Source organism: Phocoena sinus, chromosome 8, assembly GCF_008692025.1.
Source record: "Phocoena sinus isolate mPhoSin1 chromosome 8, mPhoSin1.pri, whole genome shotgun sequence".
NCBI classification, from domain to species: Eukaryota; Metazoa; Chordata; class Mammalia; order Artiodactyla; family Phocoenidae; genus Phocoena; species Phocoena sinus.
This window is the reverse complement of record NC_045770.1, coordinates 100480779-100619338: the sequence shown is the minus strand read 5'-3', so window position 1 is coordinate 100619338 and position 138560 is coordinate 100480779. Positions and strand designations below refer to the sequence as shown.

Sequence of the window (138560 nt, the reverse complement as noted above, 5' to 3'; positions counted from 1 at the left end):
GAAAGGGAGAGGTTCTTTGCACCAGCTATGGCAGGAGAAGGCAGGAGGCTGAGATTAAGAGGGGCTGGGATGAATGAATACCTGGGTTTGACCCCGGCTCCACCAGCAGCTCTGGGATTCGCCCAGTGATTCATCCTCTCTGAGCCTCAGTTTCCTCATCTAGACTATGAGGAAATTCACAATACCTTCCTCTTTGGACCGTCATGAGGATTGAATGAGTTAACACACATGTCAAGTTTTAGGGTGGGCGCACAGAGCATAAAACGGGCTGGAAGAATATTAGCTGCTAGTTTATTATTATGAATGATTATTACTATTATATATTGCAAGAGAGAAGCGCAAACTCAATGAGACCCCTCAGTGAAGGGAACTTCTTCTCCGGTGAAGAATTTAACTCCTGAGGTGCTACCTTAGCACACACCTTGAAAGGACACCTCTCACTTTGTAAAGCTGTCTAATTACTCCATCCCAGCAGAGGAGAAGGTCTCATCCATCCAGGGAGGTGGAGGAGTGTAGTAGTTTCTAGCACAGACTCTGAGGCCAGACTGCCTGGGTCTGAACCCAAGTTCTGTCCTTCCAGAACATTCCTTAACCCCTCTGTGCCCCCGTTTCCTCACCGGTGACACAGGATAATGAATCAGTGAGACAATAAGTACCACATGAGCTGGGATAACAGCTGGCGCTGGTGGTGTGGGGAGACCAGGAGCCAGGGCAGTAGGGGGGTGGCTGCCCCAGCACCTCCCTCTGTGCCCCTGAGGAACGGTGCTCAGGAGCTCCAGCGTGGCCAAGAAGCAGTGTTTGTGTGTGCGTGTGTGTGTGCGTGTGCGTGCAGGCGCGTGTGTGTGTGGGAGAGAAAGAGCTGTACTCAGGGAAGTTGCCCAGAGGGGCCACACCTGCCTCAGGTGAAACAGGAGATTCAGGCTCCATCCAGATTTCCCACCCCGCTGGGGGGCCCAGCCATGAGGGGCACAGGGTGGGTGCCTCGTCGCCTGCCCCACTTCATCCTCTCCCCACCTCTAGGAGGCTGGCATTTACTGCCCCATTCTGCAGATGAGGAACTGAGGCCCAGAGACCCAGAAACGGGGTGTCGATCCCAGCCTTGACCGACCCTGGAGGCCGCCACCCCGACCAGGACATCCCAGCCTCCCGGCTCCGGGGTGAAGCCACTGTCACCTCCCTGGGGTACAGAGTGGGCCGGGCACACCTTCCTCGGCTGACTCTCTTCCTCCAGCTCCAACCTTCTACCCCAGCTCACTTTTATAGTCCCACCTGCTGGCTCCCCCTTTGTCTATTTCTTCCAAAGAGCAGTGACTTGTAGTTCACAGAAACTCTGTCCTGCAACCTTAAAGGCTCACAGAAGCAACAAGTAAGCCCTCCCCTTGTGGAACTTGTCTTGGAGCCTGGGAGGGGATCGTGGTCTGCAGCAGACACACTCTGCCCCTGGGGAACATGGGGGGACCTGTGCTGGAGCCAGCTAGGAAGGCTTCCTGGAGGGGGTGGGCTTTGAAACAGTCTGTTGGGCACCCACTTGGTGCTACATGCTTTATTTGCATCAACTCATTTCAATTTCACAACTACATTACTTGGGAGATCCTATGATTGTCCCCATTTCTCAGATGAGGAAACACTCCCAGAAAGGTTTGCTGACTTGCCCAATGTCACACAGTTGTCAGGTGGAGAGTAGAAGCTGAGAACCCAGGGCTGTCTGATCTCCAAACCTGTGTCCCTAACACTCCAGCCGCTGTCTCCGACCCTCCCTCCCAGGCATCCCCATCATTAAGAAGGGCAGGGGGTGGGCAAGTGGCACTCTGCTCTGTCATGACTTGGGGGCCCAGCTGGCAGCTGTGGCAGGAAGGATCCCTCTAGGAGCCCAGTGCCCCCAGCCAGCCTCTTAGCAACGTCCCTGACCCACCCCCAGGGCGGTGAGAGCAGGTGCTGGGTAAGAAACCCCGTCCTGGGGCTCATTTTCCTGCCTCTGCCGAGGGTGGGGGGCTTGGTGGGGAGGAACCGGGTCCCCAGTGCCCAGGCTCTTCTGGCTAAATTTAGGTGCTGGGATATAGAAGGAACAAGGGTGAATAGGGATGTTGTGTTGATTTCCAGCTGCCTCTCCCATCCCCTGAGCATTCACATGCCACTCGGGAGGGAGGGAGGAGGTGTGGGTGACACAGAGGGGAGGAGTGGATGGACGGTTGGGGCCAGAAGAGGTGGGGGGACCCACAGCCTTCGCTCCAGACTCGAGGGCTCAGGAAGCTGAGGCTGCTGCCCCAGGACCCTGCAGCGGGGGATCACAGGCAGGAGATTTTCAGCCAGATACCCCGAAGGCTTCCTCCAATTCGTTTCATCCATCGATGGCAAGTCCTGCCCTGAAAGTAGTGACCCTCTTGTCATTGGCAGTGCTCTGCCCAGGGGGATGTCCACCAAGTACTGATCACACACAATAAGCAGCAGGATTTCCGTGTATGTTCTCGGCAAGTCCTTCCAACAGGGCCATAAGGAAGGCATTGCAGTCTCATCTCACAGAGGAGGACACTGAGAAGTTAGCTGCCCAGGTTTGCACAGCTGAGAGTTGGGGGTCCAGGTATGAACCAGGCAGGCTGGCTCCAGAGCCTGAGCTCTTAGCCATGGGCTACAGGCGACGCTGGTCCACTACAGTGTGGTCAGTTATCACTCTGTGGAGCAGAGAAGGATTACCAAGAAGGCTTTGCTGGGCTTCCCCGGTGGCGCAGTGGCTGGGAGTCCGCCTGCTGATGCAGGGGACACGGTTCGTGCCCCGGTCCGGGAAGATCCCACATGCCGCGGAGTGGCTGGGCCCGTGAGCCATGGCCGCTGAGCCTGCGCATCCGGAGCCTGTGCTCCGCAACGGGAGAGGCCACACAGTGAGAGGCCCGCGTACCACAAAAAAAAAAAAAAAAAAGTTAAAGCTCTGTTGCTAGAACAGCTCTGTTCGAACAAGTGATAAGATAAAGACATACATAATTCATAAATTATTATAGGTTTATTCCACAAAAATGTTCATGCCTTCATTTCACCAAAAATACTAACTTGCTTTCTACTAAAAGGAGTGATCTGAAAAGACTAAAGAAATAAAATATGTTTTCACGAAAGTGATAAATTACAGTAAATGTAAAATTTTAACAATATTTTTCAAAAAAGATATTTATTGAAATCAAAAGGCAGAATACAAATTCTAATTAAGAAAACATTTAAAATCAAATCTGAATTTTTATTAATCTCTTGAAATCTTAATTAAATGTTATGAAACATTTTTGAAAAAATAATGTTCTTAGCAATTGTAGTGTTCAATGCGCATCTAGCGGGTAATGTAAAGAAATGGTATCACACTCCACGCACATTACATCTAAATTTATATGTACAGATTTAGGAGTAATAGAAATTGTTTAAACATTACAAGATAAATGTTCCTCGGCCACCACGGGCATCGTTGTAGATATTGCATTAATTCACAAGAACCGCTGGAACCAAGAGTTAGTACATGAAGAAGAACCAGAAAATGACTCTCGACCCCTAGTCTGAGGGTGGGACTGAGGGAAATTGCAGACCTTCCCTGGGTCTCCCATTCCTGCGGGTTCATTCTCAAGAATGTTTCCATGCGGCTGGTACGCATTCTGCATGGTTTTTTAAACTATGGCCTCAGAGACACAGAACCTCTAAGCCAGGAGAGACCTGAGGGATGCTTCAAATTCTAGCCCAACGCCTGTTCCTTCTGGCTTGTCCCTCACCCTTCCACACCCCACACCTCCTTGTGGCACAGTGTGGCTTTTCAAGCCCCAGGGCCGGCCCTCGCTTATCTCCCAGCCTCCTGTCTCTCCTCTGCCCCTCATGCTGCTGTTCTGAAAGCCCCTCGCTGCCCAGCCATCAGGCCTCTGCCATGCGGGTCCCACTCCCAGGAACACTCCTTCTCCTCTCTCTTCTCTGGCAGTGGCTCTCATGTTCCCCTGGCCCCGCTCCTCTTACCCAGAGGATAAGCCCTTAGAGGGCAGGAACCTGCTGCCTGGCTCAGGGTTCCCTCCCAGAACAGCGCCTTGGCCGAGTTGGCTGAGCAAGGAAGCGCAACCCTAAAGTGCTGGGAGAGGTGCAGGGCCCGGGTTCCTCCGTAGCCTTTTCCTCTGTGGTGATATCTCTGAGAGCAGGTGGTTTCCTCCCAGAGGGGTCTGGGGCCAGGTGGGCGGCACCTCGTGGTCCCCTCATGATCTGGGTCGCTGAGGCCAGAGGCCCTGGGGACAGACTCCTCATTGCCTGGTCCACCGTGAGCTCTCTGACTCCCTCCCTCCCAGGTCCCCTCTTTCAGGCTCCCCTGACTTCCAGCCCTCAGCCCTGCAAGCTCAGCACAACTGCCCATGACAGCTGAGATTCAGGGAAACTCCAGGCCACCCTGTCTAGCAAGACCACCCTCTCTCCCTGCACTGTTCTTTGGCCAAAAGACCAAATGATCAAGCTGGTTCCCTCAACCTGAAGGTGTGAGGTGAGGAGAACAGAAAGCATGCACTGGAGCTCACAGACCCAGGGCAAACTCCGGCCTCACCACCTGCCAGCTGTGTGACCCATTCTGACCTCAGTTTTCCTCATCTATAAAATGGGAACCGTTACAGTTCTACTTCATAGTGTTGCTGTAAGGATTAAATGAGATAATGCTTCATATAGAGGGTATAGCAAGTCCTCAGTATGTGGGATTGTAATGATGATGATGATATGACAATTATTATTATCATAAACTTATATAACCTTGATCCTTACTATTCACTCACTCAGTCAGTCAACAGGCATGTAATAGTGCCACCAGGCACAGGGTCCAAATATCCTACAGCGGCCTAGAGCAATGGAGACATCCACAGACAGATTTAAGTCGGCATCTGTGAGAAACACATTTGGGCACAAGTCAAAGAAAACCTGAAAACTGTGGCTTAAACTTTTCAGGGCTTCCTCTTCTCACATAACAAGGAATCTAGAGGTAAGCTGCCCAGGGCTGGCCTCGTGATGTCTTCTACCATCCTTAGATGTTGGTTTTCAAACTCGTGGTGCCACAGTGGCTGCCATGCCTCCAGGCATCATGTCTAGGTTCCTTGCAAGAAAAAGGGAGGTTGGGACTTCCCTGGTGGCACAGTAGTTAAGAAACCACCTGCCAATGCAGGCAACACGGGTTTGAGCCCTGGTCCGGGAAGATCCCACACGCTGCAGATCAAGTAAGCCTGTGTGCCACAACTACTGAGCCTGTGCTTTAGAGCCCGTGAACCACAACTACTGAAGTCCGCGTGCCTAGAGCCTGCGCTCCGCAAGAGAAGCCACCGGGATGAGAATCCTGCACACTGCGACTAAGAGTAGCCCCTGCTCGTCGCAACTAGAGGAAGCCTGCGCGCAGCAACGAAGACCCAAAGCAGCCATAAATAAATAAATAAATTTATATCAGAAAAAGAAAAAGGGAGGTTGGAATCAAAAGGAACCCTACCAGCCCAGTCTGCCCCTTATTAAAAAAAAACAAATGCTCTCCTGAAATTCCCACAATCAACTTCTGTTTATGCCTCATTGGTCAGCCATAGACTCAGGGGAAGCTGGGAAATAGGGGAACATGATTAGCTCAGATAATCCCTGATCCATCCATGAGGATAGGGGACAAGGCAACCCCGAAAAAAACTGGAGTGTGGTTAGCAAGGCGGGGGGGATGGGTATTAGGTGGGCAGTCAGCAGCGTTTGCCACAAGTCACATGATGGAGGGGGCTTGAAGCTCATCCTTCCCCATGTGTATATTAGAGCACCAGGATTTACAGGGGGAAGTGACTTGCCAAAGGTCACACAGCAAAGCAAGGGAGTACTGAAACCCAGGCCTTCAAAGCGCACAGGCAGAACTCTTTCCACTGTCCCACCGGCCAACACGATATGACTTCATTGACAAGCCCCCATTAGAGGACTCAGGAGCTGGTGACCCCAAGGCTCTGGCACCCAGAATCGTTCTGGAGGAGGAGAGACATGGACCCTAGTGGGAGGTGAAGGAGGCCTTCCCTACTGTCCCCATCCCCAAGAGGCAGGGCTGGCTGCTCGGGGTGGCTAGCCGACAGGCAGTTAATTACCCTTGTCACCCACTGTTTTCTGGGTGAGACAGCCATATAATCTGCCTGTCAGTTGGAGAGAGGGGGCCCCCCCTCCTCCACCCCCTGCTGAGGCTGACACTTGGCAGGCAGGGGGTAGCAGGGCAGCCAGTGAGGGAGGCAGTGATGGGGGGGCCAGCTGGTAGGCAGATAGACATGTGAGAGAAGACAGTGGGGCTAGGGGCAGAGCAAGGATGCCAGGCGCCACAGCACCGTCAGGATGGGTAAACTGAGGCAAGACTGAGGTTACACCCCTGCCCCAGGGATAGAGTGAGCTAATGTGCTGTATTTCTCTTGTGGCTGGGTCTCCAGGCTCCTTGGGAGACGCCCCTGGGAGGCCCTAATGGGGGCCACCCCACCCCAAATGGGGGCAGAGGGCAGGGTAGAGGATGCTTCAAGTTGGAGGAAGCAAAGGAGGGCATGAAAGGCATCCCAGGCAGAGGGGACGGCACGAACAAAGGCATGCGGGACTGCCAGCCTGTCAGGGTCCGTTGTGCTGCAACTCCCAGGGAGGGGCAGCTAGAGGCACATGGTGGGGGTGGGGACAACTTATGCAGTAGCTGCTGCGAGGGGCTGAAACCCGCCAACCACCATGGGGTCCTCTTTGCACTCCCATTTCTTAGGTGAAGGGGCTGCGGCTCAGAAGTCACACAGCTAGTCAGCGGCAGAACAGAGATTCAAGCTCAGATCTGCCTCCCTCCTGAGTCTGTGCTCTTAGCCTCCACATGGCTCGGCTGCCTGCAGTTGGAAGGGAGGATGAGGGGCCAATAGTAGAGCCTGGACTTTGAGAACGGGGAGCCATTGAAGGTCTGAGCGAGAGGAAGGTGATATGGTCCCATTTGTATTTAAGAGGATCCTTGCTTGTCTTTCTAAACGCCACCCCCAAAGTCCATATTCTTGATTTTCCTCCTGTTTCCTACACGGAGATGGAGAGCGGTGGTTAAGTGCGTGGGATCCAGAGCCAGACTGCCTGGGTTCAAATCCTCTCTCTGTAATATGCCAACCGTGTGACCTCAGGCAAGCTATCCAAACTTTCTGTCCCTCAGTTTCTTCATCCGTAAAATGGGCATCCTAAGAGTACCTACTTCATAGTTTTGGTGTGGAGATTAAAATTGTTATCTAAAAAGTCTTTTAACAATGCCAGGCAGGTAGCTAACACTCCATAAAGGTCAGCTCCTGTTAGTTAAGCGCGCTGTCTGACTCTACACCTGTTTGTTAATGAGTCCCAACTCCCCTTGCTACGCTGTAAGTTCCAGTAGCTTAGGACCCTGTCACACTTTGTATTCATTTCCCAGAGCTGCTGTAACAAAGTACCACAAACTGGGTGCCTTACAACCACAGTAATGTATTGTCTCACAGTTCTGGAGGCCGGAAGTCTGGAGCCAAGGTGTCAGCAGGGCCCTGGTGCCCTTGAAATCTGTTGGGGAGAATCCCCTCTTGCCTTTTCCTAGCTTCCAGTGTTGCCAGCAACACTGGTGTCCTTATGCATGCAGATGCATCCCTCCAATCCCTGCCTCTGTTGTCACATGTGTCTGTGTCTTCACATTGCCATCTTCCCTCTTCTTATAAAGACACCAACAGTCATATTGAATTAAGGGCCACCCTACTTCGGTGTTACCTCCTCTTAACTTGATTACATCTGCAATGACCCTATTTCCAAATAAGGTCATATTCTGAAGTCCTGGGGGTTAAGGACTTCAAAGTGTCCTCTGCAGGGACACAGTTCAACCCATAACACTCATCAAACCATCCTCAGCACCTGGTCCTAGACAGGTAAGTGGGATGGACGATAAAAATGAATAAATGGGGTCTCTTGGTTGCGAGCCCCCAGGGGTAGGACTCAGCATCCCCATCTCCACGTTCCTAGGACCCAAGGCAGAGGAACCTTCCTGGAGGGCCTTAGATGGATTTTAATTTACATGCTTCTTGGGGAATTTTCCCAGTCAGCTGGGTGACCAAGCCACCCGCGACAACAGTCCTCTGGGGCCAGGAGGGGTAGGGGTGGGCCCGGGAAGGGTTTCTGCCCCTCAGAAGGGCAGGCCTGACTCCTGAGCCCAGGAAAGCTGACAGCGTGCTCAGCACTGCCGTCACTCAGCACAGACGGGGGAATCCTCGGGGAGATGCCAGCTGGGGGCGAATGATGTCTCAGTGACGTTGCTTATCTGGGGGCTCAAGCTGCCCGTGAGTCAGGCAGTGACTGGGTTGAGTAACTGGGTAACTGATGCTGAGTCAGGGGACAGTGGGCTCCCCCTGCTTGGGTGAAGAGGCAGGGCCCACCTCTCAGGCCCCCTGCCCAGCAGCCCCTGGCCCCCTTGCCCCCTGCCCCTCCCGCTGTTCTATAAGACTCCGGCATCCAAGGGACACCAGCCAGGCTGAGCCCAGAGGCCTGGAAGGGGAAGGAGGACCGAGGCAGCGGCTGTAAAGGTCAGCCCTTGGGGCCAGGAATATCCACGATGCAAATGTGAAATTTACACTCCCGAGTGCCCGCTGGCCGGCCTGCCGGCCTGTCTGTATGCCAGCCAGCAGCCTGGGCAGCACGGGCACAGCAGATGTCCTGGGCAGTGCCCAGAACCGGGTAGCTCTGGGATTCCCCACTGCTGAGGGCACCTCCCCAAGGAGGGCCCCGGGGTATGGGGAGGGGAGGGGCCTCAGCAGGGCCCGGGCAGGGCTGCTCTGGCTGCTGGGGTGGGGTGCTTCCTGCTGGACCCTGGCTGTCTGCCTGGGATTTCCACCACCAGTTCTACTGGCTCCACAGCTGAGAGGTCCTAGGGGCCAGACAAGAGCAACTGGACCCCAACCAGCCCTCCTTTCTGCTTCTCTGGCTTCCCTCAGATTCTGTCCGGGGCCAATTCCCTTCCATGAGACTTTACTGACCTTCCCGGGCACAATCGTTGAGCCCTGCCGCGGGCCAGGGCCTTTCCTTTAGACTCGCTAATATCCTGTGATTATCATCCTGCTGTCCCAGGAGAGGAAACTGAGGTTCCGAGAAGAAAGTCGCTTGGCAAGATCACACACGCACGGAATTGTGGGGCTGGGACTCAGACCCGGGTCTCCATCATCTCCGACGTGCAGGGAGCAGGTTCCTACGCTTTGCTCGGCCCCACCAGTCCTGGCCACTTAGCCCAGAAGACCTGAAAAGATGTCCTCCTCACCCTGCACCAGGCGCCGAGTCTGTGCGTGTGTCACACTCAGCTGCGCGGTACGCAGTGCTCTGCGGTGAGCACTGGGCCAGGAGTCCTATGTTCAGGACCCGATCTGCGCCGGGCTTGCTGAGTGACTTCGAGACCTTCACCTAGCCTCTCTGAGCCTCGGACTCGGCAGTGACCCAAGGGCGACGGTCAGAGATCTTTCTAAGTCGGCCCCCGGCCCACTCCTCCGTGTGTCTGGAACCCCTCAGGGCTGAAGCGACCTTCTTCTCTCTTTGCTCTTTCAGCTCCCACCCGCCCCAGCCGCAACCAGTGCAGAGCTTGACACCCCGTGGGTGCTTGATACAGCTCATCCTTGCCTGAGTGACACACCCGTCACTCTGAGTCCCCTGGGAGGCTGTCCACAGCCTCCTCAGAAGGCTTCCAGGCAGAACACTCCTCAGGGCTCAATCTTCGTTTGCAAACTTACTCATTCTCCCTCTCTTTCTCTCTCCCTCTTTCTCTTTGTCTCTCTCTCCCCAGCCCTCACGCACATATGCACACCCTTGCCCCGGGGAGCCCTTCTCCACCGTCCATCATGTCACGTCACATCACACTCGGCCACTGGACCATCAGAGCCTCTAATCCTATTGACACTGCCCCACCATGCTGGACGGGTCGGCCCAGAGTTCAGAGCTGTCCTTGGGCCTTTGGGGCTTGAAAGGGGGGAGCAGGAGCAAAAGGCCTTAGTAGTGAAGGCCTCACAGTCTCCCCAGAGCCGCCTGGTGGGTGGTATAAGGGGAACCGCCCCTCCTGGGCAGCTGGAGTCTCCTCAGCCTTCTTGGGACTGAGGCCAGCCTGGAAGAGGGGGCAGATCAGGGAGGCACTTGACGCTTGCTTGCAGGAGGTGTGGGTGAGGTGAGGCCGGGATAGAGGGCCCGGGGCCACACAGTGAGGTGGACTCCTGATCCCTTGCTCAGTGCCTTCCGTCCCCCATCTCTGGGCCTGCTGGGGAGAATCAAGAAACATTCACCAGCTGGTTGTCGGTTGTACCAGAGAGAGCGCGTGGACTCAGGGAGCAGAGGAGCCAGGCCTGAGGGACCCAGGGCTAAATGTGCACAGGCCGCTGAGGCTGTGGGTTGCCTGGGGAGGGTAGGAGGGGAGGACTCTGGAAAGACAGAAGTTGCTGCTGCGAAACGTACCCCCGTGGGTGCCACGGGAGCTGGTACTGGCTCTGCCCTCCAGGGATGCCGACCTGCCCGGAGCTGAGGACCGGCGGAGCCCACCTCCTGCTGAGCCTCTGCCCTCAAGGGCAGCGCTGGGGCTCTGGGAGTCCTTCTCAGGGAGGCCCCACCCCAGCCAGGGCTGTGGGGAACCAGTAGGTCCATCACCTACTCCTGGGGAGGAACATCCACGGGTGGGCCCAGAGCCCAAGTGGGGCTGGGGAGGGCAAGGAGGGGGGGTGGCCCTCACCCTGGGGAATCTTTAGCAGCCCAGCACTGGATGGCAGCCAGAAATGAGGAAGGAGCATGGGCTCCAGGCAGACAATCTGAGTTCAAATCTCTCCTCTGCCTCTTCAAGGCTCTGGGATCTTCGGGAAATACCTAACCTCTCTGGGCTTCAGTTTTCTCCTGTATAAAATGGGACAACTGCTATCTGCTTCCAACGGTGCTTTGTGAGAAATGAACATAACATCACATGCAACACGTGCCTTCCTGCTCAGTAAACAGCCACCGGTATATTTGCTGTTCTATTTATTTATATAAATTTATTTATTTATTTTTGGCCGCGTTGGGTCTTTGTTGCTGCGTGCAGGCTTCCTCTAGTTGCGGAGAGCGGGGGCTGCTCTTCGTTGCAGTGCACGGGCTTCTCATCGCGGTGGCTTCTCTTGTTGTGCAGCACGGGCTCTAGGCACGCGGGCTTCAGTAGTTGTGGCACAGGGGCTCAGTAGTTGTGGCTCGTGGGCTCTAGGGCACAGGCTCAGTAGTTGTGGCACACGGGCTTAGTTGCTCCTCGGCATGTGCGATCTTCCCGGACCAGGGCTCGAACCCGTGTCCCCTGCACTGGCAGGCGGTTTCTTAACCACTGCGCCACCAGAGAAGTCCCATAATTGCTGTTTTAAAATTTCTAACCACAGTGATGTACCGTTATTCAAATATCTGATTGGCAAAGCTCACAGAGTTTGATAAAACACTGTGCTGGCAAAACTATGGGAGGACAGGCAAATGCAGACACGGCTGGCGGGAGGGTGGCCTGACGCAGCCCCGGTGAGGGCGATTTCACTCCCTCCTTTCCTTTATGGCTGCTCGTAGCCACGTCCCACTCAGCTGTTGCACTCATTGGAATTTCTCTATAGGTTCACTAGCACACATTTGAAGTGGCATACGTACAGGGTTATTTATTACAATATTTAATGTAATTACCCAACACTGGAGACAAGCTAGATGTGCATCCGTAGGAGATCAGTGAAATAATTTGTGGCCCCTCCATACAATGAGGTAATGTGCAGCCATAAAGCAAGAATGGGGAACGGTTTTCCAACTGACATACGACAGTAACCAAGAGATAGTTTTAAGGGAAGTAAGCCGGGTACAGAGCAGGATGTGTATGTATTTTAAAAGCAGAGCAAATGAGAACAGGTATGAAGGTGCTGGTTGATACATAGAATAGAATATCTCTGGAAGAACACACGGGAGCTGGCAACAGTGCTCCTTTCTGGAGAGGGGACCTGGGTGGCCGGGCCGGAGTAGAGGAATGACCTTCCGCTGTATGTCCCTTTTGAATTTTTTTTTAATCGGGGTGTAGTTGCTTTACAACGTTGTGTTAGTTTCTGCTGTACAACAAAGTAAATCAGCTACATGTCCTTTTGAATTTTGAATCATGTGAATGTGTTACCCATTCAAAATACAAAGGTAAATTATTTTTTTGTAATTTTTTTTTAGATATCCGTTTTAAAAATTAGACTCTCCTGGCTGAGACTGAGCTCTAGATGTGCTTTTGGCTCCATGTTTCCAGGGGTGGGAACCTCAGAAGCTGGGCCCAGGGGTCCGGGCAGTGAGGTGGGACCCCCAGGAGTTGGGTGGGCCAGGCCTGTGACCTCAAGTCCACCCCAAAGGCAGGAAAATGTTGGGACCAAGGAGCTACGTTGGTACCTGCTCAGCCATGGCCCCAAAGTTGGTGTAAAGTCCTAGAGGACAGGTCAGCCCTCATTACATTCTGCCCACATCTGGCTGAGGCTGGCACAGAGCGGGCGCGCTGAGGGGAGTGGGTGGATGGGGAGAGGGTCCTGGGGCTGAGGTCACCACTACTGCCCCTCAGGTGCAGAAACAATGAACATGCCACATCTTCCCAACAGCCATTATCAAATGCTCACCCCCTCCCCTGGGGATTCTGGCCCTGCTGGCACCCGAAGTGTTCAGAATCCCATCAGGGAGGGCTCCTCTCCCTCACCGAGCACCTGCCGTGTCCCTGTGCCAGGTGCTTTCGCTCGTCGTGGAACAGGCCTCGGGCAGCCAGGACCGCTGTCTCACCTGCCCACGCTCCCTGCGGGGTGTGCCATGCTGTCACCTGCCCCCTGGCAAGTGCACACCTGGGGCTGGCCCTGTCTCCAGCCCCCCTGGCCAGACCCCCGGCCCACTCCCAGGGTCTAGTCAGCCCTGATGCCCAAGCGCCTGTGGCCCCCGGGCGTGACAGCATCACAGACACCCAGGCAGGGCGAGCAGCAGAAGCTGCGCTACCAGGAGACCGTCTCCCTGGATTCTGACTCTGAGGCGGCAGCAATGTGGAGGAGGGAGGGTGCCGCCCACCCCCTCCCAGAGCGGGGGATGGTTGGTGCTGGGCTCTCAGAGAGCGGGGGTGGGGCCCTCCACCAGGACTGGTCACTGGGGGCTGCCTTGTGTACGGAGAAGCCCCTTCCCAGTCTGTTAGTGGTGGGACCAGAGCAGAGAGGGACTGAGGGTAGGTGGCTCCCTAGGGACAAGGGCCTCAGGTGATGGCTTTTCCAGCATTGCCAACACCAGAGGGTCTTCGCTGGACTCCACAAATGGAGGAGGGATTGCCGTACACTTATCTCAACAGGTGGTTATAGACCTACTGTGTCGGGACTTCCACCTACATCGTGATTAAACCTCATGAAAAGCTGGGATGAATATTCCCATTTTGCAGAAACTGAGGCTCAGAGAGATGGTGACTTACCTGCCCCTAAAGCCCCTGATCTCTTTTCTGCCTCCCCACCACTGTCTCTTCCCGCTGTGCCTCTGGAGGGGCTTGTCCGTCCTGGGTCAGCTCAGATGCACAGGCCAGGGGCGTCGGAGCCAGGTAGAACCTACAGGAGTGAGCACTCCGGGAAGAGGGCACGGCCCACTCAAAAGTATCTAGAGGTGGGACCGTTCAGAAAGTGGACGCGAAGTGTGGGGTGTGAGCTTGGTCTCGACAGTGTGGAGGATGAACATGGGGAATGGAGGGAGGCTGGGAGGCTAGTCAAGAAGGATGGAGCTCGAAAGCCAGGAGAGAAGCATTGGGGCACCATGGGAGGTTTCTGATTGGGGGACAGGCACGATGAGAAGTGTCTTTCTAGAAGATGATTCCTAGAGGAGGTGATCAGGCCACCAGTGGGGCACCAACTCAGGAAGAGAGGCCCTGGGGCAGGTGCAGTGACAAGCAGAACATGAGAGTTGAAAGAGAGGCTTCTGGAGTAGGGATCCTTGGACTGAAGCCCAGTTGTACTGCTCACCAGCTGTGTGACCTTGGGTCAGTTACTTAGCCCCTCTGGGCCTAAGTCACCTCATCTATAAAATGGAGATGGTGGTAACACACCTCTTAGGGCTGTTGTGAAGACAAAGTGAATTAAAACATGGCCAGCACTCAGAGCAGGGCCTGCTAGAGCATAGTAAGCCCTAAGTCTCAGTTGTTGTTTGTTATTACTGTCACCCTGGTACTCAGCCCTGAGCTACGTGACAGGTCGGTTCTCTCTTCTTGCTCTGGGGGGAAGCAGATGGGAAGACATGAAGCCCAGTGGGAAAGGAGGAGCTGCCCTCACTGCAGACCGCCGTGTCCCTGACCCAGATCTATGTGGCCCCCACTGTTTTCAGATGCCTGATCAAGGTGACCAGACAGGCAAGGACTGGCCCTGCCACACCCTGTCCTTGCCCCAGTTCCAAGTGGTTGGGGGGACTTTATACCAGCTTCCTGGACGGGGACCCTGTGCCCACCTACCAGGGTCCAAGGCAGGCTCCACTGTCCGCCCTGCAAGGCTAGAGAAATGGGGGGAGGGTGATGTCTGCGCAGAGGGCCGGCAGGCACGCCCAGGAGGCTCTAATGAGGCGTGTGAAGGCCACAGAGGCGGCCTCGGGGTCAGGGTTATGGGAGGGCAGGCGCGAGGTGGGCCTGGCGTGATGGCTGCGGCAGTCGCGGTCATCAGCCCTTTGCCGGCGGTTGCTGGGATGATCAAGCATGCTCCGTGTCCTCCGGCTGTAGTAACTCTAAGCCGCTCATGACCTCTCCCGGGCTGCCAAGGGTCCCTGCCTTCCTAACCCCGCTTCCACCCTTCCTCCACCCCTCACATCTGTGCAACAGCTGGGCTCCGAGACAGCCCGTCCTCCGGCACCATCTGTTCCCCTTGGGGAGTAGGCTCCGTAGAGGGTGTGCCAGGGTGCTTGTGCCCCTGGAAAGGCAGGGTGGAGTTGAGGTTCTCCTGGCCTGGTGTTGGGGCCTCTGAGCCTCACTCTGTTCCCCACAAATGGGCCAGGGGTCCAGGCTGGGGGCTCAGGAGGCTGGGGTCTGTCTCTGGCCCCTGATGGACATCCAATGACTCGTTTCCCTGACACTTGAACCTCAGGGTCTCCATCTGCACGATGGAATGGCTGTCCAGCTCCCTCCCGGCTTCTCCAGCCAACTGGACCTACTGTGTGAAGGAGTTTTCCCAACATGTTTTTCCTGGGGCTCCTGTGTGTGTTGGGGTCCAGTAGAGGACACTGAACTGCTGACTCCTTTGGGGTGTGGATGGGGTGCAGTGGAGAGGGAGGAGGGCAGAGGCACCTGTTAGCTCCGCCCAACCCCAGGCTGCTCTCCAACTTTGGGGTCCTCAGTCCCCTCAGTACCCTCCTGCCTGGATCACATGACTTGTTCTCCACAGCGGCCCCTTCCCAGAATTGGGAGGAGCCACCAGGACCCTCAGGAATAACAATAACAACTGAGGCTTGTGGAGTGCCCACCCTGCACCCTTTGAAAGCTTTACACCAGGTGGTCTCACAGGTGGGGTGCTCTCATCCACAGGTGAGGGGTCTGAGGCACAAAGGGCCCCAGAAGTTCACACAGCTAGCACGTGGCAGCTCTGGGGTGTGAACCACGACTTGTGTGACTCTGGAGCCCCCTCACCGAGCCATAGAGCCACACGTGGCCCAGTGCAGGCTCTGGGAGCAGGGGCTCCCCTTCTCAAGTGGGAACTCAGTGAGGCTGTCCATTAGACTTCACACCCGCCTGGCACTTGAGGGGACGCACAGCAACTGTTCGGAATAGGAGGGAATCCTCAGCAAACTGCTTAAGGCAGAACTGCTCTGACCGAAGCAAAGATAGGCTCCCGTCGGAAAGTGGAATATGTCCTTCTCTCCCTGCCTCTCCTTTTCAGAGAGTAAAACTGAAGTTGAGAGAAGGGAGGGACCGACCGGAGTCACCCATCATATTGGAGGCAGAGTCAATACTAGACCCAGGTGGTGGGACTTCCCCAGCGGAGCGAGAAGGAGACTCAGGGCTCTCTCGCCTCCCAGAGGGTGATGGCCTCGCTCCCCGCTCCCCGGCCCCTTTCTTGGGCTGAGCCAGAGAAGAGGGCTGGAGACCCAGCCTGTGCCCCGTTCTCCGAGCACCTCCACTAACGGGCCTAAAGGGCTCCGTGGGTGTATCAGGCTTCCCGGGCTCCCACCAGCCAACGCCCTGGGTGGTACCCTGTCCAGCGATAGCCCATGTGTGTGTGTAGTTCAGGGCCACTTCATTCCCCACTGTTGACACACCCGTCTCCCTTATTCCATCAGCAAACACTGGGCCTAGAGAGACAGTCTAATTGGCTGGCAGTGTCCTACTCCCAGCTCTCCTCCTTGTCTAAACACACAGCCCTGTTTGTCCTGTCTGCCCAGCCACCAGGACCTCACTGTCGCCCAGATCCCTGCTCTATCAGTGACTCAACCCCCTGTTGCTCCCACAGAGTCCCTGCCAGAGCAGGAGAGGCCCATGGAACACTCTTAGGACAACCCCTAAGCGCCTACCCAAGCAACACCTCCTCCACTTTGACAGATGAAACAACCCAAGAGGGAAGGGAGTGGCTCAAGGTCACAGTGCAGGAGGACAGGGCCAGCTTCTAACCACTCTCTGTCATTTGAGCTCCGTCTCTGCGTCTTTGCAAGTGCTGGTCCTTTTGCCAGGAAAGCCCTTCCTCGGTGTGGCCTCAGCCCACCAAATGAATGACAGCCTCACTGGCATCTCCACGTCACCCCCGCACGCTACCTCCGTTACAGCCAGTAATGCCTACTACCTTCTAGATCACCCTGCAAGTTCCCGAAGGCCAAGACCTGGGTGATTCATCTCCAGGCCCCCATTCCCAGCCGAGGGCGCCCAGAGTGAGGCCCTGATAAAGGACTGGCATTGGAGAATCGGCGGGCTTGAGTCAGAACAGGTTCTCAGACCTGGTCCAACCTGGCCCATCCTTGGCCTCTCTAGTCCCCGTGCCAGCTCTCCTGGCCACGGCTATTCCAGGAGTCCTTTTGCGCACTGCTCCCTGGTTCCAGGATCCCAGCGGGCTTTTCAGACCACGTCTGCCTCACTTCCCCAAGCCTGGGCCCAGCCTGGGCAGAGGCTTCTATGGGCTGTTGTGGGTGAGTCATGGGCAGACTGTAAACAACTCTACAGAGCACTGGCTGTACCACCAAGGCCCTGGCACTCATCCTAGCCTTGCCGGGGGGATCTAAAAGAAGCCATGGCTGGCACCCACGCACCCACTATGGAAAGGAGAGGGTGGAATAGAAACAGGGGAAGCTTCCAGATTTGCATATCAACCTGTGCACAGTGGTCTGCAAAGCAGCCCCACCCAGGAGGGGATTAAACAGAACCTGGGGGGTGGGAGGGGGCAGTTAATCAGGAAGGGACATACCTGCTGGGAAGTTAAATTTTTTGAGCACCTACTATGTGACAGGTATAGCTGCAGCACTGGGAATGTTGCAGTGAACGAAACAAGGCCCCATGCTTTGGGGAACAGGAAAAGCAGAGCAGGGTAAGGGAGGGTGTGGGGTGGTCGCCTTGCTCATCATTTGAAAGATATTGTAGAAAAACGAAATCTTGGGGAGCATTTTCCAGTCCCTTGACAGATGTGGAAACTGAGGCCCAGGAAGGCTAGGGATTTGCCGGATATTGCCCAGGAAGACAGGCCAGAGGCAGACCCTGAGACCCTGTGTGTGGGCTCAGAGGTGAGGTTGACCCCGATGTGGTCCATGCAGGGCCTCATCTCTATGGTCCTGGGGGGTGGGGGCTGGAAGAGCCCAGGACCCCTCTCCTCCGCCCCTTGCGGGAGGGGCCCCAGGGCACTCAGCAGCAGCAGAGGCTCCTGGGTGAAACCAGGCTCTTGAAGTCACTCCGCGGTGTGTTCCCACCAGCCTCCTCCATCTGCCCATCTGTAAACGGCAGCTCTGACTCTGTGCTCCTGAAGGGCTTCCCCAGGACAGAGAAAGATGCTTCTTCACTCCCCGGGGAGCAGCCAGCTAAGGCTGCCAGGACGGTCTGGCGTCTGAAAACTCTCCTACTTCCACTGCAGCCCGGGCCCGGAGCTCCAGGAACGCTGAGTGACTCCATTTCCCCAGCTTCAACAGTCTTGGCTGCTGTAGGGTCAGACCGCGAGCATTGACATTTCAGAGGCTCGCGCTCTGCTAAGTGAACATTAGACACAGCTTACTTAGCTGCTGAAATCTGTGGCTGCCTCCTACATGCTGTTTGATAAGCTTTTATTGTCACCTCCCTCTGGTGCTGCATCCCCGGGACCTGGGGCAGCTTGTTTGCCCAGAGCCAGGAGGTCGGGGGGCAGGGCGGTGGATGGTGCAGAGCCCTGGCTGGGAGCCACTGCCCAGCTGTGTTACCTTGAGCACGAGGCTTGCCCTTTCTGGTCTGGAAATGGCTTTCCATAATGTGACCCGGCTTCTCTGTCCAGCAGCCTTTTCACCGGTCCACTCCTGGGTGCGGTCCCAAGCTTGGGACAAAGCCACCTACTCTTGGGTCACTAAGCCACCTCCCCACTCTCAGCCATAACCCCTGACCCAAACTATTTGTCATTCCGGGACCCTTGCATCTCTTCCAGGCAGAGCCTCCTAGGATCCCTTCTCCAATGCTGCCCTTCCCTTTTCTGAGCCCCCAGCATGCCCTGTCCAGGCTCACTCTAGAGAGTGTCCTGGACCACTGTGCATGTGGGTGCTCCATGGGGCTGGGGTTGGGTCTTATCAACACCTGGACACCTTGCACAGGCCTGGGACATGGTTGATCTCTACAGATGTTCATTCAGTCATTCAGTTATTCAACAGAGAGCTCTTGGGGCAAACTGTGGATCCTGCTCCATGCTGGGTAATGGGATATGGATATTAGAGGCTAATAAGGCACAGCCTTACGCTTAGTCCGCTGAGGAGAAACACAACTACATAGCAGGTGATTAGAGCTCTAGTGGAGAAGAGCCCAGGGAGAAGCGGGAGCACATATCAGGGCTACTTGATCCTAGGAAAACCAGGGAAGGTTCCCTGGAGGAGGCAACATCTAAACTATGACTCAAAGGATCAGTAGGAGTTAGCCAGGTGGAGGGAAGGGTTCCAGGAAGAGGGAACATCCCAGACAGAGTCTGGAGTGTAAAGGAGGCATGGTTTATTCTGGAAACTCTCAGTAGTCGGGCTAGCCCCCCGATTATCTGGCTCTTTCCCACTCCTCTAATAAAGAAAGGGAGATCATTCTCTCCCATTGGATGAGTTTCCCAAACTCCTATCCCTGCCTGAACAGACGGAGGACTCCCAAGAGGCTGACCATTTGCCACATGCCCCCGATCTGCCAGTCACTTCTCCGCTCTGAGCCTCAGTTGCCGCCTCATCTGTTAAATGGCGGGGCGTGGGGGGTGTGGAGGCGGGCCCTCAGGCCCACATAGTTAATACTCTGAGAGGCCCAAAGGAGAAGAGAGCAGGCTCAGTCCTTTCCCTGCCTGGCCAGCAAGTGCAGCCTGGGTCGGGGCCTGGGTCCACAGCGGTGGGATGCTGGGAGATCGTGCCCACCAGTCTGAGGCCAGGCTGTGGACCCCTGTCTCAGGAGTCTCTCTTTCTGGGCCCTCCTCCCTCCCAGCCCCTTTGGATGGGGATAAAAAAAAAGAAACGAGGTTTCCCTGGTGGCGCAGTGGTTGAGAGTCCGCCTGCCGATGCAGGGGACACGGGTTCGTGCCCCGGTCCGGGAAGATCCCACATGCCGCGGAGCGGCTGGGCCCGTGAGCCATGGCCACTGAGCCTGCGCGTCCAGAGCCTGTGCTCCGCAACGGGAGAGGCCACGACAGTGAGAGGCCCGCTTACCGCAAAAAAAAAAAAAAAAAAAAAAAAAAAAAAAAAAAAGAAGCGAAAGAAATGGTCCTCCCACCACCTGGCAGGCATGCCCACGATGAGAAATGCCTCTCTGCTGAGCCCTCGCTACCACTCAACCCTACCTGTCCTGATCTTCTGGCTGCCTGCCCCCTGCCTGACTGCAGGAGGGGTGGAAAAGGCATCCCTCACGGTGGGCTGGGGACTCGGAGCCTAGGTGTCAGGGCAAGGAGGACAGAGGGGGGAGAGGGGAGCCCTAAGACCAGCTTGACAACGGTCATTCTTCCCTTCCTGGTTTATAGGGAGAGTGTGGGGAGGGAGTGGAGTCCACGACCAGCAGATACACTGAGCCTGGCTCAATTCCCGGAAAGCCTGGGCCCCCATGAAGGGCTTAACAAGTTTATGGAATCAGACTGGTAGAGTCAGGGGGGACATCAGAAATGGTCTCATCCAATAAATGGGAAACCTGAGGCCCAGAGAGAGGCCAGGCCTTCTCCAAGGCAACACAGCAAGTTAAAGGAGGCAGATACAGGACTAGAACTTGGGGCTTCTGAGTCCTGTCCCAGGGCTGGGACCAGCAGCGGGGAAGGAAAGCAGGGTCACCTTGAGGACTGTGACAAAGCCAGGCCAAGCTGCTGCAGGGTCAGGATCCAAGCCTGACCATGGCTTCAATGCCTCCCCTATGCTGAAAAGGTTTGTCCATAGGTGGGCTGGGTTCCTGTCCCACCAACTGGGTTGCAATAGGAGGGAGATAAGGAGTTCGTGCTTAGATCTTCCGAGAAGCCAAACTTCCAGACCTTTTGATATTCCAGAATTACAGAAATGCTGGAAGGAACCTTCTGGATCACCTATGGATGAGGGAGCTGAGGCCCAGGGAGGGGAAAACTGTCCCAAAGCCCAGACCCCAATGAGTGGCCAATGCATGTCTTCTGACTTCTAGTCCAGTCTCTCCCGGTATATCAGTGGTTAAGAGGCCAGGCTGTGGGTGGAGTGTGACAGACCTGGGCTCGAATGCCTGCTCTGCCACTCACTGGCTATGGGACCTCCCTTCACTCCCTAGTCTCTCTGAGCCTCAGTTTCTCCATCTGTAAACTGGGGATAGCAGTACTGACCACATAGGGTGCTCTAAGGATTTAATGCAATGACACGAGCCACACAAGGGTAGACCTGGCCTCATTCGCCACTGTGTTCTCAGCACCCAGAACGATACCTGACCCACAGCAGGCCCTCGGTAAAAGGGAACACTTACCATCACTGGGTGCCATGCTACTTCTGGCTGACATCTTCAACTCCCAAGTCCCCTGAAGGAAAGTGGAGGAGTCTGGCTGCTGCAGAGGGAAGCAGCCAGCATCCTAGAAAGAATGGCAGTGCATCCTTAGGCAAGTCCCATGCCTTTTCTGTTTGGTTTCTCCCCACGGTACAGGGTGGGCATTGCCAAGTGATGACTGAAGTCCTCCAGGTCCAGGAACTGTTCCTGCACCTTGTGCCATGGCCTTGCCGAAGGGCACTGACCCTCACCCTCTGGGGTACCTGGAGGGGGCGCCGAGGGGCAGGGCTGGACACGAGGGATGGGAATGAGGCAGTAGCCCGTCTGCGAGGCTCCTGGGAGCCTGGGCTCTATTAGGCTGCCTGCTTGCAGGACACATGAGTGATCAGGACAGCCAGGCATCAGCCCGGCCTGAGAGCCAAGCTGATGGTGGATGCTGGCTGGTTCATTACAGGGGTGAGGGGCAGGGCCAGGGCCTTGCTGAGCACCTCATAGGCTCCCACTCCCACGTCAGTCTTACCACCACCTGGCACTCAGCAGCTCCCTTCCCTCCAGGCATTGGGGAACGTAAGAAACATTGGGGATCTCATAACAGACTACAGAGCCCACTCTGGAGATTAGCACTCGCTCCGTGCAGGCCCCCGTGAGGGTGTCTACTTCCAGATTACAGGGGGTTGGGAGGATGAGTGAAATTCCAGGAGCAAGAGGCCCCAGCTGGGCGTGGCGGAGCAGGTCCCCATGCCAGGGCAGTGAACCCCCGCCTAGAGATGCCAGCTCCCATCCCAAGGTCTTTCCCTAGTGTGTTACCCCCATGAATCCTCCTATCCCCTCCCTCCATACACACACACACACACACACACACACACACACACACACACACACACACACACACACCACACCCTTAGCAGAACGCCCTGCATCACAGCCTCAGAGGAGGGGCTAGCCAGTGGGCTATTTTCTAGGGGTCCCAAAGGCCCACATCTGGAAGTCTGCAAGTCTAGAAAACTCTGGGCTCTGGAGAGAGAAAGCAATGTTCTGTCCTGACCCCTTGGAGGAAATGGCCTCCAGGGGCCAGGGAGGAAAAACAGGAAGGGCCAGGCTGGGCAGGAAGTCCTGGGGGTGGTGCCAGGCCAGAGGAAGAGGCACCAGGAAGTGGCCAGTGTGGCCCTGGCTGAGGGCTGAGTTAGGGACTGTCATGGGCTGTGCTGGCAGGGGGCTCCGTCCCCAGTTGGCCACCGCCCACCTGAGAGCTGCGTCAGGGCCCCCAGCTCACATGGTGGGAGCTGGCCACAGGATGGGGGGTGGAGTCCTCTGTCAGCAGGGGGACACAGACCTGACAGCTGCCCTCTTCTCCCCACTCCTTGGCAGGCAGGGGGCCAGAGCAAACTCCCCTCCCATCAGTCACGCCTTCACTCTTCATCCACTGAGCCCTCCTGTGTGCCAATCAACAACTCTTACTATTGCCCCTAATTCACAGATGAGAAAACTGAGGCATGGGGACAAGAAAACACTTGTCCAAGTTTACACAGCAAGTGAGTCATGGAAGAGAATTCAAACGCTGGCTGCCTGATTGCACAGCCCTTGCTGGAAACGGGAATGTTTAGGAAGAGACCCTCTCCTGGAGGAAACAGGGCAGTAAACTCCTAAAATTCAGTGGAGCTGGGGAGCCCTAGGAGCCGGGAGGTTGGCAGCTGACCTGGGCCTGCGGCAGGAAGGCTCTCTGCCGAAGATCCCTTCACAACTACCACCCCCTGCTCGAGGGGGACTATTTCTCACGATCTCCTCTCCTCACACCCACCCCTGCCTCCCCCACCCTCACTCTCAGCTGTGACCTTGTTTCCCACTCCCCGAAGACAATCCAGCCTCTCAGAAGTGCTTCCAGATCCACAGGGGTACGTCCGCCCCCACCAGCATCTGTACCCGCTCGCCCGGCCTCCCTCGTCCTGGGAGACACGGCTACCCACGCTCCCACCGCCGCTGCCACTCGGAGCCCAGCCTCTGCTCCGCTCAAGGACATCACTCCAGCAAGTCTCCCCAGCCTGCAAGCTCGCTGCTCTCGCTTGCTCCCGCATCATCGGTTTTGCCCTCTCCACCAGATCTTTCCGGTCGGTCGGTGAACAAACTCGCTGTTCTTCCTCCCATCTTTTTTTTTTTTTTTTGTCATTTATTTATTTTTTTAACATCTTTATTGGAGTATAATTGCTTTACAATGGTGTGTTAGTTTCTGCTTTATAACAAAGTGAATCAGCTATACATATACATATGTCCCCATATCTCCTCCCTCTTGTGTCTCCCTCCCTCCCACCCTCCCTATCCCACCCCTCTAGGTGGTCACAAAGCACCGAGCTGATCTCCCTGTGCCATGCGCTGCTTCCCACCAGCTATCTATTTTACGTTTGGTAGTATATATATGTCCACGCCACTCTCTCACTTTGTCCCAGCTTACCCCATCTTAAACAAACCTGTCTTGATACCACTTCCCCGCCGCCAGCTACCACCATTCCCCTGCTCCCCTCTGCAGGGGAACCCCTCAGAGTTGTCCTTATCCACTATCATCCATGTCTCTCTTCCTGTTTCTCTCAGAGCCACCCAATCTGGCCTTCCCGCACCCCACTGCATCGGAACCTGTCCAGATCGCCAGTGGCCAGATCCCCATGGCAAAATCCAGGGGTCAGTTCAGTGTGTCTGCACTGGCGCTCCTCGCAGCACCGGATGGTTGGGCACCACTCCCCCTGCTGTTGTGCTCCCCTGTTTTTTTCCAGCTTCTCTGGACTGTTCTTCCTTGGTCTCCTCTGCTGGTTCTTTCTCTTCTCCCAGACCTTGGTACCCAAAGCCCAGCCTCCAGTCCTGGTCTCTCTCAGTACTCACTCCCCTGGGCCATCCTACCCATCTCACTGCTTCACACCAACCACCTCTATGCCGATGACTCCCAAACCCATTCCTCCAGCCTGGACCTCAAATGCCCAACTGTCTCTTGGACAACCCCCCGCCCCCCACCGGCAGAGACAGCTTGAATGCATCAGGTGCCAATCCTATTCTCACTCATGCAACTTGCTTTAACACACACATTCTGCATGGGGGCGCCATCTCCCCTAAGAGTGCGAAAATTGCTATTGGGGGGGTGGGGGACAAAAACTCTTAGCTATTGCAATGGGGAACTATTTCTCACGATCTCCTCTCCTCACACTTAGCTATGGCAATGGTTTGTGACTCTCCAAAGGGCCAAAGTACATAAACGTATATACCCCACAGCTGTGGAATTAAAATTTCATAGGGAGGGGGTGATAGACGAAAAAAGTCTAAAAAGGCTCCTTGGGGGTGGGTGATAATTTTTAAAAAGGCTGAGAAGCAGTGTTGCTCTAACACAGATTTCTCATTCCAGTGGATGGCAAGCTTCCTTCCATCGCTCAGGCCAAAACCTTGGAAGTGATGTTGCCTGTTCCCTTTTTGTCACAACCCACATCCAATCCATCAGGAAATCCGGTTGCTTCTGCCTTCAAAATAGATCCAGAATCCAACCACTTCCCTCCCTGCTACCCCCACAGAATCTACCCTGGTCTGAGCTGCCTCATTTCTCGCCTGGATTATTTCTCGTCTCCCTGCCGCTCCTCCCTTGACACACAGCCAGAGCGATCCTTTTACAGTGTAAGTCAGCTCACGTCCCTCCTCACCTAACACTGCAGAAGCTTCCCATCTCCCAAAGTTCTCACAATGGTCCTTCCTCCCCACTCCCCGTTCCTCTCCTGAGCCCTCTGCTATTCCTCTCTCCCTCACTCACTTTGCTCCAGCCCCACAAGCCTCCTAGCAAAACCTCCAGGCACAGTCCCACCTCAGGGCCTTTGCACTAGCTGTACCCGATCCCCGGTACACTGTTACCCAGACAGCCACAACCCTCACCTCTCACCAGCCTTTGCTCTGATGCAACCTTGTCAACAAGGCCTGCCCCGACCACCCTGTCTCAATGTTGCAATCCGTCCCCGGCGTTCCAGATCACCCTTAGTTCTCCAGACCCTTCATTTTCCCACAGCACACGTCACCTTATAGCATCCCATGACATTCACTTGCTCTGCTGATTGCTGATTGCCCGTCTCCCCCTGCTAGACGCCAGCTCCCCAGGGGGCTCTCTGTTTGGTCACTGCTGTCCACTAGTATGAGATGAGGGCTGGCACACAGTAGGAGTGCCTGATACCCCCTGGACACCCACCCCAGGAGGGTTTCGGACTTTTCCCCCACCGGGCTCCATCACATCTCCCACCTTTGCACTTGTTCGCTTTCTCTGAAATGTACCCTCCCCTACACCCATACACACACACACACACACACACACACACACACACACACCGAGACACTATCCGTTACTCAGAACCCTCTCAAAGAGCACTTTATCTCTTGTTAGGTCAGGAAGGGCCCTGCCTGTCAGGCAGGGAGTGAGCTTTTCCCCAAGAGCAATGGGAATTCATGGAAGGGATTTGAGCTTCATGGTCACATATGGGCTTTGATGCCCATAGATGGTGGGTGGGAGAGGAACCAGCTGGAGGCAGAGGAGGGGACCCAGGGAGGAAGCTGGTGAGAGGCGAGAGGACCCGCTGGCAGTGGAGGAGGGACAGGGGGGAGGCCAAGGAGGACTGGAGAGGTAGCCAGGAGCAGGGAAAGACCAGGCCTTGCCACCAATTCGGGGTGATAGGAACACAGCCGAGGTGTCTGATCTACAGGGCTGGATGGGGTGACGAGCTGGCCAAGCACAGGGAATGGGCAGGGATCACACTTCACAGGGGGAAGGAGGTTCATAGAACAAGCTTCTCTCTCCCCCAGCTCCAGCCTCCATGCCGTTTCACTGGGGCATCTTGTACCCCAACACTTCTGGCCATCAAGGGGGCAGCCCATGGGGATTTGGAGAGGGATGGGGTTTCCCCAGAGGAATCCAGACCTTGGACCTGGGATGGCAGGGAGGGCCCCACAAAGGGGGCTTTTTCAGAACACAGGCCTGAAGCCTGTGCCCCTAAATTTACAGGAGAATGTCCGGCCAGAAAGTCTACACTTACCTCACTTTCTGCCTGGCCTTGTTTGAGCAGAAAGACAAATAGGACAGGCAGTGGCCTTTGTGACATCACAGGGACCCTTGAGCTCTCAGCCCAGGGTGTAGAGGATGGCAGAGGACAGAGGGCATCTCCTCGTCAGACACAGCTGTCCGACAGAGCATCTCCTTGGAGGAGCCAGATATTCAAAACCACCTCATCTCACATCCTCACGTTGCAGATGGGGAAACTGAGGCCCAGAGGGAGAAGCGAGTTGTTGTAGGGTACATCTGGTTTTCCCAGGGGGAAACTGAGGCTTCCTGGAGAGAAGGACTTACTGCTCTGATGGGGATAGACTAATAATATCGACATATATATAACTCATTTCTTCCCGAGAGTTCAGAGTGGGGCATATCTGTGATCTCATTTGTCCGCAAGACATCCCACTGGGACGGGTCGCAGGGCCACTCCGTGCAGATGTTGCGAAAATGCTCCGTCATCGCCCTCCCCTCCATAGCCTTCCTTTTCTTCTTCAGCCTCTATTATTTCCTTTCTTCTCCGATCCAATTTAATTCAGCAAAGATTTAAGAGGCCCCCCACTTGGTGCAAGGACTGGGCATTTGAGGAGCTTCTGGATTTCCCCAGGGCCAAAGTCATTGCTCTGTTTTCTGCGGTCTCAGAGCACTTTGTTCAAACCTGCATCTGTGCACATGTCATCGTCTTTCTATAGATCAACAGTCCTGGAGGGCGGGCTTGGTCTTATTCAAGCTTGCTTTCTCCCATAGTGTCTAGGCCAGGGCCTGGCATTCGGGAGCCTGGAGGCATTCTTGCCCAGGGCATGCTTGCCCGAAGCATCTCTCCATTAGTGTACTTATCCCACTGAATGCCAGTTATCCAGGGGATGAGCCCAGATAGGGGTTGTGAATATGCAGAACCTAGCATACAGTAGCATAATGTCAGCTGAACGGATCAATTAAAAAGTGAAAGAAGGAAGATGAAGATGGATAGGAATGGGCTATCCTTGCCGCATCTGTTCCATGGGTGGGGAAGGTGGGTAGACAGCAGGACTGGAGAGGTGTACAAACACTAATAAAGTAGACAATTCCAGCAGAGTAGAGATGAAGAAGTACCGTGGGCCTACAGAGGAGGAGAATCACCTGGAAGAATCAGGGATGGCTCCCTGGAGGAAGTGGAATTTGAGATGGGCCTTGAAGGGTGGAAACACAGGGCAGAAACTCAGGAACAGTTTTTAGCTGAAGGCAGGGCACTGGGCAAGACAAGGACGGCAAGGTCCTCAGACAGGGGCTACTCTGTGTCAGGCAAAGTTGCTCGTATCTGACTCCGCAGGCAGTGGGGAGCCATTGAAGTCCTCGGGGTCAGAGGTCAGCATGATCAGATGACCAGAAAATCAGTGAGGAGGACCCTGGACTGGAATGGAGGAGGCAGTCAACGAACGGGTCAGGAGCCACTGCTGAGGAGGTGGGTGAGGGGATGAGTGTCTGACTTAGGCAGGCAGCCCCCAAGTTTGCAATGAGGGTGCGAGAGTCTCCACAGAGAAAGGGTCTGAAGGATCTGGAAGCCCATTAGATGTGAGGGCAGGGCAGGTGAGGCTCTGGGGAACTGATCTGGAGTTTGGGAGAGTGATGGGGCCTTAACAGGCATGGTGTGATCCCAGGGAGGGGCTGCTTCCCGAGGAGGTAATGAGTTCACTCCACCTGTGTGGAGATCCTTCGTTAGGAAGGCAGATGCCAGCTTGGGAGGGAGGTCAGGGCCCCAGAGACAGAGCTGGGAGTCGGGCTGAAGCAAAAGCCGAGGCCCTGGGAGTGGATGAGCTCATGCAGGAGAGAGTGTGGAGGGAGAAAGAAAATGGGGCTGAGAACAGAGCCTTGGAGGACTCTCAGAGTTGTGGGAGGACAGCAGCAGGAAGAGAAGGGAGCCAGGAGGAAACGGAGCCGCCAGAGAGATGGGGGTGGTTCCCCCATCGTCTCCCTCTTTTCCAGGGCCGCCCCACCTCTGCTGCCCCCTCACCTCTCAAGAGCGGGGCCGGAGGGACCCTGGTGCCTGCCCAGCCTCCGGAAGGCTCCAAGGTGAAAGGCAGTGAAGCCAGCGATTGGAGTACTTGGGCTCTAGAACTGGTCGGAGCCAGGGAGGTGGGGGAGGGGGGAATGCCCCCTCCCTCACCCTTCCTGGCTGTGTGACCTCAGATGTGCGCCACACCCCCTCTGTTCCTCAGCCTCTTCGCCTTCCCGAGGGGATCACAATAGGACTTCTTCATGGGGCTGCCGTGACTATTAAGTGGGATAATGCATGTTATGCACTTGGCACTTGGGCCTGGCAGGCCCTCAGAGCTCAATAAATGGTGCTGCTGCTATTATGATTATTACAGGGCCGGGATTGGATTCTGGCGCTCGGTCTGGCCGGGCCAAGGAGCCCAGCAGCCCCTGGAGCCTTTAGCGAGGAAGGGAGCCTGGCAACGTTAACTCTCCCAGCTCCCGGAGCGCTGAGGCCCCTTCTGTTACCCTCCCAAGCGCAGAGCCAGGCATCGTGGAACTGGGGCAGTCACAGCTCTCTGGGCGCGGATAACCCTTTCACCTGCTGAGAAAGGGGCCCGCACGCCCACTGCAGTCTTCAACTCCAGATGGGGCGCGGGGTTGGGGGCCTCAGACCCCGGGCGGGCATATCGTGTCCCCAGCTCGGTGCACCCGTGTCTCCGGCGCCTCCTCCTTGGGGGCGGACGCCTCCTCTCCCGTACGCGGTAATCCACCAGCTCACGCGGGCTCCGCGGCGCCCCCTCCGCGCACGCGCATCCCCGCCTCGGCCCCCGCCCGGCCCGAGACTCAGCTCCGGGCGCTCCGGGTGGGTCGGTCCAAGTTGACGAGAAGGACAGCCGCGCTGGGGGCGCCCGTCGCGGGGGCTGATGGCCCCGATCCTGATGCCTCGTCCCCCGCCCCCCACGGATTCCGCAGCCGGGGCCCACCCCAAGCGCGCCTTCTGCGCAGCCCTGCAGGAACCGGAGCGCTGAGGGGCGAGTGGCGCCGGCTGTGCTGGGGGCTTGCAGAGCGGGCGAAGGTCTTGAGTCGGTGGGTGCCGGCTCTTGTCCCCTCACGCACCGAGACCTGTACCTGAGACTTTTCAAAGCCTCATTTTCCCCTTCTCAGCTTCAGGCTAAGGGATCTTTTACTGGACCCTGGAAACAGGTTAATCGATCCCTTGGGCCGCGTGCCCGTCTATGCAGCCTCAGTAGGGAGGGGAGAAGAGGCGTGTTCCGCCGGAGTCTGGGGGATACTTACTCCGACCCCAGCCTTATCTGGACCGGGTGGGGGCTCCCTGGGAGGGGCGGGGGTTGACTGAACTGGCCCCTCTACCAGCGGGGCTCGGGTCTGGGGTCCCACCACTGCAGGCAGAGCCGTCTAACGCTGGGTAGCCCCCATTAACTAGGCCACTGCTGGGGGTGGGCGGTGGCGGCTGGAGCTGACAGGCTTGGGTCTCTGGGGGAGGTGGCCCCAAGGGCCAGGGCTTTGAACAAACCACAGAAGGTTTCTGCAATATCAAAGGAGCTCTTAGTCATTAATCTATGGTGGGGAGGGGGGCCGTTGGTGCAAGAGCCTCTCCTTGGTTCCCATCAGCGGAGGATCAAAAAGCATTTGGTCAAAAAACCTTTAAATACCTTGAAAGGCAGGTGAAGCCTGTTCAGTAGGCTCCAGGAGGTACTGAAATATTAGTCTGAGCTGCCGGCAAGCTGGCTCCAGCCACGGCGAGTGCTGGGGGAGGGGGCGCTGAGGCAGGAGGGAGAAATGGTGGGGATAGACCACCAGCCCTGCCCCACCATGACCCAGGAATCACTGTGGGGAGGGTGAGTAGGGCAGAGAACTGGGCTCAGACTCTCAGAGCTGGAAGAGACCTTGTAAATCTCTGGGTCAGGGTTTTTTGTTTGTTCGTTTGGGGTTTTTTTTTTTTTTTTTGCCAAGTTGCGCTGCACGTGGGATCTTAGTTCCCAGACGTGGGACCCAATCCGTGCCCCCTGCAGTGGGAGCACAGAGTCTTAACCACTGGACTGCCAGGGAAGTTCTGGGTCTGGGATTTTTATCTGGAACCTGTAGGACTCTCTCTCACCCAATTATGGACAGAATGTTGTGTCTGTATTTGAATACGTGTTTTTCTAGGGAACAGAGGTCCCTGGGGTTCATTAGATTCCCAGAGGAGTCCAAGGCTAAACTAAGACTAAAAATCAACATCCTTGTTGCACAGACTGGTAAACTGAGGCTTGGAAGGATGGAATCACTTACCTCAGGTCGCTCAGCTTGTAATCGGCAAGCCAAGGTGATTCCACAATGCACCCTGATAAGGGCATCTCACTAGCCCCCGTATCTCTGTCTGTCTCAGGAGCCCAGAGTTGCCTGAAACTAAGGTAGGGGTGTCTCAAAACAGAGGCCTAAGGCCAAGATTCTGACTGAGGGCGGGGCTGTGACCAGCAGGGACTGGCAGGGAGAAAAGGCAATAGCTTTCATCTTTTGGGGTGATGGGGGTTTGAGCTGCTGAGCCAGGCCCTCAGGGGTGTCAGGGTGACCATGGAGAGAGAGAGAGACTCAGAGCCAGAATCTGGAAGGGGAGGAGGTTACAAGGAAAAAGGATGTGGATGGGGTTGGGAGTGGGGAAGGTGTTTCTGGCAAGAGAATGTTTCAGGCCCTACGACATGACCCGAGGATGTGGAATGGGGACCCAGGGCTATGAGAGGTCAGTTTGGAGCAGGGTCTTTGGTCCCTGGAGGCACCCCCCAGGGAACTAAGAAAAACACCTAGCCCTTGCCTTGCCATCTCCCCAGTGTATTCTCACAGACCTACATGGTGCAACTATTAGCCCTATTTTATGGATGAGAAAAGTGAGGCCCAAAGGTGTCAAGTAACTGGCCGAGGCCGAACAGCTAGGTAGTGGCAGAGGCAGGACCAGAATTTAAGTCTAGGATTCTTCCCTGGATGCTGTGGGCCAGACCCTGCCTCTTTAGTATCAGGCCTCCAAAGCAGGACCCAGCAGAAGTGTGGGCCCCGGGTAGACCTCTGAGATTCGCGGGTTACTGGGTCTCCACTGTGAGGAGGTGGGCAGAGAGAGGGCTGCAGCTGCCTTCTAGGGGTTTGCCATCGCGTCCTTTCTGGGGAGATAACGTCGGCTAATGTGCTTTTACCTTGTCCAGACTCTTGTCCTCTGTCGATGAGGAAGGGGAAGCCTGGGGCGGGGGTAGCTGCGGGGTTGGGGGCAGGGTGGCAGGACAGGTTGCTCCTGGTCTGGCCCATCCGCAGGCTCTGCTGTTGCCCTGCACGGCTGCCTACTGGCCCATCTCTGAGCCTGCCCCTCCTACATCAAGAGGATGCTGAGCCCGAGTCTCTTGCTACATGCACGGTGGCGAGGAGAGAGGTGTGTTTGTTCTGTCACGTGAGCTGCGCGATCAGCTTCCTCAGCGTTTTATTCATAATTCAGCCCATGGCCAAGGAAGCGGGGTAGGGGGGACAGGAGCTGTGGGGAGATAGCAGCACTGGAGACCGTGGCAGATGGAGGTCAGAGGGGAACCCAGGAGCCCTGCCTCCTGCCGTGACCTAGCAACAGAGCCAGGTGGCCTCAGGGGCCCTGTTTAGGAGAGTGTAGGCCTGGCATCTGCTTCTGTGGGACAGAACGTCCCTCCCTGCTTCGCAGCCCTCCCGAAGCGGACCCGGGACACCTGGACCCTGAAGACAGCACCAGATCAGAAGCGGGCCTGAGGGGTCCACAGCAAGCACTGTGACAGTCCTTGGAGAAACAGGTGCTGCCAGCACTTCCTGCCACGGCATGGAACCCAGGACACAGGGGCCAGCAGCGTCAGAGAATGAGAGTGGGATGGGAAGGGGAGAGGCCAAATCCCCAGGCCCTCATCTGGGAGGGACCGGGCAGAACAGGGGTGATTCACATGCTCTGATCTCCTTTCTCAGAGGGACCTGCTCACTCCCCCAGGCTTCATTTCCTGCTGTGCCCAGCCCTTTGTGAGTGCTCAGAAAACAGGAACTCACAGTTGGCTTGACTGTCAGTGATGCTCCAGCAGGAGAGAATAGCCTTCAAATTCAAGAGAATGGTTCAAGGTTAGACATCTAGAAGAACTTCCCTGACAGGAGAAACATGGGAATGGGGAGTGTCCCTGTTAAGGATAAAGTAATGACAGTAAATGGCATTCAAAATCGATCAAGAATAAGTTCTGTGCTCCAAGTACAGAACTTGGTGGGGGGGAGGGATGAACTAGCTGCTCTTCACTAGGGCAGGGAGAGAGGCAGGTGGGGGTGCAAGCAAGAGCAAGGCAAGCCTGGGGACCCTGGAGTCCCAGCCTGTTGGCTTGGCTTTCTGTGGTTCGCCAAAAAGGGGTGTGTGGATAGTGCCTGAATTCTCGGCTACATGTGGATGAGACTGGCTGCAGGGCGTGTGAAACATAATGGCCCTTGACCAGGGGATGAGGAGCTGAGATTTCTGGCCACTGAGGAATTATGGGCTAGAACCTACAGTTGACTTTTTTCCTTCCCTATTTAATTAGAACATTCAATCCAAGGAAATCTGTCCTCCACCGGAACAGTCTTCATGGAGGTTTGCTTGGGGGAATTTCCTTGTCTGTTTCTCAACCAGAAAAGCTGTGGGTGGAGGTGAATGTGTGTGTGTGTGTGTGTGTGTGTGTGTGTGTGTGTGTGTAAGAGGCTCCATGTGAGTTCAAGGCGATGGTTTGTGTGTGTCAGTGTGTTGAGGGAGACTTGAGATGGAGGCTTGCCCCTGTGGATGCTGTGGGAAGGTGGAGGTGTGGCTGGGTGTGAGCTGAGCAGTATAGAGTCTGCTTCTCGAGGGGACAGTAGGAATCCTTGACTCTGGAAAGCCTGGTTCACCTGTGAACTGCATTCTCAGTGGAGGGGAGGGGAGGATGCTGTGGCAGGCCCAGGGCTTTTGCCCCTCTGCTTATTCCCTTCAGTTCAGGGTAGGGGCATGCCCTGTATTGTGTGAGGCTTCAGTGTCCATATCTCGTTGTGTAGGAGGTTTATTCGTGTGTGTGTGTGTGTATGTGTGTGTGTGTGTGAGGAGGAGGTGTACCTGAAACCACCAATGGTTCAGTTCCAGGCTTTTAAAAGCCCTGGGATATGGGCCCCTTCTCCTCCCTGCCCCAGAATCAAACAGTTCCAATTCTGTAGAGAAAGGAGAATTAAGGTTCACCTGATTTGGACTGTGCTGAGCTGACAGAGGGACAGAGAGGGCCAAGTGAGCCCCAGGGTTGGAAGGGGAAGGAGGCCTTTCTTTCTTACCCCCTGAAGTTCTGAGGTCAAGGAAAAGGAGGGGGGCACTGGAGGAGTGGAGCGCGAGAAGCAGGGGCAGAGGCTGAAAGGTCTGTTTTCTTCTATTGTGCGGCTGGGTTAAGTGGGGAGGGTCACTAGGCCTAGTCCCTCATAGAGGGTGGAGCTCCTAGACTCCAGCTGTGCGCAAGCTCTGGGGATGGCCAGGGTGGTGGACCCAGGCTCAGCGCTGGCAAAATTCCACTCCTGGTTTTTACACACGCCAGCTCCCCTTCCCGGGACGCCGCGCTGTCGAGTCCGGAGCTGACGCCCTGCAGCCGCCACCGAGAGGAAAACCCGGAGTGGATCTCCACGCCTTTTGGAACGGAGTCAAAGGGCACCTCGGAGGAGGTGGCCGGCTCCGCCGCCCTGCGGGGTTCGAAGCCGCTGCCATCAGGGGCGCACCGGCGTGGTGGGTCGATCAGTGCGGCGGGACCCGCAGGCCCAAAGAGCCCAGCCGGCGGGCTCCGTGCCCTCCCTGCGGGGGCTGCGGGCGGGGCGTGGGGCGGCGGTGGTGCCCTCGGGGCGGCGGCGGGCGCGGGCTGCAGTGCGGCGCGCGGCCAGCAGCGGGCAGCAGGCGGTGGCTGAGGCGCTCGACAGCGGGCGGGCGGCGCCGGCGGTGCCCAGGGCGCGCTCACACACGAGCTCACACACACATACACACGGCCTCGTACACACTCACACACGCTCCGGCGCGCACACGCGGCGCGCAGGCCAGAGGGAGGAGGCTCGGCGCGACTCGGCGGCGGCTGCAGCGTGCTCGGCGGGCGGGCGGGAGGGCTGGCGGGCGGCCCCCGCTACCCGGCTCGGCGGCTCGGTGCAGCCCGCGCGGCCCCCGCCCTCGGACCCGCCCCCGGGGGTCGCCCGGCCCCATGCCCTGCAGCGGCGGCGGAGCAGCGCGCGGCCACGGGCGGCTCTGAAGAGCCCGGAGGGAGCCGGCGACGAGGGGACCATGTACCGGGACCCGGAGGCGGCCAGCCCAGGTAAGCGCGGCCCCGCGCGGGCTGGGGCGCCCCGAACCGGCGGGCAGGACGGCGGCAGCGCCGGGAGCCGTCTCGGAGCCCCAGCCCGGGGCTACTGTCCGCCGGAGCCGCACGGACTCCCCCCACCCAGGGTCATCCCACACCGGGGGCGCGGGCTTGAGCGGCAGCAGCTCGGACCCCGGCCCCCCGCAGTTCGGGCACTGCCAAGCTTGATGCCGGGCGCCGGCTTTGCAGTGTCCCCACAAGGACCTCCCCCGCCCCCAGCAGCCCAAGGACAACGTGTGTGGCGGAGCGAGGAGCCGCTGCCCCCGCAGTGCCCTCAGAGGCACCCCCGGGTCCCCAGCCCCAGTGCCTCCCGGGTGCCAGTGCTAGGGGACCCCAGAACAAGGATCCCGGGCAGCTTTCAGCCAAGGTTGTGGGCACCGGGAAGCAGAGTGACATCGGCGGTGCCAACTGTGAATTGAGAGGGTGCCAGGGGGCAAGTGGGAATCTGGTGCAGCAGCAAGGGAGGGGGGCTTCTAGGGGGTGGTGAGCCACAGGAGCGTTGAGGAGGGAGGTAGGGGTACCTGAAGGGAAAGAGAGCACAGATTGGTGAGAATAGGGGTACCAGGGGAATGTTCTCCTGGGCTTGGGGAGGGGGGAAGCAAAGAACCCCAAACTCACTCCAGTCCTGTCAGGGTTGGCAGGGGGAGGGGCCGTGCTCCTTTGCATTTCTCCTGAGCCCAAGCCGGGGAGTGGCCTGGGAGCCCACGTCTGCCTGGTATCCTGGAAGCCAAGCCAAGGAATCTTTCCACCTTCCTCGGGAAATTGCTCTGCCATTTCCTCCTTGGCTCCGGACGCCTCCTCACACAGCGCCCACCTGTAGGCAGGTCCTCTGCAGCTCCTGCCCAGTCTCAGGCTCAGCTCCCACCTGGGGTGCCCCACCCCTGACCCAGCACCCGCAGTCTGCCAGTACTGGCAGCAGGGTCTCCGCTTCTGGGTTTCTGTCTGATGCTGAAAGCACGACACCTCAGCCTGAGGACTTGCTCCCGGACGAAGAGCCTCTAGGCTTACTCCTGCTAACCTCTGGGGGTTGGTTGGGCGTCCTGGGGGAAGGGATAGCTCTAAGGCCCTCCACAGAAGGGGCCTAGGGCCCCAAGGCTTTTGAGGGCAGTCCAGTGGGCTCCGGCTTTGTCCACTCTTGCCCCAGCCCCACATCTGCTCTTTCCCTCTAGGGGCAGCCTCAGCCTGTCCCTGCCTCCATTCTTACCCTCATCAAGGCATGGCAGCCCAAGCCCACTGAGGAGGACCTCCTGGGTGCCAGGCATTGCACTCATTCAGCGCTTGCGTATATGGGTGAAAGAGATTCAGTCTCCCTCTCTGGAACCTCATGCCCATCTATGAATGTCCTCTAGGTAATGGCAGAAGGGACATTGCCTTTGGAGACCCCTCCCTTCATCTCTCTGGACCCAGGTCACCTACCCTGGCATCTTTCCCCAAGAGACTGCCAGCTTCCAGCACTTGGACCAAAGACAGAGGTGTTCTCTTGCTTGGATCACCCTCTCAGAATTAGTTCAGAGACCAGCTCCAGGGTATGAAGATGGAAGGGGGGATGCAGTGAGGACACTCCCCTCCCCTGCCCTGCCAGGCTGGCAGCCTCCCCTTTCCTGTTGTTAGGCCAGTGACCTGGGGCCCTGCCCTCGTCCCCTCTCCCTCCCTCTGTTTTCCTCCCACGCCTGGGCACCATGACATCGCCACTCCTCCAAGCACCTCTGCCCTCTCCATGGAGGCCAACTTGATGTGCTTGGCATCTTCTGGGCAAAGGGCCTGGAACCCAGTGCTGCCCCTGGTGTGCTGGCGGCCCCCAGACTTTTCCCTCTCCCCCTTGAATGGGCCTTGCTGTCTGGGCTGGAGACCTGTCTTGCCCGCTCTGGTTGCAGGACCCACTACTCCTGTGGCAGGGGCAATTCTGACCGGGAAACAGACCAGCCTTACGTTTACTTCTCTCTGATGTGGACAGTGGGCTGGATGGGGTCAGACATAGGCTGGAGAGGGCAGAATTTGCTTTTAATCCTAGTCCCCTGGGGATCTCAGAGGGGCCGGGGGGTTGGGGGCCTCAATCTGGCCTCTGTGCCCCCTGGCATCCCTGCCCACCTCCTATAATCCCTACAGCTCCAAGCCAGACTTCCCACCACCACCCCTCCACCCCAGCTCACCCCAGGCTCCCCAGACCCTGCTCCCCCAGGCAGGGTATGTGTCCCCCAAGGCAGGCACCAGGTGGGAGTAAGATATGCAAATTAATTCCTGTGTGATTCAGGCCCATCCATCTGGTCCCCCAAAGGCCAGTACCATTTACATCCTCATCCCCTCATCCCACTGCCTGGAACACCTGTGGCCCAATCCTTTAAACAAAATCTTAATCTCCTGTCCTCTTGCCCCAGGATGGTTCCAGAAGGTCCCTGTGTACCCCCTCCTTCAACCCATGCGCTCTGCAAGTCCCCACAGGGCTCAGTCTGCTGCTAAGACCCTTATCCTGACAGGGGACAGGAGCAGTTCCCTCCCCTTGTGGGCCCCTAGCCTCCAGGCAATTCTCTTCCTGATCTTTTGTGGCTGAAGCAAGGGACTGTGGGGAAAAGCCACAGCCCAGTGAAGAACGAAGACCAGCCCCCCCCCCTTCGCTTCTGCTCCAAACTCTGCCTCGCCTCCCCCCAGCCATGCCTGCAATCTCCCCTCTGTCCCCTCCAATAGACATGCGGCCCTCTCCCGGCCCTCAGCCTCCATCCTCTGTCCATCCCAAAGCTGGCCTGGCCAGGCCTCCCTGTGTCCCTGTCCCCCGGCAGGGCAGGACCTCGGTAGGCCCGCAGGGGTCAGTGTTGCAGTGGGCAGGCAGGACGGCAGCAGGGAGAGAGGGAGGGAGAGGTGACCTTGCGGGTGAGCAAGGCCAGAGAGGCAAAGTCTGGGCTGGTGCAGCGGCTCTGGGAGAGGGTTCAGGTCCTGAGGGCTGCCGGCCCTGCCCCCAGCCCTCTATGAACTTGTCCTTGGGGATAGCAGTGCTTGAAGTCTTCTCTGTCTGTCCCACCTGTTAGTGGGCTCTGCCCCCTACAGCAACTCTTCCAGGCAGGTCATTCCTAGGGAGTGTGGGGGACCCTCTGCATGGGCCAGGGGGCCTTAGCACATAGGGTCTTCTCTCTCAAGGCAGAAGGATCCACATGACTGTCCAGGCTAACCCTCCACCGACTGGGCACAGGTTAGGGACAGAGGGGCTGTCGCGTGGCGTGTGGCGCAGGAATCGGGGCTGAAAGGACAGATCGGCGGTGTACGCTGTGAGGGCCGTCAAGTTTAGGGACAGGGGCTGGGGTGTGGGACTGTCCAAGGAGACCTGACTGGCCATTTCACTGACAAACCCTGCCCCCACCCCCCGCTCCCCCATCTACACGGGCCCAGACCTCCCTGGCCTGCCTCCTGGGCTTGGCTCGCAGGCTGGGACTGAAGATCAAGTGACCTCCCAGCGGGCCATGGCTGTGAGGGGGACTCGGGACAGAATAGGTCCAAATGCAGGGCTGGACGTATGACTTCTGCTGGGTTTGGGTCAGGGTAGCCAGTGCCCCCAAGCTGTAGCATTTCCAGGGAGACAGGACTGCCCCCTGCCCCTCGGCCCCCGATCATGCTGTTCAGTGGCCTTGTGGGGACAGCTTGACCGATAGGCTGGGTGCTCAGGACTGGGGGATGGTGGAGAGGGAGAGAGCCTCAAAGCGCCTCCTGGTTGGAGAAGAGGGGCTAGAGCAGGCTGGACTGGGGTGGGAACCACAGGCCAGCAGGTGACAGGTGAGGGACAGCTGGAAGGCAGAGGAACAGGTGGGTGTCAGGCGAACAAAGACAGGCCCCGGACAGCTGGGCCCTGCCCCTGGCTGACCCCAAGCTCAGGCCCAAGGGGCACTGCAGGTAACATCGAGTGACAGTGGAGGACTGTCCCCTTCTTACCCCCTCCAGCCCTGCCTGAGGGACAGGCAGAGGAGGAGTGTGTGGGCCCCCCCCTTCCCACTCCTCCTTTCCCCACCCGCACTCCCCGCCCACCCACCCCCATTCTCTCAGGGGCTTTGAATCTTTATTGAATCTGATGGACCGTTCTCAATAACTGCTTCCCGCAGGGGAGTGAGGCTGGGAACAGCAGGGAGAGGAGTGGTAAGGGGGGCCTCGTGGTGGTGGGGGGGTGCTCAGGGTCGGGGGGGCATGCGGGAGGCAGAGTCCTGAGCAGAGGACTCTTGGCTGGACAGGCTCCTCGGAGGCACGGAGGCATCTCAGGTAGGCGCGGGCAGCCCTGCGTGGAGCCGGCGCCCTGTCCCCTGGGCAGTGCTGGGCAGGTGGCTCATGCCGCCAGTAAGATCAGCGCTCTCTGTTGGGGCTGTCACTGGTCTGGCCAGGTGCCAGAGCCAGCCTCTGCCAGGCCAGCCCGAGTGCCCACCTGCCTTGCCAGGGAACCCCAGCCAGTGGTGCCAGGTAGACCTTGCCGGTTCCACGGACGTGGATGTCCCTGACCTTCCGGGCAGCAGGGGCAGGCTTGCTGGGCCCTGTCCAACTTGTGTCTGGAGGGCAGGACTTCAGTCTCACCCAGCAGAATTCCCCAGGGGTTGGAATGGAGTTGGCAGGCAGCACGGGACCTGTGGAAGGGGCTGGATGGCGCCCAGAGCCTGTGCCTGGGACTCTGGGCCCAGTTGGTCGGAAAGTGGGCTGGCACGTCGGGCCTGCCCTAGGGGGCTCTGCAGCTTCTGCCTGGAGGAGCCCCTTGGAAGAGGTGTGTCGCCTGTGAGGCTGGGCTGGGAGCCGACTGCTATGGTGAGCTGGGACATCTGGGGAGCTGACATGTCCGAGGGATTGAGTGTGTGGGGCTGCAGCACCCAGGAAGCAGGGGGGCGGGGCCTGTGCACAGAAGCGCCGCGCTGCGTGTGTACCTGTGTGTGCGCGCAGGTGGCAGCTGGACGGCCGTACTCGCCGTGCTCGTCTGAGCTCCGTGCCCGCTGTAAACAGCAGCTAATGAGTGGATTTGTAGCGAGGTGCGTCGAGGTGCCCAGGGAGCTGTGACGGAAAGCGTTGGGGGAGGGCAGCTCCCCTGGCCCTGTACCCAGCCAGGCGGGGCCTGTGCCCTCCAGGGGCCCTGCCTGCCCCCTGCCACACCCTCCCACCTGCCAGCTTGGCCACCTCTGAGGGCTCCATCTGCTGGGAGCAGGGCCTCACCTGGCTGTGTGGCGTGCACGGGCATGGATGGGGGGTGGTGGTGGGGGTGGAGCTTTGGCCTGTACAGATACAGGCATGTCCACAGTAGCGTGTGGGTCTGTCCGTGTGTGTGTGTGTGTGTGTGTGTGTGTGTGTGTGTGTAACTGGGCATGCATGTGTCTGATTCAGTGTGTGTGTGTGTGTGTGTGTGTGTGTGTGTGTGTGTGTGCACCCCTTCCCAGAGCCCTAAGAGAACTGCCCACCCAACCCCAATCTTGGTAGTGGCCCTCCTTCTTCGATGCCCTTCCTGGAGTGCAGGAAGTTGGAGTTCTCCAGCTGGCTCGGGGAGAAAAGGGGTGACTTTCTGCCCATCGGAGGAGGCAGGCGGGAGAGGTCTGAGCCCCAGCTGGGAGTTGCTGGTTGCATCAGAGAAAGGGGAGAACTTTGGGCCTAGAGAACCCCAAAACCCCAGCCCTGTGGTTCTAGAGCCCTCAGGAAGCCCCCAAAATGAGAGAGGTGGGGGTGCCAAGGGGTCCGTCCTAGCAGGTCCGTCTCACAGTGCTAGCTGGCGAAGCGAGCACCTTGCTTCCAGCCAGGCGGGGTGGTGGGTGTGGGAGGCCCCGAGGGGTGGCTGCTTGAGGCCCTCCACGAGGGGAGCAGAGGACAGAGCTGTGTGGCTAATATGTCCAGTTAAATTACTTCAAACCCTGCCGTGGCAGATGCTCCCGGCGGGGCCCTGGGTACAGATTGGATCCGTCTCGTTACCACGGGGCGGTGTCAGTGGGGCCAGAGAGTGGTGTCCAGATCAACCAGTGGCACGGCAGGCCCTCTCCTGCTCTGCCCAACCTCGGCCTGCCGTGAACCCCTCGCGCACTCGCTCACTCCAGCCTCCCTCAGTTTCCTCAGGTCCACCGGGTCCAGATATCGGGGCTCCCTGTACAAATCCTTGCCATCCCAACCCCAGTCCCTGGCAGTCCAAGGGTCCCTCTGAGCCCTCACTTTCTTTCTCCAGGAAAACGGGAGTCCCCTGCTTTATAGGGGGTTCAGCCTAAGGAAGCCCCTCTTAGGTCACCCAGCACACCCTGTTCCCTCCCCTGATAATAACGATAGGACAACAATAGCAAGTCCTTATTTGTGGAGCACGCAGTATGTGCTGTGCTTTACTTCCGCGAAGCAGGGGACGGCTTGCTTAATTAAGCTAGGTCTCTGGGGTCAAAGAGCCTCTGGCAGAGACATTTGCGGCTGTGTCCCTGAAGCAAGTTACTCACCACCCTGGCCTCAGTTTCCTCCTCTGTTAAATGGGTATGATGATGGTTCTTACCTCCCATGGGATTGGAGGATGAGATAAGGCAGAAAACATCTTTAGCAGAAAGCCCTGCACATAGTAAACACTCAGTCAACGGCAGCTGTTATCAGCATCGCCCTGCACAGAGCGATTGATGTGTGGGACGAGGGTTCCGGAAGCTCCGAGGAGGATAGGCCTGCCTCAGCCCTGGTGGAGGAGGCCTGGGGAGGGCTTCACCGAGGCAGAGTCTGTCAGTTGCCATCAAAACAGCAAAGGTGTGTGGCGCGTTCCATAGGTGCCACGACGTACGTTAGCTCGTCCATCCTCAGACCACCCAGGGACGGGGGCACTTGCGGGTAGAAGTTGATTTGGAATTCCAGCCACACCACCAGACCCAGGAGCATGAGCGCTGGGTCCGGGGCTTTGGGTGTTGGAGGAAGAATAAGAGCTTGCCATGTGAGCAGGCAGGGAGGAGGCATTCTGCGTGGTGGGGACAGCACATGCAATGGCCCGGAGGTGTGACGGGTCTTGGCCAGTGGAGGCAGCAATGAGTGTCTGAGCATGGGGGGCTGGAAGGGAGTCCTTTGGGGGGCAATAGCAGGAGTTGAGGGTTGGGAAGGGTGGGCTGGGCCAGATTATGAAGGGCCTGGCATTCTGAAATAGGAAAACTGGGCTTTATTTCTTTTTTTTAATTAGGACAATGGTGGGCCGTGGATGGCTTTCAAGCATATCTCTATAAAGAACTTTAACTCGGTGGCGGTGTGGAGGGTGGGAGCCTGGAGACAGGCCCATATCTGGAGCTGGAGGCCCAGCCATTAACATATCTGTTCCCACCTCTGCCCAGACCCTCCTCAGTCCCTCACCTGCACAGGGCTGTGTCCCAAGCACCCATACCAGGTGGTCTGGGACCCTGGCCTTCAAAAGCTTGTGGTGGGTAATGGGCAGTCAAGGGGACAGCCTGGCGCAGGTGGGCACAGATTTCCCCTCCCCACCGGGGGCTTACCTAGGGGGCTGCGGTATCAGAGGAAGCCTCCCAGAGAGAAATGTAGAGCCAAGGTGGACAGGCCCAAGGCCCAGCGAACGCGGTTAAGGTTCCAGAGAATCGCTCTGCACCCGCTGCCCCCACCGTGGGCATCAGGGTCCAGCCCTGGAGGAGCCGCACAGCTCAAGTTCCAGCTGCCAGGCCTGAGCTCCAGAGCCCCGCCAGAGCCAACCTGTCTCCACAGCAACTAGGCAGGCCACCCCGCTCCCCGTGCCCACGGCCCCTGGCACAGGGGCCCATTCACAGCAGGGCCTGGGTACATCTTCCCACTTCCCTAGGGGGCCACCCCAGAGCAAACGCTCTCACACCCAGGCACTGGCAGCGTGCAAGCATGTTGGCGTTTGGGTCCGTGTGTACACGTGATGTGTATGTGTGCCCCACAGCAGGACGCGGCAGGGTGGGAATGGTCTACGTTTTCTAACCACCTTAGCTGGGGATTTATTCCCCTGCGGGAGAGGGTCCAGCAGGCGCCAAAGAGCCAGGCTGAACTATGGGCTCCTGCCTCAGGGATCACGGTAAGGAGGCAGCCCAGAGAAGAGACAGTTAGGAGGATTTGCCGGTAAGGGAAAACAGCGAAGGAGACTCTCTTAGCAGTGCCTGGTGGGTCCACAGACCGTCTTGTTCTTCACCTACATCTTCCATTTAATCTTCACAGCAGTCCCTCAGGGAGATCTCAATACCACTGTTGTACAGATAAGGAAACTGAGGCCCAGAGAGGTGGAGTGTCTACCACGTCACTCAGGAGAGCAGGGATGAGATTGCAAGTCAGCCTCACTCCCAAACCTAGGTCTTAACCACTGGGCGACACTGTCCAGTGCCTCCCTTATCCCACTAGGATCTGAGCCAGCCTGTCTCTCGGCCCATCACTCGGAAGGGAGGGCTGGGAATCAGTATTGGCCCCAGCGCCTGCTTTAGCGCTCCGTGTCCCCTAAAGCTTTGTTCTCAGGTCCCTGGAGTGGGGCGGAGCCTCCTTCCCATCCTGTCTCCTCTCCCTCTCTCCAGGCCCCATGGAAGGATCCTCTCACCAAGGGGAGGCACCCCTTACTCCCTGCTTGGCACCTGCCAGCCCTGGAGGAGCCTGATGAATCGGCTGGGTGTGTACCCCCCGCACACAGAACCCCATTCCTCCCTCTCCAGCCCCCGCCTGGTTAGGGAGGTGTGAAGGGAGCGATTTCACAGCCTGTCAGCTGAGGCCTAAAAATACCCAGAACTCTGAGATGCTTGGGCAGAGAGAGGAGAGAGCAGGGACCAGGGATGGGGTTGTAGGGGGTGCAGTGGTAACTTGGGCAGAGAAGCCCTCTCGGCACCACAGTCCTGCTCGGGAGCAATGGGCAGAGCCACTGTCCCCTGGTCCCCCGTCTGGCTCCGTATCTGGCAATGCAGAGGGGAGCTGGCATCTCTAGGGTCTTGAGAGCTCAGCTCTGGCACTCAGACCTAAGGGAGGGCTTAGTCTCAGACAGGAACTGTGAACCTCGGGCCCCCAGAGCCTCCGATCGATGCCTCTTTCTCCCTCTCCACCCCCAGGTTGGCTGGCATCTTTGGGCTGTGGGAGCCAGGCTGGGCGTGTGCCTGCTTCCTTCCTGGAGAAGGTGCCCGCTTCTGTTAGGGGAGAGGTGTGAGGAAGGCATCGTGGATGGGGGTGCCGGCAGGTGCGGGATGTGACGTGCGAGCCACCCAGGCACCGGAGGGGGGCAGAGGAGAAGGGGCGTGGCGGCCCACATCACTACCACGTGGCCATATGCTGCAGCCTGGCACACGGCTTCCACGAGTCAGCCCAGAAAAGGGGGCCGTCCGTGTGTATGCGTGCATGTGGGCCTGCTGGAGCTGGCCTGTTCTTGTGGACACGGATGGCCGTGTGTGGCTATTCCAGACAGAAACTGGGTGGAAGCACAGGAGCGGACGTGGAAGCATGAACAAACGCATGTCGTGTCATGCAGACACGTGAGAGTGTGTGTGCTTCCCATGTGGAAATATGATGGCATGTGTGCCTGTGCAGAGGGACATAGGCAGATCTCTCTGGGGCACCAAGCAGGGGCTGAGAGAGTCATTAAGGAAACAGTGCAGAGTAGCAGCCAGAGCAGGGGCTCTGTGTCAAAAGCGATGGGGTGCGAATCCCAGATCGGCCACGTATTGATTAGCTTTGTGGCCTTGGACAAGTTACTTAACCTTTCGTTGCCTCATTTCCCCGTCTGTAAAATGGAGACAATAATAGCTCCTACTTCAGAGGGCTGCTGGGAGGTTTGCTGAGTTAATGTCCATACGTTGCCTGGAACCGTGCCTGTCACAGAGTTAGCACAGCGCATACTAGCTCTTGTTATCTGGTCCTACCCTTTGATGATATAGGTGGGAGCACCAGGCCGGAGAGGGCAAATGACATGCCCAAGGTCACACAGTATGTTAGTGGCAGAGCCAGGACTAGAACCCAGACTCCAGCACCTTAAGACAGGGCTTGTTCAAGTCTGAGACCTCCTTTGGCCACAAGAAGCCTCCACAACACAGAACTGTAACCCCATTGGCATTTGGGGCCTAGATTCTGCCAGGGCTGGGCTGGGATCTTGGGAACTCTGGGATCTGAGCATCTTCAGATAGCGCTGGGGTAGAGAGGTCCTCAAAGCAGTGGCCAGCCACCTGAGTTAGAACCAGGCCACTGGTTAGTCTGCAGACTTTGCCAATTACTCAACCCTCCTGAGTCTCAGTTTCTTCCCTATAACAGAATAACAGTAATACACACTCTATAGGGTTATCGTGGGGATTAAATGAGATCTGCATGTAATGTCTTAAGTGGTGGGAACACTGTACCTAGTAAGTGCAATAATGTTAGCTGCAGTTGTAACCCTTGCAGAACCCTCCCACCCAGTGCTCTATAAATGGTGACTTCCTTTGCTTCCCTTCCAGCCCCTGGCAACCCTCACTCCCTTCTGCCTGCCACCCCACACTCCACAGAGCTTAGACTGATCAGGGGCTGACTTGCTGGCGACCAAGACCTGTGTTGTCTCCTGTTATTGGCTTTGCCTAGGAGGGAACAGGACCCACCACTGCAACTTAGCCCCTGATCCCTTTTCACCTGGCCTTACCACTCACTTGCTCTGTGACCTTGGACAAGCAGTTTTTCCTCTCTGGACCTTGATCCTGCCTCTGTAAAGTGGAGGGGCTAGACCACACAGCCCCAGAGCCCCTTGGTCATGTTGTTTTGTGACACCCAGGAGGGTCCTGGCTTAGCCTGCTGGAGGGGGTGGCAGGTTGGCAGGAAGGAAAGTCGGCTGGCTGCCTTGGGTGAGTGGAGCATCTGGGGCCTGAGCCGGCTGGTGGCCTGCCATCATGCCCGCCCACACCTGTGGCTGCGTAGGAGGGCGTGCAGGCCCAACTGGCTGGGCACTGACATTGGGGGAGGCTCAAGGACAATGATGTAGAGAGAGCCCTTCTTGGGGCCCTGGGAGCTGCCACTCCAGCTGTCCTCCCCCCCACTCCTCCCCTTCTCCCCAGGGATTTCCTTTAGCAATTCCTCCTTCCTGTCTCCCTCCCCTTTCTGGAGTCTCCCAGTATCTCCCCGCCTCTACCTCTTCCACTTCTGTAATCTTGACCATTTTCCGGGGTGCCTCCTTTCCTCCCTCTGCAGAAGGGAGATCTCTCCCTCCTCTTCTGTCTTCCTGCTTCCTGAGATGCCTCCTTTTTCCTCCCTATGACGTGTCCCCGTTTCTCTGGATCCTCCCGGCTCCCCCTGCTGCTCCGGAGCCTAGGTCTCTCTCTTACTCTGCATGGCACGTCCAGGCTCCTTCCAGCTTCTTGGGCCCCGGCTCTCTTCCACTTCAGAGTCCCTCCCCCCTCAGCATCCCCACCTCCCTTCTTCCCATTCCTTGGAGGCTCTTACTCCACCACCAGTCCCCCTGCCCTCAGAAGTTTCCTGGCCTCCTTCAAATGATGGGGCCGATCCAGGCAGTTCCTGTGGCTGCTGCTGCTACCTAGTACCTCAGGAACCCCCCACCCCTGTGAGTTGAGTAAAGGGGTCAGCCCAGGGCCCAGGGACTGTCAATCTTGCCTCCTAATTAGCAGGAAGTAATTGCCTGGGAAGAAATTTCATTTAGAATGAGACTTGGAGACTCCAAGTTAGAGCGGAGCCAACGGCTGCTCCCCTAGGGAGCGGGAGAAGGGAAACGGCTCAGGTCAGGGCCTCAGGAAGCCTGACCGGAGGCGAAAGCCCTTAAGACCCACTTCCGGCTTGCCTGCAGGACCTCAGCCTTGAGGAAGTGGCGAGAGAGAGCTCTGGGCTGGGAGTCCCACCATCTTCATCTGACCTGTGGCTCCACCGCTCATCGTGTGACTTGGGACAAAACTTATTCCTTTGAGCCTTAGTTTTTTTCTCTCCTGTAAAATCAAAGGAGGGCCTCCGTGCCATGAGGGCTGATTTGGACGGTGGCTGTGAAAGCAATTTGCAGGCTGCAAAGTGCTGTGGGAGTGTGAGGTGCTACTGTCTTCCTCCATGTGGCTCTCAGCTGAGACGTGAGGATCGTGGAGTGGTGGGGTAGCCCTGGAAATATGTAAGTGGCACTGAGGTTTCCCGAAGAACATGGAAGGATGGTGAGGTAGACCCAGCTGAGCTGCAAGATTAAGGGCAGACGGATGTGGTTTCCCATGCCAGTCTCAATACTTGCACCACCCTGAGTGGTCACCTCACCTCCCTGAGCTCCACTTTCCTGATCTGTAGGATGCGGATCCTGCTGCTTTCCTGGGAGAGGGAGGTTTGGTAAGGCTCAATGTGATAACGTTCGCAGAGCTCTTAGTGCAGTGCTTGGCCTACAGTACGTGCTCAGCATTTGATATTAGCTATGTCTACTGTAATTAAAGGATATTATCTTTCCTCCACGCCTGGATCCAGAGAAGCTGATTTGGGGTGTTGTCTTCAGGTGGTTTTGTTTTGCTGTTTGTTTTTGGAAGAGGGGAATTTCTACACCCAGTGAGGCTAACCAAGCAGATCTTCTCAAAGTGCCCCTGCCCGTGGGGTGCGAGGAGAGGAGTGGGCTCCAGCTGTGGGCTTCTCCGCCAACGCACACTTCTTCCTAGGCAAGAGCCGTGGGCAAGTTTCTTATGTGGGCGGGTGTGAGGTAGAGAGCCTCTGCCCCGGTGGAGGGGTATTACAGGGCTGTGTGTTCATTTCGTTAGGACTGGCCCAGCAGCGGGAGAAAAGGTTGTGTTTGTTTAAACAGGTCTACCCCACCCATCTTGGAGGAGGGAACAGGAAGTTCCACCTGGTAGGGTCCAGCAATGTGGGTTGAGTCTTTGCTATGAATGGGGCAGCATGGCACCCCAGGGTGGCTGGAAGACAGTCAGACAGCCTGGAGTTTTTGGGTGTTGGGCAGCACTGCAAGCTCAGAGCTCCAGATTGCCCCGGGAGGGGTGAAGGGGCGGCGAGGGCCCGGCGGTCTGCCGCTCCTTCCCCACACGCCCAGCGCCACCGCTGGGGACCTTCTGTGTTCCTGATCTGAGCGCAGTACCCGCGCCAGCCGCCAGGAGGCAGTGCGGCGGGGTCCCCTGAGGGAATGGGATGCGGCATTTACATTAGCGGGGAAATTCTTTTTGTCTGGAGTAGGGCTGCTGACTGGAGTTCTTGGTATCTACGGACCTCATCCAAGAAAGGGGGTTCTTGAGGTCGGGCTGCTCACTGCTGTGGCTTCAACTTCGGACTTATCACGGAGTGATTAGCAGAGTAAGGTAGGACCGCTACGCTGCAGTCCTGAAAAAGCTTCTGGTTTCCTGAATTCCGCTCGCCCGGGGCAATGCACGGGGTGGCCTGGAGGAGGGGGCAGTCTCGGGACTGAGTTTCTGTTTCAGGACCAAGGACAGAGGCCGTGGGACGATCGTTGTTTCAGCACCGCGGACAGAGTTCAGAGCCGCGGGCTCTGTGGATCCATCCAAATATTTGTGGTGCAAACAATACCCCCAGAATATGGAAGAATGGCACCTCCAAGAGGGAGTCTAAGACACCTTATATTCTAACGAGGAGACTTGGGGCCAGGCAGTTGACTAAGGTCACACAGCCACAGTGACAGTGGATGGCAGGACTGGGTTCAGGTCCACAGTGGTCTCTCTCCATCCACCTCTCCCACACCTGGATTCCCACTGGTTATATCCCTCCTTCCTGACCATCTCTGAGAGCAGCTTCACATTATGTTGTGTCCCTGAGACCCCTTGAGCTGGTGAAGATTAAGTGGACCCCCCCCACCACCACCACCAAAAGCTCAAGAATCTGAATCCCAGGATAGAAGATTCCTAGACCCTGTGGCTTTCATGGCTCCAAGCTTCAGATGGGAGGGCGTCAGGGCAGGACAGGTACCCTGTCCTGTAAGGAAGCCTATGACTTGGGGAGGTAGTGTTGAGTCTTCAGCATGAGGAACTCTTAAGTGCTCTGAGATCCTCAGATAAAATACAGCACACCGTTCCAACCCCAGCTTCTTTGCAGCCGTGTATTATTAATAACAGTAAGATGCTGATTTAGGCCAAGGCACAACAATGCATTATTCATAAGAGTAACTAGTGGTCAAGGCCTGCGCTTGATCATCCCATGTCCCTGATCCTGCCGCCGCTCCACAGTCCTGGTGGAGAGACCCTCCAACTGAGCTCCTCCTTCTCCTGGGGTCCTGCTGCCCTGATGGACATGATCATTTTCATGGCTGCCCAGGCAGCTCATCAACTTTGGGATCAGCGTGGGTGGCATGTTCCGGGCTAACTTCTGGCTGGACACCCTTCAGTCTGGGCTCCCTGCTCAGAGCTGGCACCTGGCCCTGTCTGTCCTGAATGGCTTTGACCCTGATGACTTCCATACTCGGCAGCTCTCTCGGGTCTACAGATGGCCTATTACCCCGCACCCCCTCTTTTGAGGCTGAAGACTGAAGCCAGATGCACCAGGCTGTCCTAAGCCAGGAATTGTGGGAGTTTTTTTGGGGGGGGTGGCTGTGGTGAGAGGAGGGGCTCACCGGGCAGAAGATACCCCCACCACCTCCATTAAATATGACGATGGATTTAAAACCCTCGGTAGACTCTGGAGTACTTTGTAAACTGTTGTGCACTGAACAAGCCTGAGCCATTATTACCAAGGCCACACTCTCTGCTGGAAGAGAGAGCAGAGGTAGAGAAGGTGTGGATGAGGCCCTCACAGCTCACCAGGCCCCGCTCCCTGATGAGAGGTCGGAGTGCTTGTGGATCCTGACATGTCCCCGTCCAATTTCTTGCTGGAACGGCTCCCGGCCCATCCGGATAATCCTTCATTCGCTGTTTACTCACTTGGCATCTCCTCTGAATTCTAAACCGTCTGCATCCAGGCGGCCTCTGCGGCCCCTGCCAGCACACTCTCCCTAGCTCACTCACACATTGTTTTTATTACAGTCAAGGTTGAGGAGGCTTGCTCTCACTAAGCCCCTATTTTCAGCTACTTGTAACTTTCCGAAACAGTTCCCCGCAGGCCTCCTCTTTTGCCAGCCTTGTTCCCGCCCCAGGTGAGGCCGACATTGCTTTCGAGGCCTGGAGCTTTGCCTAGCTGTCTGGGGTTCAGAGTTTAGCTCATCGGTTTTCTGTTGCTTTCTCCCACACTCTGCCTTTTTCTGGCTTTCTTGTGTGTGTCGGGTTGAGAAGAGGAAGGAAGGTGGGATAGGCACCAGAAATGTTCCCTTCCCGTGCCCAAATAGCCCTGGGGCTGGTAGGCTCTGCCCTTGCCCTCCCACCTTCCCCCATTTCCATCTGCTCTCTGTGCACGTGGAGGGGTGCTTCCTGTGGAAACCTGTGACTCCAGCTTTCGCTGTTTTCCACCTCGAACGTCATCCTGCAGCCACCGAAGGATGGTGGGGGGAGGCGCTGGGGCATGAGGCACTGTCGTGCAGAATCAAGTGGGAGGAGGCAGGACCAGGATGGGAATGTGATCCGCAGCATCACTGCTTTATCTCTGGAATCGTGGTTGCACCCTAGTCCGTACCAGAGACACGGCCCTGGGAGAGTCCTCAGGTACCCCACCAGCCTCTTCTTCCTGCTCCTGCCCGGCCCCAGGCACCCAACCCCCAACCCGTTCTGAGACTTTGAGAACATCTGAGCATCTGTCTGATGAGGCCGCTTTACTGAGGCCAAGGGCTGGGGCAGTGGAGGTGGGAAGGAGCCGTGGCAAAGGTGTGTGGGTAAGAGGGGTCATTGAAGAGCTTGGGGGAGTTCGTGGGGAACTGGAAGCCCTTTCCCCGGCTGCTCTTTGTTTTGTGTTCACTCCATTTCTTTCTTCCCTTCCGTCTATACTCGGAGCAACTTGTTTTAAGGCTTAGTGCCCGTGGGCCACAGAGTCGAGGTCTTCCAGACTCCAGGCTCAATCCTGGCTTTGTCTCTCTTCTGCTGTGTGGGCAAGTGCTGACCCCTTCTGAGCCTCAGTTTCCTTCTTTGTAAAATGAGGATAAGAGGATTTACCTTCAGAGGGTGCTAAGGACTGTGAACATGATTCAGTGCTGAGCATACATTAGTTACTATGGCTAAAGGCACTTGGTGAGGAAAGCAAGGGCCTGGGATCTGAGGATGACTCCAGGACGTTAGGAGGGTGTGGGGGTGATGGGACAACTTTGGACTGGCTGGATGTGGGGAGTGTGTGTGTCACCATCTGAGAGCGTCAGAGCAAGTGAATTCTGGGGAAAAGAGCCTATGTGCCCAGATCTCCAGCATGTCCAATGGCTCCTCTATGTCGTGTCCTGGACTATGGGCTGTTGGAGACACCGAGCAATGAGGAGAACCTCTTAGCCCTGCTTGGAGGACAGGCCTACTCCCAAGAAAAGGAGGCTGGACAGAAGGCAGTTCATTCAAGTTTGGAGAGTGCTGTGAACGCTTGTCATCAGGGAGGGCTTCCTGGAGGAGGAAGGCTCACGTGGACCTTGAATAATTTCATGTATTTGTTTAGCACATATTTATCCAGCCTCTCCTATGTACCAGACCTTGGGCTACAGAGATGAGTGATCTGGGGGGTCTCAGCCCTCCAAGTGTTCCCAGTGGGGGAAAGACATACAAAATGCTAATTATTAATCCACAGTGATGAATTGTCATAGTTACGGGGGCAACAGAAAGGAACGTGTGAGGGAATGAAGACCATCTTTGTCTAGGGATCTTGAGAATAGAAAGAAGAGAATAGAAGGGAGGGCATTCCAGGCAGAGGGAAGAGCTTATGTGAAGTCTCAAGTGTGAAAGAGGTTGGCCTTCTTGAAGGAAGGAGGGCAGTGGGGTGTGGCTGGATCTCGCAGTGTAGCATGTTACAGAGTGCTGTCACGTGCTTCACCTCAGAGGGGGACAGCCACAGCAGGGTCAAGGACAAGTTCAAGTTGCCTTAATTCCCCACACCTGTTTTTTTCCTCTGCGAAATGGGAATAATAATTTTAAAGGTTGCAGAGAGCACATGAGATGGTGCCTATAGACTTCCTGGCACGGTGTCTACCACAAAAGGCACGTGCTCAATGAATGTTAGCTATTATTTGATCCTGACAACACCCCAGCAGGGCAGGTCAGGGGTTCTTATCATCATTTGAAGGTAAAACACTGAGGCCCAGAATGGGACTCGCCCTGGGTCACTGGCTGGGAGCAGAGGTGGGACTTGAACCCAAGTCATTTGCAAGTCTACTGCCTGTCTCACTGCTCTGCTCCAGAGGACAGATGTGCATGGGGGGAGAATTCCGGGCCAGAGGAAGTGCATGAACATTTAGACCTCGTGGACAGCAGAGTGGTCTAGGCATCTGTTCGTGACCGTGACCATGACCGTGACCGTGGGTGTGTGTGCACGTTTGTGTGTGAGTGTGAGCATGGGTGTCCATTCAAGAGGTGAGTCAGCATGGCTTGTGTGTGTGTGTGTGCGCGCACGTGTGTTTATACGCGGGAGGCGGTCATAGGCGTCTGTGCCAAGGGTGAGTCTCCGTGGCTCGTGTATGTGAGCCATGGGTGTCCACATCTCTGGCCTGTAGGTGTGCACCTGCTCCCCCCTCCCCTCCTGTTCCTCTCTGGCAGCTCCTCAGGGCATCTCAGCAGCCAGTGGCCCTGTTTGATTCTGTTCATCTATAAATCATGGCTTGCTGAGGAGATGAGAAGGAGTTGGGAGTGGGAGCAGAGTCCTGGCAAGGGACGGGGTCATTTCTGCAGTTCACACCTGAAGCCCAGCCTGGCTTCCAACTGTTGCCCACCCTCACCCCCCAGCCCCATGCCTCAGCCCTCCCCATTCCTTGCCATAGGTGTTCACTGATGCTTGTTCTTCGTTAAGCCCTGGGCCAGGTCCTGGGGCAGGGATCAGGGGTGCACAAGATCGAATAAGACGTGACCCCTGGCTTCCGCTATCCTGTGGGGAATACTGAATGTGTATTCAGTATTTCATACAACACATTGAGGGCCAACTCCATGCCGCAGATGTCTCTAATGCAGGGTTCGACGTGGTAATGCTACGATAATAGCTAGCATTTACTGCCTACTTATTCCGTGTCAGGCACTGTGCTAAGTGCATTCTTTGTGCTAATTCCTTTAAACCTCACAGTAGTGCTACGGGGCCTGTACTATCCCTGTTTACAGATGGGGAAACCAAGGCACACAGAGATGAGGTCACACAGCTCGGAAGAATAAGAATCCGAATTGCCTGACAGTCTGGCTCCAGAGCCCTGGCTCTTAGTCACTGCACCTTAAAAGAAGGGTGCAGGCACAGTGTGATGGGAGCTCTGTGAAATTAATTCCCACTGGGGAGATTATGGAAGGCTTCCTGGAGGAGGTGCTTTTCATCTGGGTCTAGAAAAATCAGGACTTGTCAGTCAAAGATGGGCATGGGGGAAGACCAGAAGGGATCCTGGTGCGTGTGCGTGTGCGTGTGTGTGTGTGTGTGTGTGTGTTTGTGTTTAAAAGAGAGAGGCTCTCAAACTCTGTCACTGCAGCCCGTCCCATCTCTTCTATCCCGTCTTGTTTGGGTGACAAGTGAGATAACGTATGCAAGCACTGGGCATTCAAAAAATATTTACTGAGCACCTCCTGTGGGTTTGCCTGTCACAGAGGTTATCAGAATGAACAAAGCAGATACAGCCCCTACCTTCATAGTCTGGTACGCAGTAGGCACTTAATAAATGGTAGCCTCTATTACTATCATTCCTAGAGGCTTGGGATTCCTCCTCATTCATTCAACAAGCATTTATTGGGCACCTACTCTATGCCTGGCTCTGTCCTTGCTGCTGGGAAGACAGCGGTGAACACGAGATTGAGCCCCGCCCTCATGCAGTTGATGTTCTAGAAGGGAAGGCTGTGTGTGGGCATCTTGTCCACCTTCAAAAGGGGTCCACCTCCTCAAGCACACAGGTTTTATTTACCCTGAGAGCTCCCGGTGGGGTGGCATGGTCAGAACCATGGGCTATGCCGACAGCACCTGGCAAAGCCTACAGGACTCTACTGGATTGTCATTAATCCTGGGCTCTAATTGGTTGACATGGCCGCCAAAGGCCTGGGCAGAGGGTCAGGGACATGCCCGAGTTTACATCTCACGTCCTGGCACCCTTGGGACTGGACCCCAGAGGCCTAGCTCTCCTTGTTCCTGGCTCACCCAGCCTCCCAAGTCTCCCGATGTCATCTGTCTGCCCTTGTCTGTGTCTCATCCCTGGGACCCAGATGTCTCCTCTGCCCAAGGATAGGTCGTGGAACTCAGCTCTGTCAGAAGGCTGACTAGGGCTGCAATATTTTATTTCCCCAAATGTTAATATGCTGACGCTAAGGGGACTTGAAACCATGTATGTCATCGGAGGAAGGGTTAGACGGGCTGGGGCAGCTTTGCCTGGAGAAGACTGGAAGGGGACATGAGAGCTGTCAGCAAGGATTTGGAGGCCTGTCATGTGGCAGCGGGAGCTGGTTTGTTCCCGGCAGCTCCAGAGGACAAGCTTAGGACCTTGGGGGGAAGTTCCAGGGAGACAGATTGAGCTCAGCTCAAGACACAGCAGCCCTAGCTACCAACACCCATTTGTGGAGGGTCTGCATCCTGCAGAAGCAGCTTCCTGCCCCTGACAGGGCTGCCCAGGGCGTTCGTTCATTGATGAGGCCTGACTTCCAAGGTCCCTTGCAGCCCGAGACATAGTGACTCCGTGTTCTGGGAATGGTTTCACCCGGGCTGGCAGGCAAGAACAGGCTTGCCTCCCTTGATGGCAATATCGCGTGCAGGCCGAGGACATCGTGTCACTTTGGTTCACAGCATCGATGCAATTTGCACTGGCAAGGATTTGTTTTACCGTGGATTCAAGGGCTGTCCAAGGGTTGCTTGGGGTGGGGGGCAGGGAATCTTTGGGAATCTTTGGGGGAGGGGTCAGCTGCCTGGAAGATGACAGCATCCATTCATGCTGCAGGGGTTCCTAGGGTCACTGATCCAGGAGGGTTCAACTTTCCTTAGTAACACATCCCTTTCCTCAAATGGAACTTTCTGTGGAAGCCCAAGATGTGAAACAGGGAAACCATGCTGCTTTCGTTGAACAGGGCTTGAGGGCACACAGCCCCATCTACTCAGCATCCATCTCTGTGGCCCCTGAGAAATTCCTAGGAACCCTAGGTGTTCCAAAGAACACACCTGGAAAACCACTGGCCACTCGCCTCTGTAGTGGGTGTGATGTCAAGACAAAGAATGTAGACTGTGAGTCAGGCTGCCTGGGTTCGAACCCTGGCTCCACCGCCTACTAGCTGAACGACCTTGGGCAAAGTACTTGGCCCCTCCGTACCTCAGTTTCCCCATCTGTAAGATGGGGACAATCTTAATGCTCACCTCGGTTATTGTTGTGAAGACGAATTTGTTGCTGCATGTGGAACACCTAGAACCCCTGCTTCTCATCAGAATGAGGAAGGATCAGCTCTCCACACGTGAAGGCACAGATTCCAAGAGGTCGAGCGCCTTGCTCGTGGCCACACAGCTGGTTAGTGGCCAGAATAAGGCCTCAGCCTCATTCTCCTAGACTCCAAGCCCAGTGCTAATTCTCCATGCCCACAGAATACTAATTGCTTAAGATGGGCATTCCCTGGGTCTCTGGGGACCACTGGCTTTGGGGATTGACAGCCTCTGTCCTCAGGGGCTCTCCAGCCTAGAGCAGGGGTTGAAGAGCCGTTTTTGATAAGGACCTTGTTTGGCAAAGAGAGGAAGAGGCTCCAGGGAGGTAATCCCTTGGAGAATTGCCCCATGGCTAGAGATATGTGGGGGAGGGTGCATGCAGAAAGGGCACGGGGGCAGAGGAATCACCTGGACTCTGACCTCCTGCCACAGCTCCCAGCTCGTGAGCTCGCTGACTCGCCCTCTGATCCTGCCCCTCCCCTGCTCAAAAACCTTCCATGGCTCCTACGGCCTACTAACACAGGAAGCCCCTCGGCCTGGAAGACAAAGCCCCTCGCCACCGGGCCCTACTCTCATTCCCAGCCTCGTTCGCCACTTCGCTCCCCATAACCTAGTCCAGCTCCTCAAGCAACACGCCTGACCCTTCTTCCCCTCTCATGCCTTTGCTCTCGCCGTTCCCTCTGCCCAGATTGTCCTACCCTCACCTCACATCCCTCTCCCGGACCACACCAAATACCGCCTCCTCAGGAAAGCCTTCCCAGATAGCTCCCTAGTCCAGCAACCACTTCTTCGTCTGTGTTTCCAGAGCTCTCTGTACACCTGAGTGGGAACTAACCCAACAACCTTAATAATAATCCGTATCTACTGAGTACTACCACGGGGTGGGTGCCATTATTATCTTCATTTTATTTCTTTTAACGTAGGGTTTGTTTGTTTTTTATAAATTTATGTATATTTTATTTATTTATTTTTGGCTGCGTTGAGTCTCTGTTGCTGCGTGGGGGCTTCCTCTAGCTGCAGCGAGTGGGGGGTCGGGGGTGGGGGGCTACTCTTTGTTGCAGTGCGCGGGCTTCTCACTGCGGTGGCTTCTCCTGTTGCGGAGCACAGGCTCTAGGCATGCGGGCTTCAGTAGTTGTGGCTCTCGGGCTCTAGAGCGCAGGCTCAGTAGTTGTGGCGCACGGGTTTAGGTGCTCCGTGGCATGTGGGATCTTCCTGGACCAGGGATTGATAGCGCCCCGCCCCCCAGACCCTCCCCGTGGGGCAGGGGCAGCTTCCATGAAGAGAGTTAGAAAAAGCGCCGGCCCCATTCTCGGAAGGTGTGTTCGCGCACCTCTTGACCACAGGCCTGGGTCTGGGGGCCCTGGTGGTGTGCCCTGTGGTGTTATGCACCCCCCCATCCCCAGAAGCCTGGAGGTTAAAGATGGAGGCCTCCCATTTGGCCTAAGAACTGTGACAAATGTGGCCCCTTCAGCCTTGCAGAGCTGCGCTCCTCCACCCGAGGGAGGGAAAGACAGGACCAGTTCCTCGGTGTCTGTGGACTGTCCGGATCAGAGCTCCCTGGTGCTGTGGGCCCTGAGGTTGACAGTGAACTGGTGCAGTGGCTTCCTGGGGTCCGAGGCTGTGGACCTGGGATGGGAGGAAGCTTAGTTGGCCTGGTAGGTGGACAGGAGGCGCCCAGCGAGGGTGGCTTTTTCCCACATCTCGGCAGCTCCGGAGGTTGGGGAGGGAGGGGTGGGGCCCAATCAGGATTCTGGGGAGAGCGGGCAGCAGACTGGCTGCCCAGGGCACTGGAGTAGTGGTGGGAGGCGGCCCGAGGGCCCTGAGAACAGGGGATGACCGCCTGGCCCTCCTTCATGAGGCCCCGCAGCAAAGCATGAGACACCGGATGCCAGAAGCTAAAACCGAAGGAACCGGGACCAGACAGATCTTGTCAACTCTTAATTACCACCATCGCTGAAACCGAAAAGCCTAAGCAGGCTCCTCTGTAAATAAACAGCGTCCCCTTGACTTTAAGACGCGTCCCCACCGTACACATATTTACAGAGCACAAGTGATCTATGCCGGTCTCTGTCGACTCACTCCCCCACATGACGATATCTGGTCAAGGTTTGCCTTCCTTACGTTTGCTTTGGGCTCGTGTTTACAGCCACCTGTGAGGAGGGAGGGAGGAGGTTTAATCCGCATTTACAGGGGGGAGAAAACTGAGCTGTTAGGTGACTAAAGCCACACAGCTAGCAAGTGGTGGGATTTACACAGAAACCCGGGGTTTTGCTCCCAGGGCAATCTATCAAGGTTTCCACTCCGAAAGCATAGGACCCCTGAGCTGTTAGAATGGAAGCTGTGGGGCAGCCCCTGGGGAACATTTAGGACATTGCCAGCCAACAAAGGGGGGGCTGAGCCGATGGGGTGGGAGGACTGGAGGCGAGCTCAGGGGCTAGGGCATGGGAGGACAGGGTGTGCAGAGGCCAGCTGGGTAGACTTGCAGCCCAAAAAAAGCTGAGCCAAAGCGGGTGAGGACGGGTCAGAGCATTCCAGAGATTCCCTCTTTGACTATACATGTAGCTGTGGAGTCTTGGGCAACACTTAAGAGGGTCTGTCAGTGCCTGTGGGGCAGATGTCGTCAGAGGGACTACGGGAACTAACGCTTTGGGCAAATTCGGCTGGAGTTGTGGCTCCGGGTATGTAGAGGGGGCGGGCGGGGATGGAATCATGCCACACAGAAGCGGTGGCTCTTTTAGAGGCATTTGAAAGCCCGGTGGGTGAGGCCTGGCTAGGCCAAGGGCACACTTGGCCTCTCCCTTCGAGGGTGCGAAGTTTGGGGGTTGGTGCGGACCCCACGCAGGGCTCGTGCAGTGAGGGACTGGGAGAGACCTGCCCGGAGACTCCCATTTTACAGATGAGGAAAGTGAGATGCAGAGAGAGGAAGAGACTTCCCAAGGTCAGCCAGCAAGGCAGAGCTGGGAGTAGAACTTGGGGCGCAGAGCTCCCAGTGTGGCTAGGGTGGTTGTTCCAGGGGGCTCTGGGCTGAGGGAGGGTAGCTGGCCCTGGCGAGTGAGGGTCTGACCTGTGTGTGTCCTCTCCAGGGGCGCCCACCCGCGATGTCCTGCTGGTCTCTGCCATCATCACCGTCAGCCTTAGCGTCACTGTCGTCCTCTGCGGCCTCTGCCACTGGTGTCAGCGCAAACTGGTGAGGCTCCCAAGGGCCCCGGGGACGGGGCCTGGCCCTGCCCCCACCCCCACTCAATTACAGGCTCGTGAACGCTCTCAAGGGCGCGTGCAGATGACCCACTTGCCCACCCAGGCATACTTCCGTGGAAACTCACACCACACGCACGCACGCGCAGACTGAGAATCGAGGCCCCCTCCCACACAGCTCTGAGCGCCCTGTGCCCTCCGCCCACGGCCCCCAGCACAGGGCTGGGCGTGGCCGAGCTGGGCCTCCTGTCCAATGAGGAGGCTCCGCCTGACCCGGCCCCCCCCCCCCCACGGGCGCCCGCACATCCATCCTGGTTCTGGGGGTTTGTACAAGCACAAATGGCTTCTTTTCATTTTTAACGAGGGCTGGGAAATTAACGAGCAGGATTAGGCCATCAGTAAGTAACGAGACCATCAGGAGGGACATTCATCACCGGAGGGCGCCGTGAGGAGGAGGAGCCGGGCTGAGCCGCCCTCCCTGCGCCCCGGCAGCTCAGCTCCCGGAGTGGGGCTGAGCCTCGAGAACCCTACTCATCCCCCGTCCTGCTGCCCCAGCTTAGAAGTGCGATGGGGACTTTGGGGACTGCAGGGGGACCCCCGAAGGTGGGCCCAGAGGTGTCCCAGGTGTGGGGCCTTTCCGGGCTTAGGTGAAGAAGGGTCGCTGGCAGGCACCTTCCATGCCCCGGATTGAGAACGGTGGGAGTGAGGGCAGGGTGCCGCGTCTGGGAGCCCCATTCTCTCCCTGCCCGCCACAGAGGGGCGTGGGGCACGGTGGGGGGAAGGGCTGTGGCCATGGGTGCTGTGTAGGTGGGGGCTCAATGCCTTAGTCCTAAAGAAGAGAAGGGGCAGATGCTCCTGGGGAGGGCCCAAGAGGCCCATAACCCAACGTGCTTCCTTCAGGAAAGGCAAACCCGGGCAATGGGAGCGCGATTCTTCATCCCGGGATGTTCAGCTTCAGGCAGCTCCTTTCCCTGGAGAGGAGCCAGGGAGAAGGCCAGCCCTGCCCCACGTGTGAGTGTGTGCGAGTGTGTGTGTGACTCGGGCCCACTCCTTGCATGCAGGTGCCAGACTGGCTGCCCTGCATTGTTCCTGGGTTTCCTGTCTCTCTGTCTGTCTCAGAATTTCAGGGGAGGTGGAGGAGGGGCTCGGTCACGTGCTCGTGTGTGCGAATGTCCTCAGAGGCTTGGGAGTGGCTGAGCACGCACTGCAGCCCTGTGGCCTCGCTGCAGGGCCCGTTCGGCTGTCTGTCTGTCTGTATTTGAAGGCAGGGGAGGGTTGTATGAACAGGCGCTGCTGGTGACCTTGACTGGGGGTCTTTTGTGCTAAGGGTGTCGACTTTGAGGGCATTGGTACAGAGTGTGTGTGTGCGTATGTGTGTGTGTGTGTGTTTCCCTGTATTCGTTGAGAGCCCTACCCCCACTCACCTGGAGACAGGAGTTCAGAGATGACAGCTTTTGTAGCAGGTCGGGGGCCTGTCAGTGCAGTAAGTGCCTTGGGAAGCTGAGAACTGCGGAACCTTCCCTGGCCCAGCCCCTCCTCCCAGCCTCCAGCCAGAGCTTCCTCAGGGGTCTCGGGTCCGGACCGCAGTGTGTCCCTCTTGACTTGTCCCTCTGAGCTGCTGATAGAACGTTCCTTCGCCTAGGACCCCCCAATCCTGCCACCCCCTTCCAACCCCTGGTCTCAGAAGCCAGGGAGCTTTTTGTCCAGGCTGTCTCTATGCTCCATGGAAGGGGCTTTAAAATGCTCCCCCTGCACAGTTGCTGGGCTCTCCTTGCCTGCCTGTCCCCTCAGCAGCAGTGACGTGATACCTGACAGCCCAGATCCCATTTCCAAACATTAATAACTTCCTTAATCTCCAACTGGCTTTTTCCGGATCAGCCTGGCCAACCCCCTCCCTGATAAGCAGGCTTGGGGGATTGGGCTCCTTTGGAGCTGTTTTATGTCTCCTGGACCCCACCTGGGGTTCCTATCGTTGCCCCATTAACTTCCCCTGACCCCCAAGGCAAGTCCTGCCCTGGTTTCTGTCCCCCATGTGCCCCAGCTCCTCTGCAAAAGGGTCCTTGCCGCTGGAGGGGAGGGCTCTCTGAGCTGTGGAAGGAAGAGGGACAGGCAGAAGCTCCCAGAATGCCTTGGGTGAACCAGGTGCCGGGCCTTGGGGAAGGGGCAACGGACCAGCCTTCAAAGAGGGTGCTGACCAGAGCAAGTTCCCTGAAGACTAGGAAGAAAGAGGAGAAGGGGTGAGGGGTGGGACGGGGGGGCTCTCGGCAGGGTACTGCCTGCCCCACGCTGCTGCACCAGCTGGAGGACGGGGGGCGGGACTCCTGCCTGAGGGTCCTGCCCAAGAAGGGCCCTTGGCCACCAGGGAGGGGCTCCAGGCTCCTGATCTGCCCAGTTGGAACTAGGAATTGTTTGGGATTTGAACTTCTGGGTAATGATGGGAGGGACTGGAGTTGAAGTGAGAGAGGGCAGCTTTTGTGGACCCAGGGGATCCAGCAGCTCTGTTTTTTAACTCTTAAAGTTCTGGCTCAGAGGCAAAGGCCTGAGGCTTGGACCCCTGGGTGGGTGGGGCTTCCAGTTAATGGATTTGGGGAACTGCCGGGTACCAGGTTCCACACCAAGTACCAGAGCCCATACAGTCCCTGCCATTGGGGACTATGTTCCCAGGGGTGGGAGCTGAAGTAGGTAAACAGAGTAATAATAATAATTATTATTATTACTTGAAGGGTGAGGGACCCAGGGCTGATCCAGTAACATCACACCATTTCAGACAGGAGGGGAAAGGGGGGCTGGAGAGGGCACGGGACGTGAGCAGGGTGACATGGAGAATGTGGGGCACTGCTGGGACAGGACCCTGGCACCCCTGAGGCATAGGCGTACTGGAGGTGGCATGAGGGCCCTCCCCCCACCTCCACCCCCTTCCTGGGAGCTCCGCTGTTGTTCTCCCGAAGCAGGCGACTCCAGTCCCCGGAAGGGGCTGCAGCTGGCGGGAGTGTCGGGGGACGCGGCCGTGTGGCTTTTATTTTGCTTCAGGGAGGATGCAGTAATTGACTGATGTGGCTGTGGTCTTGGCTCACATGACGGGATGTTGGAGGAATGTGTGCCTGCGTGTGCGTGTGTGTGTGTCCCCGACCCCACTCGGCTGGGCAGGGGCAGGCCAGTGCCCAGTGGGAGACAGCTCCGGCCCCTGCACAGCCCCCCTCCCCCGCCCAGGCCCGTGGCCCCTGGGTGTGCGTGAGGACATTTGGTGGCAGCCAGGAATGTTAATGGTGCCGGGCTCTGTGTGAGCTAAATTTAGAAACCCAAACCAAAGAGGTGAACGGTGCTCACCTTCCTGGCAGCAGGCCCTGTCACCGCTGCAGCCCTTCCTCTAGCCAGGGGACCTGGCACGCCCACCCCGTCATCCTGCCCTGCCCCTCCCTCCACCCGTGCTGGCTGAGGAAGAGCCAGGCTGCCCCCGGCCCCAGAGTCAGTGGGCAGCCTCGCTTCCCAAGGCTGCCTTCCTGTGAAGGAGGGTGCTCAGGCCCTGCCCTGCCTCACGGGCCCGGGGCAGGAGGGACCCCCAGGGAGCCCCCAGACAGTGACGGACATGGCCCCGGCAGGACTGGGCACTGGCCCTCTCCCTGCCCCTGCCACTCACGACACTGGCCACTGCCAACCTTGCCCTGCAGGATGCCACCCCACCATCTGGGGGCAGTGACGTGGCCAGTGGGACGTGGCCAGGCGCCTGAGAGCCGTCTGTCCACGGCAGAGGGAGATATGCTTCTGGGAGCCGAGCCAGAGCCCCAGGAGACAGGCAGATGGGAGGGACCTCATCCCTAGGGGTCAGGGATGGGGTGCAGGTCAAGGGGGCGGGCCAAGTCCTAGAGCCCGATGGGGCCCAGGAGTTGCCCATCAGGGATCAGGGATTGGTAGGGCTGGCACCCCAAGGTGGTGACACCCTCACACGTTGGCCCCAGACCTTGTTGCCGAGGCGGGGCTCCAGTGTACTCCCCTCCCCCCAGGGCCCCGTTCTGGGGAGGCAGGGAGAGTCCAGCCCTGTCTCCCAGGAGTGACCCTGGTGCTGTCTCCACAGGGCAAACGCTACAAGAACTCCTTGGAGACGGTGGGCACGCCAGACTCAGGGCGTGGGCGTAGTGAGAAGAAGGCCATCAGGTAGGTGCCAGGCTTCGAGTTTGGGGTGGGGCACTCAGGCAGCCCAAGTGGGAGGACCACCCCCCCAGATCTGGCCGCACACACATTCAGTTTCCCCCTCACAACCTGGTGCCTTGCTCTCTCCTCAGCCCAGTCCCATACACCCACTCCCAGCACCTCAGGGTGGCCCGGGGCTCCGCCTTTCCTGCCTGTGCCTCCCAGACCCTCACAGTGTTCCAGGGCCCCCAGCCCCGTGTTCTGGCTGGTCTCCCTCCCAGCACTGTCCGCCTCTTCCCTCAACCCCGGGCGCTGCTTCCTCCTTCCAACCCTCACGTCACACACACGCTGTCCCCAAGCCCTGCCTAACTCCCCTGCACCTCCAAGCTCCTCCCCCAGCCCTGGGGCTGGGGAGCCCCTCTCTGGGGGTGGGTGGTGGCGGCTCAGACTCTTTCCTCAGACCCCACCAATGTTCTGAGGGTAACCTGGAAGAAGGATGGACAAAAACCCTGGGGACCCCAGCAGGACCCAGTGTTGGTCTGCTCAGGGAAAGCAGAGCGATGGGGAGAGACTCTCCCCTCCCCCGTCACGCCCGGTCCCCACTGCACATCTTGTTGCCTCTGGCTCACCCCAGTTTCCGCATTTGGCTCTGAGATCTGTCTTCAAGTCGGCAGGTCTGCCGTGCACTGCAGGCCATCTGCAGGCCCCTGCTGAGGGCCACTGGGAGATGCTGGGAGAAGGTTCTCACCTGGTCAGGGGCTCTGGGAACAGGGCAGTAGGGGTGGGGCTCTCCCTAGAGGGCTCTGTACCCTTTGGCCAATGCCTGGCCCTTTCCTCTCTGCTTCTTGGCCTAGGCCTTCACGGGGAGGCTGCGGGATGCCCCTCCATCTTAGCCTGCCAGCCAAGGGCTCCGCCTGGAAGCGGGGCCTCCCCCAGCCCTTCCTGCCCCACCCTGCCTCCTTCAACTCAAGGCCCCAGCCGCGCCTGCCCATGCCTTCCCTCCTGCCCTTCCCCTGGTCTATCTTCCTGTCTTCCTACTTCCCTCCTTCCTCTCCCCTTCTCCTGAGGGCTCCCTCCCTGCCCCTCGTCGGCCCCCCTCCTCTTTTTGCATCTCTTGCTCTGACCCTGTTTGGGGCCTTCGCAGAAGCTGTGGGTGTGTGTCTGTTGGGGGGCGGGTAAGTGAAGGGGTGGGCCAGGCGAGGCTGGGCTTCGGAGGAGGCTGCGGGGAGCCTTTGAAGCTGGGTTTGGTTGCATGCTCTCCAGTCTTCAAAGCTGAGAGCTGGCAGAGCCCAGGCCCCAGGCTTTCTGAAGAGGGGAGGGACCACATGGCGGGAGCACGGGGCCAGCCCGGCACCTGCCACCTCCAGGCCAGGCCTCTAACCGAGTTTGCAGCCACGGTCTGGGCCAGAGAGCTTGTCTCTGCCAGCTGACCATCAGCTTCCTGGGTAAGGCTGCGTGTGTACTAGATGGACCTAAAAAGGGCCCACAAGAGAAGCAGAGAGGGGGCAGTGGGGCGGGGAGCAGGCTCTGCGGGCTCTCTAAGGCAGTGAGGGCAACAGTGGGTCGTCCCCTGCCTCTCTGTGGCCCTGCAGTCCCTGCCCCCTCCTACCGGGCTGAGCTCTCAGACCCTCTGCCCCAGGGGGAGGAAGCCACCTTTCTTGTCTACATGCCCCCAGGTTCCTAGGCCTTTGCCTCTTCCCTGGGCCCAAAGCCGGTGGAGTGGCAGGAAGCAGGGTTTACCTATTGCACAATCTCCCCCTGGGCTTAGGACCTCCTCCAAAAGGATCGCGTTATCAAGGATTCTGGGAAGCTGCATTCTTTAATACTGTTTCTCAAACTGTGTTCCTCAGAGCGCTTGTGCCCCATAAAAGATTAATAGTGATCCCATGCATCAAGGGTTCCATGACCAACTAAGTTTGGGAAACACTGATATTCATTGGCACATTAAAGGCTCTGAGAAGTCCTGCAGTACAGGAATCAGTGTTTCATAAGCTTCTTTAATTAAAGATCCTCTTTTATGGTACCACAGCGTACAACCCAAGGGGCCCTGGAGCTCCTTGGAGCACAGGGTGGGAGACCAGCCTGGCAGTGATGACCCTGGGTGGATCTTTCTCTCCAGGACCTAGGGTTGGATGGCCCTCGATTTTGGAGATCTGGAGGGGGCAGGGGGAGAGAGGCCTTCCAACTGCTCCATCTCTCTCTTACACTAGGGGAGGGGGCCAAAGGATGTCTCTGGTGGGAATAGGGAATAGGCTCTTCTGTGGAGGGAGCCTCCCCAGGGAGACCCCCCCCCCCCGCCGGTCGGGTTCCATCCCAGTGGACTGTTCTTCCTCTCCCACCTCCGGCACCCGCTGCCCCTGTGAGCTGGCTCAGGGCTTTGGCCTTGGACCCCGTGCACAGAGTCTCCTGTGAGATGTTTCCAAGGTGTTCTCTGGACTGGCAGAGACTGACCACACCAGGGAGGCCCAAGGGGGCCCTGCCCACCCTCAGCCCAGGGCCACTGTCTCCTCCTGGCCTGTGGGGACAGCTCAGCTTCTCTCCCTCTTTCTCGCCTTTGTTCCCGAGTCTAAGGTTGAGAACCAAGGTTGAGGTCAAACTCTGGGGGTGGTGTGGGGGAGAAGCAGGTCCCCCAAGAACACGTTTCCTCCATCCTCAGGGGGTGTGCCTCCCGACAGTGCCCTCCCCGCAGCAGGGCTCTCACCTCGGCCTTGAGCAGTGGCGTGGCCTCAGCACACGCCAGGCCCACCCCTGACTCTCCTCCCCGAGCCCCTTCCCGTAGACACATTCCTGACGGCTCAGGCGTGGCTCCTTTCTGGAATGTTCCTTTGGCCTGGGAGTTGCCCTTCTTTCCCTGTGCTCCCAGTTCTGCTCTTCGGGGTCCCAGGAGGCTGACGAGCTGGTGAAGCCCCTGGTCCTCCTGGGGTTTCCAGGCCATGCCTTCTGCTGAGGCCTCTGTTGCCCTCCTCCAGGGGAGGTCCCTGCCTTCTCTGTGCTTCTAGCATATCTGCTTCTGCGGTAGGACATGTCACAGAACAGGAGGAGGTGGGGAGACTGGGGTACACGTTCCCTTCCAGACCCAGGAGCTCCAGTTTGGAAAAGGACAGGGGCAGGCCAGGTACGTGCCAAGGGCTGGAGGCCGAGTCTGCCCATCAGTCCCCACATAGAAGGGCAGGCTTCCTCTTCACAGGCCCAGGCCTCCACGTGAAGGGCCCCCCGTGACCTGCAGACAACCACCATGTCAGAGGCCTGGAGACGCTTCCCTTTGCTGGGGTGACCCAGCCACCACTTTTGCAATGAGCAGAGAATGCCTTCCGTTCAGCTGAGATCTGGCCGGTCTCCTGTGAAGGCTGCATCCCAGGCTTTCCCGAGGCTGGGAGAGAACAGAGGAGGCCAGGGGGACCTCAGGCCAGTGAGAGGAGGAGAGACTGGCAGGGAGCTGGGCCTGTCCCAAGAGTGGCTCCGTTAGGTAGCTGGAAGGGGGGAGAACTTCCGGTCTTCCAGAACTGGGGCCTCAACCCCGGCATGGGAGAGTGGATGGCTCAGCGGTTACAGCCAGCCTTAGGGTTCGACAGGCAGGGAGACCGAGGCCCAGCATGTGGGCAGCAGGGTTTGATCTACCTTTCAGCAATCTCCAGCCAGAAGCCAGCACCCTGTCCTCCGCCCACTCCCCACGCCATCGCCATCCCAGCCCAGGCCGTGTCCCCGGCCCCCCCTTCCCTCCCCCTCCCCTCCCCCTCCCCTTCTCTCTCACCATCTTTCTCTCTCCCACCAGCTTCCCTGGTGCGAGGCTCCAGTCTGCCCGCCTGCGGCTCGCCTCCTTGCACGCGGCTTCTCCCGCCCTGGAGCGTGTGCGGGGGTGTGTGTGCGCGTGCGCCCGTGCGTGTGCCACCCGCCTCTCTTCCCCTCACAGGAGCCGACCCGGCCCACCCCACCCCCCCCCCCCCTCTGCCCGCCGCACAGGACTTGCCGTTCTTGTTTCTTCTTGTATCTCCCTGTTTTCTCCCCTCTCTCTCTGCCCCTCCAGTGATCTAGACAGAGACTTTTGGAATAACAATGAGAGCACAATGCAGCAGAAATGGAGCTCCTACCCTCCCAAGGAGTTTATTCTAAACATTTCACCCTACGCCCCTTATGGCGACCCACGACTGTCCCTCAAGTGAGTGACTTTACCTGGTTTGATCATATGTACCGAGTATCCGAGTATCCGCGCACGCCCTCCTTCCCCCCATCCCACCCGGCCCCTCACTTCTCCTGCTCCTGCCCCCCTCCCGACCCGCGCACCCCATGGGCAGGCTGACCATGGAGACGAGCAACCCCTCCTGACCCCCCTGGCCTGCCTGCCCCTCCCCTGTCCCCTCCCCCAGGGCTAGCCCCCAGCTGGTCCCCGTGGCCCCCGGCCCCCTCTGTGCAGTCAGGATGGGGTTGCCCGTTTTTGGTCCCTCCCTCTCGGTGTGGCTCGCTTCCTCCTCCCTGCTGTGTGCCGCTGCCCTGGCTGCTCTGGCAGTGGTCGGTGGTCGGTGGTCGTGGCGGTGGTGGCGGTGATGGTGGTGGTGCTGATGAACTCTGACTAACACGGCTTTCTCTCTCTCCCTGCCTTGGGGCCTCCTGGCCTGGACAGCCCGCTCTTCCTCCGTCGTTAACCCTTCGTTGTCCTGTGGGATAGACTTGGAGGTGGCTGTCCTCCCCCCACCCCCGCCGCCCCAGCCCCAGGCGGTGGGGAGGGGCCCCCCTCCACTGTCGTGGTGCGTTGTTCTCCGACCCCAGCCCGCCCGGTCCCCTCTCTCCTCTCTGCAGGCTCCGCTGGTGACCCATCTGCAGTGCTGATGTCTCTCTCTCTCTCTCTCTCTCCTCTCTCTCTGTCGTCTCTTGTCCGTCTGTCTCTCTCCTCCTCCTCTCTCACTGTCTCTTTCTTCCTTTTATCTGTCATTGTTTTTCCCCCTCTTACCACCCCATCCCCATCCCCACGTGTGGCCTCCCCTCTGTCCCCCCACTGCCACCCCCGGTGCCCCTCTGGACCGGCTGCCTCGTGGTGCCTCCAGTGGCACCCTCCTGGCTGGCGCCAAAGTGGCCGCCGCTGCGGGGCTGGCAGTGGAGCGGGAAGGCCGGCTGGGGGAGAAGCCGGCGCCGGTGCCGCCACCCGGAGAGGACGCCTTGAGAAGCGGCGGCGCTGCCCCCAGCGAGCCGGGCAGCGGCGGCAAGGCGGGGAGAGGCCGCTGGCGGACGGTGCAGAGCCACCTGGCCGCCGGGAAGCTCAACTTGTCCAAGTGAGTGATGGCCCCACGGCCGCCAGAGCCGTGAGCTCAGGCCTGCCCCCGCCAGTGTGGACAGCAGGACCACTGGCATGCCCGCTGCTGCCCCCAGAGGTGCCGTCCTCGGCCCCTGGCTCATCCCATCCCTTCACGAGACTCCCATCATCCTTGCCATCGGGCATGACTAACTCAGCCATGCACTGTGCCTCTCAGCCTCCGGCTGCCCCATCAGTTGCCTTCTTTGCCGGTGACCAGGTCATTCCATTTTCTGCCCCCGGGGCAGCTTCATTTCAGTCCTTGGGTCATCCCATCCTCTTTGATTGGCCGCTCCATCTCAGCCTCCATGGGCATCAGGCTGCCATTGGACCATCCATCCCTGGGGAGCTGGCCCACTCTCGGCCCGTTTTCCGCCACTCATCTGCCACCGGGCTTTCCCTCTTGCAGCCAGCAGATGGCTCTAGACCCAGGGGTTAAGCCATTTCATTTTGACTATCAGGCGACTCCATTGGCTTGTCCCAGTCTTGCTTGCACTGTGACACCATCTGTCCCACAGGCCAGCCCTGAGCAGCCGGGACGTCCCCACTGGCTCATCCTCATCTCGGCCATCCCCATTGGCTGTCCCAGTCTTGGTCAGTGCGCCGTCCCACTCTCAGCTGCTGGGATTTTGTGTTCTTGGAGGTTGGGTTGTTGAGCCCTAGCTAACTTCTCTTTTCTGATGAGGGTGGTCTGGACATCAGACAGAAGAGCTGTTTCCTTTTTAATAACTGTCTGAGCTGGCCAGTCAGTCCCTCCCTGGGAGCAGCAGGCATAGGGCTGGCTCCTGTTCTCAGCAGACAGTATGTTCTCCCCTCCCACCATGGGGCAGCCTTATTCTCACCTTGGCTCTTAGAACCTTCCATTTCCCCATAGCTGAGCCATCCGGGCTCTAAATCCTTTGAACTATGACCGTTCTCACCCATTGGGATATAGGTTCCATTTTCAGCTTTTAGAACTGCCTCGTTCCCAGCTAATGGAGCAGCCTCTCACTTAGAAGGCCAACAGCCCTGACCCCTTTTCGGCGGCTGGGCTGGTTCTCTTTGGAAAGCCTGTGGTTCCCGCCATTGGGACCACCGAGGGCCACCATGCTGAGACCCCACTTGCTTGTTGGCCTGAGGGAGCACGAGCGGATTTCTCCCCGACACTGAGCCTCCGGAGAACCCCAGAGGGAAGCCCCACACCCCCTCAGAGAGCCAGGCCCAGTGCCCCACCCACGCCAGGTTGCTTTGGCCACAGACTCCAGGCTGGCTGAGGCCTCCGTGCCATCCACTGGCTCCAGGCCTGGAGGAACCGATTTTACTTTCCTGTGGCTGAGAGGCTGTAAGTTGGACTAATTTGGGATGTGACAGAAAACCAAAATGAGGTCAAACACGGAGGACGAGGCGGCTGCCTGGGTGCCGTCCACCCGCTTCCTCGGCCTGCCCCCCGGGAGCTGTGGGCCTCCCTGGCCAGCCAGGCCTGCACCTGCCTCTGGTGGTCGCCCTGATTCCAGGCCTGAGCCCGGCAAGGCTGCTGCTCCTTCCAAGACCCCAGCTAAAGCCCTGTTTTGCTTTTCTCTCTTTCTTCCTTCCTTCCTTCTTTCCTTCTTTTCTTTTCTTTCCTCCTTTTCTTTTCTTTCCTTCTTTCTTTCTTTCCTTCTTCCTTCCTTCCTTCCTTCCTTCCTTTCTTTCTTTCTTTCTTTCTTTCTTTCTTCCTTCCTTTCTTTCTTTCTTTCTTTCTTTTTCTCTTTCTTTTTCTCTTTCTCTGACTTTCTCTCCCTCTTTTGCTCTCACTCTTCTTGTCTCTTTCTCTCTCTCAGCACACAGGGGCAGCCTAACTGTTGTCCTTTTGATTCCCAGGATAGGCTCAGGGGGTGAGCCAGGCTGAGGTCTGGTTGTAGTGGTGAAAGTGGCTCCACGGGCCCTGGGGCCTCCCTCGGGCAGCTCGGGGGTACCACGGCTACCCTGTGGCTCTAGACCAGGAGGTGGCAAGCTATCTCTATAAAAGGCCTGATAGGGAAGAGGCTTTGCAAGTCACATACTCTCTTTTATGACTACTCAACCCCAGCCTTGTAGCCCCAAAGCAGCCACAGACAGAATGTAAATTAATGACAATGGCTGTATTCCAGTAAAACTTTATTTACAAAAACAAGTGGCGGGCCAGATTTGGCCCACAGGCCATAGCTTGCCAACCCCTGCCCTAGACAACTGGAATGGAAGATGGAGGGAAGGAACAGAAGAAGTGGAGGTTGGGCCCTCTGAGGCTGTGGCCCTGAATGTGCTGAAATCTCTGGCCAGGAGACAAAGCAGACAGGTTGCCTGGGGAGGCCAGGGGTCTCTGACTCCTGTCTCCACCTCCTAAGACATCTGCAGCTTCCACTGTCAAGGGAGCCTGCTTCCCTGGGCCTGACCTCATTGGTCCCCATGGCAACCGTGTGACAGAGGCAACTCAGGAATTTTTACCCCGTTTTACAGAAGAGGAAACTGAGAGGTGGACTCCCTTTTCCAAAGTCCCACAGTTAAGAAGCGGCAGAGATGGGCTTTGAACCCTGGGTCTCTCTGACCCCAGACCACCTCTGATGAGCCGTGTCCTGTCTCCTGTCTGTCCTTGCCCTGTTCCCAGCGTGTTTCAGAGATGCTGGTGGCCCATGAGGCAGGTGCCATCTTACAGGTGCACAGAGGACAGGATAATTACCCTGTTCTTTGTCAGAACTGTGGTAAAGTGGCCAGCCAAGTGGTTTCCTGCGTCCCGTCCTCTGACTGGGAGTCATTCCCAAGATCCCGGGAATTGACCCTAAGCCTCAGAAACAAGGAACCCCAGAAAGAGGGCCAAGATCTGCGCCAGACCCTGAACCCTGAGTCAGCGCCAGCCGCAGAGCAGAGGTCCGGGAGCCCGAGGACGCGCCCCAGCGTCTGCGTCTGAGGACAAAGCATGAGAATCCTTGGCTTCCGCTGACTCACCACGCATTACTAGGCCAGCTCTGCGCTGGCCTGGATTTCCTCGCGTCTCCAAACGCCAGTAGTACTTAGAACGCAGAGGCAGACTTTCCCGGGGTCCCCCAGTGAGACGACGGGAGGGGGTGGCCCAGCTCCCTCCACCCTGTCCCAGGCCAACATGACAGGCAGCCACAGGGCCCTGGGACCTGCCTTCACCACGCAGCCTCCGCAGCTCCCGCGGCCCCACCCAGACCGTCAGATGGGAGGTATCGGGCACTAGCTGAGCCAGGGCCAGGGCGGGGGGGCCTGCTGGGCGGGGCCGGCCTGGGGGCCTCAGGGTGGGCGCGGGGCTCAGCGGCCGCCTGGCTGAGGGGGTGGCAGCGACGACGGCAGTGGCGACAACTCCGATGGAGGCCCGGCGAGGGCCGGCAGAGCACGCCCCTTACTGGGGCCTCCTCATCCTGGCCCTAGGCTTCTTTCTCCTCCACTGTGATCCCTTCACCTGCTTCTCCTTTCTCTCCTCTCCTCCACCCGCCCCAAGTTTCGAGGACTCCACCCTGTCCACGACCACTACCCTTGAGTCTATCCCCAGCTCCACGGGAGAGCCGAAATGCCAGCGACCCTGCACTCTGATGCGGCAACAGAGCCTGCAACAGCCGCTGAGCCAGCACCAGCGGGGCCGGCAGGCCAGCCAGCCCACCACCAGCCAGAGCCTGGGCCAGCTGCAGGCCCACGCGGCCTCCGTGCCGGGCCCCAACTCTCGGGCCTACGGCCGGGGCCAGGCTCGGCAGGGCTCCTCGGCCGGCTCCAAGTACCGGCCGGCCGGCGGCCGCAGCCGCTCCAACCCAGGCAGCTGGGACCACGTGGTGGGGCAGATTCGAAACCGAGGCTTGGACATGAAATCCTTCCTGTAAGTCCCCCCCTTGAGTGGTCCGGCCCGCCCCCCTCCCCGACCCAGCCTCTTTCCTCCCTGTCTCCTTGGGAGTGGCTGGCCCAGAATGATCTTAGCCCTCCGTCTACGAGGCAGGGTGCCCGGCAGAGTCCGCTGCCCCCTCCCCCACCTCCTGTGGCTTGCGGCTCGTGCCTAAAGCCCCCCCCCCCCCCCCCCCGCCCCGTGGAAGGACTTGTATCTGAGGACTCCAGCCCCGCTCGGTGCCCCCAGGGCTTGGAGAAGTTCCTCCCTGAAAGTCAGTGGAGACACTAGGGGATGTTGCTGAGGTCCCCGCCTCTGTCTCTCCCCTTCCCAGCCAGTCCCAGGCTCTCCTGGCCTCCCTCCCCTCCCTGCTCTCCTGTGACCTCTCTCCTCCCCTCCCAAACCTGGCCCCCTTCACTCCAGGGGTCAGGCCTCGCCTCCTCCCCTCCAGTTCCCTTCCGCCCTGTAACCCAACTCTGCCCACCTTCTTGCTGCCACTTCCTCCCTCCCTCCCTCCCTCCCTCCCTCCCACTTCCCCTGTCCCTGCTGTGGGCCCTGTCCTCTGCCTCTCTGACCTTCTGTAGCCACCTGCCCTCCAGCTCTCTCCCTGGCTCCCGCCATGACCCATTCCCTGAGGACAAACCTCCGATGTTCCCCGGAAGCTTTAGAAAATGTTTCTGAATCAGAGCCCTCTTTCACGTGTACAGGTCAGAGAAGTAACAAGACACCATCGGTGTCTGGCCTTAGCCGTTCCCCTCTGCTGTGTGTGTCCCCCCAGCCCCCCACCGTGTGCCCCCATTGCCTCGCCCTCACTGGTAGAGCCCTGCCCAGGATGCCCACTCCCTCATGTCCCTCTGAGCATCTACCCTCACTCTCAGAGCCCAGGGCAGGCCTGGGCTTCAGTCCCTGACATCACCTCCTTCCTCTGGCCTAACGTGACCTTCCTTCCAGGCTCTGGGGATTATTCTCATCACCCAGGTCTTTCCTGGGAGCACTTTTCATGGAGCAGGAGACCAGCACACTAAGCCTGGGAGAGGAGAAAGGGAGGAGGAAGGGGAAGGCCAAGGTGAAGGCCCAGCTCATTGGCAAGATGTGGGGATTCTGAAGGCGAACAAGTCCTCAGAGCATCCTGCCTCTCTGGCTGAGATCCCAGCCCGAAAGGGCGGTCGGGAGTGCTGCCCCTGGAAGGAGCACCCCAATGGAAGACACCCCACCATGCCAGCTTCCCATGCAAGTGGCCTATGGCCCTGGCCAGGCAGGACATGCTGCCTGTGACTCTACTTGGCAAGACTGGGCAGCGCATCTGTTGGGGCTTCCCCCCACCCAAGGACCCTTGGGAATCCAGCTGGATGCCTGCATGAGACAAGATGCCCAGCAGAGCCTCCTGGCCTCCAGGAGGCGGTTTGCCCAGGGACGGATGCCGTGGCACCAGCGCGGATTAGGAGAGCGGTGGGAATTGAACAGAGCCGAGAACCAGCCAGAAGCCTGCACCCCTCCGCTCCTCCTGACTGCAGGCTGCTCTCTGCACAGCCGCCCCCCTGCCTTGCATTCTAGCAGCCGTCACATGGGGGCACGGGCTATGCCCGGGCTCTGGGAAGAGAATCAGCGGCAGGAAGCCCCCAGGGAACCCACTCTCCCCGCCTCTCTAGCCGGCGAAGATTTGATGAGCAGCGCTCAGCACCAGCACCTTGGTCTGCGCTCCTTCTGCCCACAGCAGCTTTCGTGCCCCTCACCCGCTGGCCACCCCCAGAGCTCTCCTCACCACCCCCCCCCCCCCCGCCTCTTCCACTTGTAGTCCCTCACAGCAGGGGTCGGCAAACTTTTTCTGTAAAGGACCAGATTATACACAATTTAGGCTCTGAGGGACACATGTGGTCTCGATCACATTTTTTTTTTTTAAACAATCCTTTAAAAATGTACAAACCATTCTTAGCCTGTGGGCTGTATAAAAACAGGCCACCAGCTGTAGTTGGCCGGCCCCCGACCCCTGCCTTACAGCTTCGCTGGCGTGCTTCTGATGCCCTTCTCTTGCCCCAAATGCTGGTGGCCCAGGTACAGAGTCGGGATGAGAAGGCTAACCAGGCGCCCCCGGGATCCCACCCCCCTTTGCAGGGAGAAGGCATTCCTCCTGCTTCGTGGATGTGGCTCCTCCCAACACCACTAGCTTCTCCCCCAAATCTCCACCTCTTGCCCTTCGTTCTCGGCCCCGCGCCCCGTGATGCCCGGAGAACGACAAATCAGGGACTTAGGCAGAGGAGCTGTTTTGTTTTTAAGAAGAGCACAAGGAATATCCAGAAAGTGAATTAACCAGGGGAAAACCTGCTGTTTCCGTCGGGTTTGCCTTCCCCCAGCACAACCAGCTCCCGAGGAGCCAGATGGAATTTTACCAACTCTGAAACAGTACCGGTGGGCAGGGAACAAAGAAAATGAGGGTTCGTCCTGAGGGAAGGGGGGAGTTGTTTCCCAAAAGTTAGATGCGGCTGCAAGTGTCAGCCTGGAGCAGCCGTGCCCAGGAGAAAGAGGCAAAGACGAGGCAGCATCCACCTAGCTTCGGCGCCTCCTCGGCCCCCACGGCCATCTCCCATTTTCCAAGACCCCCGGACCTCCGCCCCTCCCCTCGCTTGTCACTTCTCACTGGTAGAGTTCCCTTTTTGACAACTTCTCTGGAAAACAGCCATAGCTAGCGGTTCCTCTCTGAACCTCACCCTCTTGGATGGTGGTTGAAGTCGTAGACTTCCTAACCCAGGATCTCCCACCTTCCAGAACCTTCCATCAGGCTTACCATCTTTCCCTTGGCCCTTCCTGAGACATGCTTTCATGTCTGCCCCATCCAAGAATCCCCTCTCCCCTTGTTCAGGTGAGAGCTCAACACTGGAGGAGCTCAGCAAAGCACCCAGAAAACACCCACCAACTCAGATGGTTTTGAGAGGCAGAGGGTCACTTTTCACCCCCGGGAAGTGCAGGCAGCCCCGCAGTTGCCCAGCGGTTCTCCGACAGAGCCTCACACTAGAGACGTCTCACCTTGACCTCTGGCCGCACACTGCTGCCCACGTGGCGACTCCACGTCCACCTGGACTGAGCCTCCCTCAGAGCAGGATCCCTCCAGACTGTCCTCACCGCAGACACAGGCTACCTCGAGTCCTCCCGGGACGTCTCCAGACCTTGCCAGCTTTCTCTCTCTCCGCCTTGGCCTTTTTTTTTTTTTTGCGGTACGCGGGCCTCTCACTGCTGTGGCCTCTCCCGTTGCGGAGCACAGGCTCCGGACGCGCAGGCTCAGCGGCCACGGCTCACGGGCCCAGCCGCTCCGCGGCATGTGGGATCCTCCCGGACCGGGGCACAAACCCGCGTCCCCTGCATCGGCAGGCGGACTCTCAACCGCTGCGCCACCGGGGAAGCCCCCGCCTTTGCCTTTTGATGACTTCTGGACTGCTTCTCTAAGGAGAGGCCCCTGAACTGGCCCCAAAAGCCTCGGTGGTTACTCCCCGGATCTCCAGGAAGGGGGATGCAGGAGAAGGCCCGCGACAGCCAGCACACCATACGCCGGAAAAGACTTGCATTCTCCTCCAACGGGCCGTGTGTCCAGGGACCTGGGGGAGGGAGCTCCTGAGACCCCCTTCCTGGCATCAAGCACACCTGGCTGACCAAAGGACCCAGAGATGTCTTTATGAGGGGCTTAACTGGGTGCAGTGCCCATTGGATTTCCAAACCTCCTGAGAACCTCCCGCCTGGGAGCCCAAACCTACCCGCGCGGTCCCCAAGATGACAGCACAGCCCTCCCTCTTCTCCCAGGGGCCCAGATGGTCTGAGCGAGTAGCCCCTGGCCTTTGTTCAGCCAGAGGTGAACCAACCTTGGAAAGGGACCATGTCCCAGGGCCTGGGCCCCACTCCCCGCAGCCTTCCCCGTGTGTTTCTTGGGGACGTCCCGGTCGCGGGCCACCTCGCAGGCCTCTGCCCAGCCCCTTCCCCGTGGCTAGCTGGGTCTCAGGCCGTGGACACCTCCCCTCACCCCTGCCGCCTCCTGCTCTGCTCTACAACTGTTGACAGTGCTGAAGTTTGGTTTCTCTTCTGCAGGGCCAGTTTCTTACACTTGTTTCTTCTCTCTCTTTGTCTCTGTCTCTGTCTCTGTCTCTCTCTCCTTCCCCTTCCCGCCTCGGCCCCTGGGGCCTCCTCCTTTCACCCTGGCTGGTGGGCTGCCCACCCCTGGCAGGGAAGGCCGGATGGTGGTGCTATCCTTGGTCTTAGGGCTTTCGGAACAGGATGACTTTGCCAATATCCCTGACCTGCAAAACCCAGGAACCCAGCAGAACCAGAACGCTCAGGGGGACAAGAGGTACGAGCACAGGCGAGGGCCTGCGGCGGCGGCAGCAGAGAAGGAGGCGTGGAGAGGCCAGCAGCCTCGACCGCCGGTCGCTGGACGAGGCGGCGGCGCCTTCAGCGGACGCTGGAGCAGGACAGCCCCCTCCCCAGCCGGTGCCCTCACACAGGCCACCCTGGTGGTGTCCCTCGGGTCTGAGGCCCGTGTGGCTGTCCTGGGGCCATTCTGGATCAAGCCTGCTCCCCGGGCATGCCTGCCCTCGCCTGGAGCAAGCCAGCCTTTCTGCCCCATCTTCCCGCTTGGCTCCCCTCTGCTGCACCCTCATCTTTCATCTCTGCCCCACCCCGACCCAGAAATCCCAGTTTCTCCGGTGGTTGGTGGGCGGCGGGGATGTTAGGGAAGGGGCGCCAGCTTGTTCTCCCTCATCCCCGCCACCTCAACCTCCCTCTTGCCTGGAGGTCCCGCTGGGGTGATGGTCACACACACACACACACACACACACACACACACACACACACACACACACACCTGCAGAGATGTGATACGGCTGCTCTCGGCTGATGGAAGAGGAGCCCCTGGTGGGAAGGGTCTGGGGCCTGGGAGAGGCCTGGTGACCAGAAAGGCAGCCCCTTAGCCCGAGGTACCAGGAGGAGGAAATGGGATAGGGGGTGGGGGGTGAGAGCAGCCGGCAGGTGCTGGTCAGGCCCTCTGTCACCAGGAACCCTGCTGCAGGCCCTCAGGAGTAGCCTGTGTGGCCACAGCACAGGCTGAGCCGAGGCCTGGGCGTTCAACCATCCGTGGCCCTGGCCACCGGGAATGCAGGGAGGCATCTTCGGATGCCCCCGTTAGAAGCGCTCTCACGGAGGAGGGGACGGGGAAAGATCAGAGGTCCCAGGGTTCAGGCAGCATCACTAAGGTGGGATGATCCTGCACCTGTCTGGCCGCTTTTTCCCACCTGGCCTTGGGCTGGGCCAGCCACACACCTGTGATCGTGGGAGGAGGGCTCATCACCTTGGTCAGGTGTGCTTTTCATCAGAAAAGGCCTACAGGAGAGTGTGGCCTGGCAGCCAGGTTGCCTCCTTGTAGCTCTGCTACCAGAGCCTCGTTCTGCAACCTTGGGCAAGTCACAGCCCTTCTCTGGGCCTCTGCTTCCTCACCTGTCCAATGAAGGATTGGACAGGGTGACCCCTTCGAGCTCGGACATGCTAAGCCTCTAATGAGGGAGCAGACCCTCGGACTGGGGCACTTGTCAGAGCCTGTCAGCCAGGCGGAGACCCTGACGCTTGCTTATTAAGAGCAAGCGTCCCTTCTGTCCCGGGCTGCTGCCAGGGGCCTGTGTGTTAGGGGAGGACAGGCCGAGTTAGCTGACTTGCCTGTCCGTCTGGTGGCTTCTGGAAACCAACTCTCTTATTTTCTTTCCATCCCGAGTTCACAGTTGCTTGTCCATGGTGGACAAAGCCAGAAGTCCCCAGAGAGTGGGAGGGGAGAGTGGGACCAGCTCTTTCACTCAGTGGTACAGATGGTGTCACACCCTGAGCCCAAGTCCTGGGGTGCGGGAGGAACGGAGTCTGCCACCTCCAACCCACTGGAGCCACCGGGGTCCTGGCTTCCTGAGCTCAGGGCTCAGAGCTGGGCTGCAGGCGGGCCAGAGGGCCGTGGGGAGAGGGCCAGGGGCCATGGGCCAGAGGCTGCAGGAGCAGGGCTGCAGCCCTCTGAAAATCTGCTAAGGACCCCCTTGTCGAGAAGGGTGTGAAGCGTGAGGGAGCAGATGCAGGCTGGAAACGAGATTTCATGTCACCCATGTGTTACTGAACTGGCTCCATTTTCACCTACAGCCTATTTTTACCTCCTTGCCACTTAGGTCTCACTCCATATAACACACTCACCCCTTCTGATCATTACATCAGTCGTCCCCTGCCTCCCTGGGAAAGGTGGGTGTGGAGCTGGAGGCCCTGGGCCCACGCCCCAACCCAGCCCGACTTTCCCAGTGGACACAGGCCATTCCCACCCGGTCACGCCCACCCCATCCTGGAAGCTCATTTCTCAAGGCTCTTGGGGGGTTTCCCAGGTGATCGGCCACTGCAAGGGTGCTTCCTGCCCCGCACTCTCCCATCCCCAAGCTTGGCGTTAGCACCGCCCACAAGGCGCTTTAGGGCTCCACCCCTCTGGGTTCCTGGCTGCATGAATCTTGGAATGGTGGGCTTGGGCCAGCTGTCCCTTCCTCCTCAGCTTCTGCCTCCAGACCGAGGGTCTGCCCTTCGGCCCCAGTGCCCCCTTCTCCACCCAGCTGACCCCTTGGCCGGATGTCACCGGGGTAACGGGTGGGTGGCCCTCGGCTGTTGTTGGGGAGGACATTCTGCCCCCGAGGTCTGTTTGCAGCAGGCTCCTGGGAGGAGGAGTGGCCACTCCAGGTCCCAAGCAAGGTGGGGTGCATCTAGCAAGTCGCTGACCCCACTGCCAGGGTCCTTGGTGGCCCTGAAGCCCCGCATCCGGGATCCCCCAAGCCCCTGGGCCTCAGCGCCGGGGCCCCAAAAACTTCGGAATGCTGCTGGGCCCAGGAGGGAGGGAAGGAGGCCAAGGCCGCCCCTGGCTCCCACGCCCTGCTGTGCCCGTTCCACCTCGCCCATGCTGCCCTGCACCCATGCGCACCTCATGCTCTCAGCCACCCTCTCACCCTTGCTCCTTGGGATCCGAATGGTTTCCCCCGTGGCCCCACCCCCACCGGAGTCGGGGGCGGGGCCGGGCGGGACCTGGCCACCCCCACGCTGCCCTCACTCCGAAGCCACCATGTTTCTTCTGTCCTGGTGTGTGTCCCCCGCCTCCTCTCTGCCTCTACTCTCCTCCTTGTCCCCTCGTCCGCCCCGCAGCCTCTTCACTCGCCTCCAACTAACCTTTCTCGGCCTCTCTCTCTCTCCCTCCCTCCCCGTCTCCTTCCTCCCATCTGCTCCTCACAGGGATGTCCCTGGGCCAGTGACGGGCCCTCCGCCTCTCCCTCTGCCTCTGTGCTCCTGTCTCTCTGTCTCTTTCTGTCCTGTGACCTCCGATAGCTTCAGTGGCGCTGACCATCTCTTCCCAGGCTGCTTTGCAGCTGTGCTGACGCTGTGGTGTGGCCAAAATAACTCCGACTTTCTCATACCTTCAGCAGTCAATCCCGGCTCTCTCCTCCTCACCCACTCTATTTTTAACCTGACTTTACCTCTCCAGCTATTTCAGTCTCCTCCTCCCCGTGCCTGTCTGTGTGAACACGTGTCCGTGTGTGTATATGTGCGCGTGCTCTGCTCTGGCCGCACCTCTGGGAGGGCGCCCCGCGCCCCCCGGGTGGGGTGGGGCGTTTCCTTGTCGTCCGGGCAAGGCCAGGCCCTCACAGCAGGTGCGCCGTGCCTCTAATTCTCAGAGCGTCTGTCCCTGAAACTGCTCCCTGCTTTTTTGTTTCAGCGTTTCCCAATTCACACGCGCACCTTGGCATGCCGGGGCCTCCCTGAATGTGTGTCCTCTCAGGATCTAAGTGTGCACATCGCTGTACGTCTGTCCTCTTGCTGCTCTGGTTGACCTGCCTGGTTGCCCCTGCCATTCTCTCCGTGTTGCCCTGGGTGTCTGTCAGGCTTGTGTGCACTCGTGTGTGTGTGTGTGTGTGTGTGTGTGTGTGTGAGCGTGTGCACACCCTGCTGTTGGGTCCTGGTGTCTCTCCTCCAGGGCCTGGCATATCCTGTGCATGTCTGTCTGCCTGTCATAGTCAACCGTGTGCTGGCGGCTGGTCCATTCCGAGGGCCACGGCTTGTGTCCAGCCTGTGTGTGTCTCTGAGTCTGTGGCTCTGGTACTCTCGAAGCTGTTCTATTGTAGCCCCTCCCGAGCCCTGTGCTCCCATCACCCCGTCTTCCTCGCTGCCTGCCCCCATCTCTCCTCCTCATGGGGTGTTCCAGCCTGGTCCCTGGGCAGGCTTTTAATGCCCCCTTCCTGAACCCCAGCTAGACGGAGACTGGGCTCACCACCCAGCCTCTGGGCCAGAGAGCCCAGCTTGCCGGGGGCAGTGTGGAGCCGGGGTGCACACAAGGCCTGGAGTGGAGCTGTCAGATCCGGGGTTTTCGGTGGGACCCCGTCTTTCTCTGACCCTGGGCGAGAGCCTTATCAAATGTGTAGTCCTCAGAGTGGGAGAAGGGTCGGGTTTGGGCAAGGGGGTGTAGATTTGCCCTGTCCAATAGGTGACTATTTAAATTAGTTTAAGTCAAACAACCGTGAAAATTCAGTTCTCAGTCATACTGGCCACATTTCAAATGCTCAATAACCATGGGTGGACATAGAAAGTTCTACTGGACAGAGCTGTGTGGACAGTGGTCCTGAGCTCACCTGGTCAGTCTCGTGTCTAAAGGGCACCTGTGTTCCCGCTGAGCCTGAGCAAACAGGTGGGGCCTCCAGGAGACAGGTGCTCTGGGCGTGTTTGCCTGGGGTAATGTCGCGGAGAGAGGACACGCCGTCTCGGGAGCCTCCCCGCCGGCCTTCCAGGCTGGAGCAAGCAGGGATGGATGGAGCCTCTGGGGAGGGAGGATGCTCAGAGACCACCATGCAAGCGGGGGCTGAAGGGTAGGGGATTTTCTGGGAAACAGCAGGAGTGGGAACACTGGCCGAAAAGGCACCTGCCAGGGGAAGTCGAAGCCGGATCACGCTGGGGCAGAGGCGAGGGGGACGGCCCTGCCCCCATGGACAAAAGCGTAGTTCCTGCTGGCCCGCAGGAGGTGGCAGCTACTTGGGTCTCGGAAGGTTCTGCTGCCACCCAGACCCGTGGCGCCCAGCCCAGCCCACCTCTAGGTCCATGCTCATTCGGATTCCTCCCACCCCCAGGTTGCCTACCGGAGGGAAGGCAGTGAACACAGCCCCAGTGCCGGGCCAGACGCCCCACGATGAGTCTGACCGCCGGACCGAGCCTCACTCCTCCGTCTCAGATCTCGTCAACTCCCTCACCAGTGAGATGCTCATGGTGAGAAGGGCAGGAGGCCCGGGGCAGGGGCAGGGGCAGGTGTGGAGATTGGTGACAGCGTGGGAGTCACGCAGGGGAACCAGCATGGTCATCTGCCAAGAGAGACTAAGATTTCCCATCCTCCTCCAGTCTCTGGATTGAGCAGGGGCCCAAGAAACCTGCTGTGTGATCCTAGAAGGAAAGGCTAGTGGAGCGAGGGCTTGGAGGCGGAAGGTGTCCCCTCTCTTGGGGTGGCATCCCACTGAGTAGCGGTCTCGGGTGGAGCGGGTCTCATATCCCCTTCCCAGGGACCATCCCCAATCCCCATGGCTGGGGAGCCAGCTGAGGCCCAAAGAGAAGAGGAGAGCAGAACCCCTCTGGTCCTAGTTCCTATGAGGGAACAGCTGTGCTGGGGTTCTCCTGTCCACACCCCAGCCTCCCCGGATCCCTGCCTTATGGATCTGGAGTGTTTTCACCACGGGAGAGGTTGTGGCTTCACATGGCGCCCCCTGGTGGCAGCAGTGAGTCACAGCCATTTGCCTCATCTGTACTTTCCAAAGAGCTCCTGGAGGGACCAAGGCCCCAGGGCGATAGAGCACACTGTGATTTGGCAGCTGGAGATTTCAGGCGGGAGTCAGTCACAGGCTTGGCAGCCCAGAGTTTCCAGGAAGGCTGGGTGAGGACGTGAGGGTGGGAACCCGGTGCCTGCTAGGTTCCTACTGGGACCTGGGCCCCGCTTCCTCTTCCCCCTTCCCTCCTCCCTGTCTCCCCACTTCCTCCCAAAGAGGGAGGGAAGGGGGCTCGGTGGGCTTTCAGGCCCTTGCCAGACCTGACGTCATTCAGTTCAGAGGACCCTTGCCCACTGCTCTGACACCGCAGCCCCCAGCCTCCCCGGGGCCCCCGGAGCCCCCAGGCCCCACCCTCCCGCCATTCAGGGCTCGGCCGGCTCTAACCATCCATCCACACTCTTCTTTCCTAGCCCAGCGCCTCTCAAATTGTGATAGGCACACGAATCACTGGGGGATCTGTTAGAATGCAGATTCCCAGTCAGCAAGCCTGCTACGGGCCCCCAAATCTGCGTTTCTCTCGGATGCAGATTAGAGCATCAGATTTTCCACGTTCCAGATCTGGTCTCCCTTGGGCCTCCCCACCTCTCCCCTCTCCCTGCCCCCTGGGCCCTGAGTGCCTGGTCCTGCACCACCTCCTCTCTGTCTTCCCCCATCCATGTAGATCAGCCCAGCCATCCTCTGCTCTGGACGGGCCATCGCCACAGTCCATCCTGCCTCTCTGTGCAGCCTCTTAATTGGCTACGGCTTCCCGGTAGCCAGGATCCCAGAAGGGACGGCCCTTTCCCAGCCAGCTTGCCTACCCCTTGCTGCCCCCGGTTGGGGGCGGGGGTGGGGTGGGGTGGGGGTAGAGCCGCAGGCAGAAGGAGGAAGTGCAGGCCCCAGCGCCCTCTCACGTGCTCAGCAGATGCTCAGAGGTGGGCAGGCAGGGTCTAATTGCCTAGCCCTAGGCCAAAGCTGGGTCACTGGCATTAATAGTGATGATGAAGATGAACAGGGCAGAAGTAAACAATCGGCTGACCTCCCTGCCCCAGGCGTGGAGAAACAGGAGTCGGGCACCCGCAGCCTTACAGACAAAGGGACCAAGGGGACAGGGTCAGAGAGGGGGCTGGGCCGCATCCCCATCTGAGTTACTCCTGCCCTGCTTACTTCTGCCAGAGCTGGGGCTCAGGCAGCACCTCCTCCAGCCCTTGGTGGGGGTGGCTAGCCTGGTTGCCATGGAAACAGATCGAGGCCCCGCCCCAGCTGGTTAATTAAGGCTCAGGGCTGTGGTTTGGGAAGGCTGGGGGTGGGCACAGAGCCACTGCCCACTTCTGAGGTGAGGTCCACTGGCCCAGCTTGGGCCTCTCATCCAAGACTACCTTGTTTGGGAACCAAGATCCAAGTGACCAGCCTCAGGTGAGGCTGGGGCCACCTGGGCTCCAGTCACCAGGGTCTCCACCCCAACTTTAGAAGGAATGTGGAGGGGCAAGTGGTCGTGGCAGGGACTGCATGCCCAGGCTCTCAGTCCATGGCCAGCAGTGGCAGGCGCCAGGCCACAGAGCAGGACCACGAAAGTGATGTAAACCCCCCCTTAACCTTCCCTGGAACCCCGTAACATAGGTGTGTCTCATGGTCCCATTCTACAGATGCAAAAACTGAGGTTAAAGGGGAGTGGGGCTGGTAGGAGGAGAAGGAAGGAGCGCCAGGGGAAAACTGGATCTGGGTCAGGAAGCCAGATTCTCAGCGGGCCTGAGTGGAGCTTGCAGGGCTGCCTGGATCCCGCCAAGGGGCAGGGCTTGAGGGACCCGCTTCCACTGTGAGAAGAGCAAGGGAGGCAGCTCAGACCCCCTTCCACCTCCAGGCAGGACCAGGGGTGTGGCTAGTGGAGCCCCAGATCTGAGTGTGAGAGTGAGGGCAGCTGGAAGGGCACTCATGGTGGCTGGGCGCTGACTTGGGTTCGAACTCCGGGCTCATCTCTTAGTCACAGGCGACTTGAGGCAGTAATCTCTCTGTGCCCCCAACCAAGTTGGAGCATGGTAGTGCCTGCCTCATCAGGATGTTGTAGGGAGTAGAGGAGGGCAAAGCACACAGTACAAGGAGTAGGGTAGTTACCATCGTTAGTGTGATTTGCATACTCGTCGCCTAGGGCAGCTGAGTCCTCACTGGCTTGCAGGAGGAAGTCTCAAAATGTCTTGGGATGTGGGCCTGTTTTGGTGGAAAGAGTGAACTTTCAAGTCAGAGAGAGTCCGTACTGCTGTGCAATCTTGGACGTGTGACTTAACCTCTCTGAGCCAGTCTCCTCAGCTAGAGAGCGGTGATCACTGCCTCTCCCGGCTGTTGTCAGGATTCAGTAGGAAGAGGTGACTGGTGCACGCTATACACATTAGTTAGTATTTCAGAGCCTGGGGCCGCCTCTCCAGGATGAAGCGGGAGGGCACAGAGAAGTCTCCTGCAGGGGAAGGAGAGAAAGCAAACCAGTACCAGCAGTTTTGTCATAAATATGGTACCCTGAGTCCTACCCTGGCTCTTACCCAATCACCCCAGGAGCGTTCTTCGGTTTTTTATTGGAGTAGAGTTGATTTACAGTGTTATGTTAGTTTCAGGTGTACAGCAAAGTGAATCAGTTGTACGTATACGTCTCCACTCCCTTTTAGCTTCTTTTCCCATATAGGTCATTACAGAGTACTGAGTAGAGTTCCCTGTGCTATACGGTAGGTCCTTATTAGTTATCTATTAACCACCAGGTGGCTGGGGGATGGGCAAGATTCTAAAACCTAACCAGGTGTCCCCAGTGAGCAACCACAGCTGGAAACACTTGGCTGGGAGACCCTCCCCTCAATTCCTTCCTATTTTTTCAACATCCTCCTGGGAAGGGGACACCATGCCACCCCCCACATGTCTGTCGGTTGCTGGGTCTGCTCAAGTGGCACCCCCCCGGGGATGAGGGCTGAATGCAGGTGTAACCTCCCTTCCAGTGGTCCTCAGCCTTGGTTTGCAGTACTGTCACCTGAGGCTCCTATTACACAATTCTGCCGCCCAGGGCCACCCCAGCCCCATCAAATGAGGCTCCCCAGGGATGGGGCCTGGGAATCTGTACTTTAAGTGTCCCTACCTTACACCAACAGACGTTGCTTTTGAAAACTCGCCTCTCTCATTTTGTAAATCACATCATCCTCAGAACCCCAGGGTCACTTTCTAAAGAAATATCGTGGTAAACTCTTTTGAGATGAGAACAATCTCCCTCATCTGTTTTGTAGCCCAGGTTTTTGTGTCGGTGTATTTCGCAGGGGACCCCGCAGGGCTGTTGGAAGAGGGGAAAGATGGAGGAGGGGGCTGGGTGGGGGGCGGGTCCCAGGGTGCACCAGGGGAGGTGAAGCAGACCCGGGGCTCCGAGAGGCTGGGAAGTGGGGTGCACGCTGCTCTGGGGTTCAGGGGCTGTCCCGGCTCTGCCCCTCCCTCCCTGTGTGACCCTGGTCAGGGCACCTGCCCTCCGCCTCAGCAACCTCACCCAGATCTGAATGTGGGATGTGCCACCACCAGCCCCGCGTGGTGACCATGGGGAGGAGGCGGCTGGACTGGCCTTGGGCACAGCGAGGCCTCCCAACCCTGCTGGGCTACAGAGGGGGCTTCAGGGAAGCAGAATCCTCCCCAGCGCTGCCTGCCTCTCCCCCGCCCCCAGCTCTCCCCAGGCTCTGAGGAGGACGAGGTCCACGAGGGCTGCAGCCGAGAGAACCTGGGCCGGATCCAGTTCAGTGTCGGCTACAACTTCCAGGAGTCCACGCTCACCGTGAAGATCATGAAGGCCCAGGAGCTGCCGGCCAAGGACTTCAGCGGCACCAGCGACCCCTTCGTCAAGATCTACCTGCTGCCAGACAAGAAGCACAAGCTGGAGACCAAGGTGAAGCGGAAGAACCTGAATCCCCACTGGAACGAGACCTTCCTCTTTGAAGGTGAGGCTGCGCTGCCCCTGCCCCCAGAGTCCCCCTCTTCCCCTCCTCCACCCCCCGCCAACCCTCCCCCCTCCACGTGACCACATGCACAAACGCACAGGTACCGGCGTGCGCACACGCGCGTACCGACACACACAGGCGAGTAACTCGGCCCGGTTAACCTGCTGCGTACCGTGTCCAGCTGGGATGAGGTTACAGGGCTGAGTGGAGCCAGCATCACAGCCAGAGGCCGAGGAGGAAAGCTGGGCCACTGCCCGGACACAGGACCCATCCTCAGGCGTGCAGGAAGGAAGGAAGGCAGCCACAGGATCCAGAGGTGGGGCACCTGCAGTGACCGTAGTGTAGTGGGTAAGAGCCCAGGCTCTTACCATGGCCCAGGCTGCCTGAGTTTGAATCTCAGCTCTGCCACTTACTAGCTGTGTGACCAGAGGCAAGTTCCTGAACCTCTCTGTGCCATGGTTTCCCCATCTGTAAAATAAAGATACTAGTGAGGGTTAAACAACTCAGTGAATTGTAAAAGCACTTACAACACCCAGAAAACACTTTATACCAGTTTGTTAAACACACTCCATCGGCTCCCCTTCTCTGACCCCTCCCCCTATTCGGGACAGGCCCCTCCAGATGCACAGGAAGAAGAGCTCTGAACCATGCCCCAGGGTCCTAGAGGCAGATATCCTTCCTCTCTCCTGCAGGCCCATCTTTATCTCTTGTCTCTGAGGAGTCAAGGTAACCAGGAAACTGGGTGTGTGATCAGGGAGTGATTTCTGTCCCTGGCCCTTTGGGTGCCTGGACCCCACTTAGAGAAACCATTAACCTTTCTTGACAGCTGTGTTCAACCAGTGAGAATAAATCCCTACAACGCCAACTGCCTGGTGCCCTGGCTCTTCAGAGCCTACAGTGTGTGCCCCAGGGAATCGGGAATCTTCCCCATCTGGTGTACCAGCCACTTGATATCTCACCCCTTCAGCTGGCACAGTGACAGCCAGCTCACCCACTAAATAAATCATTGAGGGTGAGCTAGTGAGTGCTTGCTCGTTTCTTCCCTCCTCAGTTCTGCATGGGAACAGGTTTAGAGATGGCACAACCAGTGAGAGGCTTGGCTGGCTGTCTGCAGGTGTATGTAGCCAGCTGGTGGGGTGAAATTTATGGGCAGAGCCCCAATCCACTGATCCCTTCTGCAAACATTTACCCAGCATCTAGTATGGGCTGGGCACTGTCCTGGGTACTTGGGGTACGAAAAGAATGAGGCACCATTGTGACCCTCAAGGCATTCCTTGGAGGACACAGATGTGTAGATAATTAAGCCATACATTGCATGACAGATGCTGCGAGAACCCAATATAAACTCCCCTTGGTGGCGCTGAAAAACATTTCCCAGAAGAGAGGCCATTCATGATGGGTTCTGATGGATGAATAGGAGTTTGCCAGATAGGAGACTGCCTCCTCTGGTGTTGAAGAGAGCTGACTCAGGCGCAGGGACCCCTTGGAGCCTTCAACCTTTCCAGAACACTTGTCCTCATGCATTTTACCTGAATGGATGCCAAAGGTCACCTGGGGAATTCCCTGGCAGTCCAGTGGTTACGACTCCGTGCTTTTACTGCCAAGGACCCGGGTTCAATCCCTGGTCAGGGAACTAAGATCCCACAAGCCATGCAGCGTGGCAAAAAAAAAAGAGAAGAAAGTCACCTGGACAGGTCCCTGGGGTACTCCAAGGTGAGCAAGACATGGCCCATAGTCCCCCTCAATATAAGGAAGAGGCCCTGAAGGCATTCAGAGTCTGGGGGCTGAAGGAACATAGGATTTCCTCTTCCAGTGCACCTGCCCTGGTGAGAGGTAACTCTGTGCTTCTAGCGTCTTTGGCAAAAGGTGCGAGAATCCTCCAGAACCCTTCCTCTCCCTTCATCTTCTCCACCAGTTGAGCTAAGGTAGTAAGTATCCTCTCTTCTTCCTGTGCACACCCTGGTTCAGGATCACAGCACCTCGGGCCTCCAGGCTGGCCTGCACCCACTGCCCCCCCAGGCCGGCCCCTCCTCTGACTAAGCTTCCCAAGGCTGTGACTCCAGCTTCAGACCTTCCCTGGCTCTCTTGTGTCTACCATCCCATCCAAGCTCCTTCCTCTGGCTCTCCGCTCTGGCCTCATCTCCTGCTCCAGCCCAGCACACTCCATGCCCTTTCATGGGCATTTATTCATTTGTTCAATTATTGATTCACTTAACAAATATTTAATCGAGCGCCTACTGTGTGCCAGAAACAGTGTTAGATGCTGGGATCCGGTGGTTGAGGACAGAGATGCCTTCCTGGAAATGCTGGCCCAGTGGGAGAGTCAGATTCAAGGAAACATAAATCTCTAGTACAGCCTGTGATAAGTGCTGCGAAAGGAAAGTGCTAGTGTATAAAACACGGGATCTGACCCCATCTGGCACGTCAGGAAAGAAAGCTGAGACCTGATGGAAGAGGATAGGCCAGGACGGGGCATGATGGGGCTGGGGCAGGAAAAGCCAGGGTGGCTGGAGCTCGGTCATTGAGTGAAGAGCGGTCACAAGATGAGCAAGGAGAGGACAGCGGGCCAAGTTGTGGAAGGACCTGAAGCCAAGGCAAGGCGCACGGCTTTTATTCTAAGTGCACTGGGAGCCTCTGAAAGGCTTTCCGCAGGAGAGTATCATAATGTGATTTCTATTTTTAAAAGATCACTCCGGCTGCCGTGTCAAAAAGGGGCTGTAAGAGAAAGTACACAAGCGGGGAGGGCTGTTTGGAAACTCTTGCAACCATCTAGGCAAGAGGTACCGGCGGCTTGGACGGGGGGGTGGCCGTGGAGACAGGGACAGCTGCCGGTCTGCTGAGGAAGGACAGGAGGACTGTCCATCGGCAGGAGGAGGAAGGGGAAGCGCGGAGTCCTAGGACAGGCATCTACTGCTTTTTCTTTGCCTTTGCCATTTCCCTCTGCCCTGAGTCCTCCTGGGGCTTGCTTTCTGCCAGCTGTGGCCATCTCAGGCAGGGCCACTTGCCCAGACTTGTCTCAGAATGATTGGCAGTGGCAGGGCTGCCCAGAGAGCAAGGGGGCCACTGCCCAGTCGCCGAGATGGACCCGTGATGAACCAGTGAATGAATTGTCCCAGTCTGCTCCTGATTAGCTGTGGGACTTTGGGCAGGTAAGTTAAGCCATCGGAGCCTCAGTCTCCTCCTCCGTAAAATGGACAAGATACCGTCCACCTCGCAGAACTGTCAAGGGAGACAGATGAGACCACGACAGTCCTTGCTAACATTTCAGGAGGGTCTGAACGTGGGTGTTGCCGGCTACACCCAGGTGGGGTGGCAGCAGGAAGGCACAGGGCCAGCCCTCCCCTTCCTCCCGGGGCCTTCCTGCCCAGGAGCGTTGCCCTGCCCCGGCCCCGTGTGGCCACTCTGTCCTGCTCTTCCCCTGTGCTGTCTGTCTCCCAGGTTTCCCCTACGAGAAGGTGGTGCAGAGGGTCCTCTACCTCCAGGTCCTGGACTACGACCGCTTCAGCCGCAATGACCCCATCGGGGAGGTGTCCATCCCCCTCAACAAGGTGGACCTGACCCAGATGCAGACCTTCTGGAAGGATCTGAAGCCATGCAGCGATGGGAGTGTAAGGCCCCACCTGCGGGTCCTGGCTGGGAGGCTGGCAGATCCTGGCCCAGTCCTAGTCCCCTCACAAGCTCAGGGAATTGGGAAGGTTATGGGTGGGGTGGGGCAGGGCAGGTGGGCGGGCCTGACAGAGCAGTTCCCACCCACAATCTCAGGGGAGGCTGGGCTGTGATAAAGAACCTGGGGAGCAGGGCCCAGACCTGCCAGATGAGGGGAGACCAGGTGTGCATCCGTGTCAGACAGAGGGGGCGGGTAAGCACCCAGGTCCAAGTGGAGGGGTCCTGGGGCGGGGGGGGGGGCGGGCTCCCCTTGTCCCCACAGCCCTCTTGTTCTCCCTCCCAGGGGAGCTGAGAGGAGTGGCCCAGCCTCACCCCTCCACTTGTCCCTCCCAGGGGAGCCGAGGGGAGCTGCTCCTGTCTCTCTGCTACAACCCCTCTGCCAACTCCATCATCGTGAACATCATCAAAGCCCGGAACCTCAAAGCCATGGACATCGGGGGCACGTCAGGTGCTGGCGCTTCCCGCAGCAGAGGGCAGACGGGCCAGGGAGCTTCTGGCGCACGGGAGTCTCACTGCATGTGGACATCAGGGTCCTGCCTGTGGCCCTCACCCTTGTCCCCCGTGCCCCACCTCCAGTCCCAACTCCTTTACCCTAGAGCCCTGGTGCTGTCTCTGGAGCACCCTCAGGGTCAGCAGCATCTTGGATACTGTCCTTCCCAGAATCAGGAAGAAAGCGAACACGATGGTGGGGAGGCCTGGGTTCTAGTCCCAGGTCCGACACTACTTGTCCGTGACCTCGGGTGAGACCTGGCCTCTCAGTCTTCTCCTTCGTGTTCACGGAAGGGCGCTAGGTGATGGCTGAGGCCCCTTGCGGCCCCTCCATCTGCTGACCCCCCAGATCCCCGCTCCTCCTTCCTTAGGGCTTTCCTCACCCTCTGGGGAAATCACGCAGCCCCAGCTTCCCCCCGCTGCTCCTCTGACCCTTCCCCCACCTGTCCCCCAGACCCTTACGTGAAGGTGTGGCTAATGTACAAGGACAAGCGGGTGGAGAAGAAGAAGACGGTGACAATGAAGAGGAACCTGAACCCCATCTTCAACGAGTCCTTTGCCTTCGACATCCCTACGGAGAAGCTGAGGGAGACAACCATCATCATCACCGTCATGGACAAGGACAAGCTCAGCCGCAACGACGTCATTGGCAAGGTAGGGGGGCACCCAGCAAGGGTCTGTTCTCCAAAGAAGCAGCCGGGGTAGTAGATGAGCACAGGGCTGGACAGCAGGAGAGAGAGCGTCAGTCCCTTCCCCTGTCAGGGCCTCCGTTTCATCTCAGAATGAGAGGATTGGACGAGATTCTCCCTAAGTGTCCTACTGTGGGTCCACCACTTCAGGACAGACCACTGGAAGAGCAGGGAAAGAAGGAGGTGGTAGGAAAAAGTGCCCTGGATCCCCAGAAGAGGGTTTTCTGGACAGGACCCTCTGACAGGGTAAGGACATCAGAGCAATGTCACCCAGCGTCCCGTCTGTAGAGGGTGAGCTGCGTGAGGCAAGTATTGAGAGCTGTAGTCAGGCTCCGAAGACCTGGCTTTGGTTCCCACCTCATCTTGGTTCCCCAAGGTCAGTTGCCCAAGTGACCTTGGGCAAGTCACTTGCCTCTGTGAGCTCCAGCGTTCTCATTTGTAAATGGAGCTACTAGTACCAACCCTACAGCACCTCACAGGGTGGCGTAAGAATTGCCTGAGACACATGGACATTCTCCTTGTGGAAAGTGACCTCTCCTCGTCCTATTTTAACCCCAAATCCATGCCTGGCCTTGAGTTTTTGCAGGATACGATTCTGTGACATAACCGCATCCGCTTTTCTACTTTGAAATGTCTATTCCTGTGTTTGTTTATGGCTTAGTGTTGAGAGTACGCTCTTGATAGTCATACTACCTGGATCCAGGTGCCAGTTCCACCTCTTAACAGTCATAACCTTTATGAGCCTCATTTCCTCCTCTTGAAATGAGAGTAAGACGATCCTAACCTCACAGTATGCTGGGAGGATTGAATAACACAGGTGAGAGGCTTAGCACAGAACTTGGAACGTATATGTCAGCTACTATTATGATGAAAGTTGTTTTTGAAAAGTTCTTAGTAAGGGCATGTGTGTCCATTTAGGCTTGGAAGTTTGACCAGGAACAGTGCAGGAAGCCAGTGATCAGGGCAGGCGGAGGGGAGGGGTAGATGTCAGGAGCAAGTGAGGGGAGACCATGGATCACCCAGGGCACAGCCCTGTATGAGGGAAATGGGAAGGGGTGACCTGGGCGCCCACAGGGAAGGGGGCCGAGGTGGAGACACCTCTCAGACAGATAGGAATGGAGAGCCTAGCTACTGGGGGTGGAAGAGAAGCAGCTGGCCCTGCCTCCCATCCAGCAAGGCCCAGGGAGTATGACTTGCCGACCTGTGGTCACAAGTGGGACAGGTCCCCAGCACAGCGTCACCTACACCCCAGTGGGACTATGTGTTCTTAGCAGGACCTGCTGAGCCCTTCCTTGACGAGCTCAGGCCAAGTAACCGTACCTATTTCTAAGCTCTTCTGAAGCTTAGCCTTTTGGAGTTGCGTATTCTTTGGATACCACTTATAGCTCCCTTTGAAACAGTCCTACCTTCTGTTGTCTGAACCAAGGGGAAGGTGGGTTTGTTCTCACTTTGGTCTGGGTAGCTTAGAGAGCCCTATTAGCTCTTAGCTACAGTCACAAGGCTGGTGTCAGCCCGGGGATAATGCACACAGCCCTCCGAAGCTGTGAGGCCCCTAACACAGAGGCAGGTAGGCTTGGGCCGATAGTATAGAGCCCCAAAGACCTAGATTTAAATCCCTCTGCACCACTCATAAATCCTGTGATTATGGGTCAGTCTCTTAACTCTGTACCTTAGTTTCTCCATCTGTAAAATGGGGATAATAACATACCTGCCTCACAGGTAAGGATTTGATGATCTATGTATATAAAGTCCCTAGCTCAGTGTCTGGTGTGTAGTAAGTGCCCAGGAGGTGGGAGTGATTGTCAGTAAGGAGAGATAGGCCGTGCCCAACAGGTGGGGGAGGGAAGGGTGTGGGAGAGAACTGCCTCCATCCCCATCAATCCCAAACCACAGGAGAGTCTGGGAGTCCAATTCGGAAGGGCCAGGCATGCCCAGGCTCCCGAGGGCAGGCACAACAAGGAAAAGAGGGGGGCCTCTGTGGGGTAGGTTGTCACTGCAGGCAGAAGCCCCTTGGTCCCCATGATCACAGGCCATTGTGGAAATGGAGTGTCACCACCATTGACACTCCGTTTCCACAATGACGCAGGGGCGACGCCTCAGAGAGTGCCACTAATGCCGTCCTCTTCCCTTTCTCCCCAGATCTACCTGTCCTGGAAGAGTGGGCCCGGGGAGGTGAAACACTGGAAGGACATGATTGCGCGTCCCCGGCAGCCTGTGGCTCAGTGGCACCAGCTGAAGGCCTGAATGGGGCCACGGGAGGCCCAGGGGGCCAAGGGCCTGGGTCCCCATCATGCCCTCGCCACTTTATGCACAATGCCTGGCCTGGCCCCCCTGCCATGGGTGAGGGAAGGATCCTGAGGGCTGGGCCAGGGAGGGGTCCCAGGAATCCAGCCCCATTTCTCGGGAGAACCAGCCCCATTCCCCACCGGTCCAGCTCTGGTGGAGGGGCTCTGGGAGCCATTTTCCTGCTTTGCCCCTTTCCTTCCTGACTTGCCGATACTAAAGAAGTGGGGGGCGGAGCACGAGAGCCAGACGGGCAGACGAGCAGATCCCTCCAGAGGCCCGCCAGGTGGGCACGGTCCCCCGTTTTCTTTAAGGCAGTGCCTGGAGTGGAGAAAGGCCACCCCTCCCCAGGCCGCAACGTGGGCCCAGGAGAGGGGAGGTTGAGGCGTTTGGCCCCGGCCCGACCAAGAGAGGCGTGTTCCAGGGCAGTTTCAGGTGCCGGCTGGGCCCTGATTACCGAGGATAGTATACAGCCCGCTCCGGGGTCCTGGAGCTGCAGCCCTGTGTACTTGTGTTGTGTCCACCGTGTGTGTGTACGTGTGCGTGCGTGCATGTGTGCGGGTGGGGGAACTCGCTCCCTGTTTCCCTGGGGCCCGCAGTGCTGAAGACGATGCAGAGAGGGTTTCGTGAAGTGAGGTAGGGCTGGAGGCTGAGAAGTCAATGCACAGAGCTGGGGCGGGGGGGGGGGGTGGGGGGGTGGGGGGGGTGGGGGGGTGGGCGGGGAGAGGCAGGGATGGAGGAAGTTGGGGGGAAGAGGGGGCAGACAGGAGCTGGGCTGAGAGCTGGGCTGCCTCCTTCTGCCCCACCCCCGCCTCCCCAGAACTCCGCTAGCTCCTTCCCCAGCAATTTCGTCACATTAGGCACCCACTGTGTGTATCACATTCCACCAGGATTCCCCTGCTCACTTCTGTCTCAGGGGTCCCAAGCCCCCACTAGCTCTCTTCCCTAACACCTTCATCCAAAGGCACCCTCAGCCTTCCCAGATGTCGTATCCCAGCCACGCGGGCAACGTTTGCCACGCCTTCCAGCTTCCTTCCCTTTCCTCGTCTCTGTGCAGACCCCCCAGCCACGCGCCTCCACCCCTCCATCCCCTGTGCTCATAGACCTTCCCTTTCATTCCGTCGTGGTCTCTGATCTGCCAACACCTGGCCTTCTCCAGGGCTTTCCTTTCACCTTCCCCGCCGATCCTGGCCCCTCAGAGCAGCTCCTTCTGCCCCTGTCAGTTCAGGCAGAGGGAGCAGGGAACATTCCAGGATTCTGTGAGTTCTGGGGTTGCCCCCACACAAAGAAGCTGTGCTTCCTCTGCCTCAGCTCGTGCAGAGACGAGAACTGGCATCCCCTTGGAGGCAGCAGATTTCGGGATGATCCCTGCTTAAGCCCACTCAGCCCCACGCCGGTCCCGGTATTGATGCAAGACAGCCGGTGACAGCCTCAAATCTAGGGGTCCGCGAGCCTGGGCCTGACATTCCTGGCACACACCGCGAGGTGGCGCCCTGACACTACAGCCTGTGGACGAGGTCTGGGAGCACAGTTCAACCCCAGATGGGTCTGACACCCCAGGAAGGAGACTCTGGAAAGGGTCCCCCACTTAGCACGGCAAAAGCATAGGCAGTCGGGAACCATCTTCCTTAAGTAGACTTCCCTTTGAGCTGAGCGTTCTGCTCTGTGCAGTAGACGCTCACATTTTTGCCGGTATCAAAAGTTTCCTGCCTAGAATCTCACGCCCCCCGCCCCGCCCCTACTCCCTAACCCCAAGGATCTAGAGGAATATCAATCGAAGTACGTGAATCGTTTTGTAGAGTGAAGAGTGCTAACGTAAAGCAAATAGTCACCCACATTCCTTGTAAATCCCAATTTTTCCATATTGTAGCTTTGCTTAAAATGGGGGTCTGCCCCAACGGCACGGTCCTTATCGGACAGGCTGAGGAACCAGCCCCCAGCGGGGACGGGAGGGCAGCGACCCCGGAGACGGTGGAAGCGAAGAAAGGGTGGTGTTGGAAGCTTTGAGAAGCGGAGGGGATCTGCCATCCTCCATCCCTAGCTGGAATCCTGTGCCCCTCCACGCCGGAGGCCGGTGGGAGAGCGAGCCTAGTCCCAGGTCCCGGTGTCTGCTACAGAGCGCTCGCTCGGGGATTGAACCAACTTGCATTGAGTGGGCGGGGCAACTGCATCCCCGTTTTCCGAGCCCGGTCCCCGAAGCTCTTAGCCAATCACACACAGAGAGCGTCTCCAGGCCGTGCCTCTTCCAAATCTGACCCCACCCAGGCGCGTCGATGAACCGGGCCTGGGGTTCTCCAACCGCGACGGGCACCCTGAGCTCTGGGACGCGGGGGAGGGGTGGCAAGTGGTGGGCCAAGGGCAGCGTGGGCTAGCAAGGGAAGCAGCGGGTGGTATGGGGTGAGGGCGGGGGCGGTCTAAGGCTATAGAAGAACAAGGAAAGGGGGAACTTGAGGGTGGGGGGAGGGCCCTCGTGCCCTGTCACCATCCTAGGACCTTGGACAGATCACCCACACTTCCGGGGCCTCAGTTTCCCCATCTGTAAAATGATGGTAATAATGCTTCACCTACCTCATAGGGGAGGTTGTAAGGCCGCTGTCACCTGACCTGGGGGTGGAGGCAGGAGGATCTGAAGGTGCTACCCGTGAGTAAAGTATTATTACCGTAGACTGAAGGCAAGGCCCGCCTTCCCCTCCCCCCACAGAGCCTCCAGGGATAGCTGAGGCCTGCCTGGGCCCATCTATCCCTTCTCCACTGTGTCCCCGGTCCCTTCATGAGCGGTCATCTGCCATCTTTGTGGGCGCTCTAGACTTAGTCGTTATCTTATTCAGGTATCCTTTCTTGTGACCATCTCCCCACGTAACTGCTGTACAAATTCCACCTACTCCAGGGCCCCGCACCTGCCCACCGGCGCCAGACGCCAGGGAAGGGACAAGGAAAACAGCCACAAAAAAAGCCAAGGGAAGCCCCAGAGTCCCCAGCCCCTCTGGGGTCCCAGGGGTGGGGATTGGTGGTCGCTGTTTGTACTGTGTTTGAGTCCTTGAGTGCAAGCGTTTTATAAAAACAACAACAACAACCCACTATCACAAAAAAATGTACAACGAAGAGAAATGAAGGAAAACTGAAGAAAAAAAAGGAAAAAAAGAATCATACAAAATTTTTCCACCACACGCACCCTCTAAGCCAGCAAGATTTCCTCTTTGCAAAATCATATTTTTGTGGGAATGGGCCCTGCTTTTTGTGGCAAGGCCTGTTCTGATTAATAAAGGATCGTGAAAAAGTAGGGCCTTGGCTGTTTCCTCCGTGGGTCCCAGCTCTCCCTCTCCTTCCAGGGGAAGAAGCAGTAGGGTGAGGGGATGGGGAGCCTGGGGCTGCATCTCCCCTCACCTGTGACCTTTGAGATTTGGCTTCACGGGTGATGAGGCCCTTCCAGCCCATCCGCAGGTGGAGCATATGAGCCTACCAGCTACCCAGAAATCAGAGGAGCAGCCATACCCCCTGGATCAGGCCTAAAGCAAGGCTTATTGGGAGTGGAGTCTCCTCGGGGCCTGAGGGGGGGGCCCCTCTAGCTCACCCGGCCCGACATCCCCTTCCTCAGTTCCCAGGGGAACCACCCTCCAAGGCAGGTCAGACAAATCAAAGGGAGACCCTCCACCTTCCCCACCACCACCTGAACTCTGGCTGGGCCACTGTGGTTTCAGGCCAGCACGTCCTCCTCCTTCTGTTCCCTGCGAAGCTCTGGGTCTGTTGGCTGGACCTGTGGCTTCTCTCCGTCCTCTTCTGGTTTCATCCTTTAGGATTGTAAAAGTCCCTCCAACTCAAAAACACCCAAGGCCGGTCCTAATCTGAGGACCTGGGAAGCTGGGCCCCAGTGTCTTCCTTCTCCAGACACAGTGGCCCCGGGCAAGCTAGTTCCTTCCTCCTGGTGTCAGTTCACTCCGTCCACAGAAGAGCAATAATCATCCGAGCCCTTTCCCCTTCCCTCCCACACACAGCCCAGGAGAAGCCGAGGCCTGACAGCTCTCGGGGTGCTTCAGAAGGAAGGTGCTACATCTGTTGCAAGCACACAAGAAACGAGTGCCCTCTGTTGTCGTGTGTCCCCTGCCCACTCCGAGTGAAGGGGCCACGGTGCCTCCTGCACTAAGTACCCCCACCTGAAGCTGCCCGCCCTCTCCCCTTCTGCCCCATGAATTTCCGACAGCCTGGTTTAAATGTCCCGTTAAAAGGTTCTGCTCTCTGGCTCAGAGATTGGAGGGAGCCCTAGGGTCTGGGAGGTAACCTCACGAGCACTCCTTGCCAGGCTTCTGTTCAGGCTCGCTCTGGAAAATCTAGGTTTGAAAGCAGGACAGCTCGGCCTGGCAGAGGTGGTAGCCCCATGCCACGGGCTCCAGGCCTCCTCCTGGCCTTTTTAAATCTACTGCCTTCACTTCGTGGGGTCTCTCTTCATCCATGCCTGCAGAGACTCCCCATCCCTCCCTGTGCCTGGGGCCAGGGGCCTCTGGTGTTCTTTCTCCTGCAAGTCCCTCCCGGATTCTGCTGCTTTCTGGAAGGCCCTCTCAGGCCGCGTCCTGCTCTCCTCTCCCTCCCCGACAAAGACAACAAGAAGGACAACGCTTGAACGCGCCCCACATGCCCCAGCCCGCGTCTCCCCAACCATCTGTGTCCCTTGCCCTGCTCTCTGTGTCTGTGTCCTGTGTGTATGTGTGGTGTCACCTTTAGATTGTGAGCCCCCCTGGGCAGGGACCCCTGTCTGAATACATGTTCTGTGCAGCACACTCGGGTGTGCTAATAAACGTCCATCCTCAGAACGAGAGTGCCCAGGTGTCTTAAGGAAGCTCTGGGGCGATGGCTGAGCAAGCCAATGCGGTGGCATTGGGTGCGAGGGAGGGGCTTCTGGGCAGGGCCCCCAGGTCCCGAGCACCTTGTCCTCCTGCTTTCCGAAGCCCCTGAGTGTGGGTGGGAAGAGGGGGATGGCGGTAATGAGCCAGGAAAGGATCCAGTCTCTGCTGCTCCACCGGCCAGCACGTCTGGCTGTTGGGAGGCCCCGGGAGGAAGCCAGGCTACGATTCCCACGTATTCCACACCCAGACCTGACCACCAGCCATGGAGGTCCAGAGAGGATTGGGCATTGGAGGCCTAACACCCATTTATGGGCAAGTGACTTAGCTCCCCAGGCCTGTCCCCTGCCCCATCGCTGCCTCTGCTCTGGTCTCATCACAGTCCTCACAGCCTGCCTTCCTGGTCTGATCTGCCAACTCCCTTGGCCTCTGTCCTGCTCCCCCATGGCCCACCCAACCCTGACTGTCCCCCCAACAACGTGCGGAACTGTCGATGTGGCCACTGTTAACAAGTGCCCCTACAAAAGTCATCTCCCTTTCTCCCTGCTGCCCCAAGGCCAAGTGAGAACTCCCCAACAGGCAGTGCTCTCTTCATCACCAAGGAGAGCTGTGACGCCCAGCTTCCCTGGCAACAGCTCCTTTCCTATCCTAGTCTCCCCCCAGTCTCTTAGACTGAAATAGAGAGAGACCCTCAAGAGCGCTCTCGAACCAGGCATCAGCACCCACTTTAACCCAACTCTCTAACTTCCCAAGGGAAAGCGGCTCCTGATGTGAAGAGCAAGCCAGCAGCAGAGCTGGTTCCCGGGCCCGTAACACATTTCTCTCCTCCTTCCCTGCGGAGAAACTCAGCCTCAGCAGCCCTGCTTGGCTGGCGAGCGGCTGTGGCTAAGGGTGCCGTCCTTGACAATGCAAAAAGGCACAGCCCTGTGTGCCTCGGGAGGGCCCAGGGGGACTTGTCACAGGGCCTTTGCCCGGACCTAGAGTCGAGTCCTCGGGGGAGTGCGACGGGGGAAGAGGCACAGGGAAACAGACCAGAGAGAGGAAGGGAACCTGGGCTGGTAGTGATTTCAGGATAACTGTGGCTCCCCTGCACCCCCCTCCCCACCTCTAAGATTCGCATAAAGGGAAGGCGGAAAGGCACCAGTTGTGTGGAGTGCTGAGCCGCAGCACCAGCTCTAAATAAACGCAGCTTCTTGTGTGCAGGTGGAGAAACTGAGGCCTGGGGGGCGGGGAGGGCCATGACTTGCTTAAGACCTCTCGGTCAATAGTAGAACTAGGACTGAAATCCATGCTTTCTTTTTTTTTTTAAATTAATTTTTATTTATTTATTTTTGGCTGTGTTGGTTCTTCGTTTCTGCGCACAGACTTTCTCTAGTGGCGGAAAGCAAGGACTTCTCATTGCGGTGGTTTCTCTTATTGCGCAGCACGGGATCTAGGTGCGCGGGCTTCAGTAGTTGTGGCTCGCAGGCTCAGTAGTTGTGGCTCTTGTGGCGCACGGGCTTAGTTACTCCGCGGCACGTGGGATCTTCCCGGACCAGGAATCGAACCCGTGTCCCCTGCACTGGCAGGAAGATTCCTAACCACTGTGCCACAAGGGAAGTCCCGGGACTGAAATCCATGCCTTCTGATTCTAGGCCCAGGGGAATATGCCATCATAGGAATCACGGGGCAAGAGGACAGTCTGGATGGCTGACACTCCTACCCCACCTGAGTGACTGAGAACTCAAGTTCCTTCCTGCAAGTTCCAAGACCCCAGGAGGGACCACTGGCCCTGATGGAGCCTCAACAGGGGGAGCATGGGCACCTGAGGAGCCCTGGGGGTGACAAGGTCTGCAGCCAACCCCCGCACTCCTCTTCCTCCTTGAGAAGGAGGCAGCTTCCAATCTTTCCCACCCTAAGAGCACTTTCTGTCCATTGGAGGCCTTCACTCTCCCAAGCTGCCTCCTTCAGATCTATCCCCAGCCTCCTCCTAACCCCCAGGTCCAGCCCAGTGGCCAGCAGAGCTGCTGGGCTAGGCCTGACCTTTGGGCCTTGAATGACATCATCCCTGTTGCCATGGTGACGGTGGCCTGGCAGCATCTTCTCAAGGGAGATGGGCCTCTAGGCTTGAGGTTTTACAATTTTCTCTCTTTCTTTAAATATTTATACTTTCTTTTTTTTCTGAACAATGAGGGGAGAAAGTAATGACTGAGTAAAAAAAAAAAAAAAGACTAAGAGGGAGAGACAGAGAGAGGAAAATGGAGCCAGGGAGATGGAAGAAGAGAAGAATAGAGTCAGACAGGGAGGATGGGGGTCAGTGCCAGTGAAAGAACAGAGAAAGGTCAGCCAAGCTTGAGATTCAGAAACATATTAAGAGTCAGGAATTTGAGAATTAAGCTGGAGAAGACCAAGGAAGGGGGACTGGGGGTGAGGGGCGGTGGCCAGGTGGCAGAGAGTACGATACAGCCAGACGAGAGCGCAGCCAAAGCCGTTTGTGACTGAAGACAAGCTCTTGTTCCCCAGACAGGACACAACAGTTGGCCAGGGCCACTGTGACACAGAGCTGGAGCACATGGACAGAGGGCAGTGCCAGAGGGAGCCCACGGTCCCCACAGCAACGGGACCCAGTGCTCCCAGGGCTTATAAATAAACAGGCATGTGGGAAACGCACATTCTTTCTCCGAGAAATATAATTTATGTTTACAGCCAGTTTTTTTTTTTTTCTTCCTAAAGAAAACGCTACCATGGAGGGGGCCCTGCCCCCGACAGTGTCCCTGAGCGGCCCTGGCCCTGGGCCCTCCTCCCATTATTGCTTGGATGGGAAAGATCTGGCCCTGGGAATTGCAGAGCGAGGCCTCACTCCTCACCCCCGGAGGCTGTCCTGGTGACGGAGTGGAGGCACTCAGTGCTAGTCCCATGCCCCACGCCATGTCAGCCACCCCGATGGTGCCCATTTAAGGGAATGGAGAGTACAGGCAGCGGCTACACTGGAGCAGCCGCCCAGAGTAGAGAGCCTCTCTCTCCAGTGCAGGAGGCCCTAGAGGCACAGTGGCTTCTTTTCAAACTTGACAGCTGGAAGGCTCAGGCTGTGGGGAAGGGAGGGAATGTTCTCTTTCCCAGCAAGATTCCAGGCACAGGCTGGAAGAAGAGAACAGAGTGAAAGGCAAGGGCAGAGACCTTGCCTTCTGAGTCCCCCCTTCCCCCACACAGAATTTAGGGGACCTGGGGAGGGAGGTATGTACCATGATCCCCGGTGGAGGAACAAGGGCAGCTATGGTGTTAGGGCCCCAATCCCGGTTTCCCACACCTGTCTGTCCTGGGCACCAGCCCCAACTCCAAGCCCCTGCTCCTGGGCCGGGCCTTCTTCTGGGGGCAGTTCTTCCTCAAGCAGGCATGTGGTCCACACCAGAGGTAGCGGCTCCTGCGCCAGAAAGGGTGGACCTAGAAGACCCAGACTCCAGGTTGCTGGGTGCCCTGAGCCTCCAGACTCAGCCAAGGGGATGATTCCATGGTCAGTGTGACCCTGGTTCCAGGAAGAAGCTGGTGCCTTTACTACTGTGTTGTCAGTGACTCTATCAGGGACCAGACGGAGCTATAAGAACTGGACGGAACCGGGACTTCTTGGCCTGAAGACCGCCCAGAGACCAGCCAGTAGGCAGTCTTTTCACTACCCTGGAATGTCTGAAGATGACCCCCCAGGCCTGCCTGTCCCCGGCAGCTTGCCCAAAGAGACCCCTTCCCTGCCTCAAGTAGGGACCCACCGTTCCCACAAACCTTCCCAGAGGCCCTCCTCCCAGAGTGGCCGAGGCCCAAACACCTAGAGCACAGGCTCAGGTGCCCAGTCCTGGAGCTGCTTCCAGGGCGCAGAGGCTGTCCACGGGGGGCCCCAGAGCCCGGGAGCTCCCGCCCCCTATGAGCAGGTCTTCTTCCTCCTCATCCTCAAAGACCCGCGCTGGGCGCCTGGGCGGCGGCCGGGGCGTGGGTTCGTCGCGCTCGGCCATGCGCTCGACGGCGCCCTCGCCCACAAGGAAGACCGTGTCGGCGACGCGGGGGGGCCCAGTGACCGGGTTGTGGTCGTAGGAGAAGACGCGCAGGGCGCGCAGCGGGTGCAGGTCGGGGAAGCCGCCCAGGCGGTTGCGGTCTAGGTCGAGGATGTGCAGGCGGCCCATGCGCAGCAATGCGGGCGGGAACTCCTCGAAACGGTTGCCGTAGAGCCAGAGGCCGCGCAGGCCCGTCATGCGCGGCAGCTCCGCGGGCAGCGCACGCAACCGGTTGTCGCCCATCTGCAGCGACTGCAGCGCCACCAAGCGCAGCAGCGGCCGCGGGAAACGCCGCAGGAAGTTGCCCTCGATCCAGAGGCAGCGCAGGCTCTGCAGCTGCGCGAAGTCGTTGGGCAGTGCCAGCAGCCGGTTGCTGCCCAGGTAGAGGCGCGTGAGGCGCGGCAGGCGACACAGACCGTCGGGCAGGCGCTCGAGTTTGTTGAAGTCGAGAGCCAGGATGCGCAGCTCGCGCAGCTCCTCGATCTCCTCGGGCAGCTCGCGCAGCCCCGTGCCGCTCACGTACAGCTTCTGCAGGCGGCTCAGAGCGCACACGGCGCTGGGCAGCCGCCGCAGCCGCCTCCCGCTCAGCTCCAACTGCTCCTCGCCATTGCGCAGTTGCTCCTCAGCGTCCGATGGCAGCTCGTCCGGCGTGGACTCGGCTATGCCCATGGTCACGGGCCCCGGCCGGGGCCGCCGCCGCCGCCCGGCATCGCCCCGCCCTCGCGAACCCCCGGCCTCCTCGACGGGGCCAAGGCCGCGCCGGCTCCGGGGCCCCCCGCCCCGGCCTGCCCCTGCGCCGGGAGGGGGGCCGTGCCTGGCCGGGAGGAGGCGCCCTCCTGAGGCCCAGCCGCCGCGCGCCACGGGCCGCGCTCCGCCGTCCGCCCTCCGGCCTCCCCTGCTCCCTCCGCCGGAGGCCGACTGGCTCAGGTTAGCACTGACTCGCCACTGAGACCCGTTGCCCTGGCAACCCCCGACGCGCGTGCAGCTGCCAATCAGGCAGAGGGAGGGAGGGGCGGGGCCAAGGTGCCACCAGAGCGGGGTCCCGGCGCCGGGCTCGCGCCCCGCGTTCCCACCCGACCAGCCCCGGAGCCAGCGCTCGCCGAGGGAACCCAAGATCCGCTGTCCGCAAGCCTGGCACCGTGCCAGCACAGACCCGACGACAGACGCCGTCTACGCTTCCAGCCACAGCGAGCCGTTTGGTGTGCGGTTGTGTGCGTCCAGAGCTGCAAGTCCAAGAAGAAGGACCCAAGGACCGAGGAAACGCCGGCGCGCGACCCAGGACTCTGGACAAGTGGCTCTCGAGGAGGGACCGAGGGGCGCGGTCATTGCCGGCCGTTCATGTGCAGCGGCGTGCGCCCAGTCTTCCCGCTGGGGTCACTTTAAGATAGTAACTCAGACCATTGTTCCTTTCTGGGCTTTTTCAGACTGGGTCACAGCTGAGGATCTGCGGGGACCCAAGCTTGGCTCCGCCCCCCTCCCCGCCCAGTGCACCCGCAGTGCACAGCAGGTTCCTGGTTCGTGCACTCGCACCCCCCTCTCCTGCCGAGTCCCTCCAGCTATGCTCACGTTCGGTGTGTGGCTGCGGTGGACGGAGGACTGGCGCACTCGAGCGCCTTTGAGCACCACCAGTGATGACCACGCTCGTTCTGGAACTGTTCCTCTTGCGCACGCTCCCACCGACAGCTTTTTGCCCATGACTTCTCCCCTCCTGCTCCGATCCCTCCTGCCAGAGCTACCAGCAGAAACACTCCCTCTGGTTTATTGCCAGCCTGCCACGTGCCCAGCACTATGCTAGAAGCTTTACGCTGAGTCCTTGCCACAGTCTATGAGGTAGGTACCCTTGTTGCCCCAATTTTAAAGATGGAGAAACTGAGGCTCTGAGAGGTTTGATGTGAGGTGGGAGACTTGCCCAAGGTCACCCTGCTGGCTGGTGGCTGGGATATGAAACCAGGCAGTCTGACTCTCCAACTTTTGCTCCTAACCAAGTACCACTCCAATAAATGGAAACAATGACTCCACCTCTGTCCACGAATATTCTCACAGCAGAGCCTCAGTCTAACTCTTACGACAAAGGCATTATTAATCCCATAAGAAAGATGAGGAAAGTGGCCCCAGAGGGATTAGGCAGGCAACTCGCTGAAGATCACGCAGTGAGTAGCGTGTACAGCCAGGAAGTCAAGTCTGCAGGCTCCAGGCCTCCTCCATCCTGCCTTCCCACCTTGGTGGGCGTGACCATGTAATTGGCTGCAGGGACAGCCCTCTAGACAGCATCTTACCCTCTGACCCACCCCCACTCCCATCTCCACTACAATCTGGGAAGGAGGCCAGCCCAAGGGCAGGCAGCAGGGGCCAGTGCAAGGAGAGGATGAAAACTACAACCCCTGAAACGTAAGCTGCCTGGGGCCGGTAAGCGTGTCGCCTTCCCTGCTGGCACAGGGTCTGCACACAGTAGTCAGTCGTTCCATGAAAATTATCAACATTTTCAAAGCTGGAGGCAAACTGTACATAGAGTGAAATGCATCATAAGTATACAGTATAAGTATACTTATACATCATAAGTATACAGTCTGGTGAGTTTCTGTTTGTTTGTTTGTTTTTGTTTTTTCAGTCTGGTGAGCTTTGACTAATGTAAACACCCGTGTAATAGTTCCGTCACTCAGAGTTCCCTCACCCCTGCCTCTTCCAGTCAGTCCCAGAGGCAACCATAATCTTGACCTCTATCATCACGGATCAGTTTTGCCTGCTCTTGAATTTCATATAAATGGAATTATTCAGCGTGTACCTTTTTATGCTCCTGGCAGCTTTTTCTCAGATACTCGATATCTATGTGTTGCATAAATAAACGAAAGAGCAGAGCCGTAGTGGTTGTAATCAGGCAAAGGGTGTCATGGGGTGAACACAGAGACGGGTACTGCTCTGAGCCAGGACCTAGCCTTGGACCCCTGTCCTGGAACGAAGACTGATAAGGTGCAAGCTGAGGTAGAAGCCCCCCGGGGGGAGAGTAAGTGGGGCCCAGACACCAGATCTGGGATGTAGCAGAGTCCTGAGCCCCAGCCAGAGGGACTTCAAGCTCCTTCCAGACCCCACCTAAGCCCCAATCCAACTTCCTCCCTTCTACTCATTTGCGAGAACTGGGAAAAGGTGTCACCTCAGACACCAGAAAGCTGAGGAAAACCCAGCCAGGCAGCCGGGATAAGAGTGAGCACCTCCACCCCACCCTCCTGCCCACCTTCCCCCCAGCAGTTTCCCCAAGGGAACATTTGCTGTGGAGGAGGAAGCCCAGCCAGCCCCCCTCACCGCGTGTTCGGAGCTGGCGCTCCAGCACCAGGCAGCCCTCTTGGGCTCTGCCAGCACGGGCAGGAGCTGCATGAGCCCCTGCAACGCCAGCACCAGGCTTGGTGGAGCTTCCTGGGTTCAAGGGTACGGGGTACCAGCTCTCTCCTTTCTCCGAGTCTTTTTCTTGCTCTGGGTAGATGCTGTACCTTCGCCTCCCACCAGGCCCTGCTCAGTGAGTGAAGGTAAAATGTACTGCCGCTCCGGGCCCACGCAGGCTGGCGGTGGGGCAATCGTGTTGATGAATCACACTGTCACCACGGGCGCCCGGTCCTTGACAAGGCGTCACTAATGAATTAGCTTCACCCCCAGCACGGGGCCTCTCAGCCTTTCCCCACTCCCCAGGAAGGCAGGAAACTGAAACCTGGTAGCAGGGAGGGGCTCTGACAGCTCCAGGAATGGGCCCAGACCCTGGCCAGCCCCTCTGCCCACATGCACTGGAAAAAATGTCCAAAGAACAGGCCCCTCGGACCCCCAAAACGGCCTCTCCGTTCCTAATCGTGAGCTATAACTGTCCTGCCCACCTCCAAATCTGTATTTTTAAAATAAATTTTTGAAATATAGAAAACGTACAAAGCTCTCTGTGATAAACACCCCTGTGCCCAGAAGCCAGTGCTGACAATTGCTCACATTTCGTCATACTTGCTTTAAATCTATTTTCTTTTAAATAAATAAAAGGAAGAAAACAGCAAGTGTGATGTAGAAGTCTCCTTTGTCGCCCCTCCCGTGCCCCCACAAGCACCCCAGCCGCCTGACCCACTGACCCTGCCAAGGCCCCTCTTGTTCCCCACCCCCGCCCATGCCCCCCTACTGATCTTTGGAGCCACTGTGGCTGCTGAGACTTGAATAAGATCATGGAATGCTGGCCTCCTAGGTTCTTAGAAAGCAAGGATTTGCAAGTATTAGAGTCAACAAGGAAATGTGAGAGCTGGGAGGGTGCTTAGCTCCTCTGGGAGATCACAGGCTCTGTTAAATGTCTGTAAGAAGCCGGTGACCCTAATCCCAGAAAAGTGCGTGGAGGCTGGAACTCGCTCAGTGATGCGCACAATTCCCATGGTTCGTGATCTCCCGAGGGTCTAGTCCAGCTCCCTCATTTGGCCAAAAAGGAAAGGGACAATATCCTTCGTGCCATGGCCCACTCCCCTTACCTGCACCAGCCAGAACTTGAGTCCTCACCATCATTCAGGTATTCATTCAACAAACGTTAAGCCCCTACTTGTATGCCCAGGCACTGGGGATGGCTATGAATGTGAACATCATAGACAAACAACCCTGCCTTTGTGCAACTTGCATTCCTGTGAGTGGAGATAATCAAGAAAACGCATTTCGGTGTGTCAGGCAATGATCAGGTTATGGAGGAGATAAAGCGAGGAAGAGACGAGGAGGAACGAGGACCCCGTTTAAAACAGAGTGGCCAGGGAGGCCTCACCAGCAGGATGGCGTCTGAGCAAAGACGGGAAGAAGAGGGAGCAAACCAAGCAGACAGACATCTGGGGAAAATGCATTCCAGGCAGAGGGGATGGCAATACCGAGACCCCAGGGCAGGAGTGTGCCTGGGTGTTCTGGAGCCACAGAAAGCCCGGGGAGAAAGGGGAGCTTGGCAGCAGACAAGGCCAGAGAGAGAAAGGGAGGGGGCAGACCACGGAAGGCCTGTGGCCTCTGTGAAGGCTTTGGCTTTGACTTTGGGTGAGAGATCACTGGGGGACTTTGAGCAGAGGAGTGACATGATTTGATACACATTTTAACAGGATCCCTTCGGCTGCAACTGTAAGAAAGATGTGTGCGCGCGTGTGTGTGTGCGTGTGTCTGTGTGTGTCTCGGGGTTTGTGCGGCTCCCACCCCTCCCATCTTGGTTCTCTTCCAAAAGGTGATGTTTATCATTGACTGAGCACGTACTGGTTATCTAATTTACCTTTCTCCGCAGCTTTGCCAGGCAGGTACTAAATCGCCCTGCCCTACAGGTGAGGAGACAGATTCAGAGAAGTTAAGTAGCTTGATCAAGGTCACACAGCTGGTCAGGGGCAAAGGCAGGATTCCAACCCGGTCCATCTTATTGAAGAGCCAGGCCTCTTCCTACTATGTCTCCTTGCCTCTCAGCTAGGGAAAATCAGAGAAACCACCTAGGATGCCGAAATGCTCGCCCCCATCCTGCAAACAGCACAAAGATTTCCAGGACGGCCCTACTTGGAGATCTTGATCCCAGGCCCTGGGGTTCAGCGTTTGCCCAACTGGGGGTGTCCTAGAACCCACAAGGCAAGCCTAGGAACCCCAAAACAGGCTGGGGAGGGCAGAGCAAAGAGGCCCCTAGGGGCTGTGATCTGGGCTCAGGGGTTTCCTGTTAGCAAATCCCAGGCAGTCTCTGGCCCCCCGTTGGCCCAGAGCCCTTCATTAGACAGCCAAACTCACAAGGCTAACCCAGCCTCTGCACATCTGCTCCCCAGACTCCCTAGAAACTGGAGCCTAGACGTACCTTGGGGATCACTCTCCCCTGAAACCGGAGCTCTGAGACTGACCTGCTTGGTCTGTCGAAAGCTGAGAGTGTCATTTTCCATTCAGTCCCCCCCACCCCCCGCCAACCCCCTTCATCTCTTCCAAGGACACCGGAGCTGGAGCAACAAGGCCAAGGGAGTGAGGCTGACTCGATGGCCTGGGCCACGCCTCCACGCTGTGCATGGGAACCTGACCATCTTAATGGTTCTGGTAGGTTCCACGTTCCAGAATGGCTTCTGAGCGTGATGGCTCCTTCCTTCTGGAAGAGGCCATGGTGGTCACGGCTGGCAGCTGCCCATATGTTAATACCTTCCTAGATCTGTGGCCGAGTGCCAGTCCAGTCTTGCTCCAAGACTACAGACACAGGTCCCAATCATGACCACCAAGGACTTGCCTGGCCTCCTCCCCCTCCCTGTGGCAGGGGCTGCTGAGGGTCACCAGCTTCTGTCCCCCCACCACCACTTCTTCCTGAGCTCTCAGGCTGATGGGGTGGGGCCCTGGAATGAGCACTGGGCCAATGGATGTGAGCAGAAGTGACACATGCCACATCCCACACAATCCTCCACTCTCTTTTATTTTCTGCAGTGTTAAAGGTGGAAAGGAACTGGATCCCTGAGTCACCACTTGGAGATGAGCTATCTGACCCACATTAGACTGTGAAGCAAATGAGAAATACATTTTTAATATGTTTAACTGTTTAGACTTAAGGGCTGTTTGTTACAGAATTGGCCTGGTCCGACACACTTTCTCTCAGTTCCTCAAATGCACCAGCTTCTTTCTACCCCAGGACCTTTGCACATGCTCGTCCCTCTTTTTCCCATTCTTCTTGGCTCACAACCTTCCTCTCTCGGAGAATCCTTCCAGATCCCCCAGAGCACATGGGAGTCAAGCCCCTGTGTTACAGATTCTTGAATTCCCACATTTCTCCTTCAAATCACTTATTCCAATTATAATTACATAAATAATTAACCATGAATTAGTTGAAGTCTGTTTCCTCTGTACCAAGATATATTCTCCATGAGAACAAGGAAGATAAAGGGAACAGTGAACAGGCTAGAGAAGAAACATAACCTGGCCTGAAAGAGTGAGTCAATCCTAGTTTTATTTTAACTGTTACTAATCTGTAGTGTCTTGTAACTAGATCTGTATTTCACAAAGCGAACCTATCACTCTTTAACACTATGTGAACTACATCCTGCACTCCCTTGTAGCAAATCACCCCTTGTTGTATTTGCATGTCACATAGAAGGTCGCAGGCGATAACCCAGAGACAGACGGACCCAATTACCAGGCTGCCTGACGCCAGCTGTGACTGTTTTGAAATAATGCAGGAAGAAGAAGAATGCAAGACCTTCACTACTTTGATCTTTATCATACACCCCAGACTGCAAGCCCCACATATCAAATCTCTGATTCCCTGAGGAGGGGGGGCACAGTTCTTGAGGGGCTAGCCTGCTGTGTCTTCCCTTCTGCCTGGCAGAAAAATAAAGCCATCTCTCTCTTCCTCCAAAATCTCTGTTTCCGTATTTCTGTTTGGCATCGGTACACAGAGAAGCCAAGATTTCGGCAACGGTAGGGACCTTGTTCACTGACGTTCCGTGGTACTCAGCCCTGTGCTCGCTGCTTTGTACCTACTCAAGGAATATGTGTTGAATGTATGAATGGGAAGTCTCTCTCCCACAGGTTCCCTGGGGCCATCTGTCCCACTTGAGCTACTCACTCTCTCAGAACCTCAATTCTCAAATCTGGAAAAAGTCCCAAATAGTGGTGGAGTGGGGCTGGGGTTGGGGGGGGGAAGCGGGGGTGGGGGGTGCGGAGGGCGGCTAGGGTGAGGTGAGTGAGGCACTTGCCCCGGGCACAAAATTTAAGGAGGTACCAAAAAGCTCCGTAGTAATCAAGAGAAATAATAGGTGAATGCAATATAGGCAGGATTGGAGCCTGCAGCAAAAGGAAAGATCAGTAGTACGAATCCTGTCTTTATTCTAAATTTTTTTTTTTTTTTTTTTTTTTTTTTTTTTTTTTTTTTGCGGTATGCAGGCCTCTCACTGTTGTGGTCTCTCCCATTGCGGAGCACAGGCTCCGGACGCGCAGGCTCAGTGGCCATGGCTCACGGGCCCAGCCGCTCCGCGGCATGTGGGATCTTCCCGGACCGGGGCACGAACCCGCGTCCCCTGCATCGGCAGGCGGACTCTCAACCACTGCGCCACCAGGGAAGCCCTATTCTAAATTTTGATATTTTGTTCATCGTGAGTTTTTTGCATTAATTTTGATTTTTTAAATTATTGCATTCAGGACTTCCCTGGTGGTCCAGTGGTTAAGACTCCTCGTTTCCACTGCAGGGGGCACAGGTTCCATCCCTGGTCAGAGAACTAAGATCCCACAGGCTGCACAGTGCAGCCAAAACAAAAAACGTAAAAAGCAAAGCAAAACAAAAAAAGCCCACAAATGCCTGCATTGAACTACTATTGATCTACATTCCTCAGTTTGGGAGCACTTCTTTAAATTTTGTGCCCAGGGAAATGCCTCACTCACCTCATCCTAGTCCCAGCCCTGGAATGGTTTGCAATCACGCTCTCCTCGCTCTCCTCGAAGGATTATCGTGTCAGTGAGATAACACGGGAGCTGGGTATTATCATTTTGAGATATTAACTGCTGCTCCTCCAGAGGCAGTTTCCTTATATCCCTTCCCCTACATTCAGACGCTAAATTAGCTTCTTATATTCTGCTCTCCAAAGGAAACTCAGAACAGAGAGTCAATTCCTCGGCTTTGAGTTGCAAAAGAGGCTTTGAAACACAGAGCCCGTTTTAAGAGAGAAATATTTTTTGGAAGTCAAGAAACTTGGCTTTGAACTTGGAGAGCAGGGAACTGATGCTGTAAGCCCTGGAGTGGGGAAGGATGTGCCGTCACAGAAGCCAAGATTCCACCCGAAAGGAGATAAAGTTTCAACGGGCAGGTGGGAGAGAAGGGGCAGAGCTGTACTCCTAAACCTGGATGCTGGCCCTCAAAGGGGTCCCTGGCCACCTGCTCTGGGCTGAGCTTGAGGGTGCCATGAAAAGGTCCCAGGTACATTTGGGGGACACCAGGGCAGAGGGGACCTACACTTCCTTTACCAGGTATGTCCTGAGGATGCAACAGTCCTCCCACAATGCCCTGCCCCCCTCCACGGTATGGAGAAGCCTCAGTAGAAGTGGAGGAGAACTGGCCCCTCCCCAGAATCCTCTATACACCCCTGTATCATGAGGGGGAGTATCCAGAAGTTTATGCACCTCCAGTGCGGACCTGGTGTGTCTGAGAGCAAGCCGACGGACCTGGAGGAGATGTGTATGTGGTCCAGGTAAAGCAGCTGAAGGACTGATTGCGTGACCCTGGCAACCAGAGATCAGAGCGTCACAGTTGCTTCTGGGCAGGTGTGAAACCGCTAGGTGGAGTTCTGGGGGGCTCTGAGGAGCTCCGGTTCTTTACGTCTCAGTGCAGAAAGAGCTCAGCGAGAGACAAAGTGATAGCTAAGAAGTGATTTATTAGAATAGGACGCTTGTGAGGCTCACAAGTGGGCAGGCGAGACGATGCCTCGCCCCAAGGACTTAGTGGGCTACAGTTTTATAATCAAAGGAAAAGTGGCGAGGGGGAAAAGACCACCTTCTTCCTCACTCTTGAGTAGACGTCACGCTTCCATCATCAGCTCCTCTTCCATGTCAGGTGGGGGAGTTTTCTTATCCCTACATGGTCAAGCCAGGAATGTCATGGCACAATGGAAATGAGCAAAAAGGTGGTAACATATGCTAAAAATGGCATTTCAGGTTTCCTTATATATATATATATTTTTTTAAACATCTTTATTGGGGTATAATTGCTTTACAATGGTGTGTTAGTTTCTGCTTTATAACAAAGTGAATCAGCTCTTATATATATTTTTTTGTTTGTTTGTTTTTAATGCGCCCAGAGGAGCATGTCCTAGGAATCATTAACTTACTGAGCTCACTGGGCAGGAAGTGGGTCTCATGCCATAATTGGTTTAGTGTTTGGGGGAGTGTCTCATGCTTCTGTTGCACGGTTTTGTTGCTAAGCAAGCCTGCTTGGCTTTGTGGTTAAGCAAACCTGCTTTCTTGAGTGATCATTAACTTGCAGGGGTCTCCCGTACTTTCTTCTTTATTTACAATCCCCTAGTAGGATTAACTATTTAATTACCTACTTTGTCCCTTTACTCTGTCCCTATCAGGTACGGGGAGGACAGGTGTGGATGACCAAAGCCCACTGAGTTCCCACATCTCAGGGGGAGTCAACATGGATGGATGCTTCTCCCCCGGCGGCAAGCTCCATGTATACGCCCTCCTGGAGAAGGAGATGACAGGGAGGGGGCAGATCCTGACCTGATTGGACCTGAGTCCTGAATGGACAGTTCTGTCAGCTACCAATTGGCACTTGCCATCCACCTCTACAAGGATTAAACTATGAGTCACTGCAGCTGCTGACTTTCAACACCCCCTGAAAGAGTTCGGGGTGGAGATCAGGAATGAGGCACTCTGTGCTCTGGGAGAAACTGGCAGAACAGGTGTTCAGATAGTTAGATATTTTCAGGAGAAGATTTTATGAGCCCACTTCTTGCATCTCCTCGCATCTAGAAAAGCACTAAAATCCTTCATGGTGACGTCTGCTCCTCGTGACAAGCAGTAACCTTCACGAGACACTCAGCAACCTTCTGCAAAAAATATGCATGTACTCGGTGGCATGTGCTCCCCCTTCACCAAAATCACATATATACTGACTCCCCCCCCCCACCTCTTCGGAGCAGTTGCTCAGAGCTATCCGAAATGCTGCCTCTTAGGCTGTAGTCCTCATTTAGCCCCAAATAAAACTTAACTCACAACTCTCACACTGTGAATTTTTTTTCAGTCGACAGTTTAAATTCAAAGAGGACTAAGTTGAACTGGAAGCAAAGAGATGGATGCCAGTTACAGAGAGAGCAAGGTACATTTCTGAGCTCCTGAGTATATGCCTGTGAAATCCACACCTGCTGTGCACACAGCTGAACAGGTGGTGCCCTGCACGCGGGAACCAGGTCCAAGGGGCTCCGTTTGCATCAGGAACGTCATAGATTGGTATACCATTAGGGCAAGAGAGGAAGGGTCTGTTTTCCCATGTCTCACGAAAAGTCCTTAAGGGCCAGCAGCATCCCTGCCAGGTGTGTAAGGCATCTGGCTCACAGGAGGCACTCCACAAATTCTTATTTCCTTCTTCTTGATGGTAACCCACATGTGAAGGACATTTGAATTCTTTGGGCCTCCCAGCATTCTCCTAGGTTGGAGAACCCCAACTGCTTTACAAGGCAGAACCCACACGTCCTATTACAGAAGCTGAAGACTCTGGGAGTTCCCAGCTTCCTCTGCAGGTTGGAAGCAGGCGTGTGACCTGGGAGCAGAAGCGCCCACCCCAGGTTTTGAATTGGAAATGAGAGCAGAGCAGAAGGGACTGTGTAGAATCCCCTCTGAGGACAGGTGAGGACGGCGGCTGCGGGAGGACCCGCATCCATTGCCCCTGCAGCAAGATTGTCCTACCACAGGGACTCGAGGGGACCAGAGGGGCCACACTTCACTGGGCCCAGAGCCTCCCAAAGTCTTTCCTGAGCACAGCTTTTTCAGGATCTCGCCCAATCTCTCTCTTAGGATGCCTTTCTCAGATACCTTTCCGGCCTGCCTCTTTAACTGGGGACCTCTGACACACACACACGCACACACACACACGCACACACACACCCCTCTTCTTCAGCAAATGAAAATAAAGCCCCATGCTTTTCACCAGCTGCACACTTGAGACCCCCAGTGCAGTGATGTGATGGGAAAGGCCTTGTGTTCCAAACAGAGACCCAAGCGTGCTCTCACTAAGCCGTGAGCCTTTGGGAACCGGCCACATCTCTCTGGCTCAGGCTGACCTGGTTTTTACAAAGGTCCTTCCAGGGGTGAAGTTTTATGACTCAAAGAACTTTCTTGGCAAACCCTGTCTGTAGCAGCATCTTGAGAAGCAAGGAGTGTCAGGGCGCCTCGAAGACCCCAGCAGGCCCTCCTCTGATCTTGAATAGAGGCCCCAGGTGCGGATTTCCTGGGTCTGATCCCTCTTCTAAAATATTTACCATTCAGGGAACATTTCCGTGGGAATGGGTGGCCCTCCAGATGATCAGAGAGGAAATTGGGGATGGGGTTCTGACTTTCAGGCCCTCCATCTGTCTGTGGGTAACAGACCCACTGTCCTGCAGCCTCCCCAATCAGGGCCTCCCTCCACCCCTCAGGCCTCCCGTTCCCATGAACAGATGCCTTTTCCCAGCGGACCAGTTGTCAAGCCCATGAGCTGGTGGATCTTCAGGTCGCCACGTGACTCAGGCCAGATGGTGCCCGTCAGCATCAGCTGTCACAGCGCCACGACAGGCCTCAGCCTCACACACGTCCGCGTGCGTCACAAGTGGGCACCCAGCATCTGTCCCCATCCTGCCATCCCATCAGCCCTCTGGGCTCCGCACCCCACCCCAATGCCGTCAGCGCAGCACCCACCTGTGTCCCCAGACTTCCCCCAGAGGGAGGCCCTCCTGCGTTCCTGCTGAAACGACGGATGCCCACGGAATGTTCCCAGCCCCCGGCAGGCTGTGAGGGCTTAATAAAGGGTAATCACCATCACTGTGCACCTCACAGCTGCTTCTAAGATATCGGGGGGGCGGGGCAGGCAGGAAGCTTTTGGGAACAGATTCAATAGGCACCCGCTGAGAGGAGAGACTCGCCTGGTTACAGCTGAGTGGAACAGCTTCCAGGAGGGCCTGGGAGAATTGGCCTCAGAGACAGGGCCCCCGCGGGACTTCCCTGGTGGTCCAGCGGTTAGGACTCTGCGCTCCCAACGCAGGGGGCCCAGGTTCAATCCCTGGTCAGGGAACTAGATCCCACATGCCGCAACTAAAGAGGCGGCGCAGCCAAATAAATAAACATTAAAAAAAAGAGAGAGAGAGAGAGGCAGGGCCCCCTCACGGGGCCTCCAGGTTAGGCTGTAAGGCTGTACAGGTGGATCGCCCACCCAAACTCTCCCAGACAAGTGGCGGCCTGCTCCCAGAGAAGGGTCCTCAGGGGCCTGTCCAGGGCCAAGCAGGAAGGGACAAAGGCCAGACCCTGTGACAACTTCAAGTCCCCACTCCTATCTGGGACTCGGGTTTCCTCTGCTCCAGCATCACTGCAGCAGCTCTTCTAGCCCACAGGGCGGGCACGGCTCCTAGCTGTAGCTCAGACGGTCAGCTGGAGGCAGGAGGCAGCCGCAGGGTGTGGGGAGCCGGGATTTGGACCCAAGCAGTCTGACTCCGGAGCTCGGGCCTGGACAGCTACTCCCTGCAGACAGCCTGGGCCCAGGCGAGGAAAGGGGGCCAGGCTGATGCTGGTTGGGGCAAGACTGGAAGCTCAAGTCTCAGAGGCGTGAGCGGACGGGCCCCTGAAAATGAAGCCACATCTCCCGCTCTCCACCTGACAGCACAAAGGAGAGTGATATGGCAAAGGCCAGTCCCTCCCATGGGGTTTCAGTAACACAAGTGGCCACAGGGTGAGACGTGCCCACCGCTCCTGCCCTGGTGACGCACAGAGGATTGCTTGGCACTGATCCGGCCGTGGTCGTGGGACCTGCCGGGGGTCAAGGTTGGAATGCAGGGCCCTCAGACCACGGCAGGGAAGCGTGGTTGGGCTTGGTCAGAGGCTGGGCCAGAGGGGAGGGCAACAGGGCACATGCAGAGGGAGAAGGGGCGGCCTGGAGGGCAAAGCACAGGGGTCCCGAGGGCCACAGCCACGGCATCCGGGCGAGGGGTTGGGGCCACAACAGGGTCTCAGCCGCTGGGCTGCACTGATGCAGGGAGCCTGGGTGACTGACATCCTGGCACAGCGCAGGTGGCACCTAGAACCCACATCTGGTGCCCCCACTGGCAGGCAGAGATCATTCGTTCATGTGTTCGTTCATTCACTCCATTATTTAATATTTACTGAGCACCTGCAAAGGTGCCAGCACCACCCTGGGCTTTAGAAGTCCAGTGTGAACAAGACAGACACGTCTGTGCCCTTTCGGAGCCTCATAACGGAGGAGGGGGACAGAGAAGGGCCCCGTAATAAGGTCAGCGAGGCCCCTGGAACCTGCCCAACCTGCCTCCTCCACGGGGATGCCCGCCTCTCAGCCTCACTGGCTCCCACCCCCGTGGCAGAGCCTTGGGCTGGCCCCTCCACGGGGTCCTTGCCCCCAGCCTTGCCTCCTTCGGTGCCCACTTCTGGCCACTCTGCCCATTTGAGTTCCCTCACCGAGGGGTCCTGCCCTGAGTGACTCGGTGGGAACAGCAAAAGTCAGGAAGCCCGGAATGACTTGGAGTCCACTCACGCCCCCACCAGGAGACTTCCTTACTGGCTGTGTGACCTGGGGCGAGTCGCTCTACCTCTGTGTCAGCCTTCTCTCCTAGAGATGAGGAAATCTGTGTCCTGCACCAGGCAGGGGCTCTAGAACCACCTAGGTTTGACCTTGGTCCCTCCTGGACCCCCTTCCTGCCACTCCACGCCCTGGGTCACCCTGTCTTCAAACGATCCCTTGGGCTGGAGCCCAGGACCCAAACAGGGAGGCCAGGATGGTCTGCCTGGGAGAGAAGCTGCAGGGGGAGAAGGCAGGGGCTAAGGGGAGCTCAGGGGTGGGGTCCACAGCTCCAGCTCAGGAAACAACCCGAGGTGGCCCCAGGTCACCTGGCCTGGAAATTGGGTGCAGGACGATGGGGGAGGGCGGGGGAGAGATGGTGTCATCTGGCACCAGTGTCCCTGACACCATATCCCTCGTTGAGCCGGTAGAGGTAGGGTGAGCAGGAAACACGAGCTGCAGCAAGACACTGGTGGGGAAGGACATGGAAAGGTGAAACGGAGCGGGCTGCGGCGTGCTCGTGTATGCACGCTCACGTCTGTCCTGGAGGTCTCTGTACATCTGTTTTTGTGTGTCTGCATGTCTGGGTCTATGAAGTGTCTGTAGGTCTGCCTGTGTGTGTTTATGGGTCTGCATGCACAAGCACCTTGGGTGTTTATGGGAAGGTGTGTTTGTGTACGTGTCTGTTTTGTGTTTCCATATGTTTCTATGTGTGATTGTGTTAGTGAATCTACGTGTAGTTGCCTGTTGGCGTTTATGCATCTGTATGTGTTTGTGTGTGCGTGTCTTCAGAGGTCTGTGTGTGTCTTGTGTTTGAGTGTGCTTTTGTGTGTGTGTGAGCTTGTGGGCAGGAGCCGCTGGTGGACCCCCTCCCTCTCCCCCAACTTCACCATGGCCAGACCACTACTGTGGCCCAGCCCTGCTGGCAAGTCTCTGGTTTGGTCACTTACCCTTGATGTTGGGGCCATGGACCAGCGGGCTGCACCCCCAGTCTGTGGGGCTGTCGGTGGGTCCTGAGTCTGGCTGGGTTCATAGTCGAGACACTCTGTGTCCCCTCCGCCCCTCCTCCAATGCTGGGGCCAGCTGGAGCCACCCACATCCCACATGGAGCCCCAGCCAGGCCCTGGACAGCCCCCAGACCTGCTGCTCAAGACTGCTGGGTACAGCCAGGCCCCAGGGCCAGCAGAGCTGTTCCACAGACTCCCACTAAGGGGCAGGGGTAGAGGTGGAGGGTGGGGACCAGCTGCTGGACCACTGAGTCTGCCCTCCTGCATGCGGGGCTGGGCTGCAAGGTGCAGGGGACATCCCCGGCCAGGGGCGGCTGCTGCCTTTCTGTCCTGTGCGACTTCAAGCAGCTCATGCACCCTTCTCTCTGGGTCCAGGTTCTTCATTTATATAATAAGGGGCTGGTGCTAGCAGGGCCACAGCGCACAGTCGTACGGTTGTGTACTGCACAAAAGCACCTGGCAGAGGTGACGGAAGGCTCTGAGAGGCAGCCCAGATTCCGCCTTGCGGCTGAGGGCCCCTGTCTCAGGCTGCAACACCTGGAGAAAGAGAGGCTTTTCTCTTTCCGTTAAGACTTTTGCTCTTTAGGTCCTGTGCTCACATGGGGGAGTCTGCCTAGAGGTAGCCTTGTTCTAATTCTCAGAAAGGCACTGGGGCACCAGCCTTCGGGACCAGCCGCCACCCCTCCCAGTGTCGGTGTCCGGGGACTCCATCCACTGCGGACCCTCCTCCATCCATCTCTGGAGAGAGATCTCTGCGACCCTTTCTGCCCGGCTGTCCTCCCCTCTCCTTTATTTACATGTATATGAGTGTATGTATGTGTATATGTCCGTGTATGTATGTGTGTATGTATGTATATGTGTATGCGTGGGTGGGTGTGTATGTGTATATATGCATGCGTGTATATGTATGCGTGTGTGTATGTATGTGTGTGTGTATGTATGTATGCGTGTGTGGGTATATATGTATGTATGTATTTATTTAACTTCTTGGCTGTGCCACGTGGCATGTGGGATCTTAGTTCCCCAAACAGGGATCAAACCGCGCCCCCCTGAGTTGGAAGATGGGCAGTGCGGAGACCTAACCACCAGACGGCCAGGGGAATCTTCCCCCCTCTCCTTTAAACCCAGAAGGCCCCCGGCTGTCCTGCTTTGATCCCCTGCCCCGTGCTGTAGACCTACCTCCCGCCCGCCTCCGCCTCCCCCTCTCTGGCCCGCCTGTCCCTCCCTGGGACTTCCTCCCTTCCACACTTGATGGACCGCTTAGCACAGGTCCTCGGAGACCCCTACATGGGAGAGGAAACTGAGTCTCAAGAGCAAGGTGCCTTGTCCAGAGCATGACAGTGAGTCCCACCAGGCCTCCCTGACTCCAGACCTGGCCCCTCCAGCCCTGCACCCACTCCCCACCCTCACCCCTCTTTTCCCAGCCCCCTCTGACCGCGCTGACACTGCTCTGCCGCACTGCTCTTTATTTCATTAGCAAAGTAGCCGGGGAGCCCCCCGGAGGGTGTGGGAATAGGGACAGTAGCCAGCTCCTGTTCCCTGGGGTCGGCAAACCTGTGCAGACAGAGATGAGGCCTGAGGGGCTCCGGTGGTCTGTGCACTCTCCCCACCTCGAGACGCCCCTGATCTCCCACCCTCCGCTCTGGGGCTGGGGTCCCCGGGCAGGGTTGGCCTGACCCAGGGCTTAGGATGGGGGCTGGTCCACGATGGCCACCCCTGCCCCGGGAGCAGCTGTGGGTGGAGGTCCCCCGGCCCCTTACCCAGGCCTCAGGCTCAGAGGGGTACCGCGAAGCCGCTGCCGTGGCTGCCGGGAGGTGTGGCTCGGTAGAAGGGGTCAGCAGAGACCAGGGTCCTGCAGGAAGGAGGGGATGCAGGGGAGGGAGGGGTAGGGGCAGCGAGTCCAGACCTTCTCTTTCGCCCCCACCTCTGCACGGGGCCAGGGCTCAGCCGGGACGGCCAAGCCACAGAGAGTCTTTGCCGGCCAGCTCTGGGCCATTATTGGTACAAACGGGATTTCTGAGGAATTGGACTGAGCAGAAAGGAGTCAGAGAGAGGCAGAGCCACAGTCATTCCGCTTTGTCCCCACACAACCCACCCCACAGCTGGCAGGGAGCAGGTGGGAGCTGGCCAAATGCGAGGAAACACGAGCGCCCCGGGGACTGGGGCGGCGGGGGACGGGGCAGCCGTGCAGAGGGAGGGGTCGCTGGGCAGAGGAGGGCAGCAGCCCCGCTGGGCAGAAGAGGCAATGAACAAACCAGAGAGAGGAAATGGGCCTCTCAGATGGAAGACAGACGAAGGAGGGAGGAGAGGCCGGGGAAAGACCTAGATGCAGCAAAGGACAGAGCAGGAGTGGGGCGTACTACCTGCCCACATGGGGATGCAGGCACCGCAGGCTCTCCGTGGGGTTGGGGGTGGCCTGCAGGCGGGTGACCGGCTGGTTGAAGGCATAGCCTCCGGGCTTCTGGGGCTGGTAGCCACCTCGAGTCCAGCCTTCACTGTCTAGACCCTTGGGGATGTTCTCGAAGTACCTACGACACAGAAGAGTAGCTGGCGGGAAGCTGGTCTCTGTCCTCGGCAGCCTCTCTGCGCTTCTCCGGCAGGAATGTTGGCTCCAGCGGAGCACAGACTGCTGCAGGTCCTCCAACCTCCTTGCCTTTGCCCACGCTGTTCACTCTGCCAGGAACTCACTCACCTCTTACCCTGGAAGCCTGCCCTCACGCTGCCCCTGAGCTGGGCGCCCCTCCTCGGTGCCACCCCTGAGGCTGAGACAGCACTCTGGAGTGTAAAAGACTTTTAAGAGATGCCACGCCTCCCTCCCTGGCCTTGTGAATGTCTCGGGGGATGGGAGAGGATGGGGGTTGGGGACCCCGTCGCCTCCATTTCTCTCTAGGCGTTTGACGTTTTCTTCCATTTTGCCAATTTTCACTGAGCACTGGGCCGGGTTCTGAAGGTGCCAAAATGAGCAAGATGGGGGCCCAGCCCTTGAGTTTACAAAGGGGGTGCGGAGAGATACATGAGAAGATCAGTGACTACAACCCCTGGGGCTCTGGGCCCATGAGGAAGGAGGGTGTGCCTGACACCTGCTGAGCACTTAGAAACCCAGACAGGCAGGCGGGGGAAGGAGAGATGGCTGGGCCTGAGGGTCCGCGGGAGCCTGGGGAGGGGCAGGAACACAGTGTTGTCCCCCAACTCCCAGAGTGAGGCTCCGCCCCTCCCCCTTGCCCTCCACGGGAACTGGAGCATCACGGATCTGCTGTGAGGCTCAGGCAACACTTCCACCCTCTGAGCCTCAGCGTCCCCATTCAAAAGAGGGAGCCTTTCGCTCCAATCCTCCTGGGAGATGGAGGAGCTGGGGGGGAGCAGTGTGGACGCGGATGACACAGGCTGACACACAGATGACAGAGGCCAGGAGGGGAGGCTTTTGCCTGAGAATTACACCTCCATTATCCCACTCCTGTGATGCCCTCCCCACCCAGTCCTGGCCTGGGTAGCCTCCCCCATGACTCTAGGGCCACTTCCTCCTGGAAGCCTTCCCTGATGCCCAGGACACTCACTCCTTGCCCAGGGCTCACACAGCACAGAGCTTACCTTCTGAGAGTGCATGGAGCCCACCTGCCATGGACTGGTTGTGGTCTCTTAGCAGATGCCCTGTTGCTCCACATAGACCCCATTGTATTCCCTCATTCCTCCCCTGCCCACCAGTGGCCGGCACTGCATCTCTGGGAAAGCTGCCCTTGGGTTACTGGAGCAAGGAGGTACCTGGGATTTAATATCACCCCTGGGGACAGCCCTTAACCAAGGATCAATGGGTGTGGGGTATGAATACCCCAGCTCTCTCGTTCCTTGGCTGGGATGATTCTGAGTTGTGTGTTTTGCACTGTTTTCTAGCATCTCCCCATGGGATACCTGGTTTAATAATACACTGTTCTTGGCTGCCATCCCTTCCCCACCTCATTACCCCCATCCCTGACACCCTTAATAAAGGGTTCACACCCAACTCCTTGGCTTGGGGTCTGCTTCTGGGGGAACCCCCATTAATCAGGTGTTGGCCTTCTTCACTCATTACTGTGAGCTCATTACTTTTCGCAGTCTCAGTCTCCCTGTCTGTAAAATGGGTCGGCTTCACAGACCCAGATGTGGGTAGGGAAGAGGGGCTCACCCTTTGTTGTAGGTGGTCAGGTAGCGATTATCCAGGTCAGGGTCATAGGGGCTCCGGACATAGCTGGGGTTGTTAAGGCTGAACCCTGTGGGCTCCTGCACCGGAGAGATAGAGAGGGGACTTCTCAGGTCAGGAGGGGGTGGGGATTAGGGGTAGGGGCTGGGTACCCCAGGCCTTACCTTTTTCCCCACGGTCTCCCGGCCAAGCAGGGCCACATTTGTCTGTTGCATCCTCTGTGGGGGCTGGAATTGCCAGTGGTTCATGCTGCTGGGTTCTGGGCCGAAAGGGGGCACCTGAAAGGGACAGAATCACAAGAAGGGTGGCCGGGGGGCCAGGGTGAGGCAGCAGGATGGAGGGAAGGCAGGCAGAGGCCCATGCAGCCTCAACCGCCCCAGCCCCAAGATGCGTCCCCCTCCAGCCCCACTGAAGTCACGGCTTTGAACACACCCCTCACTTTCCAGCCCCTGGGCCTTTCCCCCTCCACCCAGAGGTCCTTCCCCCCTCCACCCAGGGGTCCTTCCTCTGCAACTCCAAATATCCTGATTCTTCCCATATTGCACTGCCTGGATCAAATGCCACCGGGCCCAAGAAACCTCCCTGGCTCCTCCTCTCTGAGTGTTCCCTTCTCAGAACACACAGGGGAGCCCCCCGAGGCCACTCACTCTGGGGTTCAGAATCCTCTCATTCACTCGGCTGAGGCCGGTCTCCCGCCCGGAGCCTCTGGCCAGCACCGGCAGGAACTCATCCCCCTAAGGCAGCAAAGCAGCCCCTGGCACAGCTTCCGGCACCATCCCAACTGCCCCACAGGAGGACCTCAGGCTGTGGCACAGACATTCCCCTCCAACCCTGGCTCAGCTTACATGAGGATGGGTCATGGGGAGAAAGTCTGACTTGGTGACACTCCGGCTGGGGAGGAGGACCTGGAAAGAGGCCACAGAGGAGCATTGGGCTGCCCAGCTGCTCCTTTGTCCTGAGCACAGAGAAGGGCTCAGCACAAATGGGTATAACTGGACTTACAAAGGAAAGGGGAGAGTTTGGGAAGAAGGGAGGGGAGGGCATGACGCTGAAAGGGAACCAGCAGTCCAGGGCTCTTGTCTGAACTCTCAGTGACCTTGGCTATGCTGCTTTTCCTCTTTGGACCTCAGTCTTCTCATCCAGAAAATGGGGGAGTTGGACCAAAGTAGTGGTTTTCGCCCAAGCTCTTTCATCTTGTGTTTCGGCAAAGGTTTCTGCAGCTCATATATACACATTTCTAAAGCTAGAAGCCCCCAGACTGGAGAGCTTCAATCACCTTGAAATTCTAGTGGGGCCCAGCCTGACTTACCGGGTCCCCAGGGAGGACCTGGGAGGGCGGCTGGAAGATGATGGGGCTCTTGTTGGAAGCTTCGGTTAAGCCAGTCTCCTCCTTGGCCCCAGTTGATTTCTTCTGCAAGAGATCTGCAAAAGACAGCCCCTCTGTGGTGGCCTGGGACAAGCAGGCCCCACCAATGTGACCACCAGTGGCTCGGTGTCCCAGTAGGTGTGGGGGGAGCTGGCTCCAAGGATCTGGAGGCCGGAGCAGCCAGGATCATGGGCAACGGGGGAACTCCAGAGTCCAGGGCAGAGAGCAAGAGAGGAGAGCAAAGGGAAGGGCAAACCTCAAACAGCCCTCCTAAGCAAGAGAGCCGTCCTTTGGAGATCAGCAGACCTAAAGCACAGAGGTCAGTCCAGGGAAGATGGTTTCCCCAAGCTGCCGATATGTCCTTCTGTCTTCCGCTGGTGCCTCCTTAGCCCTGTGCCAGCTCTGGGGTCCCCGGGGGTCTCTCCCAAGGGTCGGGAATAGGGAGGTGTAGTGGGAGGCCTGAGCTTAGACTCACTCCTGCCTACCTGGCTGGTTTGAAGGCTCCTTGAGATACTTGGGATTATACTCGGAAGTCATGAAGCGGGGGCCCTGGAGCACAAAGAGTGGAGCGATGGGGGACGCAAGGTAGACCAGGGCCCAAAGGCAGTGGGGGCAGTGCTGGCTGTCCGGGTCTCTGCTTTGAGTAGACCTGCACGCTCCCACACAAACCTCTCACTCATCAGGCATCACAGTGCCAGAAATTCCACCAGGAGAGCACAGTTCCTCCGTGACAATGAAAACTAAGTCATACCCCACGCTGGACTCCAGGAATGGAAAACGGGACCCAGAGCCCCTGCGACCCAGAGCAGGGGGGGCCCAAAGAGAGGAGAGAGGCGGGTGGAAGGGACTGGGTGCTCACACTGCACTGGGGCGCTGGATGGGATCGGGAGAGAAGGGGACTCAGGTATTAAATCCCAAGATACATGTAAGGAAGCCCGTGAGGACCACTTTGCTGCTGCCTTGGAAATACCAAATATCAAGTCCTTGCCTCGCCCCAGTCTCTGTGAGTGTGTGTGCCCTGAGCCCACATTGAGCTGGCTGCTTGGGTGAGTCAGCACAGAACCTGTCTCGAGGAAGCCGGAGGAGGTGGGTCCGGCCCCTCTGCCCGGCCCAAGGCCCTCATCGGGGCCACCCACTCACGTGTCGGGCATCCTCCCACTCCAGCGAGCCCTTGTTCTGCTGTCGGTGGAGCAAGGGCACTTCCTTGGGCTCCAGCCCCTTGATGGCCTGGGGCCCATAGTCCTGGGTGTCAAAATGGACCTTCCTGACCTGGGAGGACGGAGCAGCCAATTACCCTCCAGGTGAGGGGATGGCAATCACTTCTTGACTCTGATTCTGCCCTTGACCCCTACAGAGTATCTGCACAGCAGCCTGAGGGGTCCCTTTACGATGAAGCTGGGCCATATCCCTCCTCTGCTCAAAGCCCTGCAGTATTCCCATTGCACTCCGGGTAGGATCCCACGTCCTGACGGCAGCCCACAAGGACCTAAGCTCCTCACTCTGCTCCAGCCACCTACCTCCTTGCTGTCCCTCCTCCCATCAGGTGCTCCCACCTCAGGGCCTTTGCACTTGCTGTCTGCATTGCCTGGAATGCTCTTCCCTTACTTTGCTGCATCCGGAGGAATACTGACGTCCCTCAAGTTTTTTTTTGTTTTTTTTTTGTTGTTGTTGTTGGTGCGTGGGCCTCTCACTGTTGTGACCTCTCCCGTTGCGGAACACAGGCTCCGGATGCGCAGGCTCAGCGGCCACGGCTCACGGGCCCAGCCGCTCCGCGGCACGCGGGATCTTCCCGGACCGGGGCACGAACCTGTATCCCCTGCATTGGCAGGCGGACTCTCAACCACTGCCCACCAGGGAAGCCCATCCCTCAAGTTTTTGTCTAACGTCTCCATAGTAAGCTCTTTTCTGACCCTCCTGACTTGCAGGTCCAGTTCCTTCACTTCTGCTTCAGTCCTTGCCTCTTGTATTTTTTTTTCCCAGCACTTATCACCTTCAGAAATCGAAGAGGTGTTTGGAACGTATTGGTTGCCTGAATGAATGAATGGCAGCATCCATTCTGGTGGTGGTGGTGATAAGGATGATGGTCACACAATAACAGAAATGAAGATGGGGATGATAACGACAAAAGTGAAAGTGACAGCCACAGTGGGGATGGTGATGTGGGCGTGGACATGTGGATGGGATGGGGGAGATCATGGGGAAGGGGATGGGGTTGGGGTGCGGAGGGAACAGGACTGGAGGTGTGGATGGTAGAGATGATGATGGTGACAGGAATGGGGATGGATATGGAGGGGGAGGGGATGGGGGATGGGGGCGAGGTCAAAGGTGATAAAGGTGAGGGGACCCCAGCCCACACTGTGGCTCCCCCAGGCCCAGTCATCTCAGCCTTGACCAACACTTGGCAGTGCAGCCCCACCCTCTGGAGGGATCCCCACCCTGTCCACCCTCTAGCCCTTCCTCTGCCCCAGGCTAGGGTCCCCCTCCGTCCTGGTCCTGGCCCAGCACTGACCTCCCTGGTGGGGGTGGCTGCCCAGGCCTTCTCCCGAGAGGAGCCAGGGTGGGTCTGGCGCATGTTCCAGGGCAGTGGGTATTTGCCATCAGGCACCTCCAGGGGACGGGAGCTCTGACTGGTCACTGTCTGGAAATTGTTGCAGACTTGTTCCCTGAGGGTGGGGCAGGAGCAGGGAGCCATTACCACCAGGGCCACCTCCCCTTGTCCCCTGGAGGCTTCCACCTCCCTTAGACCTCCCACAGCAACCTCGGGAGTCTGCTTGCCTTTGGGGCCCATGCTGAGGACCAGGCCCTGAGTCCCCCAGGATCCCGGACCCCACGCGCGGAGTCTGGAGTTGGTCTGATGAGGTCCGATGGCCCTGAGGGCTAAGGCCTGGGAGGGCAGGGGGTGAGCAGGGGTTGGACCGACTGTACCCCACGGCCGGGTTGTCCAGGGCACCGAGATTGGGTTGGCATGAGACCACGGGCCGGTAATTTGATCTGTAGCCTGTGCCTTGGTGACTGCCCATGCGGGGCTTGAAATCCTCCCGACCTGCCAGAGGGGAAGCAGGCAGACAGGACTCAGGGTCAGCAGAGCGGCAGAGCAGTGACCAGGGCTCCCCAGGCAGGACCAGCATCCGCCCGCACCAGGGGTCTAGGAGGGCGTCCCCACTCTTGCCCCGTGCCCTGGACGTGCCTCCTGCACAAAGGTGCCCTCACCGTAGGCTGTGCAGTAGCTGGTGGCGTAGAATTCCAGGGGGTCCGTGCAGCCCCCCGAACTCCTCTTCACATAAGGGGATACAACCCCCAGGGGGAGTTTCCCCATCATGATGCTGTGCGGCAGGGCCCCCAGGGGGCCTAGGAGGGAAGAACAAGGCGCCCCAGAGGTCTGGCAGCCCGAGGGCCCCGAGCCTGCCCCAGGCCCAGGCTGCGGAGACCACAGAGGAGGTGATGGAAGCCCACACAGCGGCCCTTCCCCCAGGTCTGTGCCTTTCCACCGACACCCACACCCCAAACTGAAGAAAGGACTAGTAATCATCAACACTTGTGTACCCTGTGTCTCATCTCACCTTCCTCACACCTTATCACCAACCCCCCTCCCCCATTTTACAGCTGGGAAACTGAGGCTCCAAGTGGTGAAGGATTAGCTCATCACAGGTAGTAGAACCGGGATTCAGACCCAGGGTGTCCGACCCCTCAGCCCCTGATCTTTGCCCCCATGTGCCCTCTTCTGGGAACGGAATAGCCCGACAATCGCCCACCCTGAGAACTCTTGGCCACCCCAGCTGGGAAGCTCACTCCCAACCCCAGGCTCCTTGTCTCTCCCTAGGGTCCCTCGGCCTTGCCCACCTCCCACTAGAAGTTGGCTCAGCTCTCGTGGGGCCCAACCACCCAGCTGGCCCCACCCTTACCTGCCCTCCGCAGGGGCTCTGAGGTAGGGCTAGAGGCTGCAGGAGGCAGGCGCTCGTCCACAGAAGCCTGAGCCCTCGGGCAAGTGGCCAGGCCAGAAGAAACAGTGCGTTGCCTAGCAACAGGTGCCTAGCAACAGTGTCCCCACGCCTTGGAAGCCCTTCTGAAGCCAGGGCCCACTGAGGGGATGACCTGGCCAAGAGGGGAGGCCAGGAGCTGCCCAGGCAAGGTACTGCCTCTCTGGCTCCAGCCCCGATTGTGGTGTCCCTCACCAGAGCCGGGCAGAATTGCTGTCTGAGTGACATGAAATAAAAGATAATCCTGAACAATCACTCCAATTTATTGAGTACCCACTTCATCAGACACTTTACATCTTTTATCTCCAGTGTTCTGAATAGCTCTTCCAGGTAGCTATTATTATCCCTCTTTTCACACAGGGAAAAGGAGGGTTAGACAAGCAAAGTGACTTGGCTGGCCGGAGATCTCACAATCAGAAAATAGCAAAGTTGAGATTCAAATGTGGGTGGGTCGGATTCCACTCTTAAGCCTCTGGGTAAATTAATGTTGACTATGTTTTGCTAGAGCCAAATCTGTACCAAGCTCTTTTACACACATTACCTCGCATAATCCCCCAAACCACCCTGTGAACTGGCTACTATTATTCTAGGTCCAATAAACCACAGCAGTGAAGAGTGTGGTTCAAACCTGATCTGTCGCCCCCATTTCCTCATCTTCATCGACGGTTGTCACTGGACCTGTCTCCTAGGGCTGTTGGAAGATTTGATGAAAAAGTGGATTCAGCACCTGGCAGGTGGTTGATGCTCGGTTTTTAAAAGCTCTTCTTAGCTTTATTTTGCAATGGGAAAGGTGAGGCCCAGGCCTCACAGCTGGTGGAAGGAGTCTGGATTAAACTGGCGTGAGCCAGATCCACAGGCCATGCTCCTTCTGTGAGGGCTCATTTGCCTCACATCGGCTCTAAGGCTTGTGAATGTCTAACAGTTGGATCTCTGGGGACTGAGCGGTTGTGTGTGTGTGTGTGGGGGGGCGAGTGTCCTGATTTGCAGCATTTGTCGATTTCTATGGTGTAAACACGCCCTGCTTTCACGGCTGCTTTCTACCAACACAATGTTACTGAAAAGGGAATTGGGTAGACAAGGTCAGCAGCCCACCACGATTATAGTACTTCCACCATAGGGATTCAGTAGTTGGAAGTAACCCCAAGAGCATAAATGACAGGAAAATATGGGAATGTAATGAGGAGGTGATGACTTTGAAGTATTTATTAGTTTCTTTTTAGATATAATTTAGTAATATGTAAGTTTATATCATTGAAGTGTTAACAGCGGCTGCGTTCAACAATTAGCTGGCAGATTTCTTGGAAGTTTCACCGTCAGCTCTCAGGAGCCAGTGCGCCCCCTGCTCTTCGGGGAGAATGAGGTGTGAATGAAGGGGAGGCCGAGGGAAAGGGGGCTGCCCTCGCCCAGGAGACGCCCTTGCCACACTCACCTGGAGGTGACCGGCCTGCTCGTGAGGGAGCTTGTGTCTGCCCCTGACCCCCACAGAGAGGCCCTGGACTCAGAGGTGACCAGGACCCAGCAGAGGTGTGGCAGGCACCCACCCTCCGGAGGAACGAATCTGTTCGGGGGTCAGAAGCTGCAGGGACAGAATTGAAGAGACACAGCCCGGCCCTCCAGCCAAGAGCTCCAAGTGTAATGACGGAGGTTCCCATGAGCTCCACTCAAGACACACAAGATAGGGAAGAATGGGTGGGGCTCACCCAAGGCGGAGGGAGAGAGAGGCCCTCCTTGAAGTGTCTGCATCGCAGGGAAGGGTTACAAGCAAGGACTCAGACTCGGAAGCCAAATGGCACGGCCCTGGCTCTGACACTTAATAAGTAAAAGACTTGGTGCATGTTACATGCGCCTCGGTTTCCCCCTTCTGGAAAGTGGGGGTGATAATGGTACCTACCAGTGGGGCTGTAGCTGGCACACTGAGCTGGCACACTGAGGTGGTAAGTGCCATCTAAGAATTAGGGAAAGGTCTTGGCAAAGGATTGGGCTCAAGGGTTAACAACAGGAATTCCACATGGCCCTGCCCTCAGGGAGCCCACAGTCTACAGGGGTCTCAGTCACTGCCAATGTGATGTAGCCAGCGAGAGCTCAATTCAGGACCCTGAGAGTACTGAGATCAGAACTCGCTTCTGCCACTCCCTGGCTGTGCAACTCCCGGCTTCCGAGATTCACCTCCAACCCCTATGTTGCAGGGCTGCTGGTGGATTTGAAATACACTTTGCACCGTGTCTAGCAGGCAGTAGGCCTGCACCAGGCGAAGACGAGGGAGGGCACTCCACGTGGAAGGCCCGGTGAGAACAAAGGTGAGACTACTTGGTCCCTTGCGGCTGGAGCAATGGGTGAAGGGGAGGGGCTAGCTCAGCTGGCGGAGGCAGCTTCGAGGGAGGCTGTGGCCAGGCTTTCCTTTTCGCAGTTGATGAGGGGCAAACGGGGCTGTGAAAGGCTTGAAACTGTCCCATAACGTTGTGACGGGAGCTCTTGCGTTGCTGGGGACCCCTGGGTCGGAGCCCACGAGAGACGGGGAGGAATTCTGGGAGGCGGCGGTGATCCTCCTGGTGGCCTGTGGTTTTTTGCTGTGTGGCGACACCCAGCGGCCATCACTCAGAACTGCAGGTGATAGACTGGTGCTGCCCTCATAAAGCTGGGGGGCTCCTGGAGGGAAGCGAGGAGAAGGCGCAGCTACTAGATCGCCCGGCCACCGGCCACCAGGTTCTCCAGAACAGCCTGGGCAAGGAGTGTTCGGGAGGCCAAGGGCCCGGAGCTCACAAGAAGCAGGAGCCTAGGGGCTGCTCACCTGGTGCTGGACCCAGTGCTGACGCCATCGCTGTGTGACTTTTAGACCTCTCACCTCTGGGCCTCAGTTTCTCTAACTCCCCATTCCCCCCTCCCCCCAGCCCTTGGCACCCACAGGTGACTTTCTATCTCTATGAATTTAACTGCTCTAGGCACCTCATATAAGAGGAATCGTACAATATTTGTCCTTTTGTGTCTGATTTATTTCACTTAGCATAATGTCCTTAAGGTTCATCCATACTGTAGCAGGTGTTGGAATTTCCTTCTGTTTTAAAACTGAATAGTAGTCCCTCATATGTATATACCACACGCTGTTTATCCTCTCATCTGTAGATGGACACTTGAGTTGTGTCTATCTTTTGGTTATTGTGAGTAATGCTGCTCACATGGGTGTATAAGTATCTTGTTGGGTCCCTGCTTTCCATTTCTGAGGGGTGCACCACCAGAAGTGGAATTGCCAGAACTTACTACACTCATACTTCTGAAGTCTGTGTGCTGGAGGCTGGGGAAGGCACAAAGGGTAATGTTCCCTGGCTTCAGGTGGGCCCCGAGGCAAGGGGGTTGCTCAGGGAGGAGAATGGAATCAGGTGTTGCCCCCAGGAAAGGCCTGGTCTGAGTCCATTTAGTTGAAAGAGGAAGAGGCAGGGATGCCAATGTCTTGGGTGAGCCGAGGTCACATCTCTACTCCTTTCTGAGCCGCTTATGGAACTTGAGTTTGAGGTCTGCCTCTGGCACAAATAGTGCTGTGTGACTTTCCTTAATTAACCACACTCTCTGGTCCTGCTGCCTGTGAAAGAAGGAACTAGGCCAGAACTGGAGGTTTGGCTTGTTTGCTTTTAGTTTGAGATGTGTTGTTTATTTGGCCTCAAGGTCTTGGAACTCTTTCTTCAAACAGATATTAAAATGATGACTGGCTCTATGTCTCCCTCACCCCCCTCATCTGTGAGACAGCAGGACCCCAGCCCACCCTCTTTCCAGGTCCCTCCCCTTGTTACAGGAGAGTGTGGAGGGGAGTCTGCCTCACCCTAGCCCACACTCAGCCTCACCCTCTGGGGCCGGCTGGGCCAGCACTGGCAGTGTCTCCAGCCCAGACCCTGAGGTGTGTCTATGGAGGGCACAGAGTTTGAGGAACAGAGCTCATCGAACCCTACATTCTGCCCACAGGAACACTGTTTCTGAACCCAGATTCTTCTAAGTCCACCTGACAATCCTCATCCAGGCCAGGTGCCCCCACTCTGTGATCCAGGATGGAGCAACTTGAAACTGGAACGTGGCCTCAAGGGGGTCATGAGAGGAAGGGCTGGTTGGAGCAACGCCAAGCCCATGGGCCCCTCTTGTCCATGGCATGGGGGTAGCGGGGTGGCCTGGATTCGCACAGCCACCTCTTGGTTCAGCCCTGGGTGGTGGCGCTGCCCCGCTGAAGGGCTCAGCGGTTCTGAGGCTGAGGTGACTGGTTTGGGAGAAGTGGATCCGGAGGCTCCTGGGTCTGAACGGCGTGGTGTTAGGATAGGAGCCCTGGCTTTGGGGCCTCACCGACCTGCGTTTAGATCCTGGCTCCATCTAGGACAGTGTCCCAGGCCTCGCTTTCCTCCCTGTGACAGCAGGATGCCACCTGCTCCCTGGGCTGTTGTGAGAATGAAATGAGAACTGTAAGATAGGGGCTCAGTGTGACACCTGCACAGTGGGACTGGTGAGTGATTATTAGGGGGGTAAACGTTGGGTCCAGGGAGCAGGTCAGCAGCCGGGCCAGGATGACTTCAGTGTTCACTATCGATTTTGCCCATTTGCAGCATCTCTGCACTGTGACTCGGGCCTCTAGGACGGCTGCTGCCTTAATGAGGCAGGAGAGGTGCCCGGGACTGGGGTCCTAAAACCCTCACCTTTGAAACGTGCCCTGGAGGCTCTGCTCACTGATCTGTTGCCACCAGGAACGGAAATAGCCCGATTCTAACAGCCTAAGTCCAATCCCTCTCCGTCTCTGTCTTTCCTAAAAGGAAACGATTTCCTTGCTGGTTTGAGCGCTCTCTCCCCGCACCTCCCACCAAGCTAGCATAACTTCCTGTAGTTCATTTCCACTCCCATCTGTAGGTGTTTCCTGGAAGAACTCTTGATGGCTGTTCTGTTTCTGCCTGTTCTGTTCTTTTACTGTCTCCTCTGGGTGAACTGGTTGATCTCGCACAAGGTTTAAAAATTCATGACTCCTGGGGAAGATGGGATGAGATGGAGCAGAAAATAAGAACACAATCTCAGTTTTCCAGTGGGATAGAGATATTCTAATCAGTGAACAGCAAGAAACCGAGGACAGGGGTCAAGGGGGTGGCTTCTGGATGCACAGAGATCTGGGTTTGACTCTCCAGCCCTGTTTTTCTGGGATCTGTGCTCTGGGACTCAACTCCTCTAAGCCTGTTTCCTTAGCTATACGATGAAGTCACGGTAGAACTCACGCAGGCTGAGGTCTCCGGAAAGATAATATTTAAGTGCTTAGCACATAGCCTGGCATAGAGAAGGCACTCAATAAGTGCTTATGATTATTTTACATTTCCCAGCCTCCCTTGCAGTTAGATAAGGACCATGTGGCCAGTTCTGGCCAATGTGCTGCATGCGGAATTGAGGAATGCCGCTCTCAGTCTGAGGCAGTTATCAGTGGCCGTGAGTTTTCTACTCTCTGTGGGTGGAGACAGGAATGTCAGGATGGAAGAACCAACAGATGGAGGCAGCCTGGATCACTGAGTCACCTCCTGGAGGTCAGCTGCCCCAGAGAGCGGGCTTTCCCTCGGCAGACGGGGATGTGATAGAGAGAGAAACCTTGCAGCTTCAAGCCCCGGAGGTCTGGGATTTTGTTTGCTACTGCAGCATAAGCAAAGAACTGAAGATCTGAGGACTTTTGGGAAATAAGTTCAGATGTGATTCTGTGTATTAGTCAGGGTTCTCCAGGGCAACAGAGCCAATAGGATGTACAGGTGTTCCTAAGTGTGTATATATAGTGGAATATTATTCAGCCATAAAAAAGAAGGAAGTCCTGCCATTTGCAAGAACATGCGTGGACATGCGTGAGGGCATGATGCTAAGCAAGATAAGGCAGACGGAGAAAGGCAAATACTGTATGGTCTCACTTATATGCAATCTAAGAAAAACAAACCCAAGAATTCCCTGGCGGTCCAGTGGTTAGGACTCCAAGTTGTCACTGCCAAGGGCCCGGGTTCAATCCCTGGTCAGGGAACTAGGATCCCACATGTCACACAGCGCAGCCAAAAAAAAAAAAAAAGAAAGAAAGAAAAGAAAAGAAAAACTCATAGAAAGAGAGTGTAAATTGGTGGTTGCCAGAGGCAGGGCGTGGGGGCTGGGGGTGGGGAGGAAGTGAGTGAAGATGGTCCAAGGGCACAAACTTCCAGTTATAAGATGAGTAACAGGGCTTCCCTGGTGGCGCAGTGGTTGAGAATCCGCCTGCCAATGCAGGGGACACAGGTTCGAGCCCTGGTCTGGGAAGATCCCACATGCTGCGGAGCAACTAAGCCCGTGTGCCACAACTACCGAGCCTGCGCTCTAGAGCCCGTGAGCCACAGCTACTGAGCCCGAGTGCCACAACTACTGAAGCCCGTGTGCCTAGAGCCCGTGCTCTGCAAAAAGAGAAGCCACCGCAATGAGAAGCCTGGGCAACGCAACGAAGAGTAGCCTCTGCTTGCTGCAACTAGAGGAAGCCCACGCACATCAGCGAAGACCCAACGCAGCCAAAAAATAAATAAAATTTAAAAAATAAAAAAAATTAAAAAAAAGATGAATAGCTTCTGGGGATCTAATGTACAGCATGATGACTACAGTTAACAGTACTCTCTTGTGCACTTGAAAGTGGCTAAGAAAGTAGATCTTAAAAGTTCTTGCCATGTACACACAAAAGGTAACTGTAAGATGATGGATGTATTAATTAACCTTATCGTGGTACTCATTTTACAATATATGCATATATCAAATCATGATTTTGTACACTTTATTTTTATTTATTTTTAGAATTTATTAAAAAAATTTTTTTTCTTTTTGGCGGCGTTGGGTCTTTGTTGCTATGCACGGGCTTTCTCTGGTTGCAGCGAGTGGGGGCTACTCTTTGTTGTGGTGCGCAGGCTTCTCATTCCAGTGGGCTTTTCTTGTTGCGGAGCATGCGCTTTAGGCGCGCAAGCTTCAGTAGCTGTGGCACACGGGCTCAGTAGTTGTGGCTCGCGGGCTCTAGAGCGCAGGCTCGGTAGTTGTGGTGCATGGGCTTAGTTGCTTCGCGGCATGTGGGATCTTCCTGGGCCAGGGCTCGAACCCATGTCCCCTGTACTGGCAGGCGGATTCTTAACCACTGCGCCACCAGGGAAGCCCCGTGATGTTGTACACTTTAAACTTACACATGTTCTATGTCAATTATATCTCAGTAAGGCTAGAAAAAGAAAAACAATAAAATTAAAAAATTAAAATCTAACAAAAAAAAGCCAGCGACTATTTAAGACTTGACACTTCTATGGGCAGGAAGCGGGCTGAGAAATCTGTACAACCCTCAAAGAGGGCAGAGCCCACAACCCCTGCATCAGAGGCAATAAGGGAGGATAATGGGAAAGGAAGAGTCTCCAACGATTGTAAGCCAAGCGCCCCAGAAAGCCGGTGAAGGGAGTTCCTTGTAGGAGAGCAGCCACGGGGTCTCCCCTGCCCTGGAGGAGGGACTTGCACGGTGTCTGCCCAGCAGGCTTCCAGACCATGGCTACTGGTGCCTCCCATTCTCCCCTCACCAACGGCATCTTTACTGTGCTTATCCTGCCCCTGCTCTGTGTTTGTATACTGAGCATGTGAGGAGAGGAGATAACTTGTCTCTTAAATTCATACGTCTCAGGGGCTTCCCTGGTGGCGCAGTGGTTGAGAGTCCGCCTGCCGATGCAGGGGATGCGGGTTTGTGCCCCGGTCTGGGAAGATCCCACATGCCGCGGAGTGGCTGGGCCCGTGAGCCATGGCCACTGAGCCTGCACGTCCGGAGCCTGTGCTCCGCAACGGGGAGAGGCCACGACAGTGAGAGGCCCACGTACCGCAAAAAAAAAATAAATAAATTCATACGTCTCTGGATCAAGAGGGGCCACATCTAGACCCATAAAGAGACCTCAGGGCATCCAAGGGACCCTGGGCTGGAGGCAGGGGCTGGGTTTTTCTTCTTGGAAAGGGGGTATTCCTGTGTGTTGTGTGTAGGAAAAAGAGTGAATCAAATGCAGTATTTGGAGATCAGAAGGGCACACCGGGATAGAGACTTCTAGGGCTCAGCCAGGTCTGATTCTCTTCTCTTCCCAGATCCCTGGGAGAACGACCCTTTCCAGGCTCCTTGCAGACAGCAGGGCCACGTGACGAGCTCCGGCCCACGGGCTGTGAGAAGTGACATGTGTCGCTTCCGGATTGAGAGGATGGGAGTCCTCGCCACTCTCTCGACCTCTTCGGTGGCAGCTGTGGAGACCACACTCTGAGATGGCAGAGCCTGGATGGCTGGGTCACCACGTGAAGGAGCTGTGCTGAAGAGATGCCCAGTTCACATTGGACTTGGCACAAGTGAGGAGTAAACCTTGCTTTGTTAAGCCAGTGAGATTTGAGGGGTTTATTTCCTATCATAGTCTAGCCTAACCTGACCAGTACACCTTTCTATTAGAAAGATGCTAGAGCATGCATAGGAGGGAGAGGAAATGCCTGGAGAGTGTGGTAAGTTTAGGACATTAAGGGAACCTCATAAAATACTCAAACATTCTCCATTAACTTGCTGGGTCTCCTGAACAAGCTCCATTGGCCACACACTTGAATAGTCTGGCATCCAGTAGAGACAGCTCCACAAAGAGCCTCCACCTTCATTTATCCGATCAATTAGTCACTCGGTGAGTATTTAATGAGCACCAATGATGTGCCAGGCATTGTGCTAAAAAAGGAGATAGAATGGAGTGTAATATATGGTCCCTTCCTCCAGGGAATTTGTAGCAGGCGAGGGTTCACATAAACAATAAGAAATCTCTCCATGCCCTCCAGAGGCCGTGGAGGGTAGCAGTGTGAGCACGGGTATTGGAGGTTGACCTGGCTGGGTTCTCATCCCAGTTGATTCCATGTAATTCCATGTAACGTGCTTGCTTAGAACACTGCCTGCCTGGCGGGTGGCAAATGCTACAGACACACACACACACACACACACACACACACGCGCGCGTGTGTGCTCGCACACACACTCATGCACTTGCCCCAGGCCTGGCTGACTCCAAAGCCTGCAAACTAACCCACCCTAACGTATAATTTTTTTTCTTTTGGCCATGCCACATGGCTTGTGGGATCTTAGCTCCCCAACCAGGAACTGAACCTGGGCCACAGCAGTGAAAGCACTGAGTCCTAGCTACTGGACCGCCAGGGAATTCCCAAGCATTATAATTTTAAAACATTATTGTATTATATTATTTCAGAAAGAAGCCCAAAGGTTTTAGCATGGCATAGAAAATCTGCCATCCTCCCTTCCAAGCCTCATTTCTTTTCTTTTTTTTTTTTTTTTTTTTTGCATTACGCGGGCCTCTCACTGTTGTGGCCTCTCCCGTTGCGGAGCACAGGCTCCGGACGTGCAGGCTCAGCGGCCATGGCTCACAGGCCCAGCTGCTCCGCGGCACGTGGGATCTTCCCGGACCGGGGCACAAACCCGTGTCCCCTGCATTGGCAGGTGGACTCTCAACCACTGCACCACCAGGGAAGCCCCTGACAGTCACTTTTAAACCAGTCATATACCTTCCTATGACCCGGCGATTCTATTTCTAGATGTCCACCAAGAGAAATAAGAACATGTGTTCACAGGACTTGTTTGCAGTGTCTTCATTCATAATAGCCCAATACTGGAGACAGCTCAGGTGTCCATCCATAGGCGAATGGATGGACTAACTGTGGCTGAGTCAGACAACGGAATACGCCTGCTCAGTATTAAACACAGACAAATACTGATGTGTGCGATGACATGGATGAACCTCAGAAACACTGAGCTGAATGAAAGCAGGCACATGCAAGAGTCCACACTGTATGATTCCATCTATATGAAATTCTACAACAGACAGAACTAATCTATGGCAGAGAAAAAATCAGAGATACGGTTGCTTGGCCTGTGGGGAGGCGTGCTGTGAGGACCGACTGGGATGGAGCACGAGGGAAGTTTCTGGGGTGATGGGAATTTCTGTATCTTGACAGGAGGTTGATGCAAGCATTTGTCAAAACTCAGCAAATGTAGAGTTAAGATTTGTGCATTTCACTGTATGTACATTTTACAGCAAAAGAGAAAAAAACTTTAAATACAAAATATCAAAGTCGAGTTAATGATACGCATTCTGAAGTATTTAGGGGAAGTGTTCTGATGTCTGTAATTTTCTTTGAAATGCATCCAAAAGTAGATGGATGAATGGGTGGAAAGATGGACAGATATGCAGCGAATCAAGTAGAGTGAAAAGTGAATGGTTTTCTAAGTGCTGGATATATGGGTGCTTACCGTAAAACTCGTTCAACATTGCTGTATGTTTGAAATATTTTATAATTTAGAAAAATTCAATAACACTTTACGTACTTATTTTTTTTTTTTTTTTTTTTTTTCCCTTTGTGTTACGCAGGCCTCTCACTGTTGTGGCCTCTCCCATTGCGGGGCACAGGCTCCGGACGCACAGGCTCAGCGGCCATGGCTCACGGGCCCAGCCGCTCCACGGCATGTGGGATCCTCCCGGACAGGGGAACGAACCTGCATCCCCTGCATCGGCAGGCGGACTCCCAACCACTGCGCCACCAGGGAAGCCCCTACGTACTTATTTTTATAGTTACCTTTTTAATTTTGGCAAGTGACACTACTGATATGACTTTTTCCATTTACAGTAATGATGTAAAGTTTCCTTTTAAAATTAATTTGTCTAGGGAATTCCCTGGTGGTCCAGTGGTTAGGACTTAGCGATTTCACAGCCAGGGCCCAGGTTCAATCGCTAGTCGGGGAACTAAGATCTCGCAAGCTGTGTGGCGTGACCAAAAGAAAAAAAAAAAAAAGGGTTAAGAAAGATGAAATAAAATTAATTTGTTTAAATAAAAAGGGGCTCAACTTAAGAAAGATAGCAAGTGAATATTAGTATAGATGGTGCATGGATACGGCAGAGCTCACGATGGCAATGAGTGAACAGGGTAAGTCTGGGACAAGTGGGGTGCCGGGAAGTACACAAGTTCTGGGGCAACCTTGATTTACACCCTGTTTTGCTGCTTGCCAGCCGTGTGGCCGACGGCAAGCCTCTCTGAGTTTCAGTTTCCTCGTGTAGAAATGGGATAATGTGATCTCCTCTGAAAAGAGGCTTGTTGTGAGATGACCCAGGGAAAGCCTGGCTTGGGAGGCCACAGTAGAGGATGGACCCCAGCAGCCCTGGCTCCAGGGCCCTCTGGTGCATCTATTTCCTGAAGCATGCTTGGCTTTGAGAGTTCGCTTCTTTTAGCATCTCAGGTCCTCCAGACGCCTGGGCAGAGAACCAAGAACTCTCTCCACTTTCCACAGTGAGAAAGACAGATCTTATTCTTTAAAACCCTTCTCCCCAGTCCGAGGGCATCCAGCCACCTGGAAAGAAGGGGACCAATCCTTCAAGCACACCGAACCACTGGAACTAGGGAAGGGGGAAAAAAATCTCAGGACAGCAGGAGACCCAAGAGGCCTCTGACCCCTGCAGACCCACAGTTGTTGCTGTTGGGAAGGTTTGCTTTGAGCTCTGCAATCAGATTGACACATCAATTTTTTTTTTTTTTTTTTACTCATTTCTTAAATAATTGGGAATGCCTTCTACATGCCAAGTGATGTGCCAGGTACTACGGATCTCAGGTGAACAAAAATAGATCTAGTCCTGTCCTCATGGAACTTGAAGTCCGATGGGGAGACAGGCATTGATCAGAGAGTGATGGATTTAAAATTGAGATGTTAGGGAGGTCTTCTCTGAGGAAGTGGCACCTGAGCAGAGATCTGAAAGAGGATAGGAGTGAAGAAGGAAAGGGAGGAAAGAGCTCTCTGGGCAGAGGGAACCGTGCAAAGGCCCTGTGGTGGGAGAGGTCGTGGAGAGGATGAGAGGCTGAAGGAGCCTAGGAGGAGCTGGAGCACAGAAACTGAGAGTGGGACCAAGATGACGTTTAAGATGTGGGCATCCCTTGGGCTTCCCTGGTGGCGCAGTGGTTGAGGGTCCGCCTGCGGATGCAGGGGACGCGGGTTTGTGCCCCAGTCAGGGAGGATCCCACATGCCGTGGGGCGGCTGGGCCCGTGAGCCACGGCCGCTGAGCCTGCGCGTCCGGAGCCTGTGCTCCGCAACGGGAGAGGCCACAACAGTGAGAGGCCCGCGTACCGAAAAAAAAAAAAAAAAAGTATTATAGTGAAAAGTTCACCTGCCCAGGGGACAGGATACTCACTCATGCTGGTCAGTCGGTGATTTTTGTTTTTTCTCTATAAGCAAATCTACACTGGAAGACCAATTACCATCTGTTACCAGTTACCAACAGCTAAAATACTGTTGGTGACTGTATACAGCTATAATGCTGCATAACAAATCACCCCCAAACTTGGTGGTTTAAAATAAGAATTTATTTAGCTTAAGGGTCTTTGCGTTTGCAATTTGCACTGGGCTTGGCTGGGTAATTCTTCTGGTCTTGACTAGTCTCACTTACCTACCAGCTGACTTTGGCTAAGGGGAAAGGGATGACTTGGACACATGACTCTCATCCTCCGGAAAGCTAAGCTGGGCAGGCTTTCAGGTGGTGGCAGAAGAGGTACAAGAGCTCCAGCAAGCCCAGTTGTGCCAGTGCTTTTCAAGGCCCTGCTTACTTCATGATAACCTACATCCTGTTGGTCAAGCAAGGCCCTGGCTGAACCCAGGGTCAGAGGGGAGGGCCCTGCAAAATCACAGCAAAGGGAGTTGCTACAAGGGCTAAGAGTCTGCCAGACCCTCATAAAATTGATCGGTGAGAGTGAATTCAGAACAAGGGAAGCTATTTCTAGGATATTAAAAGTAGGTGTCTCAGAGCTCCACGGCCTGGTGTGGAGGTGCGCCTGTCACATAAGGCTGGATGTCCCACGGCCTGTGCCCAGTT

The 138560-nt window shown here is 57.0% G+C and overlaps 3 protein-coding genes and 1 non-coding gene across 6 annotated transcripts; 2 read left to right on the top strand and 2 right to left on the bottom strand.

The window, feature by feature from the left end:
- Window positions 1–34109: 34109 nt before the first annotated feature.
- On the top strand, window positions 34110–92730 carry SYT7 (synaptotagmin 7). Of its 3 annotated transcripts, XM_032638795.1 has the most exons (13): window positions 34242–34390; window positions 57817–57920; window positions 62001–62080; window positions 66081–66212; window positions 67096–67320; window positions 70798–71166; window positions 75377–75499; window positions 80322–80457; window positions 84664–84934; window positions 88373–88542; window positions 88934–89048; window positions 89544–89743; window positions 91918–92730. In XM_032638795.1, the coding sequence occupies exons 1-13, from the start codon at window positions 34360–34362 to the stop codon at window positions 92020–92022; spliced, it is 2061 nt and encodes a 686-aa protein (XP_032494686.1). In that variant the 5' UTR covers window positions 34242–34359; the 3' UTR covers window positions 92023–92730. The 3 variants fall into 3 exon arrangements, with proteins under 3 accessions (XP_032494685.1, XP_032494686.1, XP_032494683.1); XM_032638792.1 differs by lacking the exons at window positions 67096–67320; window positions 70798–71166; window positions 75377–75499; XM_032638794.1 differs by lacking the exons at window positions 66081–66212; window positions 67096–67320; window positions 70798–71166; window positions 75377–75499 and having other exon boundaries at window positions 34110–34390.
- Window positions 92731–99547: 6817 nt separating this feature from the next.
- Window positions 99548–101697, bottom strand: LRRC10B (leucine rich repeat containing 10B). Its single transcript, XM_032640595.1, has one exon. The coding sequence runs from the start codon at window positions 101582–101584 to the stop codon at window positions 100706–100708; it is 879 nt and encodes a 292-aa protein (XP_032496486.1). The 5' UTR covers window positions 101585–101697; the 3' UTR covers window positions 99548–100705.
- Window positions 101698–113578: 11881 nt separating this feature from the next.
- On the top strand, window positions 113579–113651 carry TRNAG-CCC. The gene has a single exon. It is a non-coding gene; the product is annotated as a tRNA-Gly (tRNA).
- Window positions 113652–117605: 3954 nt separating this feature from the next.
- PPP1R32 (protein phosphatase 1 regulatory subunit 32) lies at window positions 117606–125254 on the bottom strand. Its single transcript, XM_032641284.1, has 13 exons — window positions 124900–125254; window positions 124615–124732; window positions 124199–124352; window positions 122830–122958; window positions 122175–122238; window positions 121633–121745; window positions 121169–121228; window positions 120971–121057; window positions 120488–120601; window positions 120309–120403; window positions 118513–118677; window positions 117910–118001; window positions 117606–117703 (listed from the first exon to the last, which is right to left on the bottom strand). Exons 1-12 carry the CDS (start codon window positions 125216–125218, stop codon window positions 117923–117925), a joined length of 1497 nt encoding a protein of 498 aa, XP_032497175.1. The 5' UTR covers window positions 125219–125254; the 3' UTR covers window positions 117606–117703; window positions 117910–117922.
- Window positions 125255–138560: the final 13306 nt, after the last annotated feature.

What these genes read in the sequence shown, in the direction of transcription:
- LRRC10B (XM_032640595.1), bottom strand. Translation starts at nt 101,584, where the DNA reads ATGGGCATAGCCGAGTCCACGCCGGACGAGCTGCCATCGGACGCTGAG.
- SYT7 (XM_032638795.1), top strand. Translation starts at nt 34,360, where the DNA reads ATGTACCGGGACCCGGAGGCGGCCAGCCCAG. An exon ending in ACTGGTGTCAGCGCAAACTG is followed by an intron (nt 57,921 to 62,000) that starts GTGAGGCTCCCA and finishes CTGTCTCCACAG; the next exon opens with GGCAAACGCTACAAGAACTC. An exon ending in CGAGACCTTCCTCTTTGAAG is followed by an intron (nt 84,935 to 88,372) that starts GTGAGGCTGCGC and finishes TCTGTCTCCCAG; the next exon opens with GTTTCCCCTACGAGAAGGTG.
- PPP1R32 (XM_032641284.1), bottom strand. Translation starts at nt 125,218, where the DNA reads ATGATTACTAGTCCTTTCTTCAGTTTGGGGTGTGGGTGTCGGTGGAAA. An exon ending in GGAGCCTTCAAACCAGCCAG is followed by an intron (nt 121,746 to 122,174) that starts GTAGGCAGGAGT and finishes TGTCTTTTGCAG; the next exon opens with ATCTCTTGCAGAAGAAATCA. An exon ending in CTGACCACCTACAACAAAGG is followed by an intron (nt 118,678 to 120,308) that starts GTGAGCCCCTCT and finishes TCTGTGTCGTAG; the next exon opens with GTACTTCGAGAACATCCCCA.